General features: G+C 49.5%; 5 protein-coding genes across 6 annotated transcripts in view; all 5 read left to right on the top strand.

The window, feature by feature from the left end:
• LOC128726559 (origin recognition complex subunit 4) overlaps positions 1–1,139 on the top strand; it is a 1,448-nt gene extending 309 nt beyond the window's left edge. Inside the window, exon 2 of the mRNA XM_053820373.1 lies at positions 1–1,139. This exon is cut by the window's left edge and continues 49 nt beyond it. Coding sequence (XP_053676348.1) covers positions 1–1,139 — 1,139 coding nt within the window.
• Positions 1,140–1,563: 424 nt separating this feature from the next.
• LOC128726247 (uncharacterized) lies at positions 1,564–2,255 on the top strand. The gene is made up of 2 exons (XM_053820044.1): positions 1,564–1,743; positions 1,815–2,255. The coding sequence occupies exons 1-2, from the start codon at positions 1,564–1,566 to the stop codon at positions 2,253–2,255; spliced, it is 621 nt and encodes a 206-aa protein (XP_053676019.1).
• Positions 2,256–34,036: 31,781 nt separating this feature from the next.
• On the top strand, positions 34,037–41,789 carry LOC128725013 (uncharacterized). The gene is made up of 2 exons (XM_053818731.1): positions 34,037–37,551; positions 38,192–41,789. Exons 1-2 carry the CDS (start codon positions 34,037–34,039, stop codon positions 41,787–41,789), a joined length of 7,113 nt encoding a protein of 2,370 aa, XP_053674706.1.
• Positions 41,790–42,663: 874 nt separating this feature from the next.
• Positions 42,664–49,143, top strand: LOC128727329 (toll-like receptor 6). Of its 2 annotated transcripts, XM_053821229.1 has the most exons (3): positions 42,664–42,714; positions 42,885–44,058; positions 46,696–49,143. In XM_053821229.1, the coding sequence occupies exons 1-3, from the start codon at positions 42,689–42,691 to the stop codon at positions 49,102–49,104; spliced, it is 3,609 nt and encodes a 1,202-aa protein (XP_053677204.1). In that variant the 5' UTR covers positions 42,664–42,688; the 3' UTR covers positions 49,105–49,143. The 2 variants fall into 2 exon arrangements, with proteins under 2 accessions (XP_053677204.1, XP_053677202.1); XM_053821227.1 differs by having other exon boundaries at positions 42,885–49,143.
• A 5,759-nt stretch (positions 49,144–54,902) lies between these two features.
• On the top strand, positions 54,903–95,415 carry LOC128725804 (homeotic protein distal-less). Its single transcript, XM_053819573.1, has 8 exons — positions 54,903–55,003; positions 56,089–56,097; positions 58,234–58,415; positions 63,482–63,711; positions 94,152–94,296; positions 94,588–94,686; positions 94,788–94,971; positions 95,107–95,415. The coding sequence occupies exons 1-8, from the start codon at positions 54,903–54,905 to the stop codon at positions 95,123–95,125; spliced, it is 969 nt and encodes a 322-aa protein (XP_053675548.1). The 3' UTR covers positions 95,126–95,415.
• Positions 95,416–143,528: the final 48,113 nt, after the last annotated feature.

Below are 143,528 nucleotides of genomic sequence, written 5' to 3'. Positions count from 1 at the left end.
GAAATAGTTTGATCGTGTACCTGAACGGTTTGATCCACATCGACGATCGGCAGGCACTGAAATCGGCCACCGCTCAAATGAATCTTGAAAACGCCGTCGATGGGAAGGTGTTCGGGTCATTTGCAGAGAACTTAGCCTTCCTGCTCGAATGCCTCAAAGCCGGAGATCGGAAGAAATCGAAAAGTGTCATATTCCTGCTGGAAGAGTTTGATCTCTTCTGCTCGCACCACAACCAAACACTTCTGTACAATCTGTTTGACGTCGCACAGTCAGCCCAAGCTCCGATCTGCGTGCTCGGCATCACCGCACGCCTGGATGTGGTCGAATTGCTGGAGAAACGTGTCAAGTCTCGGTTCTCCCATCGACAAATATTTCTACTACCACAGGAGGATGATTTCGACGGGCGTTTGGAGTTGTTTGCGGATTTGCTGAAGCTGCCCACCGAAAAGGATATGCACCAATTCCAAAAGACTCACCCTGCCATTCCCAGTGAGGCACTTAGCAACGATGAACTTAGTATGTTAAGAAATCTCTTCGATCCGCAACGGTTTACATTCACGGCGAAGTGGGTCACCCACTGGAACCGCCATATCGATGCACTGGTAAAGAACGCCGCCGTTCAAACGGCGCTTCGCAACATCTACGATTATGACGTGCAAGAGGGTCCCTTTCGACTGCTGCTGCTCGAGCTGGTGAGCAATCTGGATAAGAGCCAACCCGTCATAACGGTCGAATGGGTGCAGCAGCTCGGAAAGAGCTATGAATCGGACGACAAGGTGAAGCTCATCGTTGGGTTAACGGTGCTCGAGATCTGCCTGCTGATTGCCATCAAACACCACTCCGAGATCTACGATCGCGATCCGTTCAACTTCCAGATGATCCTTACGCGCTACAGCAAGTTCGCTAATGGCAGCTCAAGCATGCAGGGTATCGAGCGATCGGTCGTGTTGAAGGCATTTGAGCACCTGAAGCACCTGGAGTTCATCACACCTATCACCGGAGACGATTTGTCGAAGGTACAGAAGGAGTACCAGTTGCACCGGTTGCTGCTTACGTACGGTCAAATTGCCCAAGCCGTGCAGCGCATGCAGTTTCTACCGACTGAGATCAGCCAGTGGGCGCAAAGTTCGCTCGTGTGATCACCCGGGAGTACAATTTCCAATAAATTATGCATACTATTTATCACACATTGTTTGCGATTGCCTTTTTTACTGATGGAGAGAGCGTTGGGATGGATATTTCTACTGTTTCATGTGCCAAAGGGTCAATGGATCGAGTGGAAAATCAATAAAATGCAAACTAACTGCGACTCTTGCGGCTGCCAATGGCGGTCCGTAAAGTAGACCGTGTCGCACGCAGCGCAGACAAACATAGGAAGCTAGTCCCATCCTCCACCGAGAAAGGGCTCATTTGCATTGCATAATCCGATACGGGCTTGAATGGGACTTTGCTGGATCCGTTGAACCGAGGCGCGCGATAGGGCCGCGATGACGGATAAATTCGACGATATAAATGTCCCACCATGCGTAGTTTTATTATCACAGTCTGTCCCGATAACCAACGATGAAGCTGCTAGTGCTACTCGGTCTCGTTTGCTACGCGTTTGGCAGTGAATCACCCGGATTCTTCATAAAACTCTCCAAAAGCGTGCCGCGCATCGGGCGCCGAGGGGATTTGGAAAACTTTTTCCTGAAGCAGTCGAAAAGCGTGCCGAGAATCGGGCGCCGTGCCGGCGGGTATCATGTACGGTTCCGGCGAACGCACAGGTATACGGGATCCGGTGTTCGGAGATGTTTGATTTACTTTCCTTCCAGATGGAAACTTCACCGTCGGAGGAGAACTCTGGCGCGAGCTGGTTCGAGCGGTACATGAAAACGTCTAAGCGCCCTTCGGCGGGTTCGATAGGACCTGATGATATGGGGAAGTCGTACAAGAAGATTCGCCCACTTGATCTAAACCACATCATTGATATCCTGTCGGATGACCTGTTCTTCGGGTCGGACCTGAAGTTTATCTCGTGGGAGGTGCTGGACGAGGCGCTCGAAGAGGATCCAGAACTGTTGCAGAAGCTGGGCTCGCTTGCCCGTGACAAGGAGGTGCAGCAATTAAAGAAGATGCTTGGCGAGCACGGTGACGAGCTGGTGAAGTACGTTCCGATCGATCGGAACGAGATCAACGCGGCCAGCAGCCGGGCTTATATGTACCGGATGGATCGTGCTGATCCGAACAAGGAGCGCATCGAGTACCAGCAGTAGAATGGGCAACACCTGGTACCAGAGAGCTTCGATGGGGATCAGTAACGAATGGACGGATTGGGACCACTTGGGTAGACATACGGAACATTATACTACTGTACTTGTGTCTTTAATGGATTAAACTAGCATCATGTTTCTCAGTGCATCAAATCAGTACTGTTGACGTGACTTTCTACTCGTGAGATTTATGAGAGACTGTAGAGTGCTTAAATGCTGCTTACGCATCATAAGATCCTTACGATCTGCACTTTAAATCGTCTATAGTACTTGTCCTCATTTAAATTTCAAACATAACTAAGCCTAGAATGCGTGGTATGATCGAGAAGTCCTGTAAACTGCTGATCTTCAAGTGTCGTCTTGGTTTAAAAGGACTCTGTATAATTCAACCTGCTTGGGACCCCGGATCAGCAGGTAACGACTAGAAGCTGATAGCAAATCATCTTCAGAAAGCTCTTAAAACAAGTGCTCCAAATCGGATCATAAACAAAGCCGATTTCTATTTGGAAAAGCAGTTGATAAAAAAACATGTGCAATGCAAAACGATAATGGTTTACCATTCATACTTGTCCTACAACTCCGCGCGGTTGCTATCAATTATTTATTCCTACAATAATGGTGACGGCTGGAATACTCGGAAATCTATTATTCAACGCAATTCGATGATGTTGCCGTCAGTGTAGAATAATAGATACGGTGGGGATTCTCCTATCGCCGCACAAAGTCTCGCGCATTTATCTAATCGATACCCATTTGTGACCTGGCTGTGGTTCCGAGATGGAAGAACCACAAAATCCATCCCTTCGGGGCAGAACGGCGCAGTTTTGCATAACTGTCGAACGCATCGAGGTCGGCCATGACGGACCCGTGAGGATCGGAACCGCGGGAACTAGCGCACCGAAGAGGGCAGCAGGACGACAGAAACGAGGGAAAAAAATGTCAGCTCAGTGCAGCAAAATTGGCTCGTTTGTTCCTCATTCCTTCGTGTCGCTCGAGACCGCCCGCGGGTGCAGGAGAATTGTACGCAACCGTCAGAAGGTGCACGATCTCGTCGGAGTGTCACTGTCATCGGTGGGTGCCATGTCGCTATCGTTGCCCCCGAATACAAACTCCCTTGAGGGCTGTAGCTCCACGGTGGCGGTGACCACAAGCTTCATTTTCTTATTCACCCCCTTTTTTTCCCACTCGATCGGCCGTTGGCAATGGAGTTTTGTTGACTGCCATTCCGGTTTCGGTGGGGCTTCATGCTGTCCAGAAATCGAGCCGCAGGCAAATGGCTGGCTACTGCTACGGCGGTCACCAGACCCGGCCGGGGTCTGTAATTGGTCGGATCTCTGTCCGGGTCGAGAGAACGACACGGAACGGAAGGTTCTCGGCGATAGCCACAGGGCACTGATTTCGCAATTAGCCCTTACTCATGGTGTACGAGGACGGGCTGAGTGGAGACGCAGAAGGTTGCGTAGAGATCCTTTGGTAGTTCCGCAACCGTGAAATGTGACAGCTGCCATGAGGCGAGCAGGGCTCAACCGACCAATTGCCTTGAAGTCGGCCGTGTGCCATGGACAACACCCTTTGGGTATCGAATGGTATCGTCTACCTTGTGGTATCGTCTTATCGAGATTGTACTTGTCATGAATTGTACATTCTCGATTGCATCGTTCTGTTGTCCGACATACCGGAAAGCAGCTTAAAAGTGGCATGAAAAAGGATTCACGTCCACGAGAAAACCCAAAGAAACTTTCGCATTGAAACTACACGTTGATTGCATAGCCTTTCTCGAGAGCAAATATGGACACATTTAAAAGGCATCATTGCTATCGCAGTAATTGGTGAAATAGAGATTGATTAAATGGATTAACATTTCGCAATTGATTTAAGTGCTTAATGAAAAATGCGTCTCTAAAGATCGTATGCTAAGGGGCGGTTTTTTGTAGCCGTAGCGTGCTGAGAACAAAAAGGGGGCGTGCTTGTACAGGTGTTCATTTCAGCCATGTTCATTCATTCGCAAACTGGAAATGAACGTCCAGTACAGTTGAAGGCAATATTTTGTAAATACTTTTAAACATTTGAAGAAGTTTGCCATTAAAACAATTCGTTCTTTTGTAACTATGAAATATACTTTCATTTAATACAAGACATGCTTAAAGATTGTGTTAAAATAGAAAACATTTAACTTGTTTCAATCGTGAATTAGAATGTTCATTCCAAAAACGATGTGTTGAAGTAAATTGCAAGTTTTTTAAGTTTACGTATTAAAGGAATTGTTATCTACTAAACTGAGTCATATTTGAACAAGAACATATTAAGAATGGTTTAATGTACAACACAATAATTATTCATTCATCATTCATCATTGATTATAGCCAAAACTAATGACGAAATTGAGTTTGTGAATTTGACAAAAATCTTCAAATATTTATTTTAATTTCATGTTTTCATGCTATGCATTACTTCACAGATATGCTCACATGGTGCGTTTCAGCAAACATCATGTATGAAGAGAAAAAAACCCAGCGGCCCGTCGGCATGAAGGTGCATGAAGTTCAATTGCAATCCTCGCAGTGTTGTTCTATTATAACTCAAGGCTAATTTTTATTAGATTTTGATGTTCGATCCATTAAGCACCCGAATAAAAACGGAAATATCAGAAAATATGACATGTGTTTATAGTTAAATTTATCTTGATAAGCATTATTAAAGCGTGATGACACTACTATATTTCGTATAAAGCATGTTATTCAAACAGAACATCCACAGATCATTGTAAGCATAGGTAAGAGTAAAATGAAATGTATTGAATAATGTTAGGTATAAGAAATTAAAGTAAATTACATCCAACAGTATCTTGGGAAACGCAATGTAATATTTCGGGAATCACAAATTATTCTTCTGAATTTATTATTTTTTATTTATAAATACCATAACTTCCAAGAAATGAGTTCAAAACATGCTTTTCAAATGAACATTTCATTATATAATACAAATAATGGAGGCGCCTGGTTTTCTGTCCTGTTAGCATTTATTAGTAACTAATTAACTGTTTAGTAGACGTGATTAATGATGTTTTATTATACTAATAATTTATTGTTGAGCAAAAATACAAGTTTTGGTATGATACTTTCATCTTGTTTGAATTTTAAATTCATTCAACAAGTGTTTTGTTCTTTTTGTGTGACTATAAAAAGCATAAAAGAAGCACATAGAGTAGTTTGAAATTCAATTAAGTGTTAACGAGTTAGTTTAATCAACGCTTAAACCTCGTGGCAAACACCTTTACAAATTGCTTGGAGTTTAAATCGCTGTTCAAGCACTTGCACCTGTTCGTTTTGCGATCTTCACGTCAAATGGCGTGCTAAACGGGACGCTATTGCCATTTAAATCCATCAGCCAAAGACGGTGTACGAATCTTCATAAAAAAATCCTGCCACCCTTTCTTAGCCACAGGACATGATTTGATTGATCGAGCAACTGCTTTGTGGTTTGCACTCTTTAATTTTCCCGTCGTTACGCCACTGAAACACGGCTTCTCGGCGGCATGTGATGAGTTCATTACGACACCACCGCACAAAAAAGTCCCGCATCGATGACAGAAACTCCGGAAATAGTCATAAAGCAGATGCCAACGAAGAGGGCAACCACGAATCTCCCTCGAAAAAGAAGGTGAAAAAAAGACGAGAAAAGTACAAGTGTATTTAACACCTGACCGCTTGTGGTGCCGTTTAAGACGGTACTTTACATAGTGATATTACACATCGGGCCCGTTTTAATACGCGGTTTTTAGGCAGTACGTTTTAACGATCCCCCACCAACCATGCCTTCGTTGGGTGCATTCCTTGCGGTGCATGCGATATGCGCCGGGCACCGTTTAAGGCAAACGATCGACATTTATTAGTACGAAATTGAATGTGATTACGCGCGGGAATTGGCGGGCTGGGATGAGATGGTCGCTTACGGTTAAACGACCGCTAGTTTATACTCCATCATGGGCCCCAATGATAGCTGTTCGATCATCGATCATTACCGATCGTGCAGCGGATCGGGAACAGTTGCTGGTGCATTCTTCTGCGTATCGGTGGCGCACGTGAGCAGGTTTTCGGTAAGGAAGTGGAGGATGCAAATCGGCATAGGACTTCAAAAGGGAAGGTGAAAAAAAAAGACTTCTGCCGAATGTCAATAAATGCGATGGAATTGATGTACGGGCGGTGTAATGCTTCAATTAAAAGCCGACCCGAAGTGAGTTGCAAATGTGCATCTGTTCTTGAAAAAGGGAAATAATGCAAAGTTCGGTGGTAAAAGGCAAAGTGAGATGCTTAGGATATCTTTTTCGATAAAGTAAAAAAAAATGAACGTTAAGTTACGCAGAGGTTTTTGAATTTGTGCAAGCAACAGCTTAAATATGAAGCTTTGCAGTGGCGTTAAAGTACTGGTGTAAATTATTTAGATCACAATAAAATACGATAGCTTCATGTAGCCAATATAAAAAAGAAAACATTGTCTCAGAGCCTTCGCAGAAAATCAAACAGAACATTTATTTGCATCAAAAAAAAAAGAAGGACCCCACGTTCGACGTTCAAAACAAACATGCAAATGAAATTCAAGCAGGCATATTCCTGCCGGTCTAGACGTGGCCATCGCGCCGGATGGTGTGTTGGCGCATCGTTTCGGTAGAATTATGCTGCTTTAGGATCCCCCAATTTACGTTTTGGACTCCAGCACGGATCCGTTTGGCGAACACGATCCCCCGCCGAACGAGAAAAAAAGGAGTAGCTCCGGCATTCCCGGTGCAGCATATCATTATCGTTTCGTTTCGATTCCGGGAAACCGCCACCAAATTGGCGTGTTCCGTGTTGGGATCTTCGGTAGAAATGGGACTGGAAGCCGGTTGCTTTCTTTCTCCCGGATCCCACCTTCTCAAGGTGAGGTCTCGTTCGTCCGACCGGGCAGGACGGTGTTTGGTGTTGAAAGCGTTTTTATTGCCAAATATTTGCATCCATCCGGCGATCGTCCGGTCGGGAGCTGAAAGGAGCCCAATGCATATTGATGTGTCGTTTCGGTGAGATGGAAACATGGCCGAGATAAGTCGGGGTCGGATTCTTCAGTTCGCTCAGTTGAGATCGATTTCGGTGGAAGGTTTTACTGTGTTATTAATGAAGAGTGTGGTTGAATGAGGGCTGTTTGGTGAAAATATACAAGCCGCATAAATTTGCTCCGGTGAGCAACGGGAATTCGCTAAGCATAACGCATGTGTTCAGTCTTAGTTTATCTCAAGGACGTGCAACGGCTTGGATGGGGATTTAGATACTGAAATATGCGTAATAATACGTTGAGTAGTGCTCAAAACAGAACCAGGATAATTTCGTTAATGTAGTATAAATTCATTTGAACGAAAACATGGATAACGATAAGTAAATCATCAATTTAGTTAGTTTAAAAACCGATTTCTTTTTGCGACGTTGCTTTGTAGAGAAGTGACCTGAATACTTTGCTTGATTTTTCGTTTGTTTATTGATATGCAGTGAATGCATGGAATGATATTGAGACCCAATTTTACTTGTTTAGGCCATTATTCAGGTATATTTGTGTGACTTTTTCATTGCATTCGTTCGTTTTAATTTAAAGTCCCACATTACGGTGTTTAATTTTGCGTCGCTTGCACCATTTGATGGTTCCCATTTTCCCCCGACTGCATGATTCAGCGTCCACGTACAAATCAAAACAGAAAAAAAACATATACTAAACCCGACTCACGTAAACGGATGTAAAAAGGCGCACCTGAAAGCACTCGCGCAAACCGCAACCGTATGATTGGGCCGGCGGGCGATTAAAATGGCATTTTCCGCGTGTCGTGCCCTGACCGTGTCCAGTCGGAGGGCATTCGCAGCGCAACGAATCTAATCAGCACCATCTTATCTTTCGGGAAAGCGCACAAGAAGGAAAGCGCACACAAAAAGAAACCGCCCTCGAGCGAGCAGCAAGAATGCGTTCCGAGGGCACCCTTTGGCAGGAAGGGCTCGCTGGTGCTCGATACCAAATGGCGGACCGAACTCGAACACCTCCCTCCACCACGCTGATTTCCTCTCCTACCTCTCTCTCTCTCTCTCGCTCGCTCTATCCTCCCACTGGTGGCCCACCGGTGCACTTCTCGACTCGTGTGCACGAGTGCAACTGCAGCACGCAGCAAAGGTCTTATCAAATATGTAAATGATACGGTATCTACGTGTAGCGAGGGCTCGGACCGGGTCCGAAGGTGCTGAAGCGGGAAAACTGGACCCACCAGCTCGAGGACGGGGCGGTCCGCCCAACCGAAGGGCGGCTGCGCCCCATCGTTCGGAGGGCGTACGTATGGAAGGGTACGCAAGGGACAAATTAGCATATCACCCCCTTATGCGCGAAAGGTTGCGCTCTTTTGTGGTGAGGTTGAGGGGTGGAGAGTATGGTAGGGTGGGAAGCAAAGGGCTGGCACGCATGGAGTCGAGGCCTCCCTTTTCGCTTTTAGCTTCATTTTTTCTCTCCTTTTTTTCTTCGCTACACCGTCCACCGTCCAAAGGCAGTTTTGCGGCCATTTTCGTCTTACTCGCAGGGTTGCGCAGCGAAATGAGAACAGCAAAAAGCTCGAGAAGAAAACCACCCCTCGGTAAGCTGGCCGAGGAACGAACGAAAAGTGCGCACGAAAACGAAACGGCAAACGTCACGCCTAATCATGGAAGGCGTCGTCGTCGTCGTGGTCGTCCTGAAACCGCGGGACTCAAAGGGATGATCGAAGGGAGCCACTGAGTGCCTGGTTTTATTTTTCATCGTCCGAGCCATCGTGGCGTAAGCCAGGGGGTGGTGGCACCATTTGCACGGCGTCCTCGCAACCATGCCCAGCGGAATATGGCCGACTAGCGGTTGGCAATTTGGATCCAGCCCAGCAGCAAGGATACCGTCCGAGCGTATGGATGTGGTATCGATCGAGGAAAAAGCTGCGTTGGAACAGGCGCGTATGAGCGCGATCGAGGCACCGATAAGGGCAGCTCGTGCGCGTTGCAGTGACGACCCTTTTGGTGCAGGACTGCGACTCGTCCGGGTGGTGGTGCGAAAATAATAATTATGTTCGAGCTCGTCCCTGCGGCTTCACAAGGATGTGAACGCGGACCGTGGACGAACGAACCGTTCGGGAGTTGTTTTCTTTATTTCATTCCTCGTGCCACAAATGCGATGGTTTCGAATTGAGTAATGGTTGCTCTGGGGAAGGCTGGCAGCGAAGTGCTGGGGCGCAATTGATCGATCATATCGATCGTTTCGCGGTGAGACCAAACCGGTTTCCCTCCGGGCAGGGGGTTAGCCGGAAAACCTCTGGTTGGGGATCGGAGCTTCGAGGAGAGCACCTTTTGGATCGGATAACAACGTGCGTGGAGGGTTGGTATTTTTTTATCTGCTTTTTAATTTGATTGAAATTGAACACCACTAGCTGGACGGTTTTGTGGCATCTGCACAGGGAAAGGATGCGTGGTTCCGTCTTTCTTCTGCGTACTTTTTCACCACAGCGTGTGTTAGCGTGAATCGAAGTGGGGACTGGAACGCTTTTTGCCCTTTATCGAGATATTATGGACGCATATCACGCGAAGCGAACGGTATTTTGCCGCTGATTTTTTGCTCTCCTTCGTCGAAGGAGCTGTTGGGGTTGGTTTTGCTAAAAATAAACTTCCCAAGTGTAACCGCACACGAGTTGGTGTGATTTGTGCAATTCAAAATGGATTGCAAATGTGATTTTTAGAAATATCCTTCAAATGTAAGCTTTGGCTAACCGCCGTCAGAGGGCCATAGTGGTTGCTCTATTAAGCACTAGATGGCAGCACTCACGGGCAACCGTCGCACGAGATTGCAAATCGTGAGTGGTACAACACTTTGCTTGCTTTTAAACGATTATATTATTAAATTTTACAATTTCTAATTTAATAGAGTTCAAAACAACTTTGGCTTCTACTTTGTAAAACTATTTCCATAATTTAGGAGATTTTATCACCCAAGAAAACTTGTTGTATCAGAAGGATTGCATATGCTTTGAAACCTAGTTTCATTTGCTTCATGCTGTAATTGCTAAAAGCTTCATTTAGTTCTGCAGACTGTTGTCAAAATGGCGTTCAATCCTATGTTTCGTATAGTACACTAGTTTTGTACAATTATGACAAGTAAAGAGCATGTGTATTCAGTCAATCTCTGATGAACAAAAATCTGTTTCTTGAGATATCAGTATTAGTAATATAGATATTAATTTCCCCTAGTAACATTACATCATCCGTAGGTAAACACAGGTTTTATGATTTGCAATGGATTTTGCTTTGTAATGCTATGTAGTACAAGCTCATTATAGCTAAAATCATGAAACGCGCTTAGCAAACATCATAGTTTAGCATGATAGATTAGTACCTAAAATCCTTCCACTTCACATGATTGAATAAACCTTTATTGAAACATGTTAGGGTTTGTTGTGGAGCAGTCACCAGGCCCGACATCGACATCACCATCGTCATCATCATCATCATCAGCATCATTCTGCCGTGCAGATTAAATTTTCCCTCCTATGCTCCGAGTGGAAGCACTGCTTCACTGCAGGACACGTACGGAACAGCGTGCAGCGTGGCGGAACCCACCGGATCCGTCAAACCTGAAACGAAAAGTGATACTCCAGGTCACACACGGCGGAGGTTAGGAGTTTTCGCACCGCCTCACCACCCAACCGTAGCTGTCTCGATTATCCACCCATGGCCGGTAGCGGGGAGGCGTGCGGAGATCGTTGTAAAATTTAAATAAGATCGTTTATATGCACAAAACGGTTCGCTCATTATTTTCCGTAACATGTACATTTTAATTGAAAAAGCTTAAGCGCAGGCCTAGAAAAGCAAGCGCCCGGCAACCGCTAGACCCAGGTCCTGGAGTCTTCAGGAAGGGCGAGGATCACGGTGGGACGATCGTAAACGATCGGGTGTTCGAGGCTCGATTCGACCCGCAGAACGCTCCTTCTTGGACGTGTGAGCATGCGATTGATAGAATAACATTAAATAATAATAGCACCGCAACACGTGTTATTTCTCTTCACATTTTTTTTTCGGGCCGTAACGATCAAGGGCAGATTCTGCGAAATTCGGCCGGACGGTTTTACGGTTATGTGGCCCGGCATGATTGCGGCCATAATCGTGCGGATGCTCGTTCCGGTGATAATGATGATGGCAGCGCGATTGTTAATTTAGCATATTTATTTGATTATTGCACCATCCTGCGCTCGCTGTTGGATGCGCTCTAACGTTAGCTTGGCGTGTTTGTGCGATAGTGTGTGTGTGTGTGTGTTGTTCCACGGTCCAAAAGCACGCTTTATTGTGGCCGGATGCAGCCACGAGATGCACCAGCCGATCCTAGAGCCGCCCGTTGATGAGGTTTTGCTTTTTTATTCGACGCCCGGAGCCCCGAATTGTGCCCATCATCGCCTCGCTGAAGTACTGTAGGCACTTGAGGCTGACGCCACTCTTCGGGTGTAGGGAGAACTCGGTCGTTCAGGCTGCTTGAGTGCGGATTAACGCCCCGTGAGCCACATGGGGCTCGCACGTCGAATTTGGCCCTCGGATTCGATGCGGATGTCCTGCAAAGAAGGCTCGGGCGCCTTGTCCGGGTTTCAAGTGGCCGATTCTCCAGAGGATGTTTTTGTTTTGCGTGCTCTAATACAAAGGGTCGAGTGGGCGCCGCAGGTACATTACAGCACGTCCATTGCAGCAGGATGCGAGGGAAAAAACCGAGAGCGACAAGCAATCAGGTCAACGCATGCAGGTTGATGCAAAAGTCGAACCTGATTTGATTGACAGGACTAATTTGCAGCGAGTTGGATGCGGCTGCTTTACGTCTCTTGTTTGATTTTTCTTCGGACGAGTGTGTGACGAGCTGGTGCCAGGTTTTCACCGACGGATCACTTGCTGAATGGCGCCACCGTCGGTACCGGTCTGTTCCGAAAGGAGACATTTGACAGTTTATTTGTTAGAATTGGTGTAACATTTTTCAAAGGAGCGGAATCCTTACGATCGGAGTTATTCACCCCCTGGGGCGATGTATTTAATTGTGTCTTTTTAGGTTGTTCCGTTGCGACTGGGATGTTTTTTTTTGCTTCCTCTTCCACCGAGCGGAGGAAAACACGGTCTTTGACGATCGAATGATTGATGTCGGTTCAGTTCAAACGATCAGGTGGGCATATGTGGCATGTCAGGAGAGTCTTCCAGGCCAACGCGGGTGGCACGTTTGTCGGCAGTCACATCGGGGTGATGCAAGAGAAGGTCGCTCATTTTGTGGATTAATAGGCGGAATTAGCGGGTGAAGAAAATAGATCGTCCGAAAGGATCTAGGATAAGCTGAGCCTATAGGAGAACCGCTGGCCCATGGCGCCATTCGAAGGAAATGAGACGGAGGTTGACTTTGATGTAGGAATGGGTACGCACCCAGGGTGCAAAAAGGCGCGAGGGATTGTAAAGTTCTTTCAACAATAGATTACAATCACAACTGCATCATTATCGAGCTACGGAAAGAGTTCATTTCTATAGCTATATGAATTGGCATGAGCCAACTTTACCGTTTTGTTGAAGCAAAAGGGTTTGTTCGGAAAATGAAGATGCATATTGCTTTTGATATTTTTTTTGTTTATTTCTTTTAATTGAATTTTCGCTGGTTTAGATATGGATAAGTAGTGGAAGCGTAATAGAGTAAGTGTAATGTAAACTCAATCAACTTCAAAAAGCACAATTTTTGAAATTTTCCGACCAAAAGTCATAACGCAAATCAAAAGACTTGATCTTTGCTTGTCTTTTCGATAAGCGACGAACCCTCTCATCACTTGTCACTCATATGTGAGCCTTTAATCGTGTGTCAAGTTTCATCAAAAAACGGCATTAAATTGAATTAAATGTAACAAAAATTAACTTGCAGCTAATCGCAACTTTGCAACCGAGTAACCAAGGATAATCCCACCGACCCCATTAGACAAGCGTCCTGTGTGAGGTCCTGCGCGAGGGAGTGACATTTGCCAAACCGAACTCAACAGAGTCTTCTCTTCTTCTTTCACATTTTCTCTCATCCTTTCTTCGTGCGCTCCGTACTCGAATGCAATCAAAACCTCCGCAACAACAGGAAAACAACACTAATCCGATTAAAGTGTTGTTGGAACCAGCGGGATTGTACGGCACGTTGTCCTGCCAACTTCGGTGCGTCCCGCTGAGGTTTGGCTTTAATCTACCAATCTACTTTTCGGTCATCACCGGCCGCCTGACCTGGAAGGTGCAGCGTGACGTGGAGCGAATCGCCTATCGCAAAACCGAGATGTCTCAAGTACATACAGCGCCGTCTTCGGTGGGTTAGTGTTGTTTTTTTTTCTATCCCAGCCACGCCATCGAACCTCTGCGGCCTGGTGGATATTTTTTTTCTCGTCTATCGAGGATGCGTGTGCTTTCACCCGCCGTGGTGGCTAATCTTCATCAACCCCTGGGGTGGTTTTGGCGTGTCCTCACGGGTTGCTCCGACCGGTGCCAAGAAAAACAGGTAGAACAAAAGGGCAAAAAAAAACCAAAAAAACAGAAACCTCTACGGACCCAGAAAGTGCAGTCTCTGCTCTCTTGGTGTGTTCCTCTTTTGCTTCCCGGGCTGATCTAACTCCGATGCATCCAGCAAGGACGCGGTAGGCGCATGGAACGCACAGAGAATGAGTTTCCTAATTTCCGTAAAATATTGTATTATATTCCACCGCCCGAGAGAAAGGATGCCTCGCTGCTACAGACAAAAAAGAGGCGATACATTTATGATGGATCGCTGACACTTTCCTGTTTCCTTCCCAGGGCCCTTTCGGACCAGGCGTGGAACACCGGGATGAACAAAAAAAAAAAACACCACGATAAGTCCCCGTGAGGTCCTTTCCACGGCTGGTCGACCAGCCGACCGGGCGAGATGAAGAGAAAAAGTCCACCCATTCTTGGGTCGAGTAAAATATTACATCCTCACGCCACGTTTACGATCGTCCCTGGGTGGCTACGGTCGATAATTTGTAATCGATGAGCACATTCGGCGTTCTGACCTATAGGGCCGTAGGGTGTGACGATTGTCCGCCTTTACACAGGCCGATCGAAACTCAATCTTGGGCTCAATCGTGCACGGGCGATAGAATTTGTCACGGATGCTGTGTAGATCACGATGACACGCACCGGTTTGTGTGCATGTGTGAGGTTAGGGTTTATAGCCCCTTAGCCACGAGATCGAGAAAAGAAGGGACTCGAAAGCCGAAATCGTCATTAATGTGCTATTTACGATCGTAAATAGGGTGTTCTTCATTTGATTGTTCTCCCTCGGTTCTCTCGCTTTCGCACTTTCGTTCTCCACCGGTCAGCTCGGTGAATGGTAGCCAGGGATGGCGCAATAAATGCACCGGTAATGGGCTATTTTACGATTTGTTTTTCTTCTCAAATAGACATAGCAAGTGCACATGGAAGACGTAAGCCGTGAGACGACAGGCCAGATCAATTCCAAATGAAAGAGTGAGATAGTGAGAGAAACATAGGCAGAGATTTGCAATGAAAAGGGAAAGGAACCCTGCGAAGGCTTAATGTGTCATTAACCGTTCGTAAAGATTCTCCGAGATAAATGAGCGTTAGATCGCGAGCCGACTGATGAGTCCCCGTCACGGACAAACGTCCGTTCGCGCGCAAAAGTACGCCAAAAGAATTGGCGGCGTTTCTAAAAGGACCGGGAAGAAACAAATAAATAAACCGCGGTTCTTCGGTTGGGTCCGTTACGCTGTTGGCGGTGTGGCGGCGAATTCGTTTTCGTTGGGGGTTTGTTAAATAATTTTGATTTATCCTTCCCGCGGCTATCGACGCGGTGCCCTTGTTTTTTGTTTTGGGTGGGCTTCGGAGCTTCGGCGCCGTTTGCCGCCAACACCGGACTATAATTTTTTAATTAGGATCCTCGTCCAACGATGTTTGCGGAAGCGGTGGATCCGTGGCGTGTTTCTCCGCTTCGTCGGGCTATTCCGCGGTCCTAATTTATGCTTGATGAGGGACCCACGCTCAATAAATCCCGCGACACGTCTGACGGTCACTGATCTGCATAAAATCCAAACCAACCCAGCCCGGGGTTTGAGGGAAAGGCATCATGAATTGGCACGAGCGAATTTCATTGATAAGTTGCGGGAAACGTGCTGCCGGAAATGGTAACCCGCCAGAGGGATTGCTGGAGCTGGAGTTAACGGTAACCTGGAAAGGACCTGCTGATTATACATGCGCCAGAGGGCGTGCTCTTGTGCGGATCCTCGCGGAAGTTCAAAGGGTTCGATCGACGACCATTAAAAGCGTGCCCTCGAAAAGGGGATCCGATCTAGCCGCGATTTGGTCCGTCGATGGAGGGCGTTTTCTTCTAGGGACGCGTCGGCTCAGAACAGCAGCCAAAAGGCGCCCACGAAACGGCCCTTAGGCGGGGGATGCCGAAAAGGAAAGATACGGACAGCCCGCGCGAACCCTTCGCTGGCGCCACTGGGCGTGACGGTTCGGTTTGAGCTTTTATACATATTTATAATGGACACAGCGCACCCAGCGTCCAGCTCGTGCTGAGTTCGAAAATGTTCTCGTTTTTTTTTGTTTCATTCATTCGTTCGCCGTAAGACAGGAAAAAGAGGGCAGACCCTGGCCGGGAAAGGGTCCGGCCCTGGCGTTGGGCGGTGGATCCTCCCGGGGCGGCTTTCGGGCGGTTTTGACTGCGATAAAAATACGGAGAATGCCCTCGGGACACGTGCATTCGGGGAGTAGCCGATCCCAAGCGTTCGCCGCCTAATATGTTGCTTCCCGGAACGGTGGAAAATGTGGAACGCTCTAGAAGCGTCTAGAACCGGAGGGTGAAATAAAATATGGTACCAACGCGCACCCGTCCTAACCCACATCGATGGCAAACTCTGTCGAATCAAATAACCAAGCACCCCAGGTTCATGTTTTTCCTCTTAACGAAAGCCGACTTTAATGACTCGTCCTCGCGACGCCTACGAGGCACCGGGGAGGGATTTGGGTTTTTTACGATCCTTCCGCAGCACCAGCTTGCGGGAATCCAACTTGGGTAAGGCAATATTTGGCGGTTTTTCGCGCGACCACCAACACTGCGCGTCGGACTGGCGAGGTGATAAAATGTAATCGAACGAGCATTCCTTTCATTCGGCAAAAAACAAAGCGAAATACCAGAGTGAAAGAGAGTGTGAGAAAGAGAGAGAGAGAGAGACATATAGGCCGGCACCCGCGGGGACAATTGTCAATTGGTTGGCGGTCAATTTTGGAGGCCACTGAGAAAATTCGCGTACCATTTGGGAAGCGGATTCGGTGCATTCTCGCCGCGGGCTAAAGAAAGCCACCGACGGGTGGGACGATGTAAAAATGCACTAATGAGCCCCCGAAGGCGTTCCGAGACTCGGGATTTCAGCATCTTTTTTGCGCAACCGCAGATTGATAGGCGATGGCGAGTTTTGGTGGCCCTTCCTTTGGTCCTTTGGGCGCGTGCACCCTCATAACCATCTGCCCTTCTTTTGGCTTACACTTTCTAGCGGCTTTATTGCATTCGAATGGGCTTTAGTTCGGGTCGGTTGGCTACAATTTATGCGCTGCAGTTTTTTCTTCATTTCATTTTATTTCATTTTTGCTCAACGCGCACCAAACGTATGAATGAATTAGTTTCCACCTGATTGTATTATTCATCGCCACACGCACGAGCCCGTTTCTGAGTGGGTGTGTGGGACTGAAACAGAAAGAGAGAGAGAGAGAGAGAGAGAGAGAGAGAGAGCGAGAGAGCGAAGATGAGAGTATGCAACGAATGTACCGAGGCTCGAGTTGAGCCATTTTAATTGTCCATAAATATTCATAAAAATATAAATTACCCCAACAGGTTGTCGTGACAGTGGCGTCGGTGGGTTGCTCGGTGGGCGCCCAAAGGCTAACGACGTCGACGACGGTGGTTGCTTCTACTTCTTCTGCTCCATCTGCACCGAAGGTCTAGCGGCTACCGTGTTTGGCTACCGTTTCTTCACTGGCACTGACGGGTGGCCAGGTTTCTAGCCTAGGTTCAGCGTCCCCGTCGGGTTCGTCGCTTGCTGGAGGCGCCCCGAGTTGAAGTCTTTCGTTCGATCTGTGCGGCCGCCCGCCTTCGGTTCGTGATCGCGCGCCAGTAATGAGAACGGGTGCTCCTCACGGGCAGGAAGCTCGCGATCGAGCACGATCGAAACTCCCGCCCTGAGTAATGGAAAAAAAAACGGTAGCGAGCCAACCCCAAACGTGGGGTCTTCGACGATCGCTTCATCGATTCCGTCGCGATATCTTCGAGCGGGCGCGAGTGGGCGGTCAGGTTGAGCCAGCATCCATCCCGTGGCGTGAGAGGAAACCTCCCCTCGCTTAGGGGTGAGGAGAGAACACTCGGTGAACGGGGACTAGGCTTTTACATGCATGCATGACGATGCGGTATTTGAAGGTTTCGAGCTTGGTGCCGTTTTTTTTCTCGTTCCCTGCTTCACTTCGGGGTATTTTTTTTTTCTATCGATCGCCCACTCCCCAACGGGTATGGGAAACAGCATCGGGTGCAGCCGTTTGGGGCACACCACCCATCGGACCCATCGGGGCGGTCGGCCAGAAAAGCAGAACCAGTAGCACTCTACGGATACAATTAAATCTAGCAAATTACTGTGATTAGTAAGTATCATATAAATTACAACATATGGAAATTTATGCTGATGAGACGCCCGCGTGCGCTTTCTGTGGGGCCGCATCCTCGCCGGCATGGCGCGCTTATCGGTTGATAGATCGAGGCACGGGCCGGCTGGACCCACGGATGGTGAGATTTTCGGATCCAACGACGCCACCGGTGACGACCGGAGCGTGTGCGAAAGCGAGAGAGAGAGAGAGAGAGACGCGCGTTTGTGTAGCCGATTTCATGATCTCTTAATCAGATTAGCATCATTAGCTGCCTAATAGTGGAAACGGCTGCATAAACGTCTGCCAAAAGCGCAGTCGGCGTGAGCCAATGTATATGTGTGTGTGTGAGTGTACGTGTGTGCAAAATGTGGAATTGGACATGATCCGGCTCCAGGTGAAGTCAGGCTTTTGGCAAGGTCATCGCATCCACCCGACCGATGGAAGCCGGGAAAATTGAGAGAGAAAAATATTAATTCATTTATTCATTTACCTCATAATGAGCTGAAATGGAACTTGGTGCTCATTTTGTGAGGCCGTTTGGAACGAGAGTTCGTTTCCAGGCGAATGTGCGCGAGTGAATTATTACAACCAGTTTACACACCACGGCCGTGTACGGGCTTGCCGTCAATTAGGTCGATTCGATACGCACATTTGACGCGTTTTTTTCTTTCTCACCACCAAAAGAAATGTTACACAAAATGCTCGTCCGCACACTCGGGCATGCAGCGATCGGGTTCGTCACTTTTATTGAGCTCAAGTTTTTCCCGCCCGGGGTGCGATGTTCCCAGGTGCTTGCACGGGTGGGTTTATCTTCACCGTCTTGTACAATTTCCGAACCTCCGTGGCCGTGGCGAAGAGATGGCGGAAGATTTCGAGAGATTTATCAAAGGCACAAAGCCGGCGCCTGGCGCCACGGGTTTTCGGGACACCCCTAGTCGGTCGGAAAGTAGAGTGAAAGAAGGAGGCGCACCAGCTCCGGTGTGTGTGTGTGTGTCTGTGCGAGCAAGAGAGGCATTAGCTTAGAAAAGCCGCCCGATCTCGAAGGCTCCGGACGTGCGGATCGCTCTTAGAATCCGCGTTTCTTCCGCCCGTCTTAAAAGCTCGATCGTTTCCACCTACACCGGGATAGGGGGTGCTTCAGAATGAGAGGCCAGGGGTTGATTTGGGTGCGTCTATGCTTTATGTTCTTTTTTATTTCTTTTATGATTTGTGTACCCGTGTAGCCTTGTTCCTTGGCGGTGAAACCGCGACCGCGAGTTCGTGATCGCATCGGAGCCAAGGCGGTGTAAATCACTGTCCCTTGGGACGGGTCGAGTCAGCTCCCTCGTGCTTTGCCTCCCTAGCTCCCCACCCCAGCCTGTTACTATTGTTCGTGGTCCTGGTGGGCTTCTTCCGTGGGCATAAACAAGCAAAATGATGTTCCCGTTGGACGTCGACCGCGTGTGAGATGGTTCGCTTCGTTCATTCACATTTTTACGAGCGTAATTATGATGATCGCGGTCGGATGATTGAGTAATTTCTTAGTTAGTCCGGCAGGAGACGGAGGGTAAACAGGACTACTGACAGCGGATTGGTGGTATTGAAAATTGGCATTAAGCGATCGTTGTGCCAGCGAGGTAGATTAATTTTGCGAGAGCCCACTTAACAGAGGTCGTGGTGACATAATTTAAAGACGTTTAAACTTAATTCAGACCATGATTTATCGTGTAAGGAAGGGTACATTGATCGTTCTCAAATTATGTTTTTTATGTAAATATGGACGTATGGCTTCGTTTAGTTTGTTGTTTAAAATGGATTTTTTCGAATCTTCTACCCAATAACCTCAAAAGCGGTGTGATCTAGGTAATGTGTATGGTCGCATAAATTTCTTCCTGTTTCTAAACCCAATAAGCGTTTAAACGATTGATTTGATCGACACAAATTGTGAATATCGCCCAGAAAGCGTTCTTGGGTCAGATTGTGATGTTTCTGCTCATAAAATGATCACTCAATCAAGGCCGCTGGGCTGAGCCCAAAATCGGTGCAATGACCGCCGGTTCACGAGGAAACGGACGCTATTAGTATTACCAGGCAGCTCGACTCGCCGGCAGAAACAACTTCAACAGCAACAGAGAAAAAAAAATCTACCAACCCATGTACCACCTCGGTCCAAGGAGCAAATACTTGCTCATTAATCTTTTCATAGTTTGTTAAAAGCTAATTTATCATCGAACATCGCTCGAACCGAAGCCGAGGTTGGGCTTAGGGCCCTTAAATGACCTATCGGTTACGATGAAAGGGATAGCCGGGTCTTTCTGAGCTCTAGCGATGGGCTTCGCAGATGCCGCAGATCGATCTACATTTGCGCATTGGCTCGGTAGAACTAGAGGCTTCGCCGTGAATGAGCGCCCGTTTGATCTTCCGAATCCTGCCACGAATAGGGTAGAAAGAGCAAACGGAAACAGAACGGGTGAGGTGTAACGAAAAGCCATCCGCTAGCCTCTCGAATGCGTAAACCGTGGCGAGATCGGTTAGATATGGATCCTTGCGATGTTTCGTCAGTCGCAAACACGAACGGATGAGTCGTTGGGGTTTCGTTTCTTACTTTTTATTTTGGCACCGCATCTGATCTCAAATTTTTACCGATGCAGAACCAAACATTCCGTCCGGTTAGGGACATCAACGCATCCTTTCGGGGCCGATGATCGCCGTCAAAACTCCCATATCCGTACAACGACAACCAAACGGTGGCGAATCACTTCTCGAGCGGAGAAATCCTTTCAAATTGGATGAAGAGTTTAGTGGGACAGAACAGCAGAACGTCTTTCTCAACCTGCCTCCGGTTCGAGCATGGCCACTTGCAAACCGTCAAGTGACAAGGGACATACAATGAACCGATCAAACCAACCCCAGAAGCACTCTCGAGCGCATTGTGTACCGCTGTCTAAGAGTACTAGATGTCGACGGAGCGCCAGAGTGCCACTACAGCGTGTTGCCCGGGCTTGATCGACCTTTCGACGACCTGTCGAGTAGTTCACACGTGCGTCAGCCGTACCGTGGTCAAGCACCGTTGCGGTCGTTGACGAGATAGAGACATCAGCCCCTTAAACCTCGCTGGAGGATGTTTGACGCTTCGCTAAGAGTTTGTCTTTCTTCGGGGGAAAATCGTAATCGCGTACCAGGGAATTGGGTGAAGTACATTTGCCTGGATGCGCTCGACTACTTCGGCGACGGCAAGTCGCTTGGTTGATCAAGTGTCGAATGCGAATCGATGAAAGGAGCTAGAGGGCTGCATTTATGAAGATGTTTCTCCAAATGGACGGATTGAAGGCTTCCGAAGAATGAAAACATGATCACAAGCATTCGCATTAGTGAAGGATCTACCGACTATATCCTGCGCCTAAGAACATTCTGCCGTTGTACTCCATTTTTTCACGAAGTTGTGGAATCACATTGACCTCCTTAGCGTGTGTGTGATCGCACTAATCAATCCACCCCCAGAGGCAGCGCAAAAGGACCGCTCCTGCAGCGTCATGATCGGTTTGATTGAGCTGGTGAGAAGTTCCACCAACTCGAAGGTTTCCTAAGCGGACCCACACCGTGGAAGAGCTTTGATTGATTTATAACTCGAGCGTGATCGATCGGGACCGATATGTGTGTGTGTGTGTGCACGCGCGTGTGAGAAATCCGATCGTTTGGGAGGAATTTTTCACACTGTCATCCGATCGTCATTTGTCTTCAGCGTGCTTACCGGTCGGTAGCAGGTTAAAAGGCGCCTTGAACTGACCTTGCATTCGAATCTGAACCCCTTTTTGCAGCCCCCGGTAGCCATTAGGGGCAGTGGTGAAAAATGATGCTTTAATAGACACCTCACACTGGTTTTATGGCACCGTGAGCTCGGAGGTGTTCATCTTTAGGGGTGGGCGCCACTAGGGATGGCCATAAAAGTAGACGAACAGGCAGCAGACGGGCGTGTGGCAGTTTACGATATTTGTTTACGAGCTAATTGCAAGCCGTAACGTTTACGAGCGAGGGTGTGCGCTCTGTAGGACGTTTGCTTCATGCTTATCGCGTGACAAATTCGTGGGAAAATGCGCCTAGTGGAATGTGCTCGTGGTTGAGCATGAGTTTGCAGAAACGGATTCGCATGCGAATGTGTGCCGCACCACGTGACAGGTAGGTGAGGATCGGATCAAGCACCCAATAAAAACGCGTCCACTTGACGTTGACGGACGGACGGTGGTCTGCAAAAAGCCCTTCCGAATTTCGACTGGAAAGGGTGATTTCGTTTTCTCGGAAGGCCATCGGACAAACGAGTGTGTTGAAAAGAAAACGAAACGCAAACGTACAAGTGAGTTTTCTCGGGGCGTACCCAAGGCTACCATTGAGCGGAGACATCATCTGTCAGATCGAACGAATGTTGAATGCAAACTCCGCACGAGCCTTGAAGATCTGCTCGATAACGCTTCGTTCGTTCATCGCTTTTTTGTGTCATCACTCAACCCAACCGTGATCTGAGTTACGAAATGTCTCCGGGATGGTTCAATTCGTCCGCAGGATGTCAGGGCCACCGAGAACGGAACGGAACGTGAAGTCACAAAGAGTCAAATGTCATTTTGACCATCTTTCGGATCGTGATCGAGCGCCTACGCCGATGGAAAATGGCGGGCATGTTGTCATTCGGTTGATTTGCCTTAGGTTTCCGTTTCAATTGCTCTGTCGGCGATCGTGGTGGTGAAACATTGTGGCGATCACGACTTTTCTCGACGATCGCGCTGAAGGAAGAGATCACTCGTCGTCTTAAGGTTGTTGGAGGCAGCGAATGTCGCTTTGTTGAGATGTCACTGGTGATCTGGGATGTCGGTTTCTACGCATGATGTAGGTTGCTGAGTGGCGCTGAATTCGAGGGATCGAAATATGACTGGTCTTTTGCAGGTGTCGGTGGTATTGTGGGTGTTTTATGTAGGTTTCTCTCCATTCATGGTGGTGTAGAGGAATCAGAGATGCTCTCGAAATCGTTTTAGTTAACCAGACACGGGAGAAAGTAAAGATTCGAACAAAATAATTGACAGATGTATACTCCGAGTCGACAGTTGGTCCAACATTCGAGTGTCAAATAGTGATATTCAACATAATCAGACTGTTCTTACTTCTCCACTTCTCTAAATGAAAAATATACCTCCAACATCACAAACCACACAGCTTTGCTGCCACGGGATCAAACATTCGTATGATTAACGGCGAGCTTGAACACTTCATCTCGCGGAGTGAAATTATTCTCGAGATCGTTTCGGATCGTATCATTAGCGTTCGCTCCTCGAGTTCCGTCCGAGTTTCATCTAATGAAGCTCATTCGAACGGATCGAGCAACACCCTTACCCAAACCACGGCAGCACTGCGTCTCAGCTAGAACAAATTTTTCCTTTTTCTTTCAGCCCCCCACACGAGGGCGCGCTTATGAATGAACCAAATGAATGAACGATCCTGGTCCACGATCGCTTACGCCATCGAAGGGGGGAAAATCGACGCGTCGCGGTTTCTGGTTGCGAGCCGTTTTCTTGAATGGAACGAATAATTACCTTTTAATATCCATGTTTGATTATGACAAAAAAGGGCTCATCTTCCTCGGCGTTTGTTTGGGGTTACTCTTTTTTTTGTAGTTTCCCCCATCTCGGCTTCTGTCGATGAACTGCATGGGTTAGTGCGATGCTTGAGCCCAAAAATCCCCACATGGCTCACGTTGTTAGGGTGTTTCATTGATGAAGATTATGAGCCCGAGCTTATGAAAGCAGGTGGAACAACGCGTTTCGGGAGCTGCGGTGATCGTCGCCTCGATGAATAATGATCGCCACCGTTGAACTCCGAAGAGCCTAAATTCCTTGGATTTGTTGCACCTTCTTGAGCGAGTTGTGATGAGGGATGTGATTTAATTTGTGGTGAAAGCCCTTGACAATGGCAGGTATGGTAGAAATGGTTTATCTTTCACGCGGGCCGGTCGTGAGAAAATTATGACGCCACTTAGGTCACGTTATTGGGTGTGAGTCGTGACCGATATGCTTCTATTCACGAGCCGCATTCGTAACTATTATGCTGCTCCTTTGTTGGGGTTAATGATAAAGGGGCCTTTTGGTGGAGTTCGTGGTTAAGACACTTGTACGCAAATAAACGAAGCTAAATGAGATGAGCGATTAGCAGAAGACACATTGGAAGAGCAAATCGATGTTAAAGAACCCCAGCTCAAGAGGCCGAACCCCAAAGGCTTTGATTCTCGGGGGGAACAAAAATTGACAAAAAAGAACGGTTTGGCGCAAACGCGTCCCAAAAAGACCGTACCCATGCTCGTTGAGAATATAATAAAAACGGATTTACTCTGCTTCATTATTTCAAACATTGTTGCGTTCTCACCGGAAGCTGTAATTTACGTTTCTTTTCACTCGTTACGTCTCATTCCAAGCCCCTCGGGGGGCTTCGAGGGTGAAATTTGGGCCTTTTCGCGGCTGTGAGCCGCGCACGACGAGAACATTTCCGCGTGCGTTCGTGCAGAGGAGCGAATGAAACGGTGTGGCCCCCAGAGCGAAAAGTGATGTGGGTTTTTCAAAAATAGGCCCCTGGATGCGGGACCCAGCTCGGGTTCTTGATCGAGAGTGGTCAGAAGCACCTCGAGCACCGATAGCCCGTTTGCAGCAGCCACACATTTAATTGAGCTGGAGCTGCGAGGAAACGCGAGGCCAGATCGATGCTGGGAGTTGGGCCACGGGGCGTTAAAGATAATTTGATTTCCCCGGGAGCACTTGGGGCGATAAGTAAAAACAAAACCTCGGTCCGGATGCTGCTGCCGGGTTTGGCCAGTCCGTGGGCCTGGGACTGGAAAAACTGGACACTCGATCGTCTTGTTATGTGTGGCCAGTGTGGCCTTTCGAACGGGAGCGATCGACGCGATCGATAGATGAAACTGACCGGGAAATGGAAACCCCCTACCAATCGATCGAAGAATTCACGGAGCCTCGAACGAACCGCGTGATCATTAATAATGGTTGGAAACTTTTGTGCTCGAAATTTCACGCTTTTCAGCGCAGTGTGTAGCCCAACCGGCTGCCGGGTTTCCCCGTGGCGTACTCACCGGCTGGCTAGGTGTCCCGTTGTGTTGGCCGGTCCGGGTCTTCCGGGAGAGGAAATACAGATTTCCAGAAGTCAAATCAATCAACACACGCGATTCGTCGCGGACCGGCGCACTCGAATGAGGCCGCGAGAATCGCGCGGCACCGAGATTTCGGCGGTTTCCCAACAGACCGATCTGTTGCTAATCCTTTCAGCGAAGCCACCCGGGTGAAGCCACCGAAGTCTGGCGCGTTTTGTTTGGACAAAGCGAATCTTCATTAATCTTTTGTTCCGTGGAAAAGCCATTCGGATTGGGTGCGGGAGTGGCGTAGGGATTTCTAGAGCGATCCGCGTGGGCTCGGTTGGAGGATTCATTAGCGATTGGTTTGGATATTTGGTGCGAGAGAAGGTTGTGCGACCCGGGATTTGAACCATTCGGCGTTCGGGGTGGAGATAGCGATCAATCACCACGGGAAGACTGGTTTGGAGTATCGTTTATTGACACCAACACCGTGGACAAATAGGCTTCGTTGAGGTTGCTTTTGGAAGATAAATGGATCGGTCGGTGTATTGTGTTGAAGGCTTCGGCAGCCTGTTGGATATGACGGGGATATGAATGAAAATGTGCTCCTGATGGTTTTCTTTTCTTCTCCTGAGTGGCTTTTTATGAGCTCATAGATGAGAAGATTTCTGCGTACAAACATCGGGGAACAAATTGAACCTCTTTCACAGAACAACTCCTAATGAAAATGAGCATCTTTTAAGCCATTGAAATGAATTTAATTCCATGTGCTACCAATTTTATTCCATCATGAAAAGCAATGCATGAACGGGGAGTAACACAAACGAATTGAAACTTTGCTTGATGTTACAGCTTTTTGTCTATTTTCACGGATAAAATGTACACTCAAAATTCTTACAAATTGTACAGAAAGCTGTGCTAAAAAAAACGTCACTATCCACACCACAGTCAGTGAAAAAATCACACCTAACAGCACAAAAAAGGTCACATCGCGGGAAACGGGCCCCATCCGCTTGCGAGCGAAAAAGCATAAAAAAGCGGGAAAAACTACACACTCACACTCAATAACAATGTTGCAGTCAATGGCACAGACGGGAGGCAAATCACGAGCAGTAAAAAAAAAGGGAAACGGCAGCATTATTGAAAACACTTTTCCGTGGCGCCAGAGTGGCACAATTGCCCAGCGTCCCATTCGAAATTGCTCGCAACAACGTCCGGATCGTCGTCGCCGTCATCGTCGTCGCCACAATCGTCTTCATCGGGCGCTCGTTTGGGTTAACGTGTGAAAATCCAAATCAGTACGGAACTGAAAAGGCCCCGTACTGGCATGACTGTTGCTTTTTCGGGCTCCGGCTGCTAGCCAAAGGGCGCCCATTCTGAGACCCACGCCGTGCCGCAGCATCATCTTCACCATCCAGAGCCATCCGGGACCGTCTGGCTTGGTTCGGACCAGACCTCGTCCGTTCTTCATGCACACCTCGGTTCCTGCAGGCTCTTACAAGCTGGCTTGGCTGTCGTGGCCGCCATTATCGTCGTTGGGCGATCCTCGCACCGAGGGCCACGCCATTTCCCATCTCTAAGAGGCTCGTTCGTGTTTGGTTGATTTGACTTTTCAATCACTATCGGTTCTCTTGACCTTCTTTGCTCTCTGGGTGTCTTTCTATCTCTCTTCCCCACGCAGGTTCCTCTGAGGGCCAATTCCAGCAGCAGCAGCGTCACAATAATGGAAAGCAACCATCGGCCCCAGCAGTTCCAGCACCACCGCCACCGTTCGTTGGGGGATTTCTTTTCCTTCCTCGGTCACAGACACTAAGGAATCGCTCAAAAGACCCAGCTCACAAGGTCTGGTGGCGCGCACAAACGCAACGGGACGCATTGGACGGCGTAATTTCCGAACGGCAGCCCTGGAAACCTGCGTGAGAAAATGTTTCCCACGTCGTCGTTCGAAAATTGATTTAATTAGCGATTTTTATTCTTGCTGCTCCCTCCCAAAAAAAAAAACCATCCCTTCAAGCCTCATAGCGCCTAGGGGCCGAACCTGGGGGGTTGCTCCCAATTTCTTCATACACCAAAGGGGTGGTTCGGGCTCCGGATGAGCTTCGGAATCGTGCAGCGTCAGCTCGAACATGTCTCTGCTTAACCAGCCTTACTGCCCAGGGCTCCTCTTTCAACCCTTTCAGGCTAGCTTCATTCAGGCCTGCGTTACTCCAAAAGCAGAGCAGACGGAAGGTAACGAGCTGTGGTGCTTGCGAAATGGTGCGTAGGGACGCCCACCAGACCCACCAGGACCGTTCGATTGTCATGAATTATTTATTAGCGATTTTTCCGCGCCAATTCGATCAATTGGGGGAGGCGAAATCGGGCGCTTCCGGGCGTAAGCGGGCGCCTTCGAGAAAGGGGTGGTTTCTTCGCACGCGCGCCACCCGAGCGCCATCTGTGGGACTGGTGCAACACTAATCAGTACATCCGTGCCGGCCATCGAATCGGGCGCAATTCAACCCTCCCCAAAAAGGCCGGATTTTCACCACCGACGGACGTTTCCTGCGTAACGGAAAAACAGTTCACTCGAACAGTTGGTCCGCAGCTCAATTAGTGCCGTACTGGTGCCGAGCCTCGGAACCACCTCCGAATGGGGCTTCGATACGTGTGTGTGTATTTCTTTTTTTGCGTGGCTTTCTCGAGTTTCCATGGCGAGCCTCAAATTTTCCTACGACTGCGCCCCCTTTCTTCGGGGTACCGCATCCGATAATTTCTGACCACCGCACGCGGGTTGGCTCACCGCATGGGGTAGTTTTTGGCAGTTTTCAGCCCCAAAATCCGCCCGGTGCCCGGTTTCCCACGCTTTGCACCCGTTTAGTTGCGCCAATCGATCGGCCATAGAGATGGGGCGCTCGCTTGTGTGGATTTCGATGGCTGATTGCAGCCGGTGGACCGTTGTTCTTCAACGGTACTTCTTCCGAAAAAAAAAATCAACACCACAAGGAAAAAGAGCTTACACACAAAACAACCCTCTCGGGAAAGCTACCGGACTCCCCTACCGGTGGATCAACTTCCGGAGGCCATGGTTTAGAGGGAGTTCAACGATCCTCAGCACTGGTCGCGCCCCCGAGGATCCGAAGAGAGCATAATTTGTCTGATAAACGGTCCGAGCCCAGCATGAGTCCAGCAGCGTTGCAGACGAAATGGCGGCCGTTTCTTTTTCGCGAATAGGTTGATCTTAATCGAGTCGAGTGTGCTTTCGAAGAATAGAGATTTGAAGGGCCAAGTGCTTGATGCGTAGTGGAAACGACAACTTTTCGAAAGGTCATAAATCAATTTGATGCGTGCATAAAGAGACTTAAATGTTTATGCTTTCATTTTATGTATTGAATTTGTAGAACAAATTATCGTTTATAATATAGCTGTAGAGTTAACTGTTAATAGCATTGTAAGATCAAAGTAAAGCTTTATTATTGATACCAAAAAGCTGTGCAATTATGTCTGAATCGTATTCCAGAGTGACTTATTCTGTTAATGTTTCATAGCACTCCAATCCGTGCTAGTATCGTAAGTTTCTAGCAGTTAGCTGAACTGTAAATCGGCTGTAAATGTAAATGTAGCGTAATCAAATTCACTCAGCTACGGTTGTAGCACCATTTTACGGTGTTTTGCAAATCTCATCGAACCTACAGCGGAGCCCACGCTCCGTGGATTGATATAAACAAATCGAGCGTACTGCACGTTCTCTTAATTGACACTTTAAAGCAATTTGGGTACAGACAGAGGGCTAACGAAAAAAAAGAAGGCTCGACGCAAACCGGCACGATTTCGTGGGCCAAACCTCCTCGTCTTTTGGAGGCGTTCGAACAGAGGATCTCTGAAGCAGTCTCGATCGAATTCAAGACAGGGAGCCATCGGCTGTGTTTCTAGAGCAGCAGGGCAGGCCCAGACAGGCGGGCACAGACGGTCCGCAACAAAATTAAGCCCTGGTGGTGGGGCTCGAGAAAAACGCAACCTAGGCTCGGGATCGATCCGGAGGACGGGCGAAGTTTTCTTTTAATCAATTAAATATGATGATGAGCCAAAGTCGATATATTTTGATTCAAAGTTTAAAGTTAATGATAATGCATAAAAGAAGCGTTCCAGTGCGGGGATCCCCTCCGTTCGGGGAGCTTGGTGTTGGGCTTTCCTTCTTCTTCTTCTTCTTCTTCTTCTTCTTCTTCTGATTTTTCGCTCCCTTTCTTGGTCTTCCCCTCCACCGCACGGTTGTCCTTTCCAAGATCACGCCCCCCCCATTGCTTGATGTTACTATTTGCTTTGCTCTCTCGATCTTTCTCGCGCTATTACCGATCGCAGGAGTTCTTATTTCGGTGTGCCATTTCCGGAACTCGGCCAGACCGGAGCACGATAAAGCCGGATCATCCGATCGCACCCGCTTTTTGGTGGGGCTAGCGTTTCGCTCACGGTTTTCGCTTCCGCCGTACGGATCCGCCTTCAAGGATCTTTAGACCTCCATCTGCCGGTTGGCCGGGGGGAGGCGCAGGTTTGAAGGCTGAAGTATGCAAGAACGAGCAACTCGTGGGAGCGCATCGGCGGAATGGGAAAGTGCGATCAGTTGCTGGCGAGAAGAACGCAACGAAAGGAAAAATAATGAACTTGAGATTCAGTAAAATTACACTTAATTGATTTCAGCTGTGCGGCACGCCGGAAGTGAATCCGCTCTCGTTTTGTCTGTGCTATACTTTTGCTTTTTCTTGCCCTCGATGTGGTGGTTTTTTGAAGCGCCTCGGTGCAGGCGGACAGTCACGAGCCTCGTGTTGCGTGAAAACAAACCACTCTAAGGATAAGCGACTCTTTCGGGTCGAGGTGATTCGCGCAGTTCCACACAGTTGATTTAATGATCGTCTGTCATCTATCAAAGCTGCTCGCTGTGCACTGACGGTGCCTGACGATGGCAAGAGCGAAAATGTAACTTACATGCGCTCAACCCTCGCGACCATTTCGTCCGCCGGAAGCGAAAGGACTCAAAGCGCCACCCGCTGTTAGTCGCAAAGAAAGAGAAGAAGCTGAACGAGCCCACAGATTGCTCAATTATCCGGGCGCAACTTGAACGGAGATGTGTAGAGTTTTTTGTTCGTTTCTGTTGCTGCTCGACTATCCTGAGACGCCTCCTGAGAAAGCGCCAACTCACGCCTTCATCCCTGGCCGGACTGCCAATGCAGCGAACAGCGAGCTCCTGGCAAGGGCTGCTGCAACACCAGACCCCGAAACGTCGACGGCGGTGACCATTTCCGGTCACTTAATGACCTCGCCCAGTCGACCGGAATGGCATTCCGCACTCGGACAATGCGCGGGATCCATTAACAAAACCAAACGGCAGGCCAGGGCCTGAGCGCAGGAAGACCAACACAAAAAAACGATCCCCCGATGGAGAGGAGAAAAAAAAAACCAAACACAAAGGTAAATAAAGCGGGAGCGAGAAAATACAACAAAACTAAACAACAACGGCAAGAGCAAAACAAAAGCAAAAAAAAAAGCGCACACGTAACTCCCAAAGCTCGCAGAGCCAATCGAGGGCGAGGCGTAGGTCCTTCATTCACCGGAGCCCTCGCTTGTTACGGCCATGCTATCAGGAGTTCGCATCTCTCGAAGAAGCGTACGCGCGCAGACAACCACGTGAGCGAGCGAGAACGCGATACATTCATTCATGTCTTGGAGGGTGAGAAGAGGGGTTGGGAGCCCTTGAAGGTGGTGGGGGAGGCAGCAAAAAGAAAGGTTCGAATGGTGATGGAGACGCGGTGGCGATGGTGGCGATGATAAATCATCGTGCGAGTCGAGAAAGTATTGAAAATCAGTCCAATGGCGTCGTCGTCGAAAGGGTGTCGTGTCGGTGGGTGGAAATCTGAAGGGATGCAAGGCTGCAAGGACAGCAAGGCCCGTAACATGACGGTTGGTGGCAGTTTCCTCGCGCTCGTGGTAATTGATGGAACGGATGAAGCAACGAAGGAGTTCCTGGGACAACGCTAATCCAGGATCGGGAGCTTTGCGTTCTTCTGATGCGAGCCATCGGTGGGATGAGTCAACAGAAAATGGTCGCTTTACGCCAGTCGTCGTTGTCGTTGTTGATTTTGTTGGTGGGCATCATCTTGCTCGAGAGAGGACAGTTCAGATGACGACGACCCAACTGGCTACTGTTAAAGGTCAACTCACGGATCTTATCTCCCTAGGGCGAAGCGTCAATTTGGATTCAAATGGTATTTCTTAGTTGAATCTGGATTAGGATGATTTCTTTCGAAGGAATCTACTAAACCTATAGCAATCTTACCGGTAATTTAAAACATGAGTAAAGTTATCCATTCAAATAGGTGTATGACGATTTCTAACTAGTTGACGGATTTTAGAACAAATTTGCTGGTCTATAAAAGGTATTCAACGAATCGAATTGATAAGACAATGAAGCAGACAAACATAAAGTCCCTAGCAATTGTGGACTACTTTCAGATACTTTTTATAAGCACTTCTTCTGCTTCTCGTCCTTAGCCACGCTGCGGACAGGGAAATAAGAACGATAATCCACTCTAAACTCGAACGCTTCGCCTAGCTTTGCTGGCTCCTAATGGAGTCTCTTTGATTTGATGATGGATTTCGATTACTGTACGATAAAACATTAGACCCCGCAACGAAAACGGTAGCTACCGGGAAAATTACAGCCTCCCATTGTGGCCCGATGCCTTCGGTAGCCTCGTCTGCGCTACGCTGGCGTGTAAGAATGTCCGATCGCGGGACCATTTAATAGTAGCCTCGCCACGACTGACCATTCTGCGCATCCCAGCGGCTCCGGATGAATACCCCCGAGGCGGGTGTGTGTGTGTGTGTTTTTGGGTGATGTCGAACGGAAAGGTGGCCAGGCCGTGGGGTGATGATTGAACTTCGAGCGTCTTCGCCCGTGGTTTCGATCTCGCTAGGATGGTGCCTAGGAAAAGCGCTATAATCGCCGCACCAACCGACCGGTGACGGTGCTGCCGAGGATCGCTAGAGCATTTATCAGATCGCGCTTTGGGCATAGTTTTTCGACGTTTCGACGCGCACCCATTATGGTGTGTCCATGCGGGAGCCTGGCCAGAAACAGTGGGGTTGGATGATTGAAGTTTTGTAACAGCAACCGTTGCCGGCTTCTGTGCGCCACGCCGCAGAGCAGTTTTCTATTTTATTTTTCATTTCCAACTCATGCGAATGGAAGCAGAGCAGTGCCCTTTTTTCTTCATTCAGATCTTTTGTGTGTGGGTTTTTTTTTTGTATCGTTGCTTGGCCCAGTGGAGCAGATTGCCCGTCGTTCGCTGTTACGAATATCTTCATCACGGCAGGAAAGCGGGCGACTGTTTCGTTGTTTGGCATGAATTATGAAGATAAAATGCGCGTCTCGAAAAGGCAAAGATGCTCTCGAATGAAGCGTAATTTTAAGGGCCTCTCATACACTTCGCTTCACCTGCCCATCGTCACTCGGACGCGGAAGAGAGAAATAATTAGTGGCGTGTGCTGTACGCCACATATTTTGGCAACGAAGCAAGTGTCACCACGCGTACCGTACGGCATTATTTGATACAAAACAAAAGGAGCGAACAAAAAAAAACACACACACAAAAACGCAAACCTATCTCAACTGGCTATGCAAATAAATCCACTTTGATCGCGGTCCGGCCCGAAATAGAATAACGGCGCTAGTGTATAAATATCAAGACACCTTCGCTCGTGGTTTTCCCGCGCGGCTCCATTTATTTACGCACCTCACCACAGACGGGCAGGCGCGAGGATAGCCGGACGCGTTGTTTAGAAGCGCGTTCCTTCCGCGACAGGGCCTACCAGACTAAACTGGCAATTGAAGCCGACGCTTGGCTCGGTTGATTGATCAACGGAAATGTATCGCTGTCGGCGCACATCGCTCAAATCGCGCCAAGCAAAGGTCAACGATTCCGGCGCAGCTGATCGCCTATCGGGCCTTGTTTGCAGGGTTTGCTAAGAGATACCCGGACTGTACCGGGAAAGCGGATTGTCACAAACAGTTGGCCAATTTTCGTGACGCGTCGCGGAAACTTTCACTGCAATGCACGGGACTGTTATTTTTCTTTTTGTTGCAACCAGACGGAATTATGTAGAATCGTTTTGCGCGTACGCGAAGTGGTGCGGGATTTAAAATAAAACGTGCCGATAGCCGGTCCGGCAAAGGTGGTACGGGTGACAAAATTTTGCTACAAGCTAGCTACCGAACCGGTGCCAGGGGCGCTCAGTTCCGTTCTGATGCTCGGCAAATGAGCATCGTAAAGCAGGGATAAATTAGCCGTACGGTGGTTTTAGAAGCGTGCCGCTGAAGGTGTTGTTCCTGGTGGCAGTAATTGTGGTGCTATTATGAGCGGATAAAAATGGAACGCAAACAGAAGTACGTTGCAGGTTGCACCAGGCATGGGTGGTTGGAATTGGTTGGGTGTTGATTTGTGGTGTTTGTTAATTGAGTTACGGTTGATTGATATATTGTAACGGCGCTTGTTTTAGAATTTGAAATCTCCAAAGTCTAGCATAACTGTTCTAATTGATGTGCATTGCAAAATTGCATGTATTAACATTAAAGGCTCATTGATCGAAGCAAGCTGTGGATGGAGTTTTCTTCTCCAACACTTAAGCCAACCCAACGATCGTTGCTGGCGATGAAAAGTTCATGTGTCAAGTACGGTAGCTGGGGAAAGACAACCCGGCCCAGTGATGCGAAAATTTTCATTTTCTTCAGCTTGTGCAACGGGGATAGGAAATTCAAATGGCGAAACAGCTTTCTATTTTTACCTCACTTTTCTCGTTGCAGCATCATGGTGCGGTGGCTAATGCCACTGATGCTGGTGCTGGCGCTGGCGGGCACGACAACAGCTGCCCTCCCAGGACAATCGACGTTCAGCTGCCATCTGCACGGGCGTGAGTGCAAGCTGTGGAACCTCTACATGGACACGCCGGACGAGGTGTCGGAAGCGATCATCAGCACGGGTGGCGATGGTAGCGGATCGTTCGTGGAGGTGGAAATCGCCTACTCGTCTTTGCCCATCATTCCGCCCTCCCTGTTCGCCGACAATGAGAACGTGGTTTCGCTCAAGATGGAGGACTGCGATGTAGAACTGCTCGAGGCGCATACTTTCGATGATGCGCACGAGCTGAAGTACTTACAGCTGCAGAAGAACCATCTCACGGTGCTGCACGATGATGCGTTTGTGCGTGCGACGAAGCTGTTGCGGCTTAACCTTGGCGGGAACCGTATCGTCACTGTGAATGAGTTCGCATTCCGCGGACTAGACGACTTGGAGACGCTGCGTTTGTCACGCAATAAAATCGCCCAGTTTGCGGCTAAAACGTTTGCTGGCATGAGCCAGCTGACGGAGTTGAATCTTGATCATAACCACGCCGAAGAGCTTCCGGATCGCCTGTTCGAGGAACTGGGACAACTTCGGGAGCTGCATCTGGACCATAACTACCTCTCTGGATTGTCGCGGAACACCTTCGTCGGGCTGACGGCTCTGCGGAAGTTGATTCTGAAGGAGAACGAGCTGTCATCTATCGATCCGCAGGCGTTCGGGCCATTATCCTCGCTGACGGAGCTGGATCTGGAGGGCAACAATCTGAAACTGCTGTCTCCGAGCACGTTCGTTCCATTGGGGCACTTGCGGGAGCTCGTCCTGGCCGACAACTATATCGAGCGGCTGGATGATGCGATCTTCGCAGGTAACACCAACCTGGAGATACTGAAGCTGAACAACAACTCCATTGAAGAACTGCAGCCAGCCGTGTTGGCGGGCTTGAAGAACCTGGAAGACCTGGCGCTGCAGCACAACGAAATCCGAGTGCTCGATAAGCACCTGCTCAAGAACGCGAACAGTCTGAAGGTGCTCCAGCTCGAGGGAAATGTCATTCACAAGATCGTTCCAGGGACGTTCGATGGGCTGAAGCGACTGGAAACGCTGGACTTGGAAGACAACAGCCTATCATCGATCGATGGTGGCTTGTTCGTGGGGCTATCTTCGTTGGAAAAGCTGTACATAAACGAAAACCAGCTAGAAGAGCTTAAAGCTGGCGCTCTCAAAGGGCTAGACCGATTGCGTAAGCTGGAACTGGAGCAGAATGTCATCCGGCGCGTGGACGAGCGCTTCCTGGACGATTCGATGCAACTACGCGTGCTCTCGCTCGAGGAAAACCTTATCGACGAGATCCCGGCAAAGCTGTTCGCCAACCAAAAGAGCCTGAAGGAAGTCTCGCTGGAAAACAACAACATCAAGCAGCTTCCGGATGGGTTGTTTGCAGCCGTATCCACCTGTCTCGAGGAACTCTATTTGGCCGATAATGACCTTGACTCGCTTTCACCGGCTCTCCTGGATCTACCCCGTCTGGAGCTGCTGGACATTTCTGACAATAAGTTCCGCGAGCTTCCAGATGATATGTTCAGCAAGGCGAAGCAATTGCACGAGCTGTATGCTGATGGTAACATGATAGACGATGTACCGGATGCTCTGCGAGCTCTGTTACGCTTGTCAACGCTTTCACTTACACGCAACCGTCTGCGTGACATCGATCCGCAAAGCTGGAGCATGATGCAGCGTCTCAAGGAGCTGTACCTGTCAGAAAACTTCATCGAAACCATCACACCACAGAGCTTTGAGCGGCTAGAGTCACTGAAGGAGTTACATCTCGATCGGAACCACATCCGCAGCATTCCTCCAAGCACGTTCGCGAAGAACACCAACCTCGAGAAGTTGAACCTTTCCAGTAATCATCTAGAAGGACCGCTAGCAAATAGCTTTGCGAGTCTGTGGAAGCTAAAGCAACTGCACCTGGCCGACAATCCGCTTGTGACGATGGAAGCGAATAGCTTCCGGGATTTGCGCAAAGTTGAGAAGCTTTCCCTTGAGAATGTTAGCTTGTCGGACATCAGTGGCAGTCCGTTCTACGGTATGTCATCGCTGGAGCTGCTCGACCTCGACGAGAATCGAGTGCAGCGACTGGAGGGTGCGTCCTTGCGCGGGCTGGAAATGCTCGAAAAGCTGCTCATCAATAACAACCCCGTGTCACGCATTGATACTAACACGTTCAAACACTTGGGCAACCTGAAAACGATCTCGTTCGGACCCGGAGCAATCGACTTCCCCGAGGATCTGCTCCAGAACAATCAGCGGCTGAGAGAGCTGTACTTGTTCGATTGCGTTGCTAGTCCCCTTCCGGGAAGGTTTTTCCATTTCAACAAAAAGTTGAAAACGTTAGCGATCGCTAACAATGGCAAGTTGGGCGGATTGAACAAGCAGTGGTTTAAGGATCTGTCTAACTTGCAGACGCTGGTGCTCACTCGGAACGGTTTGTCGCAGTTCGAAAAGGGGATATTTGATACATTGGATGGGTTGGATGAGCTGTATCTTTCGGGCAATCCGGTCGGAGAGCTGGATCGCGATGTGTTTGCGAAAGTAGTTAGTCTAGAGGTGCTCGATTTGTCTGACATGAAGCTACGGACGCTCCCGATGGGCTTATTTGACAATCTGTTCGATCTCGAAAACCTTGATTTGGGAGAAAACCAACTGGCGAACGGATTGGCGATTGGTGTGTTCAGAAACTTGTACTCCCTGAGAACACTTTCGTTGGACAACAACCATCTGAAAACGTTAGAATCTGCATTGTTTGATGACTTGAAAAACCTTCGTGTGATCGATCTGAGCGGTAACGAGCTGAGCAGTCTTGATCCGCAACTGTTCCACGATTCGCTCGATCTGGAGCTACTCGATCTGTCGTCGAACAAGTTCACCTCGTTTGATCTCCAGCAAACCACGTTTGCCAAAACGTTGATCGAGCTGGATCTCGATGACAACCAGCTCGTGTCGATTCGTGTGACGGAGGATCTCGAAGAACTGTACGTGGAAAACAATCAGCTGACGGAGATCACGGTGGACAACTCGCCGTCGTACAACTTGCGTAGCCTCTCGATAGCGAACAACAAATTCACTGAGCTGGATTCGCTGTACCGATTCAACAATCTGGAGGATTTGGACGCATCATACAACGGCGAGCTGCGGGTGCTGGAACTGGGAAGAATTTCAAAAACCATGTCTGTCCTGGAAGTGCTGAACGTGTCCCATTGCAGCGTTGAGGAGCTCGATCTTGCGGAGATAGAAGTGCACGCTTTTCTCGAGGTGTTGGACGTGTCGGGCAACAAGTTAGCAAACCTGGAGATGGATGCTTATGGCTACTTCCCGGCAATAGAGAGCTTCATATTCGGTGGTAATGCGTTCCAGCGGTTCTCTGTCGAGGAGTTGTTAGCCAGCTTTAAGGATCTCGAAATGCTCGGTCTGGAGGGTACCGCCTGGGAGCCCAGCTTCCTCGACGAGCTAGAAAACTACATCGAGGACAAGGATGTTAGTTTTTGGAAGCATGGTGTAGAAGAGGCCCCCACATGCACCATTGGACGTGTCAGCAATCTTTTCTGCAAGTAAACACGGTTAGCATGAACGAGCAGGATGGTGGAGTAATGGGATCAACGTATGATCAAAGAGTTGGTAAGAATTCTGTTATTCAACGTTGAACGAGAATAAAGAGTGCGATATGTTGGTATCCTGTCTTTACGAAAATTGAAGATATTGCGAAAATCAAGTAGAAGCAAGCGCAAAACCGAAATTGCCGTCAAATCATAGAACCTCTTTTGCTTGGTGAAGCAAATTTCAAAGATTAAGTGTTACTGGTTTATCGCCTCACAAGTCATGGGTTGTGGTAGATTGAAACTTGATAGAGATGAACGATCTGACCGAAAAAAAACATCAACATAAACAGCTAACCAATCAACCGATCCTTCATAACGCGTGACTTGCCACAGTGAGAACAAAAAAAACGAACCTGTTGCTGGCCAAGATGACATACAGTCAAAAAGAAGCTGATACGCTTCAAGGTCATGCGTAATCTTTCATATTTACTTTGCACACAGCATCGCGAGCCACTCAGTTCCGTTTCGGATGCGCGCTGATTCTGTGCGCAGAACGGCACGACTGTTGCGATGGGTCGCTGGATCATGAGGTAGTGTAGTACAATCCTTCACGATTCGTGCTGTTTAGAATAATGTCGTGTCTCGCTTTCAGTATTTTGCAAGTGTTCACACTGTGCTGCCTTATCGCTGGGGCGCTAGGTGTAGTAGAGTTCGAATGCGACGACAATGAGTGTGAATTTCTGCTGGACGAGCTGAGTTTGGCGGAAGATATCAGCGCTTACAAATTCCGGCTCACGGTAGAAAGTGGCATGGTCGAGACGTGCTTCGAGGGATCGCGTTTGTCGATTGTCCCACCGGCCTTGTTTGCTGATTACGGTGACAAATTGGACATCCTTGACATGCAAAAATCGGACGTGCAGAGGGTAGATCCGGACACGTTTAGCGGTGCATTTGGGCTACAAAGATTGAGAATGCAATTGAATCGCATACCGACGCTTTACAGTTTCATGTTCAGCAATGCTACCGAACTGGTGCTCATCAATTTTGGCAGTAACCGCATCGATGAGGTGGGAGAGTTTACGTTTCAAGGATTGAAGAAGTTAAAAGCGCTTCGTCTGTCCCGGAACAAGATAAGAGTTCTACCCCGGAAGCTTTTCGCCGGTTTGACCGAGCTCACTGATTTAAACGTGGATCATAACCGTATCGTGGAGCTGTCGGACGGATTATTTGAAGACTTAGAGCTTTTGGGAGAGCTGTATCTGAGCTTCAATTTCATCGAGCGCATCAGCAACGGCTGCTTTGTCGGTATGCCAACATTACGTAAGTTGGTGTTGAAGAATAACCGAATCAGTTTCATCGAAGCAGATGCGTTTAAACCAATGCCGAACCTACATTACATCTATCTGGAAGGAAACCGTTTAACAGCTCTCGCACCAGAGACATTTAGCTCGCAGACTATCCTTTTCGAGCTGAACCTGTCCATCAATAAACTAGTGGAGCTACCGAAGGATCTGTTTCGCAATACCGTTGCTCTACAAGTACTGAAGCTAACAAATAACTCGCTAGAGCAGCTACATCCAGATTTGTTCGATAATGTTCCCATCTTAGACGAACTGGCGCTTGAGCATAACAGACTAAAATCGGTTGAAGCGGCCCTTTTCAAAAATCTTCAGAACCTAACCACATTGCTGCTAGAGAATAACCAACTTGGAAACATTCCTATTGGAACGTTCGATTCGTTGCGTTCCATCCAGATACTGGATTTGGAAAATAATGGAATTACGATGTTCGAGGGAAGTTTGTTTCGAAATCATCAATTCTTGAAAAAGTTGTTCCTTAAAAATAATTTGATAGGGTTCATCCGTGGTGATTTTCTAGTGGGCACCAGGTTGCTGAAGGAACTGTATCTGGACAATAACCCATTGGAGGATAGGATTGACGATCAGTTTTTGAGACCAATTATGCTTTCGACGCTGTCAATGGATCACTGTGGGCTTAAGGATATTCCAGACCGCATATTTGAGAATCAACATTTTCTGGGCTATTTATCGCTACGCGAGAACAAAATAACTGAGCTAAATCCGGCGTTGTTAGCACCTCTCGAGCGGCTAGATGAATTAGATCTAGCTAAAAACCAGCTGCGTAATGTATCAAACTCACTAGCAAACTTAACTGTCCTGGATGAATTAGACTTATCGGGTAATCACATTAGCTACCTACCAGACGATGCCTTTGCTGGAATGAAGCACGTGAAAAAGATTATTCTCAATAATAATGAGCTGGAAGAGATTCCGAAAGCTGTGACTGTGTTGCCGACTTTGAAAACACTTTCCCTGACGAATAACAGGATCAAATCAACTGCTACGAGCGGCAATATGTCGATCAAGGAGCTGTTGTTGAGCGGAAACGAAATAAGCACGCTCCGCCTGGAACAATTGCGCAATCTGGAGGGGTTGGATTTAAGTAATAACCAGCTTCGTAGCATTTCGAATGATGCATTCCAGTTTAGCATGCATCTTAAAGAGTTAGATTTATCGGGAAATTTGCTCACTGGTCCACTAGAGGATGTTTTTCCATGGAAGCTAGAGAACCTAGATCTCAGCAGGAATCCGCTAGGAGAGGTCACTAATGCCACATTTAAAGACCTGAACAAACTGGAACAGCTATTTTTGCAGAATACGAGCCTCACAGAGCTTAAGAACAGTCCGTTCGCTTCCCTTGTGAAGCTGGAGAAATTGGACATATCGGAGAACCGATTGGTTAGGGTTGACGAAGCATCTATGCGAGGCATAGAAAAGGTGGAAGAAGTAATCCTGAATGACAATGAAGCTACCGTCACCGATTTGAGTGGACTGATCGAGCTTAGCCGAATGCGAGTTCTGTCGCTATCGTTTGCAAATATGCAACTGCCGCATGAGCTGCTCAAAAACAAGTCTAAATTGGCCGAGTTCTACGCACAAATGCCTACGTTCGCCAACTTACCAGCTTCATTTTTCCGTTACACTCTCTCGCTGAAGAAACTTTCCATTTCTGATAATAAACGGTTCACCACGCTGCCTAAGGATTTCTTTAGCTACGTGCCATATCTGAAGGAGCTTACACTGCTGAACAACAGCTTGTCATCGCTGGAGGCAGGTGTGTTCGATCCACTAGGCCTGCTCGAGTCATTGGATGTATCAGAAAATCCCCTCAAATCGCTTCCTGCCGGTTTGTTTTCCAAAACATACAGTCTCACAAACCTGCGTATTGCCGACGCCAATCTAAGTAGCCTGCCCATGGCAATCTTCGCTAATCTGGACATGTTGGCTGAGCTTGACCTGAGCAACAACCAGCTGTCGGAACTACCGGAAGATGTGTTTAGCCAACTGTACTCACTGAGAATTGTGTCTCTCGAAAATAACCGCATCGAAAGGTTAACGCCAGCGGTGTTCGATGGCTTGGAGAAACTGGAAACGGTGCATCTTGCACACAACAAGCTGAAGACGCTGGATTCACGAATATTTGCTGGGGTACCGTTACAGGCGCTCGACCTGTCGTACAACAAATTCTCAGCGTTTGATCAGAGCACGATGGCATTTGCGGAGAACTTGCTCATTTTGTTTATGCATGGTAACGAGCTTACGTTCCTCAAAGTATCGCCCACTCTTGAGAAGCTTTCCATCGACGATAACAAACTAACGTCGATCGAGGTGAACCTCACGGGGACGGATGGGTACGGCATGTTGACCTCCCTGTCGGCCGTACGCAATCGCTTCCTTAGTCTCGATAGCTTGTACAAGTTCAAGATTATGACCGCACTAGACGTGTCGTTTAACGAGCTAGAAGAACTGGACTTGGGAAAACTTTGCACCGAGATGCTGTCCCTTGACATGCTGAACGTATCGAACAGCCACGTGCGAAGCATCAAGACCGATGGTCTCAGTTCGGCGAACTACATGACTCACCTGGATGTATCGAATAACAATCTCACGAGTTTGGACTTGAGAACGTTCGGGTACTACAGAAAAATGCAGAACTTCATCTTTGGAGGCAACAAGTTCGATACTTTCCCCGTGACTGACCTGTTCGAGGTGTATAGCGAGCTGAAAACGATCGGAGTGGAAGGAACAGAATGGAAGTGTGACTTTCTGCGCAATCTGAAAGTATCGATGGATGAGGCACTCGTTAAATTCTGGTACAAACCGCAGGAAACCGACGACGGTGTTGTTCGCATATGTAACAAGACGGTCGACGGTATATGCTGCGTTTAAATGAAGCGAACTTCAGGATTCTATATAATAAAGCTGTCTGAACCTAGCTACATGTTTTTTTTTTATTTAGAATACTCGTAACTCTCCGAAACTCTCTATATACAGGTTTAAAAGGTTATCAGGTTTGGTTCTAAATGAACTGTTTTGCAGAATTCATTTTTGCAAACTCAGCGATAAGACAGCGAGTGCTTTATACTGCATAGATCAAGTATCTTTTTGATGTAGTCAAATGTGCAAATCTTCCTCGCCCTCTCGTAATTCGTGCATCGTTACTCTTACTGGCGCTTGATGACCTCTAAGTAGGACCATTTGAGGTTTGCATCATATGAATTCAAAAAAAAAAAAACAACTGGCAACGGTAATGATTGTTTGTGTTGGGTTCCATGCAGCGATCCTGCGATGTTCCCACCATTCACGCGAAACGGTTGATAGATTAGAAGAGGACCCAAAAAAAACCATAGGTCCACAGTCAAAGATTAATTTGATTATAAGTGACTTTTGACACGAAACGCCCATCTCTAACGAACGATTAGCCGCTGGCTTCGCAGAGTTAGAATAAGCTGGTTCTTGTTTTGCTCACAGGCTTATCAGTGAAAAGCGGAGTTTGCAAAAGAGGCAAAAAAATAATAATATTCGTGCATCAAAATTGTGTAATCTCTTATGGCCCAAAAGGTTGCTGTATTGTTGAAGATAAGCCAGGCTCACTCTTACCAGGTTTTTCTCTGAAAGCATTAGCCTTCTAGGAATGCACGAGCGCAACGTGTGATGTAATATTCGGACACTGATAGCCCATTGACCCATTGCGCTGCGCGGAAACGTTGCAATATAATCGGCGGCAGCCGATCTGCACTCTTCAGTAGAGCGGAAGCTGCTCTTGCAGGTGGTTCAGGAAAGCTCAGATGTCAAAAATGGGGATTGGATTTGGGTAAGTCGTTGAGAATTAGGTTTATAGCTGGATTAGTGTAAAGTGATTGACAAAAAATGATGTGCGTACGAGTTCAGTGGCCACGATGGCTTCCAGTGTTCTTTTCGAGCAAATTTTATGAACAAGCCTGGACAAGGACTAACCATTTTTGTCGTATTGTGCTCCTGTAGGTTACGGATCCTGTTGTGGCTTTGCGTGGCAGCAAGCCATGTGTACGGAATAGAGCCCATTGTAAAGACTTGTGAACCATCAGAATGTAGGCTCAGCGATTTGCATTTTAGTACCCCGAACGAAACTGCTGCGCTTACGATAAACTTCGATACGGATTATAACTACTATTTTTACTTCGAACGGTCTACCATTCCCGCAATTCCTAGCACAGTGTTTGCAAAGGATAACACGATTGAACTGCTCAACATCACAAGCTGCGATCTGTTTGAAATCCTGCCAAATACGTTCCAGTATGCGACTGTGCTCGAAGAACTGTACCTGGATGATAACCGACTAGATCGTCTATATCCCGGTATTTTCACTGGTGTAGTCAGGTTGAAAAAAATGCAATTGACGAAAAATCGCATGCGAGTGATTGAGCCGCATTCGTTTTCGGGAGCAGTCGCTCTGAAACGTCTAGATTTGTCCGAGAATCATATAGAAACCTGGCCGACCGATGCATTCGCTGAACTGAGCAACTTGACCCATTTGAGTCTTGCAAATAATTTGATCTCTGGCCTAGCGAAACATCCGTTCCGTCCTTTGAATATACTCCGGAAGCTGGATCTGAAAAACAACTTCCTTCACACATTAATGGCCGACAGTTTTGAAGGTTTGGGCGCATTGGAAAATTTGATTCTACAAAACAACCGATTGGAAGTTATCGACCCTCAAGCTTTTCTTCCACTGCGTGAACTGAAGGAAATAGATTTGGGTAAAAACAATTTGAAATTGCTGCCGTCAGGCGTTTTCAAGCCTCTAGCGAATCTGAAATCTGTTGAGCTTCAAGAAAACTACATCTCGCATCTGGACGATGATCTATTCGAAAGTAACCCATCGCTGGATACACTGCAACTTAACAACAACACTATATCGGTGCTAAATCCAGCCCTATTTGCAAACCTGACCAGTTTACAAAGATTTTCGATCGAGTTCAACCGATTACGGGAAGTTGACCCTCAAATTTTTGAAAACAAGCCAGCAATGGAGGGACTATGGCTATCAGGTAACTTCCTGCGGAGCATTCAGCCTGGCACATTCGATAACATGAAAAAGTTGGATGAATTACACCTCAATGACAACCTGCTCACATCCATCGAAGGAAATTTGTTCAGGAATTTGAGTAACTTGAGTGTGCTTAGCTTAACGGGTAATCGCATCCAAAAGCTGACGGCTGGTTCTCTTAAAGGAGCGTCATCCCTTATGAGATTGTATATTAAAAATAACGATGTAAGAGAGATCGAAGAGGATTTCCTGGCCGACAATCGGTGGTTAATGACTTTCTCGATCAAAGACAACTTCGTGCAACACATCCCGGTGGGTCTATTTAAGAGACAAAAGAGACTAGAAGAGCTTACGTTGAGCAACAACGAGATTGAACGTCTGGAGCCGAGAACATTTGAAGGTACTAAAAAATTAACTGAGCTATATCTCGCTGGCAACAAACTTGAGGATATTGATCCATCCGTTTTCAATTTGAGCAAGCTAAAGCATCTCGATTTGTCAGACAATATCATCCAAGAGCTAGAACAGGATGCCTTGGAAGGTCTTCCGAAGCTTGAGGTACTGATATTAGAATCTAACGACCTTACCGAAATTCCGGAGGCAATCAACAAAACTCCTCTGTTGAAAACTCTCGAGCTTCAGCAGAATCGCATAGAGAAAGTCAAAGCAGGCCAATTCAGTGAGTTGAAGAACCTACAACAGTTAAATCTTGACGACAATAGAATACACACGATGGAGCCGGGTTGTTTCCGTGGATTGGAATCGATTTTCTCGCTTAGTTTCGAAAACAACTCACCTGAATACGATGGCGATGATTTGTTCTCCGACATTACAAATCTTAAAGAGTTGAATATGGACGATACAGATTATTCAGGCTCTAATCGTGTCTCGTTTAGTCCGATAGAGGATTTGAGGAAGCTTTCACTCGAAGATAACTCCTTGGCTGGCTTGGAACCAGGATTTTTAAGTGATTTGAAGTACTTGAGGTCGCTTTCCGTGAAAAACTGTGAACTGACCTTCAACGGCAGTTATTTGAAGAAACATTTGTACTTAGAAACCATCAGCTTTGACAGTTGCCCCAGTTTTGCCATCGACGAATCCTTCTTTGCTGGAGCACCGCATCTACAATCCATTAACGTGCAAAACATCGAACTGCAAGCGATTAGTGTCAATGCATTCCGCAAGATGGAAGAACTACGAGAGTTGTTCATATCTCCCTACAATGGTGAAATGAAGGACATCCTCACGGGACTGAAAGAGCTGACGCGTTTGAATTTTAGCAAAATGAATTTCACTACGCTTTCGGATCACTTCTTCCGGACGAACCGAAAGTTGGCTTTCCTCACGATCATGGAAAATCCTAACCTATCAGAGTTGAAACCAGTATGGTTCAAGTATCTATCGAAGCTGGAATACTTGGAGATTAGTTTAAACAATATCTCACATATCCAACCGGATTTGTTCCTAAATACTCCAATCCTCAAGGAGCTCTACCTCGAAGGAAACCCATTGCATACGATCGAAAAAGATCTTTTCACCAGCTTGAAATCATTAACGGCACTTGATCTCGACAACACGTTGCTCACCGATCTTCCGTTGGGAGTGTTTGATGGATTGTATCGTTTGGAGGAGTTGTTTTTAAACAATAATAAGCTGTCAAATCTTCAAAACGGAACCTTCCGCCAATTGCATTCCCTGAAGCTTCTGCAACTGAGTAATAATTCAATTGAACAACTCGATCCCTTCTTGTTTGCCGACATTCCCCGCTTGAGGGACATCGATTTGTCGAGAAATCAACTGAGCATGCTTGACGAGCGTTTGTTTGCCTCACAGCTAGCACTTCAGGAGCTGGACGTTACGCATAATCAACTTCTTACTCTCAACTTGCATCAATTACTTATCGCCAATACTCTGAATGTGCTGGGAGCAGAAGATAATGAATTGGTGTCAGTGAAGTTCACACCTTGCTTGCTGGAAATAGAGTTATCAAACAACCACATCCAATCCATCGACCGACAAATGTTTGCTGGTGCTTCAAACGTGATTCAGTTACATTTGTCACAAAACCACATAACGAGCCTGCCCAAAGAAATTTTTGATGAAATGACCAAATTAACACATCTTTCACTAGCAGAAAATTTGATCCATGAATTAAATGGCGAACTATTCCATGGTTTGAGCCGACTAGAAGAGTTGAATTTGAACAGCAATTTCTTGCACACAATAGCGGCTGATGCATTCAAGGGATTGATCGGATTAGATAAGCTGTTGCTGCAAAATAATCGACTCGAATCGATTGATTCTCAAGCCTTTTTGCCACTGGTCAAACTATCGGAGTTGAATTTAAGTAAAAACAATCTAAAACTGCTGCCAGAAACTATTTTCAAGCCTCTATCGATTCTCATTACCGTTGAACTGCAAGAAAACTACATCTCCCATCTACACAATGGACTCTTTGAGAGCAACTCAATGCTGGAGGAATTATACCTAGATAATAACACCATATCAACGTTGAGCCCAGCCATTTTTGTCAACCTGACAAGTTTGGAAAAATTATCGATTACAAACAATCGTCTACGAGAAATTGATGTGCATTTGTTTGAAAACACACGTGATCTGGATGCACTCTGGCTGACTGGTAACTTGCTGCACGAGATCCATTTGGGCACATTCGATAGCTTGAGTGAATTAGAAGAACTGTACCTTGGTGAAAACTTGTTCACCTCCATTGACGGAGAACTGTTTAGGAATTTGAGCAGCTTGAAGGAGCTCAACCTGTCAGGAAACCGCATCCAAAAGCTCAGTGCTGGATCCCTGAACGGAGCGTCGGAACTGCAGAGGCTATACATCGAAAGTAATGATGTAAAGGAGATCGAAGACGGTTTCTTGGACGATACTCCTTTACTGGAGACTTTCTCGATCGATGATAATTACGTCCAACACATTCCAGCAGGACTTTTCAAGATGCAAACTAAGCTCGATTACGTTTCGTTGTCGAACAATGATATTAACTATTTGCAAAATGGAATATTCGATGCTTTGGCTAGCAGTGTGTCTGAATTTTATATTGCGAGCAATAGAATAACTCGTGTTGAGCCATCCGTTTTCAATATGAGCAAGCTAGTGTATCTTGATGTGTCGCACAACTACATCCAAGAGCTAGCCCAGGATGCCTTCGAAGGCCTTCCGATACTTGAGACCGTGTTGTTGGAATCTAACTACCTTACTGAAATCCCGGAGACAATCAACAAAACTCCCCAGCTGAAATTCCTCGGGCTTCAGCGGAATCGTATAGAGAAACTCAAGGCAGGTCAATTCAGCGAAATGAATCAGTTAGAAACGCTAAATCTTGACGGTAATAGAATACACTCGATGGAGCCCGGTTGTTTCCGTGGATTGGATTCACTTACAATGCTCGCATACGTAGATAGCGCACCTGTGTATGGTGGCGATGACTTATTCCTAGATCTTCCAAATCTTGAAGAGCTGTATATGGACAGAACCAACTATTCGGCCTCGAATCGTATCTCGTTCAATTCATTGAAAAACCTTACACTTCTTTCATTCAATGAAAATTCTTTGTCTGGTGTGGAAACAGACCTTTTGCGTGGATTGAACAATTTAGAATCGTTCTATGTTGAAAACTGTAATGTGAGCTTCAGCGGCAAGTATTTCGAGTCTCTTGAGAATCTGAAATTCCTCGGTATTGAGGGTTGCTCGAATTTCTCCATCGACGAGTCCTTCTTTGCTGGAACACCTAAATTGGAATCTGTAAATCTGCAAAACAAGCCGTTTAACTCGATCAGTGTTAATGCATTCCGAGGACTGAAAAACCTACAAGAGCTGTACATAACCTCCTACCATGGTGAAATGAAGGACATCATCACGGGACTGAAAGAGCTGACGCGTTTGAATTTTAGCAAAATGAATTTCACTACGCTTTCGGATCACTTCTTCCGGACGAACCGAAAGTTGGCTTTGCTCACGATCATGGAAAATCCTAACCTATCAGAGTTGAAACCAGTATGGTTCAAGTATCTATCGAAGCTGGAATACTTGGAGATTACTTCAAACAATATCTCACACATCCAAAAGGATTTGTTCCTAAATACTCCAAGCCTGACTGAGCTCTACCTTGAAGGAAACCCATTGAATACGATCGAAAAAGATCTATTTACCAGCTTGAAATCATTAACGATACTTGATCTCGACAACACGTTGCTCACCGATCTTCCGTTGGGAGTGTTTGATGGAATGTATCGATTGGAGGAGTTGTACCTAAATGATAATAAGCTGTCAAATCTTCGAAATGGAACCTTCCGACAGTTATACTCATTGCGGCTTCTTCAACTGGGTAACAATTCGATCGAACAGATCGATCCCTTCTTGTTTGCCGACATTCCCCAATTGAAGGACATCAACTTGTCTGAAAACAAGTTAAGCATTCTTGACGAGCGTTTGTTTGCCTCACAGTTAGCCCTTGAAGAATTGGACCTTCACGGAAATCAGTTTGTTACCTTCGACCTACAGCAAATGAGTATCGGCAGCACATTGACCTACCTAAGTCTGGACTACAACCGGCTGACATCAGTGAAGATCACCCCTATTCTGGAGACGCTGAGCGTGGATGGTAATCAGTTGTCGACTGTGATGGTAGACAACTCCGAATATTACCAACTAACGACATTGTCGGTGCAGAATAATAGTTTCACGACGCTGGAGTCGGCGTATCCTTTCTACGACCTGGATGTACTCAATGTGACGTTGAATAAGATTAGTGAAATAGATCTAGGCACGATCGTGAAGAAGCTGCCGCGGTTGACCGTCTTCAACGCATCGGACTGTACTGTGAACTCGTTTGGCGATTCAGCAGAATCAGGCGAACTTGTGCGGCTGGTGGATTTGGATCTGTCGAACAACACGTTGATCGTAGATGAGCTGGACAAATTACCGATTTTCTACCGATTGCAAAGCTTTACCTTCGGTGGAAATCGTTTCCAGCGATTTGAACCCGATCTTGTCACAAACAGACTGCCAAAACTCGAGACAGTCAACATCGATGGTACGGCGTGGAGTTGCGATTTCCTCCAGAATATCCGCGAAGCATTTTTCAAGGAATTCATATCGCTACAATCCGCATTCGGAACCGTTGGGGAATGCAAACCATCTGAGTGAATACTTTCTACTGGCTACTATATGAACAATAAATGAAACTCTTGCAATAATGATTCGGTTTGTGTTCATTTTTCTTATATTAACCACATTTTCATTTATGCTTACCTGTTCTTAGGGCGTTCAAGTAAATTTACTGGTTTCATTGGAAAGCCTTGCGATTGTGTGCTCCAGTTGGCTTCCCATCGGTTCCACGCACCGGAGTCCATGGTCAGCATCTCAGAAGTCTTGGGTGTGAGAAGTTTTCATCGTCCTATTCAAGCCTCTTCGTTAGTGATTCGGAAAAAAGCTCGCCCTACCCAGTCACTGCCCAGCCGGTGTCTAATTATCGGCAGGTCATTATTATTGGTTGATGCTGGTAGCGTTGCTGATGCGTTGGTTCTGCCGCCGGAACGGGTATGCACTGGCAGTCCCTAAACTACCAACCGCGAGGTTAAACACAAAAAACAACATTAAATAAAAATAACACCCCTAGGGAACAGCTTTTCCCTAGTCGTACTCTTTTCGAGCTCCCCATCAGCATCTCAGGAGCTCTATGCGTTAGTCCAGATCACGAACGTGGCTTAAATTTTTATGAATGGAGAACGAGAGATTTCACTTCCAGTAGCCAAAATCTCAAACTCCCATCTTCTCTCCACTGCCTCCCCTTGGAACTCGACAGGGCTGGTAAAATCGAATCAAACATGAAACAATTGATTTTGGTACGGTGCTGGGTGTGCTTTTTTTTGCCCACCGCGTGCTCAAGCTGGCGGGCTCCCGGCAGGTGTCCAGGATCCATCGGGCGGAAACGAAAGCTGCCCCCGGACACCTGGCAGAGAGTAAGGGAGTGGTGAAAGAAGACGAGAGAGGAGAGAAAAGAAATCGGTTCGAGAAATTCGATAATAATTCATCTATTTATTATACGATTATAGACGGATAATTACGCGCAGCGCTTGTGTGGAGTTGTTTTTTTTTGTGTTCATTTTCTCCCATTCCTCCCGTTCAGCTTCTGGTTCTGGATCCGCTGGGGCATCTTCATTTTTTATCTTATTTCGGTAGCGTGAAAGATTTGCTTCCCGTTCGGTGTGGCTAGCTTTGCCTAAAATGCTTCACTACCCTGTAGACTACGCGGGCTACGAAAACCATGGCGAAAGGGTCACATCCTGTTGTTTGTGGGTAGAATTTCGCACCCGCTGGCGTAGCTAACGATGCAATCCGATCGGTCCTGTGCATGTGGAGCGACCCCTTCAGTGGTGGCCTTCATCAGAAATATTCATCATTATTCAACGTCTGCGTTCGGCTGAATGTACACAATCCAGTTAGTAAGATAGAAATTGAGCTGCGCAAAAAAAGAAACGGATCCAGCATGTCGGAAAGAAGCATTTTCGAATGGAGAAGCGCTTCATATACTGGCAAGGTTACAATAAAATAGATGTGTCATTACTGTTTAAGAAAGACCAGCCGTCTTGACTAATAATGAGTAGAGAAGACGTTGCATTGATATGACACTTTGAATAAATCTAAATTTTTTATAGGATTCTCATCTAAGCTGTTATTTGCAGGCTTTATTCAATTGCACTATTGATGCCTATCCATTGCCAATCCAATCCATGCCTATCCAATAAAAAGAAGTATGCTCATAGTTGAAAAATAGAACATTACAAAATAGTTGAGAAACGTGTTTTTTTTTCTCAAATGGTTTAGTCTCTCATATTATGATATTTAGAAAACTAGCACACGTGATAAATCAACAAACAGTATTGATAACATACGAGGCGATTTGAGAAAATCCGTAAGATCATTTTCCCTCTCACAAAATAACCCTCTCCGTTTGTAGAGTAGCAGCAGTAAAATCAAAGTAAGTAGTAAAACTGAGAAAGAATATCAAGACCCGAAGAAAACAGCAGCATTTGTGCGTTAGAAGCACCAGGCCAGCTAGACGAATGAGCCCACTATTGGGCCACCGCAACAGATGCAGCCCCAGATTGCTGGGAGGTTCGTCTAGCATTTGGCTCCAGCTGCGTCGCTTCCACAACCAAGCCCTAAATCTATTGCCTGTGGATAGATCGAGCCGAAAGAGGCCAGTGGAAGATCGTTCGATCGTTCGTAGGAAGAGAAAAAATAAGCGCGAACCGACCGATCGCGAGCTCGTTTTTACCACACCGATTGGGGAAACGTCTGCTGGCTGACCGTGTTCGAGACTCCAACCCCTGGTGAGTGAGGGGTTCAGGACGCCATCCTACGCAGGGTGTGCAGAGTAAGCGGCCCGTTGCCCGTGACGTGGCTCAGGGAAGGAGACGGTTACGTAGTCATTATACCTTCCGGGTTCATTCATGTTTTCGTTTCGCACTCGCTGCTGGAGATGATGGTTGCGCCTTCGGTAGCCTCGGTGCCGGTTGCGTATTCCGTGCGTGCGTGACGGGCGGACCCGTGGGGGATGATCGAGCTGATGCCGCGAACTGATTTCGTGAGTAAATGTAGCATCAAGGTTACCGCTCGGTCGGACTCGAATGAAAAAGCAACAAGCTGGAAGTGGGATGGGAATCGTTCCTTAGCTAGCCTCAGGTGGAAGAGGAATGATGATGCCTCTGCACGATAGCTTCAAACTGACGAAATGCGTCATTGGACTCGAGGGATTGGAGCTACTCGTCATTCGAGCGAACGCACAAGACCTCTATTGTGCACGGCATCACTCAGGAAGAAACTAAAGGAACCGTCCAGGACGAACCCACTGAAAACTACGATACCAAGGTCTCCACCGGCGAAGGTGCGTGTTTGAACGTGGATTAGGGATTTTGCGAGAGCGCTAAGGGTAAACCCGACACCGATTGAACGACCAAAAAATCGTCTGCGTTTCCATGCGACCCTGAGCAAGTCTACCCAATTCGGGAGCCAATTAGGAAGGCTCTAACTGACGATTTTGTTAAACCCTTTGGTAGGTAGATCACGCGATCGAAAGGACACACACAGAATGGGAGATGGCTCTTTGTGTTTTGCTCCAAATCAATCAAATGAGCACGAGAAGGTAAGTGAAGAATGCTTCCTGTGCGCTTAAGGTAGTTCTTTAATCCGTCCGCTGAAGGAATCCACGGATGAAGCGTTTTAAAACAGTTGTAAAATATTCATTTAACATATCTTTCTTTCGCCTTATACGCAGAAATGGCGGACAACATTCCGTTCAGCGTTTAATCGGTTCGATGGCACAGGCTTTGGTGGCAGCGCTCAATTAAAGCATTCCATCGAGAGGTCTTAAATCATTTTCCCGCCTTACGACGAATCCCACACTAAATTGCTCCCTTGCCGCGCGACCTTCAGCTAATCGTCCCGCTATCTCACCCTCGACCGGTAGTGCTCTGTCGTTGGCGATGTAAAATGCGACACATACACACACACACACACGCGCACGTATGGTTGCCGTAATGAGTAGTCCCTGGAAGGAGGTATCTTTTTGCAGACGTCCCAAAAGGATTTTAAAACATAAATAAATAACATTGATAAGAAGCATTTGGAGAATGTTGAGGTTACGCAGGCTATAAACAAGTGCCGAAGGAGTGTTTCGTTCAATTCAATTCAATTCCCTGTGATGTATTCCGACAGTCAAGATTTGTTTGTGGAATTTTAAACAGACTTTAATGAGTGCAATCAGCCCTTCAGTGTCAATGGTTTGGTCAATTTTTTTTGCTAAAAAATAGTACACATTTGTGGTATATTTCTTGCAAAACGTTGGAACGTTTACGATTTTCTCTCAAAGTGTGGTTACTCTGATTTTTTATCATCGGTTTCCTCTGGAGCAACAACGCTGCACCTGAAGAAAGGGACACGCAAAGGCACGCGTGTTTCCGGCAGGGCTAAGGGCCCAAATTCATCGCACACGCGACGTTTCTCGGTGTTTTGTTGTCGTGCACCCTGACAGAACGGGTCGAGACAACTCTTCACCCCTAGATAGAAGCGGAAACAGAACAGCGAGACCGCGTTTCTATGGTTTCGTTCGAGCTCCTCTCGTTTGCTCTCGTTCGCTCTTTTCTGCATAGTCTCTCTCTCTCTCTCTCTCTCTCTTGCTCTAGGCTCCTTCAACTCAGCCAGCGTAGAAACACGAGTTCTACGAAGCTCTGTAGAACAGGTTTTATTCGCACCCCTTGGCCGGAGTTTCCGTTCCTTCTCAAACGAAAGCGAGCAAAGAAAAATTCAATGGCAGTCTGCTGCATACGGTGATCTCGCTCTCGCGCATGATCACCCGCCATCGTTCAGCCCTTATCGACAGGGTTGCTTTGAGGGGCGGAGCCAATGGGGTGAACCGCAGCCAATCGGCAGTCGCAGACGTCGTAAGGGTTGCAAAATGGTGCACCGCGAGCAGCGCCCTCTGTGGTGGCATCGTGCGGCCGCGTTTGCGCTGGAAGTGCGAGAGGCGAGCGCGTTAGTCTTTATCTCCCTTTGCTCGCGGTTGGTCGCGCACGTCGTCGTCGTCGTCGTCGTTGTCCGTTTGTCCGCTCGTCGTCGTTCGTCGCTTGTGATCCTGCGGGATTCCGTGTGAGTCTGGTGTTCCGGCGTGCTTTTCGTGCCACGTTAGGGCGATTGCCCAATTTCTCGGTGACCTCGTGCATTCATGTGTACCTGTGAGAGTGTGTGCTTTGTCTATTTTAATTGAAAAGCCATCGAGAAATCCACCTGTGTGGGCTCGAAGTGTCCGATCCGGCGGAACCGCAACGGAGTTGACGGTGCAAAAAAAAAGAGAAAAAAATAAGCACAGCAGAAAAGGGCCTCGAGAGCGCTTTCCGAGAACAGAATTGGGTGGTTTTGAAAGAAATTAACAGGAGTTCATCTTCCGCTGAATAACACCGTTGTCGTGTGGGAAAAGTGGCGACAAAAAATGATCGTGAAAAGTGCTCTGGTGTGATTCGGGAGGTGCAACATCAGCCATCTGCTAGAAAGGAAGTGCAGATCGACGGAAAACTTGCGCACGTTTTCAAGTGGTTCGTTCGCTTCATCGACTGATTAACACCCAGCGGTGTGAGTTGGATCCAACACGGAAAGTGACCCATCCCCTAGAACCCTTTTCCGCACAAGAAAGCAGAATAGGCGGAGGTAGAACGAAGCGTGAAAATCAAATAGATTGATCAAGTGAAAGTGCGCCATCTCTGATAGAGCTTTCGGCGCCTCCGCAGGGAACAAGTGTGAAAGGGCACGGTAGGATCGACTCGCAACCCCGACACCGGGTTTGAACTGTTCCATCGAAGGCTCCGAGCGAAGAAGCACACCGTGAAGAAGGAAGCTCAAAAAGGGCCCGAGGGCTCCCGCAGCGAATAAGGAACCAACGATTGACGCGTTTCCATGCTTCAGCCACGAGTGACCCGCAGCTAGTGCAGCAGCAGGCACAGTTTTAAGGAACCGCGTGAAGAAGGGCGAGTGGCCCTTACGAGCCGGGAAAAAGAAAGTGTGTTTCCGGGCGCGAATTCGAGTGACGTGTGTTTTTTGCCGGGAAATTGTCGGCGACAGTTGTGATCGCGATCGCGGAAATTACGTGACAACCTTTCGCGTGGTTCGTGGGCAAAAGCGCGAGTTTGGAAAGAAATTCGCTCCACCAGCCGCGCGCAGGTGAACTAGCGGCCCCAGTGTTTTCACGGGCAACCCAAGTGTGGCCCTTTTGTGTGAACGGTGAACCCACCGGTGAACCGGCCAAGATAGAGAGTGCGATAGGTGACTACGCTTACAACAACGGCCTTACAATTCATTTCGATAAAGTGGCCTCGATCGGCGCCAACACGCTCAACTTCACGGACCTGGGGAGCCCTTACGAGGGCCCCCCAAGCACACCCCAGTCCGGGATGGACGCACCGGATGCGCCACACACACCGAAGTACATCGACGGTGGTGCGACGGCCGCTGCGCCCGGCAAATCCGCCTTCGTCGAGCTTCAGCAGCATGGGTTAGTGTCGAGTGTCCTGGGGCTTTTTGGGGGTTGGTTGTATGTGTCCGTTACCAGTTCTGATCCAAAGCGTGACTCTCAAATCGTATTCCAATATTTTCTGCCCACCTGCGTGTCGTGTCAAAGGAGGTCGAAAATCCAACCGAATAAAGCTCCACTCATGCGCCTCGAGTCCGGTGGGAAAATGTGTCGCAGGAGAGCCAACAAAATCAATACCGAAACGGTCCATTACGCCGTTTAATTGCACCGGTTTCCGTGAAAGCAATTAGCACCCAATCGATTGGTGCCTTATCATCATCATCATCATCATCGCGCGGTAATGCAACAGAATGAAAAAACTTCGTTCGAACAGTTGTGAAGCGAGTTTGGCTTTGCTGGCTGACACAAACGTCATTTCCAATTGGAATCACTGGTGACGAGAGCGATGCAAAACCGAAAATGACAGTGATAAATGCACTTCTGCGCGTCCGGAGAGGTCACAAAAAAGGACGATCTGACTTCCGAGCCGTCGGATAAATGCCGCAAAAATATGTGTAACGCTCATTACGGTGCACGGGCGGCAATTAACGCGGCTAATGGTAATGGCTAACCGACGCATGGCACGGTTGGCACGCGCACCCGTCAACAGTGAAGCGCTATCGGTACCCCAAGGTGGCTCCACGCGGCCATTTTTGGCGAGTTTCCACTTAGTGGGCGCGAGAGCACTTGTGTGTCGAGGTGGAGGAGAACAAAAATAAAAAAAGAGGAAGCCCACGATCATCTATCGATCGCGCATTCTCGCGATCAAGATCCCGGTTTCATGGCAGCGGCCCGATTTGGGTGTATCGTTTTTCACTGGGGTGGGTTTTTGCCTGGGCACCCTCCATTGCCTTTGCCATTTCCGCTAGCTCCAGTGCTCTTTTTTTTACGACCTCCAATTTGGAGCAAGTCCGGCCCCGATCAACATCGGCAAGGGCTACGGTAGCAAGCAGAAGCGAGTGGCAAGCCATACCCATACCCATAACTCGATGGATCGACGCATCGCTGGGATCGTAAAGAAAAACCCACCCCGAGCCTGGGTGGTGTTTACTTTTGGACTCAACGAGCCAGGCGGGGTACTTGGAATCGATGTTTTCTTTTTTATTACGACCAACCAGAACGCTCCGGTGCGTTCTGTCAAGTTTTATGACACAGCCACGCGTGCCCAGTGCTAGGAGGACTGCTTTCGAGCCTCATAGGCACACACCGGAGGCAACGTTTTATGGTTCAATGCTGCTAATTTATCTTCCGGACCTACGGGAAATGCTTGGGGCTCGCGTCGATATGCCGCAACCCCCGCAAGCAGCATTGATTTATGCTGCTTCAATCAAGATTTTTGCGTTTGTAGCGTAGAACTACACACGGACCCGTTCGGGGTTTATGAGCTTTAAGCCGTTTAGTTTTACGGGCCCTTTTTACGGCGCACCCATTTGGCCGCTAATTGGCCCCACGAAGTCTCCCCGAGGGTTGGGATGTGATTTATTTATTTACAGTGTACTTACATGGTGACGGATCCGTGCGCGAACGAGCTTCTTGACGGGGTCGATAGTTTATTTTACTTTCTTGTATGGTGTGGGGCATTTTCCGATCGGAGCAGGTGTCTGCTTGGAGTTGCAAATCTCAGTTGTGGTTGTTGGTTTTTTGTGATCGAGATCACTGTGTGTAATAGAATCGAAGATTGATGTTGGTAGAAGGAGTCGCAAGAAGAAATGATAGAGCACAACGGATAACAAAACAAATATAGTATTTTCTCTTGCAATGTGCTTTTTCAATTCTTAACTTTGCATGGTTTTGTTTGCTTCTTTATTTAGTAAATTTGCGATGGTTTGTTTCAAATTTCATTATTTAATTTTAATCTTGCCAAAGACTCATAAGAGCATTCCTTCAAATGGAGTTTAAATGAAGTAACATCTTCATTGTTGTGTGGATCTTACCACCGATTTCGAATGGAAATCGACCGCAATGAATATAACTTTAAGCTTTGAATTAATCTGACAACCTCAACGCCCGAAGTGCATACATTTTGTACCATTGAACACCATCTTCTCGGCTGTGGTTTCGATCGATTTGATCGAAGAAACAACTATCTTGAGCCAGACGGAGGAAAAGCTGCTTCTTGTTGGTTTAAATTTTACGTGGTGCGTTTTCTTCGCCCGGTTCCAGACCGTGCCTCTAATGGCCGTTCGAAATTGAAGGTTCGCTACCGAAATTGAATTATACGTAAATTGTTTAATTCATTCACCGTACGGAAGAACCCAGCCGGACCTAGATATTGCCTTGCGGTGGCCGCTGGCGTATGGAGATTCACTCGATTCATTTTTCTTTCGCACCGTTTTCCCTCACATTTCCCTCGATATTTATATTTTCGCCCCTCTCTGCTTCGTGTACGCTTTTGCGTTGTTCGAGTTTTTCTCCACGAGCTCCATCATCATCGCACCGGTGTGCGCGTGTGTACGTGAAAGAAGAGGGCATTTGCGTTGATGGACGCCATGCTGGAAAAACTGGCCCACCTGGCCGCTAGCTCTCCGCCGTCCCTTCCGGAGGCCGAATTTTCCATCCAATCCAAATGATTCTCCCGCGGCCGAATAAACCACGCGCTGCCGTGAGTCGATCGAGCGTTGGGTTTCGGTTTTTCCTTTTCCGTCTCTACCGTCATCATTCCACGCTCGTTTCTGTGTGGCGCCATCCGTTCCGAATATACTCTTGTTTTTTTTTTTCTCTCGCGCAGTTGGGGGGTTTCCTCTTCGTTCGACCGTTTTCCATCGACTGCGGCGTGCATAAAAATTACATACCCTACCGTTCGCGGGGGCGAACGCTAAAAAAGCGAAAGAAAAAAAAGTCTAATTGCTTTTTTATTTTTTCGGAGGGTGCACTTTGGGCCAGACGTCGCTTTTCGGTGTCGCTTCCGCTCCCGGAGAGGCCACGGGTTTGTTTTAGCGGCTATTATGTTGCTAATTTTGCACCACCGAAAGTATATATGAAAAATACGGGCAGACCATGCCACCGCAAGCCAAAAAGTTCGTGCAATCAAAGCAAGCTGCGCGGTTTCGAAAGGGTACTTTTGAGGTCGAATTTCGGTGGAGGGTCGATGGCTGCACGTGCGAAACAGAACTGAGTAGTTTTAATCCATCTGTAAATGAGCCTAATATCACTAAGCTATTACCAAACGAGTTTATGCGTCATCTCTTTCTCTTTCTCTCGATTCCTCACAGGTATGGTGGCATTCGAAGCGGTTATCAGCATTTCGGTGCCCAGGGCGGCCAGGACTCGGGTTTTCCGAGTCCGCGTGGTGCCCTCGGCTATCCGTTTCCACCGATGCACCAGAACTCCTACTCGGGGTACCATTTAGGCAGTTACGCACCACCCTGCGCTAGTCCACCAAAAGATGGTAAGTTTTCCGCTCAAAATGACGTGTCAAGCAGCAGAGAAATCACCCTAACAAAGGTCCGGCGACAGTGTGAAAATGCAAGCGTATCTTTTGCGAGACTGAAACTTAATAAAGTGTTCATTTTGGAGTTCTTTTCCTTTCGTCGACATGCTTCGATGAAACTCACCGTCGCATCCGTTGGGAAACGTTGTCCGACGTTTCTTTCGTTAATTTTCTTATGCCAAAAATGCACACGGCATGTTGACCTCAGGAAAAGATTCTTCTTTGTGTCTTTTCCGTTCGCCAACGCCAATAAGCGACCAGAAAAGCCTTTTAGGGGCCTTTCTTTATTGCCAGCAACAAACGGTGACTAGAACAACGTTTCGTTTTTGTGTCGTCTAATGGAACCGTAATCATTTCCATGGATCCTGCATTAAAATGGCAGATTACGCGTATCGTCTGGTTGTTTTTTTGTGTGTGTTGCAGCTTTTTCCAAAGAAATCCCGCCGTAAGGTTTACCAGCAGTTCTTTCGTATTCCATGCATCGGAATAGCACAACGACAGGTGCGTCGCCCGGAGATGTTTGATGTTATTTATCAAGCCACTAATTAATAAGTCATCGCAGAACGTGAATGGGGAGGTGCATGAAAAAAAAGGCCTCCACCAGATGCCGTAATGGCGCCGTGGAACAAAAACCGAGCGGAGATGTGGAGCTGCAAATCGGCAGTTCACAAAAAAACACGGGATGGCACTACGTTGGCTTTGTTGCGCTGCAAAATGCACCAGAAAATGACCACGGGGCGAATGAACGGTTGAAAAAAGATAAAAATAAAACTTGAGGAGAAGAACACTCCACCGATTGCAATAAATATTCGACGGTTGGGAATTATTCATCAGCTAGCAGAACTCGATGAAAAAAAGCCCCAAGTCAAACACATCCCACAAGAACGGTAGTGTCTTAAGTAGCTCTTCGATGGCGGCCGTAGCGAATGGGGTTGGAAAATTGATTTTAAGGACATTTATCACCGTATTTTGTTCACCGAGTGAGTGAGCTGGCACTTTTTTTTGGTCGATTGCATTGCAACCGTACACAAATGTTGGCCCATTTTTCTCCACTCAATCCACGGATTTCTAACGGCATGTTACAAACCACCGCATGTTGTATTTTCCTTCCGTTCGTTCCGTTTCGTGCAAAATATGCTTATCGGTTTGGCAGCTTGTGTTGAACGCACGACATCAATCGGCTCGTGCCAAATGGCGCCACGCTTTTTTTTTCGTGTCGGTTTCATGCTGTTGCTATTATTTGCCGACCTAAAGGTGCAAATTAGATTAAACCCAGAGAACGTGCTGCCTATGGGTCTTTTCACCTTCACCCGGGTTTGCCCGGGGGAAAATATCCTGGATTGGTGAAAATAACAGTCCCTTTGGTCGGCGCGGCCGAGAGAACGAAATATATTTCCAATAAAAGGTGACGATCAACGCCGAACGCTCGACGCGGCTTTAAAAAATGAAACAAAAAGCTCTAAAAAATGGTCCCGTCGCGAATGGGGGAAAAAGTATGAAAATAAAACGCTATAAATCGGAAACCGCGTCACTCCCGAAAACCTCCGACGGCATTTGGCACCCCCGGGAAGGTATCGTACCGGGTTTGGTGGGTTCGCTTCCGTCCCGTCGGTTGGAACCATTTCGAAAAACGGTCGAACGGATACGGTTTCCGGTGACGGTTTCCGAGGGTTTTCTCGTTGGGCAGCCGGTTCCCTCGGTAGGCGGTGCCCGACAAGCAAACCCCCTTCGGGAGAGAACCGTACATCAAAAACAGACCTCGATCCCTCGGAGAAATCCCTACCATTGCTTTTTTTTTTTAGAATCGCGCGCGTGCGGCCACGCAACACCCAAGGCCTCAGTGGAATGTGAACGCTTTCAGCTGTGTTCCTTTTGGGTCTGGCTGGGTTTTTTTTCATCCCCCGACTCACCCCTTGCGTGTGTGTGTGTGGCTTCTTTTTGTCACTCCACATTCGGCCCGGTTCCATGTGCGCTTCCGGTGCGTGGTTCAACCTTTCCGGCCGATCCCAAACGTCTGTCTCTCGGCGACAGCACGCACCTGAAGAACATTGCGCCCTGGTGCGCGAAGAAAGGCACTGGATCCATTTGAATAATAATAGCGCAACGGCGACCGTCGGCTACACAAAGGATGGCGCCGTAGAGGTCCTTTTTCTCGATGGCGACGTAGCCCTCCGAGTGAGATCCTGCGCCGGAAGTCAGTGAGCACGGGCGCGAATGCATCGATCCTGGCCAGAGGCTCAATTATTTTCCACGATCTTGCACCTCAACGCCTGGATGTCTGGTCTGATACGGCAATTTGCACGCCGCTAAACGATCAATCGAAACGCGCTCGATTAGAAGCATTTTCAAAGCACTGTTTTTTGTTTTGGCTGCGATTTGCTGCGCTTGCTGGGATTGATTTTTGGTGTGGTTTTCTCTCTCACGTGTCGCTTTTTCGACGCGATTTTCTGTCACCTTTCGAACCTGCGCCTTTTTTATGCGTCGTATTTTAAAAACGAACCCCGTGCACATGCTCGAGCATCCCGCTGGGATGCGTGTGCCTTCCAAAAATGCCGAAGCCGGTTGTTTCCTTCGGAGCGACGCGTGATGGCCATGTACGTATATGTAGGGCACGAGGAGCACGTCAGGCTGTTCAAGGATTTCTGCGAATCCGACGACATTTCAGCGTCGCGTTTGCCAAAACCGGGATTTGGCTTGGTCGCGGTGTGCTTGCGTGGTTTTCGCTGTTTTTTGTCCCTCGAACACTGCCATCCGTAGATGGGTTTCGATGCGGGATGCTCGTGAGCATATCTCACCCGCGATTCCCGATTATGGTCCCGATTGGAAAGCTTGGAGCGCATTTTTGGAGCCTAAACATTTATCAACTCCCAGGTGTTGCTAGAGCGAACCTGCGATGCCTAGAGAGCTCGATGTAAACCTATCGACGCTGTATCAAAACTGTCCTTCTCGTGCGGAATTGGCACCTGAAAGTGTGTCCCCGCGACCCAACCACACGTTTTCCCGCACGGTGGAATAAAATTCCTCACAAAACCAGCCGTTGCCGCGAACGCAAAAGAAGGCCAAAAAAAAAAAGGGTGAAGCGAGAATCCGAGCACCCAAGCGTCGTCGAACGTGGATGCTGCCGTGTTGGGCCAGAGAAGCCTTGAGCCCGCGAAATCGCGCAATCCGCCGCGTACGCGCGCCATCGTAAAAGGACGTGCACGGGGAATAATTTATTCCCAGCTCGCTGGTTCAATCCCCCCTACCCCAGATGCCTTCTTCCTGAGCGGGGTCGCACGCCGAGGACTTCCCTTTGGTGGTTGGGGCCCTTTTTGCGCGTGTGTCATGCGCGTCATGCTTTTGGCAGCAGTCATTCACGCCACGGCCAGTGCAGGTGAAGGACCCGGACGCCCGGCCGCCCGGTGAAAGGGCATGCGATCTGTCGTCCCACCGGATGGATGGATGGATGGATGTTAATTTTTGTTTGGCTTTTTTGCTTGCTGCACCGTTCATCCTTCTTCTGCGCTGCGGTGGATGCGCTCGAGCAGACTTTGTTGTAGCGAGCGTTGTTTTTCGAGCTGTAACTTTATTTTATTTTAATCACCGTACCGCCGGTGCTGGAATCTGTGCGCTCAATCGGTGGTTCCTGTGGGGGCGCTGGGGGACAGGAAGTGGGAACGAAAGAGGCGCGTAAATTTAAATTCGATCCGTACGCGATGCGTGTGTGCGTGTGTTTTTCGTGTGGAATTTTCATGCGCCAACCGATCGTCACGTGGAAATCTGCAACCCCGGGATTCGCAACTCCTTCGCTTTGAACGAGAAGGTGTAAACGGACGTCCGAGTGCGTGTGCACTTGAAGTAGTCGCTTTTTTTTGCTGTTGTTGTTCCATCTAGTCCCTTCGAAGCAGTGCGGTTGGCATGGTGACGCCGGAGGAAAGCGTTAAAGCAATATGCTCCATTTATGTGTGCATGATGCGAGCATATCAAGCGACGGCGACGACGGTGACGACGACAACGGTAGCGCACTCTGAAGGCGCTGAGCGAGGCGAGCGATGCAACTCACACGCAATGTGCATCTCGATGCACCCGCGGTTCCATTCGCTTCCTCCCGTCGAGCGGTGCAGCGAGTGCAGAAAGTATGTTGGCACACATAAATTAACATTTTTGATTAAATACGGCAACGCACTTAATGCACCCAGCGTTTGCAGCGGCTGGTTTTTCCGTGGGCTTTATTCTGGCCTTACGCGCACAACTTCGCTTGGAGCAGGGCGGCCGTTCGCTTTTTCGCGAGTGAACGATTTTTTCGGAGGATGGATCACGGATAGGGGCGAGGTGGGCGAGATTTAGATTTACATCGCTTTCTCGGACGTGTAGAAGTCGATGGATGAGCGAAACGAAGGCTTTTAGAGGTGTTTGGTTGTGCAGAAGATAAAAGTGAATCAAAACTAACCATCTAAAGGCTTGAACAACACATCGAAACTGCACGATATGGTGATCAGTTAGTATCAAAGCAACATTGTTGCTCTTTTAGAAGTATTTCGTTGCGTTCTTTCGTCTGCACCGGACATGAAGTGGGCAGAATTTCGTTCAAGCAACAGCAAACTTTTCATCCAACGCTTTTCCGTCATTTCCCTCCCGGAATCACCCGGAACGCAAGGCAAAAAGCGGACTTCAAATGCAAACTTTTGCACCCTCTTTCAACACGCATAATCCGCAAATCGGGTCAGCTCGTCCGCGCAGGACGCCTCTCGTTTGATCGATAGTTTTTCGATGCATGTTTCACGACATTGTTGCCGCGGTATTGCACCACCTTGCTATTGGGTGCAAGTGCACTAGCGCATCCTCCCGCGATGCAACAACGTCGGTGTTAATGAAATCATTATCTCGCTTCGCTCTGGCGCCATCGTACCGTAAACGTTATCCTTGCACCGCGACGTCGAGTATGTTTCAATTTTCATCATCTGCAATCGATCTTCTCTTTTCTCTTCTCTCTCCAACTACCGGTTTTTCCCCGTATCCGCCACCACCACCCTCACCGACGACCGCGCTGCACTTGAACGCGTCCGCGCCGACCGCCGACGGTGACGCGCATTTCCTGCTAGATAAATTAGAAGACACCGGCCTGCGAGTCAACGGCAAGGGCAAAAAGATGCGAAAACCGCGCACCATCTACAGCTCCCTGCAGCTCCAGCAGCTCAACCGAAGATTTCAGCGAACGCAGTACCTAGCTCTCCCGGAGCGGGCCGAACTGGCCGCCAGCCTAGGGCTCACGCAAACGCAGGTAAGTGTCACGCCAGCTGACGTGAGGCGTCTTCGCGTATACGCATCTTCCGAAATACCAATTGGTGGCATTCTCCAGGGCAGACAATGCGCCATCGACTCAATATGTGAACTCATCGATCCGTCGAGTGGAACCGGTCGAGAAGTTCGATTTAGTCCTGTTAGGACCCCTTAGATCGCTTAGTTCGCTCCATCAAACAACCCTTTCGGTCGATTTCCGACGCACGCCTCGGTGGCCAAATTTCTTTATTAGATTTATTAGGCGAATTACGAAACCGGAAACCCGTCACACGGGTCGCCGACGCCCGCACTCCATCTCTGGGGGGGAACATCGATATCGACATAATAATGGGCTAATTTGCGACAGCGTGGTGTTGCTGTGGGGGGTAATATTTGGCAACCCCTTCGGTGGTTCACGCCATCGACCGACGCCGGGTTTTGATTGACGAAAACACACCCCATAGGGCCCGGGGCGTAGGGACAGAAAACAATCAACCCGGCATTAGACAAAAGTGAAATGTTTTTCCACGCGTTAGAGAAAAAAAACCCACCAGAAAATGGTGGAAAAAAATTGCTCATATCGTGACACCCGGCGTGAGGTTTTCTCTTCCATATTTTGGGCATGCAAAACTTGGGCAGCCTTCCCACTGTGTGCCACCGCAGAGAGCGATTTGATTTGAAGGTGAAACAAAAAAGAACCAAAAACACCGTAGTCGGAGTGAAACACGACCCGTAGTTGAAGTCCACACCGTTGCTTCCGAGGCCAAGTCGAGAGGGTAGTTCCATCGCAGGCCATCGCCTCGATTAGCACCGATTCACACATACGCCTCGTGACCCCGACTAGAGGCTCGATTGGCCAAACGCCCTCCCAAATACCCTCGGCGTTTGATTGACAACGGAGCGGGACGTCCGGAACGACGTCGGAATGGTCGCCGCTTCAACTATTGCCAGAGCCGAGACGCGCTGGTTAAAGCACACGGGGTCGCTCCGATCCGTTTCCGGGGTGAAAACATTTGCACTAACCCCACCGGCGAGCGGTTTCTCCACAGCGAGTAAACAAAGAAAAGTCCACGTCTCCTCGGCCCTTTGATTGCCTTTTGGATTTCCACCCTACCTTCGGGGCACGGGACTGGGAATCGATTCTGAAAAACCAATCGACCCAATCGTGGGTCGTTTCACTTCGAATGACAGACGGAACCTCGCGAGGACCCTCGGACGGGGGTGGCACTTTGACGTGGTTGGGGCTTCGTTTTGTGGCCTGGAGTTCCTGCCACTCTCCCGACCGGATGGTTGACTTTCGTGCATGAATATAACATGATGTTGGGCTGGGTGCCGGGTTTTGTGCTTTTCCATTTTCCACCGCAATCCGGCTAACCGGAAAACTTTGTTATCAAGGTACTTTGCCTGCTCGAGGACCTCCCGGCCTTCGAAATGGAACCAAATCACTGTCAGGTGTTTGAGTTTCCCTGGGTTTGGGGTTGAAATTTGGTTTGCCCAAAAAGCAAATCCTCTAACCCTAAAAAATCCCCTGAGCCCCTAACCACACTCTGATGCAACAGCTTGTAAGGTGGGTCTCTGCCGCATTCAAATCGTCCAATGCCGGTGGTGTTTGTGCCTTGTTTTCCTTCGATTTTGACGCTCGACGGGCAGGTTCGTAAAGCTTGTGAAGCTCACGAGAAGACGGAGGGAAAAAATGTAACAATCCCCCAAGCCCGTAGTGGTGGTGGTACGAGCAAATTGAATTAACGCAACCTGCCCGCCCACTATCAATAAATTCGAATTGAAAACAAAAGAAGACATGTCCGCCCGCTGACGCTAACTGGCCCGCGCAACCGGTCCCGTGGCCCTTCCATCGTGCGCCCACGGAACGGACGGGTTACGTGTAGTGAGTGGGCTTTTTTTCTGCTTTATTTTCTTTTCAACAAAAAAAAACGAGGGAAAAAATGATCTCCCGCCGGCGTCCTGAGGCGAGTGATCCACCTTGGGAATGACTGAGAACGCGAGAGAGAGAGAGAGTGATGTACAAACAAAAATGGGCACATCATCAACCGCAAGCGACAGCAGCAGCAACAGCAGCATCAGCAGCAGCAGAAACAAAACATGCGCCCCGAGAGCAAGCGCGTTGTTTCGAAAATTTGAATAATCATCATCGCATTGGAGGCTGGTTTTCGTGCCCTCGCGGGTACAGCATGGCGGTTTAGGGTTTTTTTCGGTACTCCGGCATTGGTGATGAAACACACACACACGGGCGTATCGAAGAAGAGCATGAAGCCGCCCAAGCATGGCTTGCTACGAGCTCAAACTCCCAGCCAGAGTGATGACACGCACCTCGAACCAGCTTGAACTGTGTCTACTTTGACGCGGAAGCAAGTAGTTGCTATGGTGAAGCAACGTGAACGCACGGAATGGCTCCATACTGCTCCCAAGCTCTGCGTTAGCCTATGGTTCATCCTTTTTTGGAGCGACCTCTCCTTTGTTATACTTCTGCAAGACAGCAAAACACGCCGCTGTTGGGGAGGCTTGCGACTCTTTCGGGTTTCGGGAGCAACTTCTCTATGACGAACGAAAGCAACTCAAAGCAGACGCATGATAAATGGGCCCCCGGGATGGTGCGTTTGTGGATAATTTATGATGTGGCTTCACCGGCTACTACCTCCAGCATGTCAACCATACACGCAGCTCTAGTTTACGTTCTTTCCCTCTAGACCGGGGCTTCATCCGTGGGGGCTTTCCCAGACGTCGGCACATACACGCACGCAGCGAGCGCATGCTTTTCCGCCCACGCACCATCGAGCGGGAGGTTAAATTAATTTAAATTAATGCTCGATACCATCCCGCCGCTGGAGACGCTTCCTTTCGGACCGATCCGGATCCGGGGCCGGCCCACTCAGTGACGGCTCGATGACAATTTTATTTATCGCCCCATTGTGTGGCCGCCATTTTGTGTGCCCTAATGGTGCCAGGGAGGAAGCCTATCGAAACGTTGACATATTAGAAGGCTCGTTTGGGTGACGTAGAGCAAGGTCCTGTGTGAGCTACAATTTACGTACCACCGTGCACTTTCACCTGTGAAGGAAGGTTGATTTGTTGGCGATTTTCTGAGAGAGTTGCGTAGTGCAATTGCTGCTTGTTAGGTGCGGAATCGATTGCTTAAAATAGGAGTGGCCCAGCGGAACACAGAAGCGCGATAATTGCAGGTCATTGCAGCTCTGTTAGGGGTAAGGAAACTTCATCGTCGTTGAAGAACTGCGAAACAGGAAAACGCCAGCTCTGAGGTGTTGAAATAAGGCTCACCAGCGAGGTGGAATGGGAACAAACAAAAAGTTGCTACAATTACGATCATTACAACCAACAGTTTCAGGGGCCTGTCGTCGCCTGAATTCGGCCCTCGTATCGAAAAAGGCGGATCGATCGCGAGCAGACAATTGTTTGCGATCTCAAAAGGTCCTTACCGGAGCAGCGATGGTGAATACCGTCACGCTTTGTGGGGGAGCTTTAAAGGCTATAGATTAGGTGTCGACCGCAATTTGCCCCCCCCCCCCCCCCGTGTGTGTGTATGTGTGTGAGTTTGTGTGTTGGTCGTGCACACCTCAGAAGTTATCATTTGTCCTACCCATTGGCTTTATGCATCGGGACGTCGATCGACGGCTCGTTTGGGTCATTCAATTTTCCCTCATGCTATAGGCCTGGACCTGCCCAGGGCGGGTGTTCGGGTGACAAATTAGCACTCATGTCTGACTCCAGCTCCTGGAGGCCTAGCCCCTCTCCAAATGAAACACCTCCTAACTGCTGGTGGGTAAATTATTCATGCACCCAAGCTGTTCGAAAGCAAATTATAATTCAATTTGCAACCGGAAAAACCGTCCGAACTCATGCTCTGTTGGTCGCTTCGTTGCCTTTCCACTTCGAAGGACGAGTACACGTCCTGTTCGATTCCCGATTCGGGAAGGGATGCAACTGCCGGGGGGCATGGAATGCCATAAAAAAGGAGCAAACCGAAAGGACCCGAAATTGACCAATTCAACCGCGGAACGGTATCGGTACGCCGGAACACTTGTTACGGCTGTTCATCGTAAAAAAGTTGGCCCTCACCTGGTCTCAGGACGGCGTGTTTCAGTTCAGTGTTCCGTGCGTCAGGCTGGTTGCTTTATTGCTTGTAATTGCTAGCTGCCGATTATCGTTTCAATTAGCGCCGGCCGTAGAGGCACACCAGTTCGATTCCAGGTGTGGTACTGACAACCATTCGAAACTGGACCTTTTAACTACTACGCACTTTCTGGTGACACTTTACATCGGAGCGAGTGCTCGAGCGCGTGCGGAATGCATGATTGATTGTGCGAACGAGTGTGCCTATGTATGAATGTGTTGGTGTGAATGTGTGTGTTGGTCCTAAAGCGGACGATCATGATGGAGCTGTCAGTTTATTAGCTCCACTGATAGGGGCTTACGATCGTACAGTTTTTGCGCTCTACGGCTCTCGAGTTAAGGTGCTGCTGGAAATCGCTCACAAGTGAATCATTTCCCTGATAGAAGAGGCTAGATCATCGCATTGATACGATCTCCACTGCAATCGGATTGCAAATGGCACATTTTTCAGCCATTCCATCATCCCTTGATCCTGGAAGCAACGACAACGCCACCTTTCGATAAAATTCCCTCATTGTAGAGGTTTTGTGAAATGTCATTGTCGTCCAAGTGGCATTCGCGTTGTCACCATTTGGTCATGTGCTTTTCGCTCTTTTCCTGGAAGCAAGAGTGTGTGGATTTCCCAATGCACGACACCGCGACAAACAACCTAAGCCAGACGTCGCTTAGTCATCTATTGCGCCCGGACATTGTCGACAGGCCGGTCTGGCAATCTGTCAAGCTTGGGAGATGTGGTCTTTCTACTGCTACTTCCCGTGCACTCGTGAGGAAGGAACTCTACAAAACTCACCCTGGTCTGATACCCTAAGCTTAGCCGCAGGGAAGTCACGGACACATGAAATGAGTCAGTGCCACTATTGAGCACTGACGTGCTGAGGGACGCCATCTGTTGGATCCGGCATAAACCCCACCGGGCTTCAGACTGGACCAGCCTCCTTAAGAACCACGGGCACTGACAGCTTGTACCGACGGTGCACACACAATGGGACCTGCGAGGTCTATTGCCGGACCAAACAGAGACCCAGCAGCTCGAGTAGCAAGTTGGCGTGGCGTCCGTTCGAAAACTGTTGAAAAATCAATTTATCATCGAATATAATTGCTTCAATTATTGTGCGATGTTGCCGGGCTTCTTTCCTTCTCGCTTCAGCTTCAGCTTCAGGGAAGGGTTCCCTTTTCTCACTCGTATGCCCTCGGAAGACATCCATGCGTGCGTTTCCGATAGTTTCCAATAGACGTGGCGAGCCCCTTCTGCGTCGAGCGCGCTTCTCCAGTCATGTCATGTCTTGGCGCAGATCCGATCCGATCGACAACAACCGCGTGCGCGTCTGTAACCTGCCATGGTTTATGGTCATTTCTTGACATTGAACATCGAAGGCTTGTGCTGCTGCTGCTGGCGGTAGTCAATCAATTCAGTTTGTCTGATGGCTTATCGATTGTAATTTATCCTGTCTCGGTTCGACGTTCGACTCGCCGTTTTTTTGCTTCTGCCTGAACGAGAGATCTGCGCGAGAGTTAGCTCTAAATAAACATTCGTACAACGAGACGGTCACTCCTCCTCGGTTGCTACGAGTTGCGGAAACTGGCCCTCGAAAATAGCACAACCAAGGGGTGCCAGAAAGACGCCCTTCATGCTGGTAACTTAATCGGGAACATATGTCCTCCCTAATTCGACCCTCTTTGCACCCTAACCTGTTGCGTAGGGTGGTCCTGCCACGGGATATTAGCTGTTCGATTCGGGGCTTTAAATCCCGCAACCCCTTCGCTGCGTAACGGGTGAGGGTTGAAATTGGAACAATTTTTCATCTAATTAGGATGGCGTGGATTTTCGCGCACCGATCGGATTCGAACGCCGGTGTCATCTTCACATGAACCCGACGCGTAACGCAAGCCAACGGTGGTCGGAAAATCAGGACTAATTGGCTTTGGGGAGGTAAAATCGTGTAATTAGACGCAACGCTTGGGACGAGCCAGGACATTCGACCGAGGTGGCCGTGAGGGGTTCAACGTTAATCACGGAAACGCCAACCATGACCAAGAGCCCTCGGAAAAGGGCTTCCGGGACACGTTCGTTCACTAGTTCCAATGACACAGCGAGTTTGCGTTTTCGTGCGGCGCCGTTTGCTGCCACTCCGTGCGGCTCATTCATTCTTTACGATGCAATTCTGAGGGCCAGTTGGAGGCGGGCATTCGTCCGAACGGAGGCAAAGTTCTCATGAACGGCTGTGGCTGCCTGCTGAATCATCGCAAAAGTTCACACGGCCGCGTGGCTGAACCGCGAACTTTGTACGTGTGAGTCCATGTTTTCTTTTTTTTTCTCTCGCTTTTAGCCGAGCTGCACATTTTCTTCTCACAAGCCACACAAGCGGCTTGGGGAATTTTCTCGCGCACGATGCGTTTCATTACGCAAACCACGGCACGATTGTATCGAACGCGCTGCTGAACTGACGCACGAATCCGCCAAAACCGCGAGCCGCAGCACATCAAAAGCATATCCTCGTTATTGGTGTGACTTCCGTTTAATGATCGGAACGCAAAAGGCGGCTATGGATGGTTTGAAATCGGCCCTTGCCCACTCCAAAAAGGCGATCTCTCCTGCTGCGTTAATAACTCGCAAAACTCAAAACCCACCAAACGAAAGGGTGCCGAAGCCGGGCGTCGAGTCCCGTCTGCGGCAATGTGTTAGCTAATGGATCAACATTGCCCGGCAGGAGGTCCGAAGGTCCGGCATGGACACACAACGGAAACCCTGCCTTTGTGCGGTTCGATCCTCGAAAAGGAACCGGCGCGGACAGAAAGATAATCGAAACAAATTAGCTGATTTTATGAGGTGGCCACCTGCCGCCTGAAGACCCTTTCCCTCTTTTTTTTTCTCTGTTTGGGTCGCTGGTGAAGCACCGGAACGGACGAACGTATCCAAATGTGACCGTGGCGCCAATCGCGAGCTCTGTGTGGCACACGTCTACCATACGTTGCGAAAAGGCAAGCGAAAAGCGACACTAAAAGGGGTCTTTGGTTCCGCAGTGAAGCAGTTGCATGTAGGATTTGATTCCGCCGAGGATCTTTCGCTATTCTGCGTTGGTTTTGCTATTTTCACTCACTTTTCATTCATGCGTTCTTTTCCGTTCGAGCGCGAAACCGTGAGCCAGTCAATAAATTATTCCACTCTAGACTCGAAACGCGAGCCCAAAATCGATAAAAGTCAATTGTGCCCAATTACGACGCGCAGTCCTTCCGCTGGCCCGAGGTCGAAAAGGGGGCGAATTCCCCTAAAAGTAAATTAAAACAAGAAAGGGTTACGATGCGTTGATCGATCCTGCCAGCGTCTGGCTCGGTCGGGATCAAATAAAAGTGCGATCGACAGAATGTAACCCCGGAGGGCTCGATCTCTCGGTCGCGCGGGTCGGCAATTGAGTTGTAATAAATTTAATAAACCCACAGCCCTCCGGGTATGATTTACGGCTGCAGACCTCGTGCCGGAAGTTCCGTTTTAGGGACAGAGAAGCTACGGCTGTATGGCAGCTAGAATGCGAGCCATACTGACATATGTGGCTATTGTGGCTTGACGAAACTCGGGCGTTTTCCTCGAGCGCACTCGATCTGGATCCCCGTCAATCCGGATTCGACCGCCCGTTCAACCGGCATTGTCTAATTAACTCGTTTATATACACGCTGCGCATTAGCATATTAATCGTTCCGCACCGTTTCGATTGGCCTGATAGGGTCTTCGGACCAGGAAGGCACGTTCGCTTCTGCCACGCATTCCGGTGGTACACGTGTAACGTGGCGTTTTGCTAGGATGAAATCAATTTTCGCTCAAATTACACATCCCAACGGTCAAGTGCAACTCGCGACGAAGGGTGAGTGTTTTACGTAAGAGCAAAGGCAGGATCCCTCGAGGGGTCCTTGCAAACGTGTTTTGCTCTCGATCAATTCGCGAATCCAACCGCGAAACAGAAGCTCTCGAACGCTCAACGCTTACATCATCGATATGAAAAATGATCTTCAGCGCAAAACGCCAAGGGTACCGCAACCGATCGAAGCTGTCAATCGGGTCGGAGAGTCGTTTTTCAAGCTGCCATGGATTGCCAACCCTAGACGCGGGTCTAGAAGCGCGACCGACGCTCCCTGGCCGGTTGTTGTTTAATATACGTTAATTAAATTTCCTATTTTCGTTCACTCTCTCGCTCCCTGGCCTTTCGGTCGGCTTCTTCGTTTGGCCTTTTTTGTTGTTTTCTAACCCCGAGAGTTAGCGACCCCGCGCGGGTCCATTCATCTATTGAGAGCCAAAAAGTAGCTGTGCCCAAAAAATATACGCCGGATGGCGGGAAGATTCTCGCGTCCCTGTTGACCGATCTTTCGCCTCTTTCCCAACACGATCCGGGTCCGTGCTTGAGACCTCGCGGAGGTTTTGATTTGGATGTCAATCATAATCATGGCGGTGGGCTTAATTTCATTATCCACTGGGCGCGCTGGGCACACGGGAAATCCTGCCATCCTGAGAGGATCCTGGTTTTCTGTCCGAGGGTGCTCAAAGCCGCGATCTTCGGGTCTGGCTTCCATCGGGTACTCTGTGTCCGTAAACCGTGAGTCGGCACAATCGACCCATCCCAGCGACAAGTGGGCGAACGTCCGCGTTTATTGTGCCCGGGCAGGAGCAACGGATCGACTCCCGTGACGGTAGAGCGGACAGGTTCCCGGTTGAAGGTTACTTTTTTTTGTATGGTGCGTTTTTGTTTGGAACAGACACCGCACAATATGCGGACGTGATGAAACAATGGCTCGGGACAGCTTCTTCATGGGGAGCTTTTTGACATACTCGAGGGTTCGTGTGATAGAGCGCGTTGTGGACCTCATCCAACAAGGTCCTCCTGCAACACGAACTTCGACACACACAAGCACACAGATTTGTTGGAAGAAAAAGGCTTCTCCAGTGAAAAAAAAAAACAAAAAACAAACGGTAATAAGTCGACCTCCATCTGCGCTCAATCAGCAACGCAAAGGCAAGCGAAAAGGTAAACAAATAATGCACATGAAATATCTGCTCATTTTTCGGACTCCGCACGCGTTCGCGTCCTCGCGGGTCGTGGGGCCGGTGCGTTTCGTTTCGCCCTCTGTCCGCACCATTCGCCAGCTGTCGGCTGCGAGATGGATGGATGGTTACGTGCGGGGATGGTTAGAGACAAATGAAGGCCACTAAAGGCGCTGGGCGAAGGCGAAGAAATCCAGCGAAAAAAGGGTCAGCCTTCACGGAGGCGCGGCTGGCCAAGAAGCAGAAGAAGATTCGCCTCGTGGTGGCGCCCCACGTGGGGAGAAGGCAAAAAGGCGCATCTTTCGAAATTCATCTGTCAATGATTTATGGCACTGCGTGTGTTTCTGTGTGTGTGCAGAATGAGCCGCGTGGCGCATGAGATCGCAGCGAGGTGTTGCAGCAAGTCAGACAGATTGTGCTTTTGGCGTTGCTTTTATGAAAGCCATTGCTTCCGATTTCTGTGAATATTGGCGAATTTGCACAAAAAAAGGTTCAGTGTTAAACGCACTAATGTTATCAGTCACATGTGATCTTGTGTAGGTCGTGGTCCAGAGCGATCGTGAGCTTTCGCAATGGCTGTTGAAATCCCCCTAGAGTGTATAGCTTTAGAGCTAATCAGTGTTCGATCAGAGAAAAAATGTACATCCATTTAATATCTCGTTTTTAATTAATGCGATAAAATTCCTATTCAAACGAGATCGACTCGAAAGGTTTCATAGCGCACCTATCAGCAATGTTGCCCTCTCGCGATCATTATCCTGGCGCTGCCGGGTAACCACCCACTCAAATAGTTGCCCCGTTGAGCGGCATTTGAAAGTATAACAATGCGGCATTTAGGAACGCACCGTTTGCGTGAGACTCGTTGGCGATCTAATACGCAGCAAAACCCAGCAGGCAACCCGTGAGAAGGACATCCATAATGTATGAAATTCCGATAGTGTCAGGAGATGACATTTCTATCACCAGCGCTGCCGATGCGTGCGTGCTCGCGCACACCAGGACAGGCGTTCTCAAACTCCGATCCATTACTCGCCTTTTGCCATCGGCGAATGCACTGAAAATTCTATCGAAATTCTCATGAAAAAGGCGCGTGTTCGTGTTCCGTTCGGCAAAGCGATCCTACCCGCCCAAAACAATCTCCAAGGCCGATCGCGGGCCGGCAGATCCGATCCGCCAGGCGATGATGTGTTTCGGGGAATTTTTCAAACGGCAAAGCTTCGCCGCCATCCTGTCCTTCTGCTGGCTGCTGCGTGTGTGTGTGTGTGTGTATGGCGGCACTGGTGTCGTTAAAGTGAAACTCAAAAGCAAAAGAGTCCGGTTAAGCATCCACACGGTGGTGCCGCTAGGAAAGCCACAGCCGCAGCCGCAGTTCTTCGACGGGCGGGTTTTTCTCCTCGAGGCGGTACACGGGATCCTGGCGCACGAAACGCGAAGCAAACGTCGGACGTACGATCAGCGAAAAAAAAACGCAAGGGGGCGGTTTTATGCTTACATGGCTCCGGACCCCTTTTTTCGGGGTGTTCGGCGTGTTTTAATATTTTTAATGAAACAGCCACAAACTCACACGAAGGCACACACAAGGGACTCGCTGAGTTGGAGTTAAAGACTGGGATTTTTGGGGGTCTTGTCTTGGGGTTCGTCTTGGGTCTTCTAGCATGATGAAAGCGGATGATCGCTGGCGTGACGGAGTGTCCTCGTGGGTTAATTGGCCGCACCGACCAAAGGGACCCCAAAAACGGACACAAATGTGGTTCGATTCGCATTCGTAATAGCCGATCATGACCGGACTGTGATTTTACTGCTTCCTGTCGTACTTTTTTACGACTTTTTAGTAACCACTTATCGTCTAATGAAGCTCGCTTGAAGTGGGTTTTTGTTATTCTCCTACTTCTGATGATTTCATTTAAGCTTCTCGAAACTCTCCCAAAGGCTCAAGCGGACCTTTTCTCGAGAGGAGAAGTTTGGCCCCCGAAAAAAGGGCTTCAACAAAACACGATCGTAAAACAATAAAGGACTCCATCCAGGCAAAACAGAGAGAGAGAGAGAGCGAGACTGCATTTATGACATGCACTGGGTCCAACCTTCCGTCGGAAGCCTCCGGCTGTAAGGCTTGTCCAGCCAAGCTGCAGCTTTACTGCAACTGTTCTCGTGGGCACTATTATGACGCCCTTGGGTACCTCGAGGTCCTGCCTAAGAAGGAGGGACTCACCGATCGCGCCTCCACCGCACCAGCTTACGGAACCGAGGTTTATTACCTTCACCATCGATCCGTACCAGCTCGAAACCCAGGGAGGCCTTACGTCTGCGTACAGATCTCCCAGACGGCGTCCGCCCTATGCCAGAACCGTCCACCCTTCGGGGAATACACCCGTCTGTGTGTGTGTGTGTGTGTGTGTGAGAGCTGGTGGAAACGGTTTGATTATACTCTTTAAAAATTATTAATAATAATCATTTTCACTTCTGCGCCCGGTTCGCGGGGGCATCTTGCGATAATCATAGTAATAAGTGTATTGATTTTGCTTTAATAATATTATCACCTCCTTGGCGCAATGATGTATTGCGAATTAATACAAACAGCCATGCGCCAACAAGTGCACGTGCAGCTGGTAGTGATGTTGATGGTGTGATGGTTTTGGTTAATCCGAGCGCGCAAGAACCACGAACCGGTACAACCGTAGGGCTTGGTGGGTGCGATTGCATCACGTTGCATTCCCACCCGTACTCGTTCCCAGGGATGCGCGGTTTTTTTTTGTTGGTCTTACGAAAGGATGTGGCAGTGCGTTTTTGTTGTTGTTGCGTGTGCATTTTTTTTTTTCACTCGCAGAAAAACGCAAAGAGAATCATTTATCCCAACGGGCACGGGAGATGCATCGGTCGATCGGTCGGTGCGATGGAAGCATTTCTTTTCCCGGACCGCAAATGAACCCGAAGACGGCCCGTTACCACCCTTTGATGAAAAACAATTAAAACCGTATCTGCTCATTTTGGCGAGTTGCGGCCCCGGTACGGCCCCGGGAATCGGTGCATTCCGTGGCGCGCCCTGTTCGCGAAGGAAGATCTTATTCTCGCTTGCGACGATTCGACGTGGCAAGGGCGTGCGAAGGTTCGGTGTGCGTGTGTGTGGGGGCACTCGCACACACACACACCCGAGGACGGAAGATGCCATCGGGGTTGTGCCTCCGTGTCCGATGGTCCTTCGCTGGCTAATGAGAGTCGTGGAAAGGGTTCACTAAAGAAACCCGAAAACACGCTGGGGCGAAATTTACCAGAAATCGATCACAACGAATCCCCCCACCAAATGAAAGGGACGGTTTATGGGCGCGTAAATCGATTTGGCAGGCTGAGAGAGCAAGGCTTGGGAGAGGCAACAAAAAAAAAGGGCTGTAAATCATCTGGCGAGTGATCGCGGCTGGTTCGTATGGCTGTTTGCAGAGCGTCGTCAGAAGAGTGGCGCTGTATTTATTTAAGCCGAATGGGTTTTTGACATTGAGCGCAAATTTTCCTTTTCCGCACCTTCAGAGGGTGGGTGGTTTGGGAGAGCGAGAAAATTAAGAGGGAAAAAAAAGGAAATGAGAAGAAGAACACGGGAACCCCACGCCCAGCATTCGGTTCGCGGAATCAATTCCCGGGTCTCGTCGTCGGCTCGTTGGGGTCGTTGATAGATTTCGTGAGTTTCATTTCCAGCTTTCCTTCCTACTTGTTTCGCACTCTCTTTCTCTCCTTCGTCTTTGGAAGTTTTCCTCCATCGCGTCGTCATGCGAACGGTTTCAGTGATCGACGCCGATCGCTCGATGGAAAGTGTCCGTTTATGTCAGACCGATCGCGCCTTTTTTCCTTTTCCGATCGCATCACGGTCGCGGTCCCTTCTTTGTGATGTCTCTATCGCTGGCCAGTTGCAGTTCGGCATAATCCGGTGACAATCCAGTGTCTCCCGGACGCGGCGAACCTGACCTCGGGAATGCGCTAATTAGATCGATCACACTAACGAGTTGGCGGCGTTTTGTCGGCCTTCAGTTGGACCCCAGGACCCCAGGGAAGGGCTGGCAATTTGCAGGGTTGCACGTCGGCGGGAAAACGTGCCGCAATCCGGCACTTTCCACTTCAAGGGCCACTGGGTACCGACCGATAAAGAGGGATTTTTACATGATCTCCTGACGCCTAATTGTCGCTTTGACATACCGGCGGACCTGGCGTACAGAGATGGCAAAGTGCCCGAATTGGTGTTGATGGCGCTGGAGATGAGAAGCTTTCCTTTCGAAGTGCCTGAATTGCGCAACCAATCGACCAACGACGAGTGGACATTTTCGCTTATAATCAAATTTAATTAATTCACTTTTTTCCCGCCCCGGGTGAGACAAAGGGCTGGTCTGGCAGAGAGGGGGCGGACGAAAAGTCTGGCGTCTGGCGCCGGCCCTCTAGGAAAGGGCTCCAGCCAGCTCGCAAGCCTCATCGTCGACGTCGTCGCCGTCGTCGCCGTCGGGATTTGATGGATCCGCTCGATGCGTGTGGGGGTTTATATTCCGTTTATGAAATTCTAATTTATGCATACACATTGTGGGTGCGCTCGTGTATGTGTGTATGTGTGTCTCAGATCGGGCATTGGGTTTGGCACGATCCAAGCACACACACACACACCGCGACACACTCACACGCAAACCGGTGGCGCAATGAAGAGAAAAACCCGCTCGAGCGCAAAAGAAGGCCGCGGGCCATTCATGGCTGGGCTGGCGCGCCGAAAACGCACCGGCGCACATAAAAACTGCCACAATCTGCCCATTCCCGGGCGTTCCTGTGGGCCACCACGGGTTGACGGGGTGTGGAAAGCGTGGCAAAGCAAGAAGGAGAAAACCTGAAACAAGCCCCCGAAAAGGGGGCCGGTTCCCGAATTTGTTTGGGCTCCGGAACCGCGGCTCCAAAACCCGGGTTGACGCCCATCGACTTGCGGCTTTTTCTCCTCCGGATGGGAAAGGAACCCATCCGCCGGTTCGCGTGATCGGTTATCTAAGGCTTATGAATGTGCGTGTGTGTGTGTGTGTGGTTTTTTCTCAATTTTTATTTTCGCCAAAACCAGCTCGTTTGCCGGTATGGTTTTATTGCTGCATTTTATCTCTCCGTGCGGGGTTTTGCTTTAATTGGCTTGAAGGTGTACACGCCGGTGTGGCATTGGGAAGCCCGATTAGGACGGAAAGCGCATTAAATGCGCGGGATGAAGATACGGTCGGTAACACATTTTCAGCTAAAGCACATTAGACACCCACCGGACGGATGCATATTTGGTCGTTCGAAAAGTCTCGCGTCCGGCGCGCGGGAAAACATCTTCTATCGGAACGTAACAATGGCTTAGGTTCAGGTTCCTTCCCGAGGCGTTTCCGTTCGTCAGTGGTTTTACGCATCGGGGTTTTGGAGCGCATCTAGAAGAAACCCTCCACGATAGGGCGCGAATTACAATAGCGCACCACGCCACGGTCGCCTTCGGAACTGACCCAGAACGACCGATTGTCATATTTTTAGACCTCGGCACCGGACCTGACGAGGAGGACAATTGGGCGTTAGTTTGGTGCCTATATTTTTGTTTCTTCTTTTGCCTTCCTGTTTCGATTTGGGCTGTCTCCTTGGCTGGCGAACAACAATGTTCGTTTGGATGAACAAAAAAAAACCTAATAATTTCGACCTGTTTTTTATCATTCTTTCCTCCCGGCCGGCGGTTGATAGTAATAAACGCGACAAAAGAAGCGAAGAAGAGATGAAAAAAAAACGAACTTCGAAACGCGCCCACCGAAACACCTGAATCCTATCCAAATGTCATTTTAATGTGCGCTCTTCGAATGTCACATTCATCAAGGTAGGCCGTGGGGGTAGTAACCTCACTTGACAACAGGAAACGCCGGGTCGGAGGCGCTCGGAAAAGCGTGCAAGTGTGAAAAATGTCCCCCTGCTGGCAGACAGGCGCAGAGAAAAGTGGTTAATAATTATCGTGCGACGTAGCGAAACCGGGACCGGGCCGTGATTCGGTCGTGAAGGGAGAGAATGGGAGGGTTCGAACGGAAAAACCCTCGCGAAGGCCGGGGCTGGAAAAACAAAAATTTTCTGTCAAACATAAACAGCGATCATATTTATTCGCTCGCTAGTTTTGAATAATGGTGCCACAAATTGTCGTACCATTTTTTAAGCCCTTCGCTCCATCACCAGCCCTCCGTTGCTCTTCCGGGACCTGTCACACCATCCCGCTAGCACACACACACACATACACACCCAAGAACAGCTTGCGATGATTTCGATTTCGGTGGCTGTGGTGGATTTTGGAAAAACCTCGCCGTACAACTCACGTCACTATTGTGGTTGTTTGCTTTGTGACTGCTTTCTGCTGCTCCGGGCATTGTGTGCACCGACCGATTGTTTCGTTATCATCTTCGACGAGGTGAGCTTTTATGTTTTTGTTACGTGGTTTTTATGTTTTGCCTCCGCCAGTGTCGACGATGATGTAGCGAGTTTTTCACCGCCAGCGAGAACCACCGAATTGTGTTTTCCCTTCGTCGGCGCAAGAACACATTCTCATTGTTGTCACCCGAGGGGTGCACTGTATGGAGGCGTTTTTCCAAGCTCCCTGACTCTTATTTTCTCTCCCCCCCCCTCCATGCTCGACCCTCCACCCCATCGATGACCACGGCTCAGGCAGGGGGTGCTTGTGAATCTAAGCGACACTTTTCGCCGGCCTACGGAACAATGCTCGTTTGTTAGTGCGGATGTGTGTTCGCTTTTCCCGCCGCATGTTTCAGACCTCTCTCGCAGCGTACCCACCCACCCACCCAGCCATTGACCATTGTTCCGTGTTGTTTTGTGCCGTTTGACTCCGAGGGAAAGGTTTTTTTTGGTGGCTGTTCTACCCTTTCCGACCCTTGGACTACGCGTTTAGTGGGAAAATTGGTCCCCCAAGGGTCCAGAGTCCCCCATACCATCGATTCTATTGGCTTTACTTCGGAACTACCTCGGCAGGACGACGTGTCCTGTCACGGTGCGCGAGGGATGATCAATAATTTATCACCCACCAAAGTACGTTTGTTCCTGGTGTGAGGAAAATGACACTCACGTGCCGTTCGAGAAGCAAGCGGATACCATTTTTTCGGCCATCAATTAAGAATTGACAGGATATGAAAGAGGGCGTCTAAGTAGCCTAGACCTGATAGGTCACTCGGTAGTCTTACCGGTGTCGGTTGGCAGCACCTATTTTTCCCCGTTTCGAGCCATGTTTAATGTTGCATTAGTCGTTTTATTCCAATTGAATGGAAATCGAGCCTTGGGGAAAGCAGTAGGTCGCACCTCGCGGACCTCACAGACGTGTTGTAACGCACCCCGGACAGGATGCCGGCAGGATCTGAGGTCCATTAGGGCCACTCGGGCGCCCGGGTGTAATGAGCTTGTAAACATCTTATCGATACACGGCCGAAGCGGTGCAGCGTGGTGATAATTGTGGCCGAAGCGCATGTGCACCGACGATACAATTGTCATTACATTGTTCCTCGTGGTCGGGGTGGGTCACATTTTGCGAAACCAGGCGGTCGCGAATGGGACAGGAAAACGAACTTACCAGCTCAAAGACATTCGCGAGAGCCTTCACGACGGGAGCCCGTTCATTCCATTCTTTCCGGTAGCAGTAAAATTCCATTCACAAACGCAACAATTCGCGCGCGAGTCGAAGGGTCGAGGTCCATTCCTGCGCGATCGCCCGCCGATCGGCCGGGCGCTTTGACGGAAGCCTCCCGGGAGCAGGCCGCCCTTTTGGCTCCACCGGATGATTGGGAAATGAAATTGTTCTACACGCGAGGGCAACAAAAGCGAACAGCGGAGGGGTAGAAATAAAACACAAACAAAAAACAGAGTGGCGAAGGGAAAGGACAAAAATAGGCCCCGAAGTGCTTGGAACCAAACCAGAGAAGAGGATCGAACGAAATGCCTCACCCGTGGTCCTTTACGAGCGCGCCTGGGAAACGGATCGCGCAGCTCGAGGCTTTGCGGCTTGGCTTTTTTATATGGCATCGGTGAAATTCCGCCAGGACATACTTCGGCAAACGGGCAAAGGCCGATCGGTGTCCACCTTGGGGCCGTGGGGATGGAAAAATTGCACACAACTCCACGTCAACGGCCGGTGGACGACAATAAAACTCGTCCCCAAAACTATGCGCCGGTGTGCGGGTTTTTTTTTCGTGTTCTTTCGACCGCTTTTCGAACCCGCGAAAGTGATAGCCACGTTCGCGGATTGGGACAGAATGGGAGGACAAGGAAAAAAAAAGAAATGAGTGCACGCTGCGATCGAAAGGATCCCAGCGCATCCTCAGGGTTTTCGAACGGCAGCTTTGACGGACGGAGTGGCATCCCGGGAGGATGATCGAGCACACGGGTGTGCTGGATTTGTGGCCGGACGTGGAGAGCTTTTCGGGTGAAGATCAAAGCCTGGTTGGGCGGACGTGCCGAAGGATCGATGGAGTTGTGTGTGGCGGGTTGGGATTTCATTGCAATTTTCACACCGGCACCGGCACTGTTCGCTTGTGACCGTACCGAATTGGACGATCGAACGCGCGATCATCACCCGGGAGTTCCGCAGAGGTGTTGCAGAGGTTTACGTTTGCAGATGTAACTCTTATTGCACAAAAGTGAAGTTATTACAGCATTTCAATCTGCATTTATGATGCACATTGGCCACGTTAAATAATCATTGCGCCATTTCATCCCATCGTCACTCTCAATGTATTTTAATAAACGAAAGTATTTTCATTGGCTGCACGATAACTAGGTCAATTCGTCTCAAGATATTTGGCTAGTTCTACTGGCAAAGAGGCCGCTTAATATCGTAAGCAACCGTTGGCAACAATAGCTCATGCGTTGCAAACTCCGTACGCCGGCTGTTTGAGAGATTTATCAATCTCCGACAGTCGACGCATACACACTTTGCCCTTTTGCTCTGGTTCCCCATTGTTGGTATGCGACTGCTCGAGTCGTAGATCGCTCACACAAAGACCAGCTCGACGATCGACGGCAACTGCATGCACTGCAGCGCTGGTTGTAATGCGCCGTGCATTAGATGCATCAGGTGCCGTCCGGTTCGCATCCGGGTGTTCGAGCAAGCGACCCGACAGCAGCAGCAGCAGCAACACAAGCGCCAATTGTTGTGTACTTCCTCAATCTAGACGGTGTCGGATAGTACACGGGCCTTTCGTGTGTACACGCGCCGACTCGCGCCGATTTTCGCGCAGATGGTCGCGCCGTTGTAAGGTGCACACGCGGATTGACCTTCACCTTCGGCATCTTTGTTCGACTCCTCTACGTCACGGCATCGACAGGTCTGTGAGTCGGTGAGACCTACCCTGACAGAGACCGATCGAGTGATCTGCAGCGCACGAAACGAGCCTCTTCCTAAGCGCGTAAAACTTAATTGCTATAAATTATCTCGATTCCCCGGCGTTAGGGTCAGCCCGGACGGACCCACGTGAAGGAAAGTCTGTGCGCAATGTTTGTCGCCATGGTGCGCTTCTTTCTCTTTCGCGTGGTCCTCGGAACGGCATGGTCGTTAACGTTTCGCAACGCACACACACACGCTGGCTCGAGCCGGTTGGAGAGGATTCATTCATTAATTTCCGGCGTTAAGATGCTTATCAGCGGCAATCACCATTCTAATGAGCCCTGTTGAGTGGACCTCTTGTGGAGTGGAGAGAAAAAACCGACACGCACACACACAGAGACGATCGCCCGACGGGCGCGGGAAAGTGAAAAGGCTCCCCTAGCTTTTCCAGGTGTGGAAAACGGCTCTTGAACGCTCGTAAACGTTTGAGCCGTACATCTGCTCCCGAGATTCCCAGATTCGGTGTGCTGGTGCGTCGGTGTCGAGCCGTCAACGCTGGCCGTGCTAAGTGAAAGCAATTACCACTGTCAGCCGAGGCATTATTGGCCTTAATCGGGTTAGGGTTTCGCTCATAAATGTGAGAAAACCCGCAGCGTTTGCGCCATAATGAACACCCGGCTCCGGAGGAGGTGGCTCGTTGGAAGCGATCATTTGCGTAATTGACTGCTTAATGTGGGGTTCGGTGCGTCAAAAAGAAGTTTTCCGTTCCCGCAACGAGAGCGATCTGTCGGTCTGCCGTCAACGGGAAGCATTATCGGGAGCGATCGCTATTTAGACGGGCGCTAAATCGGGCACGCGGCGCCGTTTGTTGAAAACGAGATGAACCTCCTATCGGGATCGAGTCCTTCCGCGGGACGAGCGATATCGATTCACTCGTTCACCGCCAGCTCCGAGCGGTAATTAAAATGCAAAACAAGCGATCGAGAGGGGGGTTTTAAAAAAAAATCGATCCCCCACGGTGGTCTTGGTGTGGCGGCGAAAACAACTTTCCAAAAACATTAGACCAACATGTCAGGTCGCGAGTGGCATGCCTCGATCGATCGCTTGAAGCGTCACGGTATCTCACCTTGCTGGCTGGCTTTTTTACCCTACAAGGCCACACATACACACACACACAGACGATCGCCGGACCAGACCAAAGGCGCATGGAAAACTCCCATGGAAACCGGCGCTCGCGCTCAAAGTCAAGTGAACGTGTGGCCAGTCCGGGCAGGAAAGCATGCCTATGGAAATGGTGAGTCGCGGGATGGGAGGAGAGCGAGCAAAAAAAAAAAATCTACAATTATCATTCAATCACTCATCAATATTAATCGGATGCAGGAAATTTGCAGCCGGGGCTCGAACTGGTTTCGAGCGCTCGCGCACCTTCTTGCGATGTCAACTAAGACGCATTCCGTTCGTCGGTCGGCTTCCGTTCCGATGGCTAACCTTTGGTGGGAAAGGGCAGGGAGTTGATCATTGGCTCGGGCGGCAGTGACGTCATCGGAGGCAATGCACACACAAAAAAAAAACAATAATGTTCGTTCACGCGCGATCCGACACAAACGCGGTCCGTTTATCCCGCTGGTGCGCGATGTGGGAAACGAGATTGTTTCATTTCCCGGTATGCAACAATGATGCCTATCGGGTAGCGCGCGATCGACCGAGTGGGTGGTTGAGTGGTGGAAAAACATCCCCCTCGTGCAGGGGGTTGCTATTTACCTTTTTTTTTGTGTGTGCAATTCCGAGAAACCCATCGGCAAAGCGGGTGGTTTTCAGTGCGGCTTAATGACGGCATCCAACATCGCGCGGCTTCGGATCGTGATCTTTACGACCCTTCTCTCTCTCTCCCACCCCCATTGATCGATACCACCCCCTCTCCTCCCCTCCTCCCATCGAGCAGGAGACATACGCTGACAAGAACGCGTTCCGTTACGCACCGGGCGAATAATTAATGCTCATGTCCCGCGTGAAAATGAAGTGATCGGTCGCAGGCCGGAAGTCACCATGTCCAGTGGACTGGATGCAGTTGCAGGTGCAGGCTTCCATTGGCAGGTTGCTCGCTTGCTCGAAAATCGAACGCCACCCGCAAGGTGCGCTTTTTCTCCTTTTTTTGCTATTTTTCCATCCCTCTCCGTTGCCCTTATCGCTGCCGTTCGCGATCGTGCCCGGGTTGATCTTGAAACGGGCCGACCGGTCGTTTGAACCGACCGGTGATTGAAGCCCTCGGCGAACGCACGCGCGCGCGCGTGAATGATTGATTCCTTTCATAACTCTAGCGCGACGAACGCGCGTCACCCTGTGGGGGGTTGCGCAAAAAATCGCCACCACCGCCGTTGTTTCTAATATATGGCTACGGCAACACGATTCGATAGTTGCACGAGTCAAGGTTTTTGATGTGCTTTTTTTTTTCTTCGCCTAGGAAAACCCAACACACAGCTTCTAATCGCAATCGCAAACCCCACTCGCACACGTGTGTGTGTGTGTGTGTGTGTGTGTGTTTGGTGTGGCGCACATGGGCCGCGAGCAAGAGAAGGAAAAAATCGCGTTTCTTCTGCCAACGTGTCCTACCCATGGTATTTGCATTCCCCATCAATGGTTGGTGCAATAAACCACCCCTTTGAGCTTGCTTTTTTATGTAACTTTTGTCAATTTTATTACCAACGCTGTCAATAGGGCTTGCGCTTTGTTTTCGGGCTTTCAGAGCTCGAGCGGTGGTTTCTCGAATTCAATTTTCGAACCACGGTTATGGTGAGGGAAATAAAATTCCCCCATTATTGTTCACCCCAAATGGCCCCGAGATGGGCCTAGGGTGGTACGCGCACGTTCCGGTTGTGTCATCAGATGCCTCTCGAATGTGGTGAAGATGGGCGGAAAAAAATACGAAACCAACAAATAATGTTACATCGATCATAAAACATGATCGTTTCCTGAGCGTAAGAGCTTTGAAGAAATGCATTTACATCACACATTGCAGCGGAGAATGTGCAAATTTAAGCCAACGGACGATCTCAAGGGCCTAAGATTATTTTTTAACACCTATGAATGGCTGCAATGAAGATGGTGGATTGGTTTTTTATGAGCTGTTCATTTTTGTTCGTACATTTTTTCGAGCGTCCACCTGCGCCTTAATAATGTTGTAATCGTCCCATCGATAAAGTTGTTCCGCATACTGATAACGAGCGTTGACCACCCTCCCGGACGTGTTCGTGATCGCTGTGCTAAATGAGACGCCGGAGCTAATGAGGCGAAATGTTGCTGAAGTTACTTTAAAAAAAAACCCACATCCAACCATAAGGAAAAACCCTTCCACTAGGGACGCATTCCTGCAGCAGCTGTGAGTGGCATTCTCGAGGTGGGTTGACAAAGGACACCCGAATTGGGGCCAATTAAACGTCGGTCAATAAAACGCGACTCACCAGAAGCTCGCCCTTTTTCGAACCCACCGTTGATTCCGGGTTTTCCGCCGCACCATTGCAGTTGTACCCATCATTCCCACGTCGTTTCAATTTATTAAAATAATTAAATAATTGAAATCGGTATCGGTTTTTGTGCGCTCGTGTTACTGCAAATAAAATGGGGTAAAACAACGCACAAAAACCACATCTCTCGATCGACGTCAACGTGCAAGCTCACCGACGGTAGAAGCACATTCGCTTCTTCGAAAAGAAAAGCGATCTCGATTCGCGTTCCCTTTATTCCACCGGTGCACACGATCGGTGCATATAATGAATGCATATTTTCCGCTTGACAGTCCTAGCGTGACGCGGCTTCTTCACCGTTCCATATCGCCTGTCACCGGCCCGATGACACTCGATCGAGCCATTTGCATGAATTGCGCTCAGGTCGATCGCGCAGGAAGCCTTCAAGAAGGGCCGTTTTGGCTCTTCTTTGAATAAATTCCCAGCTCTTTGCAGCCGATGAGACGATGCGCTTCGTTGGGTGGATCGGTTGATGGTTTTTCGAAGCTCAACCGCGCCAAGGGCCGTAAAGGAGACTCACAAGTGTATTCGGTTGGACAGTTTTCCCGCATCGGTACGAGTACGGGTTTTTTTTCCTACCCAACCAACGACCCAAGAGACACCGTGTTAAAGGTTAGCTGTGGCCACGAGACACCTAATCGAGTGGGACACCTTGGCGTCATGTCGCCCAGCGTGCCGCGAGCCGTACCGGATTGCTGTTGCGTTTTTCCACCCAAGCTCGCCGTGAATCGTATCGAAAAAAAAAGAACGAAACATGAAGGGTTGGATGAAAAAAATCCGCACAATCGCGCGCGCGACTCGAGATGAAAAGCTCGTTTCCATCGTCAGATTGGAACCTAGCCCCAACCGAGGGCCGGTACTCGTGGCTTGCATGATGCAAACAGGAAGAAGAGAGCGAAGAGACATGGAAGAAAAAGAAGAGAGAAGAAGCAACGAGAGAAAAAAAAAAACACCGCCCCTCATTTGTATTCCGCGTCAGCATCAGTCAATTTTTATATGCGCCCATGGAACCAGTGCCATGTGTGAGTGTGTGTGTGTGTGTTTGGATTTTTTTCTCCCCTTGCTTCGCACCCCATCACCCTCCCCCTGCCCTCCCTCCTCCGGACCAACTGTTCTCACCGGTGGTTCCACAGCTTCCCCTTCCGAGAACGGCGAAGATCCCGACCTGAGTCCTAGGGACAGGCAAGACAAGGGTCTGGCGGGGACTGTTGCACCGTGTCGGTGCATTTGATGCACCAGAGCCGTCCGATGGCGACGAGTGACGAATGCGCCCGGGGAACCTGCACGTATGTCATTCGGTCGACGGTTCCGCAGATCACACGAACTGCATAACTCGTCGCTCGGACGACAGATGGTCGAAACTCGATCGCCGGCGACGACCGGTTAGAGGGCTACGATCGCGAAAAGTGCCGGCCCTTCCGGTACAGATCGATCCACCAAAAACCCGCTCTCGCAAGGGCTTGGTGGTGCTGCTACTATAAAAAGGGGAGAAAACAGAGTGATCGCAAAATCCGCCTCACTATCCGACGATCGAGTGATCGTGATCGCGATTAAATCGTTCCCCGGGCGGTCCCAAATCCAGCGCAACTCATGACAGGCAACCGTCACAAACCACGGGTTCAGATCCACCGATCGATCATTCGATCGTTCGCCACCGGTGTATGATTGAGCAACTGTTTTGACAGCCGCTCAAATCGATCGCAGACGATCGCAAAGCGGCAAGAACAAACAGCGACCCCTATCGGATGGTGTGATATTTTTATTAGACTGTCACACGACCGGTGTAAAGTTCTGTCACCCGTCGTCGTAGGGGTTCTGCTCCTTTCTTTCTCTCTCTCCGTCTCGCTCTTTTTCCCTCGTCCGGTGTCTTCTTTTCCACGTCCTTGTTGGGGTGATTCGCTTGAAACTCGAGCTTCGGGCTCGACGTTGCGCGGCGAGAGAAAGCCCACGGGAAGCACAATCAATAGCGAAAAATTTATCATGCGAATTGATACATTTTATTTATCCCCAGCCGCGGGTTTCGGTGTGTTTGCTTCGGTCCCTTTTCGAAGGGCTTCGGAAGCGAAGCGGCATGGAATGGAAGACGAAATGTGTCGCATCGGCTCGGTGAGCTGAAGCATCGGTCCATGTCCATGTCGGTTTTTCGCTGTCCATGATCAGGCCGCGGGGAAAACAATCGAGACATAAATCTAACCTTGTTTTTTTTTTTCTTTCATTCCTTTACTCCACCCAACCTCCCGCCCCATTTCCGAACCAAACGGTGGCAACTTCCCGCTCAGAGCCACCGTTTGCACCGTCAGCGTCGTTGGCGTGCGCGCGCGTACGCCTGTGGGATTCGATCGGGAAGACGACAACGACGGGGAGCTCTTTGCCAATTATGGTTGGCGGGTTATCTCGCTCGCTTTTATCGAAACCGACGAGCGATCGATCCTGGCGCGACGCATCGCGCTTTCCCTCGAGGGCTGACGAAGGGACGCGACGCGTTGGTTCACATTCCGGGCCCTGCTCTGGCCATTTGATTGTATAGCCCTTTTGGATGGGCAGATGCCCCGGTGGGGGAAGGGGAGGGGTGTGCAGTTTCTTAGGAAAACCGGTCTCTTCGGCGAGCCACCGAAACCGCCCTTCGAGAACCCCTCGCGAGTCTGTCACCCGGGCGGGATCGTTTGATTTATGGTTATGTCAGTTTTATTGATTTTAAATTGGTTAATGTTTTCATTCGATAACTGGCAAGAAAGCGTGTGTGTGTGTGTGTGGTGCCTGTTGAGTGACTTATCCGGATTTGGACGTCAGCGATGGATGACGACTTCGCGGTTGACCTTGCGTGAGGACGAATTTTTCAACAGAAAGGCTCACGGCCAAGCGAACACAAAGTCTACACGCGTCGGGGTTTGACTCACCAACCCAACCTAGAACTGGTGGCACTCCTCACCACCACCAGAAGGGCCATTAGCCATCCAACCCCTACGAGGGGGTGTGCGTTTGTCAGCGTTCCATCTTCCGTCATCACCTTTGCGATCCTCATCCCCTCGGAGCGTTCCTTCTACTCTTCTCCGTTAGTGGGACGATCGGCACAGACCCAAATCGGCAAAAAAAAACTGAAAAGAAAAGAAATAATGCATGTTTATATATGAAATAGGAAGGAAACCAACGCACACCGCGCACACTCGAGACGATATTCAGGCCGGGGCAAGCCTTCGCGCCCGGTCACGGTCCGGAGGGCAGCTAACGCGTAACCCTGAGGCCCCGGGAAGAAGAGAGGTGTGTGTGTGTGGGGTGGGGGGGGAGGGGTTTGAGGGAAAAAGGGTGAAGGGGACAGAGGGACAGGGCCGGTGTGTTTCGCCTTCGACACGCTACACCGCACACCGATATGTAAACTTCAATTTATAATTTATATTTTCCATCCTATCTTGCCGCCGTGGGAAGCCCTCGGTGTCTTCTCGAAGAGTGGAGGACGAAGGGTGTGCCCGAACGCCCATGAGGGGAGGGGATTGCTGCGTCAGATTTGTCCCGTGAAAGAAGCGAACAAGCGGAGGGTGGAAAATAAAAGAAGAAACAACCCCACATCAGATCCGATCGAGCGATCGAGGAGTTGAAGCCGTCGTTGAGTTGGGAAGAAGAGTTTCGCACCAACCGACACTCTTTCCGGATGAGTGCACACACACACACACACAGTGGTCCCGTTAGGCCATGGTGGAAAATCTTTATCCACCCCGATCGTTTGATGACCCGGTTTTTCCTCGAGGGCACACATCCTTACGACATGATTAGCGTCCGATCGTCTCAGGCATCTCGCAATATGGCTTTCAATTAAAGTGCCCTCCCTAACACTCGCATCTAATAAATCTCGGATCCGGCTGATCGTTAAAGACCACCCCGAACGGGCTTTAGCCTTGAGAAGCACCCCCACCGAGACCGTGTCCTGCGAGAGTGCGAGAAAATCACCACCCTGCATGGTGGGCAATAAAATCGTGTCCAACTGCTCCTTGAATTAATTACTCCGAGAGGCGAGAAACCGCTTCGCGTACTGCACCTTGCTGCATCACAACGTAAACGCTTTATTTACTCAGCCCGCAAATAGAGATAGGCTCGGGTGAGCGTTCCCGAAGGCTCCCGAAGCTAGTGCATACACACCGCTCATTAACGATCAGCCGTGAGCCATGAGCTCTTAATCGATCGATCCCTGCAGATTAAGGGGGCGCCCCATTCGCTTCGACGGGTAGCGAGCGATGGGAAAAAAAGGGGTGGCTTTTGGTGATCCGTTCCCGCACCGAGCGGACTACTGCATGTCGGGAGGGCGCAATTCGCATTATATGCGCATGACTCGGGCGTTTTTTGTTTTGTGGTTTGCATGCTCTCCATTTAAGGCGGTCCGTTTTCCGGCCCGATGGCGTAGGGCGGCGAGTAATAAAAATAAAATAAGGTGGTAATGGCACCCCATCAATTATTCAAAATTTTCTTTCGCGCTTCACTCCACTTGCGAAATGGTGAGGTGTTCGTGGAGGGGTCTGTCCCCAAGGGAAGTTGCGCATTTGCTTCTTCTCTTTCATTGCTCTTTTGGGACGTTTGTTGTGCCCTGCCTTGCTGTTGTCTCATCCTTTCGTTCCTTGTGCTGGAAGCTCGCTAGGCTCCTTCATGATCGTGTCGACTCCATCCGGCATCGGGATTCAACACACAACATGGCGCATGTCCTGGGGGCGAACACTTTGGTCAAGCCAAGCGGTCGGAATCCTCGGCATCGTCGAAATCGTCCCGAGAGCTCAGAAATGGAGGCTGGTCCGTGCCGTGGTTCCGAGAAGATGGCCCGCGGCTTGCACAGAAGCCAAACCGGAGGTATACTCACGCACACGAACACACGCGAACACACTATTCGACTACGAGTTTTCTTTCACCCTTACTGCTTCTTCGACTTTTTGATGCTTTCGAGCGGTTCGCCATCGAGCGGTGGGGCTGATTCGGGTGACTCGCATGTTCAGACTTCTGGTGGAGCTGTGGAGCCCTCGGGGTTGAGTTTCACCATCGGTGGGATTTCTCTGGGAGGAAGGGGAGCTGTTGTCTTCCCGGTGGGGGTGGGAGAAGACAAAGGGCCACCCTTTCATGGAACAAAACGGGCATCAGCATCAAAACCGTCGGTAAAACATTGATCAACATGTTGTTTCCCTTTGCACGATACCAGCGCCTCCGGTCGATCCCCTCGTTTTAGGGGTGTTCTACTACGGCCTGGAGCTGCATATTTTATGCACGCCGTTTCCCAGGAAAGAGAGAGAGAGAGAGCGAGAGAGCATGAGAGTGAAAGAGAGCGAAAAAGGTAGGGAAAACCCCTCACACAACTATGTAACACGATAAAAGCGGCCCCTTGCGCTTATCACACCAGCTTGGTGTAATTCTCCGCCTCCACCATGTCTATGTGTGTGCGTGTGTGTGTGTGTGTGTTTTTGTGCCGGAAAACCAACCCCTATTCCCGGGTGGGTCCCGATGCGCATGCTCACAACCCCCTTGCTGGCAGCAGCATAAAAAAGCCGCTCCAATTCAGGTGACATTTTCTTCTAGGCATGCTAGAACGCCCTTTCAAAACCTCCAAAAAGCATGATTGACATTGGGTGGGGTGGAAGGAGGATAAGGCTCACTCGTCTTGCTTCTCCTGTCCATCACCCCCCCCCCCCCCATCCCCTTTACCACCGGGGTGGGGTTACATTATCGGACGTCCTCGGCGCCAGCACACGGACAGTTTCGCGGTTCGTTTCGAGCAGACGCCACGTTTGCGTGTCCAACGCCCTCCAACGTCACTGTCGATTGTAATCTCTCTTCCCACTCCCCTCTCTCTCCCTCCCCCCCCCAGTCACCCTCGTATACCCCCCCCCCCCCACCAGTAAAGTCAAGTACAGGTCGGGTGAAACTTCTGAAACCGCTCCTCGGGTCTCAGTGAGGTTGGGGCTGCTTTCGAAATGATAAATTAGTGTGCCGTAGGACCGATGGAGGTGGCGTTTGCCCTCAAGGACGGATGAGACAGGGGGGAGAGAGAGAGGGTGAGGTAGGAGACCTGACTTGATGGACAGCCCCACGCTTTGCCCCGCAGCTGTGGGTTGAGCAAGCAACGTCTCGGACATTTTTGCACGGAAACGGTCCGAATGACACCACGAGCGAGTGCGTCCGTTTGGATTTTTCATACGACGCCGGCTAGTTTTCATTTTTAAGTCAACCAGTCTTCATTGTTTTGCTGGAAAAATCAGCTCCACTAGGTTCTTGGTGGAATTAGGCGTGCAGGCGTGCAAGCACCCACTCTCGGTCAGCGAATCACCGAGATTTTCGCTTTTCTCTCGCACCTAGCCGTGACGGTTTAATTGAATCGTCACATTGCATGCGTTTGTTGGGTTTGTTTTTCCGGCCGCCTTTTTTCTTCTTCTTTTCACCGCTCCATAATTTAATCCGTACCGGGCAAGGCGATACACACGCACTCACAAATGCGCCATCCCTACGCCCCTACAGAGGCATCTCGCGCGAACGCCAGCTCTCAAACCCACTTCCGAGACGAACGCTCGCGCAGGGCGGAAACATTTCATTAATCGCTGTTTATCAGTTTTAATTTTTATTTATGATTCCACCACACGCGGGCCCAGCGCAGGCCCGCATCTGTCCGCACCGGAATCCGTCCACTTGGCGGTGGAAAACTGTGTCAGCTGTCGTCGTCGTCGTCGTCGTCGTCGTCATCGTCGTCATTGCCGGCATCGTGGTCGTGGCATCGCTTCCACCGACGGTGACGCAGCACGCCTCACTAATAAGGGCCGGTTGCTGCGCTCAATTCCGAAATCTGAAGATCGTCTTTGATTTAGCGCCGAGCGTTTCAAGCACCCGAGCCGTTCGAACGAGCATCCTCCCTTGCGGCACGGGATGATCCGGTCAATTGATTTAAATAACTCCCATGGGAGATTCCGCCCTTTTCCTGGTCGCGCAAACCCGTGGGCCATATCATGTTGGCTAGCCGTCGGTACATCGGCCGGTTTGTGGCGTGCTCTAATCAGCTTTAATCAGCCCTGATTTACGGCACTGGGACTCGCGCGGGTGCGTCGACTTGGCCGGCGGCCCAATTCGGGAGCTCCCGTTCGAGCGCGATTGGCAGCTTGGGGCGTCATTTTTGCACCACCACCATGGACGATGGTGAACCTAACTGATCAATTGCTTCGTCTGCTCCAGTTTCCATGTGGGGGCTCGGAAGCTCGTCGAGGACCTGAGCGTGTGAGTGTCCTTGCGGGGTTGACATATTTTCGCCCGAAACTCGCCCGACGACGCCGTTCGCCACGGTAGCTCATTTAAATAATATTTCAATTAAAATGGAAAATTTATTCACCCATCGGGACCCCCGGGAACTCGAGCTGATAAGCTTTTGGTGTGCTCTTTCGATCTCTCGCTCTTTCATTTGCTGTCTCTTTTGCCGCTTCCGACGGAGCGATTTTATCGCACTGCACCCGGCGCTGCAGCTCGTTAAATGGGGCTTGGAGTAAAGCGAGCCGGGAAATGCTGCAAAAATGGAGATGAAAAATAGTTCCACCAGCACGAGGGTCCACGATCCATTTCAACACGCCCGGTGGGGCTCATTTTGATGGAAGAGATTCTAATGAGCCAGACACCATGACATGATATTGCGCCATCGCACAGTTGAGGTGTTCTTTTCTACGCGCGTGGCACCAAGTGACATGCAAATCGTTCTAAGCGGTGTATCGATGGATGAAATCTGCATTTGCCGATCTGGCTCATAATAATCAGCTGCATAATCGAGAGAAAGTGCAGCTTGCAGTCTGGTGGAATCTGGTTTTTGTTTTCTCACTGTGCTCTGTGTGCCGATGATGCGCGTAATATAATTCGAAAGTAATTTAAATTCAAATGAACGAATAATCGACATAACATCGCATCAATCATGTCCTCGCCATGGCGGGAGGAAGTGAGTCATAAATAACTCGCCTCGCCATCGCCTCATGCCGCGAACCCACCACGCCAATGGGGCGACCTTGTAACAATTAAAACAACATAATAATGATGGAAAACACGACCAAACTGTGGTGGTGGTGGAAATAAAATAAAACTAAGCAAACCAACGGCAGCCTCTCGAAACAATAAAGGTGGCTCGGGCTTGGCCGCTGCCATCGTAAATTTAATGAACGGGTTAGGGCCGCAAAAGGGCTTTAGAGTTGGTTTTCCGCGTGGTGCAGTTTTGCCGTCGTGCTACATGAGCCACGCGACATGATTCATGGGCTTCGGCGCAACATTGCTCTGCGACACGTGCGCATACAGCCGTGGTAACAATTTTAGCCGCACGGGTGTTAAGAAAAGGGTTCAATTTCTGTTTACTACACTTTGCTAACAGCGGCTTTGAAGCTCGATTTGTGGCACTCATCACTTTCCTTGTTCTTCACTTACAGGTTAAGATTTGGTTTCAAAATCGGCGATCCAAGTACAAGAAGATGATGAAGGCAGCCCAGGCGCCAGGCGTTGGAGGAGGACTTCCGCTGGGTGGACCCAACCAGGGTGGCCACAGTCCATCGCAGCATCAGAACATGCATCAAGGTAAGACCCTTCGGCCACTCGGTGTCTGCGAAGTAAAGTAGCAAATAATGATAGCCTTTTCCCGATGGGTCGATGAAACAATAATTGCCACTGGGCTCCCGCCATTCGACCAGATGCCGTCGTGGTCAGTTTGTAGCCTGTTTAAAATACGGATCTTTGACTTCGTGTCATGAGTCTCATTTTGTGGTTCGCGTCATCGAGCGCGCTTTCCAGCTGTACCACGCTGGAAAAAGGAAAAAGGCCCCCTCAAAGACCTCGTTTTAATCGTTACGCGCTTCTTTCTCATTCCAGGGCCCGGTGGAGGCTCAAGCAGTGGTTCGCCTTCGCATTTCCTACCTCCCGGCCACAGCCCGACACCCTCGAGTACGCCCGTCTCTGAGCTTTCACCTGGTAAGTAGCAGCATCTTCGCATCCTGCCGAGTGTCCCGCATCGACCCAAGGACACACCGAAGACTAATAGCGCTATTCGCTCTCTACCGGCCGCATTCCAGGTTTGAGCCCGCCCTCGCAAGCACCCTGGGAGCAGAAGCCACCACCACACTGGGCCGACCACAAGCCACCGCAGATGGCACCGCAAACCAATCACGCACCTCCGCAACCGACCCACGCACCGCAGATGGGTGGCTACGTACCTCAGTACTGGTATCAGCCGGAAACGAACCCGTCGCTGTTAACGTAAGTAGCGGCGAATTCGCCCTTTTTTTGCCTTCTTTTGTGGACCCCAGACGGGCTCCTTTCAACCAACAAATGTTCAATATTCACTACATATCGCTCTCTCTCTTTCTTTCCGGTGTTCTTTTTCTCCCACAGGGTGTGGCCAGCGGTTTAACAAAGCGAGAATGTAAATTATAATTTTAACCATCCCTAGTGCTTAAGACGGTAAGAAATAACTCTCGTAGATAAGCGCGTCAGCGTGGGTCGATCCCACGTCGTCGCACAAGCCCCCTTAGAAGAAATGCGAGCGAACGAGGACGAGTTGGAGGCGGTGAAAAATGGGAAACAGAAAACAAAAAATGAAAAAATTGCGCGCGCGACAGAGAGGGAGGCAATGAAAATACAAAGATGGCGCCGTACTCGGCACCTGCGGGCGCCTCCAGGGGAACCATCCTATTTTAATCTGGCACCACGTGATCTGTTCGTTTTATGACGTTAGAGAGTTAGAGAACTAGAGCGCCACGGTGCGTGTTGATAAGCGGTGAAGCAGAAGCGAAGGGTTTGTTCGCAGCTTTGCCCTTTGTTTGAGGTATGTTTTTTTTTAAACTGTTTTGTTTTCGTGTAGTAATATTTGTTTCTGGATGGGGTGCGGTTCCGCGAATGTGGTGACCAACCTCCCCGGCGAAGGGCAGCTGTGTGTTCCGAGGGCAGTTTGGTTTTAGTATTTTCCGTGAGCGGGTTATCAACCCACCAACTGGCTGGTGCGACAACTGCTCTGATCCCAGTGTGTAGTGAGAGGCGCGAGTCCTGCCTTCACGATAGTGAACCCCGGGGTCACGGGTTTTGTCTATCTTATATTTTCGGTACAACGGAATAGGCTCTGTGCAATATTTCTAAGCGTAAACGAAGCGTCGTGTAAATAGCTAGCACACGCGCGAGGAGTTCCGCCCCCGGAGTTACTTAAGCGCCCAATTCCTTCCCAATCCTAGTTGTCCCGCCGACGGGTCGAATTGCCGGAAAATGCAATGGGCGTTTCAATCGATCTGTTGCATCTAGACACTAACCGAGACCGGCTCGATCTGACAAACTAGAACCATACCAAAACAAGTACGACTGGGGCTCGGGTTGCCCGGATTACCTAGTGCGAACATAATCCTAAACCTAGCCCCACAGCACTCGGAGGGCGGCTGAGAAAATGAACGACAACAAAAGAAGCGAAAATGAAGCGGAAAACACACACACACACACAGGGTCACCAACAGACACAATCGCTCGCTGTAAGTATTTAAAAGTAGAGAAGAAGCTTTGCCAACCATGAATTTGCCCCAGAGCGAAATCGGAGTAGGCAGCGAACTCACGCACAACACAGACACTGACACACATACACACCCATACACAAACAGTGGTCGGAAAATGGCGAAACGTCAGCAGGCTCCCCGGGCTTCGTGGCAGTTGGCGTTTGGTGGAAGTTATTCGCCCTCATGGCATGGGGGTCAACCCTTATTCACGTTCTGCTGATACCGCCAGTGGGGGTGAGATGGCTCTGCTTCGCCGTCTGTCACGGCCTGGGGCGCTTTTGATGATTTTTTTGGTCACAAATTGACGTAAAACAAAGCGAAAAACAAATCCCCTCAACGGCACACAACACAATCACACGTACCCAGACACACATACACACACACACACACTAGCCGAAGCCGAGCTGCGCTACTCTGTTTATCCTTTTTTGTTGTTGGTTTGTTTGTGTAGTAAGCAAATTGTGTACATAGCAGAATTAACACCGCATGTCTCTAAGGTAAGGGCCGCTATACATACATACAACATATGCTATAAATAAAAGTAAAAGCAACAAAAACAATATTAATTAAACACATGAGCGGATAGGCGATAAGGGTGAGAAAAGAAGAAGAAAAATGAGCAGCAAAAAAAAGCAGCAGCGAATCGGCACCGGCGAAAGCGCGGCGTGGAACATGAAAGTATTTAATTGAAAATGGAACATTTTAAAACAGGCGAAAACAAATAAGCGCGAAACGTAAACGTAAAAAATCGATGGCGTACATTGTAAGGTAGTGATAGTAGCGCGTCGGGAGGGCGGTCATAGAGGAAGTAGAAGAGCAGGAGGAAAAAAAACACCGAAAGTTTAATTCGGTCAATTTAACAAAATCGCATCTCAACGCTGACAATTCAACGAGGAAGAGCAAAGGTTTAGTAAAACATTTAACAAAAAAAAACGTTAAAAGAAAGAGAACGAAACAAGAGTAGCACATTGGCACCAGTGGGGTTCGAAAAAGGAGACGCTAAACACACGCGGCGAGGAGTTCGGAAAAGCCCGGAAAACTCTAGAAAAACAGCTGAAAATTTGGCCCTAAAATTGCACGAGAAGTGCAAGATGAAGCGAACAACACAAAAACCACCCAAATTTTGTGAATGGATTGAAGAGAAAAAATTAGCAACGGAGCAAAAACCCAGCAGAGAGATGTAGCGCACAAACAAACACAGAAACATAAGGGGGAAAACAAACGTTTTAAATGCTGTGACCCCGTGAGCTAGAGCAGTCTAGTATCAACGGAAAAAATGAAACTAATACTAAAAGAAGATGAAAAAAAACACTGAAACACGAAATACATAAAATGAAACAAAAAAGTATTCGAGTTTGTTTTCCCGCCCGATCACGGCTGGATCCTTTTCTTGTCCTCCCCCACAGCCCTTTGGCCCCCTCGCAGCCAGCCACCCCCGCACCGTAGTGTTTAAGGTCGTAATTGTTTACTACTTGCCGCAGCTGAACGCGTAATGTAATTATAGAAACGGAGGGAAACAGATTTGCTGGCAGCCGGAAAGGGCCGCAGCAGCGTGCGCCCTTTTCGCTAGCGATCAGAACGCATTCGACTTATTCGCGGATATCGTGTATGTATATTTGCAAAATTAAAAAAACGAAAAAGACGGTATTAAAGATTATTATGAAAATCGAAAGCCTTGGATTGTGTGTTTGATCGAAGAACGATGACGCAGGCAGGATTTTTGAGAGAGAAATCGGTGTTGGAGCTCGGGTGAGTATGTTGTGGCACCGACATTTGCAGGAAATGAGTTCTGCAAACAAGTTTAGACGGTAAGCCGACTCATTTTTTTGTCGTAACGTTTCGCTAAGACATCTAGGCACACATCGAAGTAGACGCAGACGTTTGCGTGTGGCGTTTCACGATCGAAACAGACGATCACTTCAAGATGATCAGCGTGGATGAGGACAAAAGGAAAACGACAACGAAGAGCCACCTTCCAGCTTCGTCCGTCCTTCGACTAGATCGTTCCTGGTGCGTGCGTGTCCAGTGAGCGAGACCGTCTTTCCTTGCACCCCCCCTCCCCCTCCCCCCCCTCCCCCTTCACACCCCCTTCAACCCCCACGACGATTCAATGTCACCCGCAATGTCTTCGTCCGCCAAACCGATGTCACTGCCCTGCGGAGCCGCCCTTTATGCCGAGCCTCAATCTTACCGCGACGAACGTACGATCCCTTCCGATCCCTCTGTTTCCCCAACCCTCCCTGCCTCCCACTCATGCCATCTCGTGCGCTCGTTCGCTCAACCGACCGACCATTTCCAACCGTTCCATTCCGTCAGCAAATACAAACACGCGACAGGCTGTAATTATGACAGTTTTGCTTCATGTTTTGATGGTTTCGACAGAGCTCTGGGTGAGGAGGGGTTATATCACCCCAGGGGGTAGGGAGGGGGGGGGGAGAAGAGACAGGGAGTTGGTGCGTTTGCTTTTATTTTCAGTTTCATTTTCCACCCCATTCCCGTGGGTTCCGCGGTTCAGGGGCGGATAATTTTTGTCATTGTGGCATCGGTTGGTTCGCTCCCTTCCGGAGCCCTCGAAAGGGCCTTCGTTGGTCGGTGGACTGATCGACATGACTCCCTTTTTTCGCTCCACAAAACGCATCCGGGCGCGCGCTCGTCCCGGCTCGCTCCGTAGGGGAAACTGTCGATTCGTACAGATGTCTTTCGGGTTAACGGGAATTCAATGTTAATAAATGTCATGTACTCTGTAATTATCCCTTTTCCCTGTGTGTTTCCTCCACGCGGGGTCGGTCCCTTTTTGCCGGGTCGATCTCCCTTGAGATTTCTCCCGGCTCCCAGAACACTCCCAGGGCAGCGCACTCTCTCGCTCTCTTTTCCACACGCACACATACACGTCGTCAGGCGGCCATGTCTTTTGGGCGGCGTATCCTTGTGTTCTTTCTGTTCTCGTGTGCCCTTCGCCCTTCGTTTTCCCCGTCGGTTCCCCGTGGTCGAGGGACAACCCAGGACGCCAACATGCAGCTTACTGCAACTGTGGTCTTATCGCTCGGTTGCATGCTACCGAACCGGCAGCCGCACTCTATCGCTACCGAGGCGGGCACATAAATTGCAGCAGCATACATGCATACCGCATGTCGCCAACCGCACGGGAACGGCTCCGCCCAAGCCCTTCGTGGTGAGGGAGCCACGGAACATCGAGTTGAGACCTCATTTTCATGTAACAAAATGGGGGAAACCAAAAGGCGGCCTTCCAACAGCGACCGATGCAGCGAAGGAAATGGAAACGAACAAGAAGCTGATACGGGGATTTGTGTGGAAAAGTGTGGATAAGGAACTGGGTAATCAAAAAAAAGCAAGGAAAAGAGTAAGCAAACCCGATGGCACCCCGCTGGGCGATGGAAAAGATAAATGCGATCAAGGAATCGAGGCACCGGCGCGATGGAAATTCATGACCACCTGCAAGGAAAATTGTCACCCATCATTTCGGCCATTTTTTATGCTCTCTCTCTCTCAGGGCTAGAATTTTCCCACCATCGGAAGCTCCCTGAGAGAGAGCTATGTTTGCAAATCCGAGCACTTTTTTTGTCATTCTTTCATCTCATCAACCCGTGCGCGCTGCGGGTTGCTTGGATTCGAATGAAAACAGCGTCCCGGTCGACTGATTTCCGAACCGCAAAAGAACAACGCAAGCGTTTCGGATGTGTTATTAAAAGATTTCGATGCCGGCCGAATGTGTGCACACGATACAGTGGTTGAAGAGAGGGCCTGTTTTTCCAGTGGCTAAAGTGTGCGTTCTTCCCTGCTGCGACGAGCAAGATGTCACCAGCGGGATTAGGCTCGAGCGTGGCTTTTATAGGCCCGGGATTAGACCACAGCCGTTGGGCGTTTTGGGTTTTTTCAATGTTTGTTCTTTTCACGGGCAACACATGACGGGTGGTCACCAACTGTTGCTACTGGGCTTGGGATGCAGCAAAATATTTTCCGTGGGAAATGATATCAACGGCGTTAGAGGTGGTCGAACTATTATCATGTTCATGGTTGGCATGCTGTTAGTGTTTGAGTTGACCTTGTTATGTTTTCCAGTTCAATTTGAAGGGAGTAGAGATATGCTGCGGAAGATCGACTGGCATGAAATGCGTGTTTTCCATTCTCTTTTTTCGTCTCTTCTCTTGATCTTGTGGCAAGCAAAAGTGTCTCAAAACTATCTTTCTCCGACAGTTCGCTTCCACTTTAGTCGCGTTTGTCGGCATCTGAAATAGGAAAGCCGCTGTGAAACGACCGATTCCGAGGGCAGTTTAATAACTACACACGCAAAAACTATCCTCGATTGCCACGGTGCTTTGCAAATTAGATCAGTTGCGTGAAAACGATCTCACAAACCCCGCGAGTGGCCGGAAAATTTTAATCTACTTTTTATTGACCCACCGACACCACCAACCGAACGCTTCCACCAAACATGAGCACGCAAAGGGCCACGCCGACAACGGTCGAAAGGTGTAGGGAAATGATGTTGCAGCCCAACCAAGCGGCGGTTCCTTTCAAACCCTTTTAAGGCGCCGCTCGCGAACGCGCGCCCTACGTGCCAACTGCGACCGCCGCATCGGCGACATCGGGGCGGTCGCGGAAATGGAAACACAAAGGAAGGAAAAATCGCGATCACTCGGGGTGGGGCGTTTCCGCCTTGACCAGCCGGCACAGGAGGGCGCAAGCGAACCCAAAAGGGTCGAAGCGAATCCTTTTTGTCGCAGCACACCCAACCATCCGTTCCTTTTAGGATTTTCGCGCATTTTTTACCGTTGTTGCTGTTGGCATCGCTGTTCAGTGAGTGGTTTTATTTCGCTCCTATTTGCAGCTTGCGTTTGATTCCGTTCTGCTCCTCCCTTTCGCGGAAGCTTAATGAGCCGGTGGGCCACGCTTGAAGTCTGGTGGCCGGGTTTGTGGGGTATTTAGTTTCAAAATCATCCCATAACTTCAACGACCCTTGATTACGATCACCCTCGCTTCGAGTTGTTGAGATGTAGGGTTTGGTCGGGGTGTGGTGAGTGTTTTTTGTTAGCTTCACTTTCCTTTTAGGGGGAGTTTTTTTCATCGCTCGAGTTTAACATCCGTTTTGGCGCTATTTTTGTTCTATTTTTAAGAGAACAATTTGCCTTTCTGGTGGGCCGAGACTCACAAGGGCAGGATCAAAGGACACCTTCAAATGCAACTGTGTAGATTTGCGTAACAGAAATCGAACATGTACCGGCCGTTTGGATTAAACGATTTATCATTGTTGTGTTTTTCCCCCTCGATTGCTAATATCCTTATAATTTTAAGCCAATTCTCAGATTAAATGAAGCTATCTCATATTCAACAACCAAAACTGATAAAAAACTCATTCTTCAAATTGAAGCAATAAACTCCATCCACCGTTCGAGTCTCGAAATGGGTCGGACTCACGTCCTTAGGTCCTTTCATCCTTACGTTCTCCTCCGATTCCGTATCGCCTTTCCTACGATTGTCTACTCCCAGTTCTCGCAACCTGACCGTTGATCGTCCGGAAGTTTCCCACCCGTCCCATCCTTTCGTCCTTCATCCCGAACTCGGGGTGACGTTTTTGCGCAATTTCGCCTCATTACGTCTCCTGTCTCGCCGCAATCCGAAACCACCTGAGAGGCAGCTTGGCGCGTCGAGTAACGTTTCGAGAGGTTCGTATCCTTGTGTCTTGGGTGTTTTTTTTGTCAGTATCTCCCCTCTTTTTCACTCTCTCAAGCACGCCTCTCAATGTCGATCGAATAATGCGCTCCTCGTATTCCGTTACATGCCAGTGGAACAATGGGCAGGATGGGAGTGAGTAAAAAATATCAGCTCACGGGTGCCGTGGAGATGCTGCACGCGAAACAGGAAACACATGGCGCATTGTGAGCGATGCAATGCGCTAACGAACAAGGGTTCGCCCGTCGGAAGAGAGCCTTCTTCTGCAATTGAATCATTGCAATGAAGCGAGGCATGAAAGGAAAAAATATAGCGACAAACACGGGTCCCTCAACCAGAGCGCATCGAAAGAGCTCCTTTCACGCGCGATGCCTCAAGGACCTTCTCTGGCAAGGATTCGTTTCGAGTTTCGAGCTGTTTGGAGGCGCGCGCGCGTGTGTGTAATAGAGAGCGATTCTCTAGCAGCGTTTAAGCGGCGTAACAGAGTAATTGTCTGCGTGAAGTGCCGGGCGGTAAAAGCCAAAAATTAATTCGTAACGTGTAATCAACTTATTTGCAATCAAAAACCTGGAACGAACCAAAAGCGAGGATGCATTGCCAGGTCCCGTCTGCCGTTTAGCAACAAATGCCGAGTAACAAATAACGCTTTTAACGGACGAGACTGGAAAGCTTTAATAAAACGCCCATCGAGCGCATTTGCGGGATCCATTTCACTTCATGAAGATAAATGAAGTGTTCTTTTCGATTGTGACAAACGATCGAGTTCGCGTCAACTGCTCGAATCGAGCAGCTTCGCGTTCTATTTCGAGCTGAGTCGTTGTCTCCTTCCCCATGGCGAGTCATGGCGCGAGGAGGGTTTCTTTTTCTCGATCCGAAGTTTAGTCACATTAATTGAGGCCACAACTGAGACGCGCGCTTTTCGCACCATCATCGAGGCAGAGTGATCTTCAGTGTCCTTTCGGGTGTCATCGGACAGGCACACACAATCTCTCCCACGGCCACACAAAACAAAGCCAAGATGGAGAAGCCGAACCAAATCCCAGCCTTTGCTCGGTTGCGTGCCCAGGCGCAAAGGATGGCGCAATAAACATCTATTAAGTTTTATTATTTGCGATCGCATTATATCGTTTAAGAGATTGCTGCGCTTTGTCTTGCCTCGCGTTTCGAGGGACGATCTTCCCGACGACACCCTTCGTGCCAATGGACGTGTCCTCCGACGCGCACTCTGTAGCTAAGTGGCGCGGGAATGTTCCTGATACCGTGGACGCCCTTTCCAGGGCTAGGATCGGTGGCGTTTTCCACGGAACTCGGACTGGCGTCAGCGTGCTAATTGAATTAATTATCCGCGTCCGCGAGCGCCCGTTTCACTCGCATTCCGATTGTAGCCCGACGTGGTTGTGGGAATTATGGCATTCGTTTTCTCGAAGGAGAAGTCCTCCCTTCGTGACCATCCGTTATTCTTTCGTCCTGCGTCTTCCGTGGGCTTAGAAATTGGTCGCTTTTTATGGCTCAACCCGGCATGCCGTAAGAACTAGAAACCAATTCGATCAGTCACCCGCTTCGAAGCATATGCCGTTCGGAATCAAAACCCACAGGCGCACGCGCTAACAATGAAGCTATTAATAGACAAATCACTATAATCATGAGCGGATCCTGCACTGGCGGTGTTTTGAGTCCGGGCGCACAAAAGCGGCACAATAGCGCGCCCAAATTACAATTATGCTTCGCTTCATTCAGAAAACTCTCCCCGTCACCAGCACCAGCACGTGCCAAACCGTGGTTGGTCTGAGCTGTTCCTTATACAGCGCCTTCCTGCAGCCTCCAGCCAGAACTACCTCCATTTAAGCGCGTGTCCTCGCATTGTAACTTCCCCACGGTACTTAAACGCACGGGTCCGATTATGTAATTGTCCTGCCGAGCCGGCCGAGGGTTGTGTGTGAAGCGGGAAAATCTGGGCGCGAAATGTGACGCGGGCTCGATTCCCTGGTGACACATTTTCACGGTGAGCGTGAGGGTGAACGACTTCTTAATGCGGGGTTTCGGTGTTTGATGTCCGGAGGGTGGTTATTTCTTACGATCGGTTACAAATTACACCGCTAATGGGTGCTGGAGAGAGTAGGTGAGAGTGAGATAGAGAGAGATTAAACGGCACAGCGAGCAGTGGATTTTTTTTCCTATTTCTTCGTAGACCCTTTTCCCGAAGGGTGTTTTTGGGAATTTATAACCAAATCAGTCAACAGATTGCGCCCAATGGGGCTATTAATTGAGTGTTCACCGCTCGGTGCAAAGTGACGAATCTAATTGATTAAGTTGTATTGCAAATTATGTGTACGTTTTATTGTCGCCCTAGAGAGAGAGAGAGAAAAAAACGCAAAGGACCCTATTAGAGGTGGCACTAGTACGTGGTCGTGTAGTACATGCCCCGTTAATGCCAAATTAAGCCACTCTGATGACTCGATCGTTAAACGAGTTAAGCACACATACACACACACACACACGCACACATCGCAGCTCATTACAACAATGTTACAATGGCGCTGCACAGTGACAGTGTTTTTTTTTTCGTTCTCGCGTCTGCGCCACAGGCGGGACTTGCGTGGTCGAATCAATTACGGCACAATGTATGTTGGGATTCGGTTGCAGCCTGCCACCGATAAGCCGGCCCTGCGCAGGGCTGCGATCTTCGAAGGGCCAAGCCAGACGCAATAAAAAGCTTGCTCTAGCCCGCCTGCAACCCGTTCGCAAAGTCGCCCCGTGGCGGGACTCGTTCCGGTCGTTTGGGCTCGTTAGGCTGGACGCTGGGCCACGAGTGCTCAGTTTTCACCGGTGCACGATCACTCGATCGGAAACGTACGCATTACTTATGCAGATGAGCCTGGCCGGCGCGGTTCTGGTCGGTATTAATTTTTATACGCCCTTCGCGGGGCCGATTTGTGTCTTTGTAGCACAATGCGTCTCCCGTCGCGGAAAGTGTATCCTTTCCTTCGATTAGTTTCTCATTAAACGCCGCGTGAGCCGGGAATGAATTCGTTCACTCGTTCGATCAAACGCGTGCAGGTGCATTTCGAATGCTTCGAGGGGATAGTAGGGCCCCTTTTTTTTATAGCGTTTTGATTTCACCGTCGTCTTCCTCATTCATATCGGGGCACCGCTGCGAGACGGACACAGCTATTACGGTTGCCGGCTGGCCGATAATTATGCTAAGCAGTATTATGTGATGCGAATGTGCGCGGCAACAATGTGCAAAAACAAGTAGGGCAATACAAAAAACCGACGATCGCTTGATCGTAATGGAAGTGAGCAAAACGGCGCGTAAGGAACGTTTTCCGATCCATCATTTTTTTGTTTTTTGACGGAGAGCTTCCTTGGATTGCATCATGATGATGATCATCAGAGTTGTTCTTTTGTTCGAAAGGCAAATGTCACCGCGGAAGATGGTACCGAATACCAACATCGAAAGCGGGTGTGTTCAAAAATGCTGCTCAATGCGAAACACATGGCACGAAGGACATGCGAAAGGTACTTATTTCCATCATCAGCTCGCATGATTGACCCTTCGTTTGGGCTCCACAATTTCTCCCCAATCTTTTTCCCCAAGCTCGCTGCATTTCCCGATCATTATATGGTAATGCGAGCCCAACGGCCCAGTAAAAGTAAGTCATAACGTGATCGTGTATGCGCGGATGCGTAATGAAAGAGGACACATCGCAGGTACACCAGGCAAGGGATGTCTTTTTAAATGCACACATTAAAAGGTATCTGCCGTAGTTTCGATGAAGTCCACTTACACGACAGGACTTCTTCGAGAGCCAGCTCACGATTGGTTCCCGTTGCAGTGAAGCATAAATTCATTGCTTTAAATCTCCGGGCTCAACATGGCACTTAGAACACTTGCACTTGAAACTAATCTATCCCATGACCCGAAAGAGCCATTCGGTCGCAAAATAAAATAAAACCACCCCAACAAACACACACACACGTATGCCCGTAGAGGGCAAGAAACCGAGAGTACTAAAGCGGGGCTCGCTGACGAAACGCGCGCGCAAAGAGGAAGAATGAATTAAGCTCAATTGGATTCAATCACGCATCGGAATCACTTTATGCTCTTAATCACGGCACGAGACTTGCTGCTGGTCGAGCCCTGCGCTAGCGATGTTTTCGAGCGTCCAGAAGGTCTGTCCGTCAGAAGGTCGACCTGGTGATGTTTGTGCGAATGTTGTGGCTCCCGAAATGAAAAAAAAAACACACACATTCGAAAGGTAAACACAACTGCACCCCTCCAGGCGGTCGGTCATCCCTTATTATGCGCCACCATCACGCCATTATGCACCACGGAGCACACAGCATGGAGGCGCATTGTCACGAGCCGCGTCGCGTATTTTGACAACTCTCAGATCAACCGCATCAGCAACCATGGCAACGGCATTCTAGTCCAGCTAGCCGGCTGGGATTGAGATGGAAAATAGGCGAACGATATGCCCGAGGCGTCCTCCGAGGGCTCAGAGCTGCTCGAGGGCTGCTTTGTTGCAAACGGCTACTGCTGGAGCGTGACCCGCGGCCCTTCGATGGACCTTCTGCAGGGTTGCACTCGGGATGCAGCGCCTCATAATGGGCCACATTCAAATTCGAGGGCAAATTGCGGGTGTGTGAGTCCGAGCCACGTTTGTATGTTCACCGCCGGATGAGCCTTTTCTATTTGTATTTTTGTGTGTTATTTCTCTCGATTGCCACCCCCTGTGAAGGGCGCTTTTTGTCCATTTCGCGGCATTGTGCGAATGCGTACGGGTCCTCCGTCTCACTTTTCCCCCGCCCCAGCCCATCACCACACTTCCGGCAAGACCTTTCCACCGGTGGAATCCGGTGCCAATTGGTGCGTGAAATGTGCTTCCTTTTTTCATCCGCGCGCCCGATGGCACTCGCTGAAAGGGCGGATTAGAAATGTTTTTCGAGCCTCGCTGGCGCAGATGAAAAGATTATGATGCCCAACCGGGCGTGTGTGAGTGGTTTTTTTTCTCCTTTCTCCTATCATACACCCTTCGAGATGCGACGATGTTTGCCACCGTTTCCTGTTTTCGCCCTCGGGACCATCAATCGAAAAGGCGTAGGTCACTCTTTCTCTCTCTCTCTCTCTCTCTCTTTCGCTCCGACCACAATGTTGTTTGTTTGACTGTGAAAACCAGCTGGACAATGGGATGCGAAGGGATCGGAGCCGTTTAAGCCCATTGTGAGATTAGCTGTTTAGGCTGGTCGGTTTCGAAGGCATCACTACTTGACGCGATCGGGCGATAGGAGCGAATTAGGCGGACGATTTGTTGGCGAGGGCAATCACATTTGAAGCGTCAATGCGGTGGAAGAATTTGTTCATGTTTTGAACGATGCAATATGTTTATCGGGTATCAATGCTGTGGGTGAGCAAAGGGCTTGATGTCAATGTAAGCTACATGGGATTGAGTTGAATGATAATGAATCTGAGTCACTTCGACTTCAAACGACTTCAAAGATTTTGAGCCCATCTTATTCCTGAAATAAACCAGAAAACAGTCTTATTTTGCAAGTGTTTCGGATACTGTTTCAAATCGTTATTATCAATGAGAAATCAAACAGAGCATTTTAATAAACATTTTTGATCCTGCAAAATTGTTCAATTGACATTCAAACCCCCATACAAACTCCTCCGTGAGCTTAAATTCAAGCTGATTAAGCGTGCTTTAATATTTTATTCTTCCTCCGTGTCCTTGCTGATTGCTAGCGCCACCTAGCGGATGATAGCGAGCAACCCTTTGGAAGGATTTTTGTGATGCATTTCGTATCCGATGCAAACGGAAGGGTGGAAAAACTTCTTCAATTATGACGAAACTTAAACGCGGGATCGATTCCTGCATTCTTTATGATTTTAATATCAGTCCGCTGGTTTGCTGTTGATTCTCGCTCAATCGCTATAATTATCCGACTGTTGAGGAAACACACCAAACAAAAAACATCCAAATTGCAGGCCTCCCATGTCAATGCCACCGTTTGGTACGATTATCTAGGGGCAACAGTTGCTCGCCACTCGACAAAGAAAGGCATTTGCTAGTTTAAAATATCGAAAGCCAAAGAAAGACTCCGCTGGCCCGGTGGAAGTGTCAATCGCACTGAACGATTCTGAAGGGCAATTAAAGCATCCGAACCTCTTCGATGTTGGCATCGACGTTGGCCCTTTCGTGCCGTTATCCCAATCACGGACCCGCTGCGGAATAAACCTCGAACACACCCAAAGTGCGGGGCAAAAGGTTCTCGCTTCAAGGACGGCCTGTGACTTTGGCACGGTGATCCTGCCCGCTAGACACCGATCGCCAAATTCGGTCGCCGTACCGTGTGATTAGGCATCATTAAACGTATTATCTGCTTCATTTCGCCAGTGTTCGGGGTGATTGCTTCGGTGCGCTTCACCAGGCCCGCTTTATCGTTATTATTTTTCGGCGCTTCGAATGCGCCGACCCTCGATCGTCCTTTGATCCCTTCGGCCCGTTGACTGCACTCGTTGCGCCACGGTCACTCTGGCATGTCCTCCCGACGTGTCCTAATGGGCCGCGGGACCGGAAAAAGGTTTGGCAACTCCCCCCTCGGGGCTAGTCTGGAAGGACGCGACGGCAGCTTCCTGCCATTGACGGGACGACCGTCCGATCGAGCGCTCTCGTTTCTAACAAATTACTCACTCATTACGGTCGTGCCGCGGTCTCGAGAAGGTCCAAGCGTTTGTGGCGAGAGTGTGTTTTTTTCTCGGTGTTTTGTTTTTTTTTGTTTCCATCCCCTCATGCTCTCTCTGTCTCCCTTTCGGGGGTGTGTTCCAGGTAGGCCTGTGATGGATTCCTTGCTAGCGTTGGTGTGTTTGGGCGCTCCTGCCCTTGTTTTCCGTTCCTTTTACGATTCCAGTTTTGATCGGTGCCGCATTTCCGATTTTATTTCCCCTGGCCTTCGTCCGCACCATCGTCACTGGAAGCAGTCACCTAATGATGATGGACGGTGGACCACCGTCTCGCGTTGACCCCGGCACCGTCCAAACCCGGTCGGTCAGTCGGTTGGGCTTCATTAATGGGCTGGGCACGAGGCGCCGGGAAAAAGGCCCCGATCCAAGGGTGGAAGACCGGGCGGTTGCGGAATCATTCTAATTTTTATGAATGACCCATTCGATCGGTGGGGACTACACGCAAGGCGGCACGCGGACGTTGAGGAGGCTTTCCTGCTGCGAACAGGGCAAGGAACCGGGACCGTGGACTGTAATTTGGATGTCATGTTTTGAGATGACGCGTTTGGCATTCCGGGGTTCCTTTCGGGCGTGTGCGTCCTGAACCCGCACTCACCTGCCGGTCGCGATCCCGAATGGTGAGAGTGTTTTACGTTTCATTTCGCCCTCGAAGCAAGCCCTCGCCGGGTGAGGGACATTCTTCATTTTGCCTGTCCGAGGCAGTAGAAAGTGCCCGAGACGCCTGGTTCTGAGTGGCCAGCCATAGTCGAGCCATTTTGCCACTCGGACGCGCGCGTCATCACGATGATTGATGAACGCTCGGGATGCATTGGCGTCCGGGAAAACGACCCGCTCGGATCTGTTATCATTAGCCTCGCTGCTGGAGCGAAAGGTGAACCCCGGTACAGGGTGATTATTCATATTTCGACCGCGGAAACGCGCGTAATTGCGATCGCGGACGCGGCCGGTTCCGGAAAACCGAGCAAACCGAGCCGTAGTCCTGTGCACCGATCGGTCACTGTGGTGCTGGTGTTGGTCCGATAGTTAATTGGCCGGTAATTAGCATCGAGTGGTCGGTGCGGTCAAAACAAATACGTCACCCGACCTGTCGGTGGTGGGCAGGGATTGGCCAGAGGACCACATTCCGGTGGAGGTCCTGCGTCACGGCGAGGGTTTAATTGATTCGCGCCGGTCATGGTGGAGCGTTCCAATTGAATATTTGGATTAAAGATGTACCAATTACTGCGAGCACTCTCGGAACCGTGGTTGTCGTATGTTGCAGTTGTTCAACAAGTTCATTTACATATTCCGAATAATCGCAGATAAAACTGTCATTTGAACTGCAGCCAAGTGTTGGGTTGCATATACGTGCGTTGGTGCGCTTTTAGCTTTTAAGATCTGTTTACGTCCTTCTGCAAGTTGCAAGCTTCATTCTCTACGAACTATTCGAAACGGCATGAAGTCGTGGAGTAATTCAACTTACTTCGAAAGCAAAAACATACGACTATGCGAATGATTTACTCAGCAGGACAATGCACCAAAATGAACTTGTTTTCTATTTGAAAATATATTCACCGCCTACTAGGCGACAGAAATTTAACGCTCCCTATTCCGTTACCAATTTCGTCCTTCGTGTGAAATTCGCTCAAACAAACAGTCCCAGCGATTGGCACGGAATGAAACTTTACCTTTCAGCGGCTTTAACGCTCACTCGCAACGCGATGGATGAAATTGTACCGTTTTTTTATCGCCTCATCCTGCCGCCTGGCACGGACGGAATCGGTGGGTCCTGGACTGCCACGCCCCTGTGCGCACGTATGTGTATTTGTTCCATGACGGTTGGCGCTTATCAGCCCGGCCCATCCCCGAAGACTCGGTCTCGATTGTATCACCATTTTCATCGCGCACAAAACGCACTCCCAAGCGTCGACTATGACTCAGCGAGATCGTTGAAGGCGTCTGCAGGAAGCCCCAACCCGGTTGCAATCGTCGGGTTTGACGCCAACAGGACGCTGGATGAGTGTGTGTAAGCGATGGTTTCTTCCATTTTCTACCGCCATCGCGACGTGAGTCAGAAATCCCTCTCATGTTTATTCATGTTCACTACACGGACTCAGCCCCACGGTTCTTCCGGTGGGCGAGTTTGCAAAAAGCGTCACGAATGGAGCGACTTTTTGCTTTCTTTTCGGCTTTTGTGTGCTATGCTCCTTCTTCTGTCTCAGTCCCAAACAAGGACGAGACCAACCCGTGCAAAATCTGTGGCGCAACGAGCACCAAGAGACCGATCCAAAAGGCCGCCTTTTGCAGCTTGGCCCTCGGAAAAATCGCTTTCAGTCGGCTTCCATCCCATTTCCGTTGTTTCCATTTTCTTCCGAGGGCAATGGCTCCGTGGCAGGTCCTTGGTGGCTACCATTAAGCGACGGACGTTAGACGTGTGCCTGCGCTGTGGGGCGACGGAACCATTTCATATTCCTCTCATCCTTCTCGGGTGCGCCATGGCCGCCATTTTGAAAGCCAGAAAGTGGACCGGAGCGGTAGAAAAAAACCCACAGTAGTCTCGAAAGCCTTTGGTTCCTTTGGTAGCAGGACTCGCGCCTCACGTCAAATGGCGAACGAATTTAAATTAATTGGTCTCGGGTCGGCTAATCGAAACCGAAGCAACTGGACACCCATTTTCCCGCAGGTTAGGGGAGGTTTTCATTGAGCGGTGTTCTTCGATTAATTTCCAAACGGTGGTCCGACGGTCCGGAGAAACGATTTTTACTACCGACGACCAGTTCATTCATCGTTTCGGTCGCGGAACCGAGGCCGGCTAATTATATCTCGCTCGCTCGATTAATGTCGATCATGCGAAGCGGATCTCTCGACACACACACCGACACGGATGACGGACCGGAGGCGACCTTCGTCAATCGCGGGCAGAAGACTTTGATTACCAAGGGCTTCATCGGCCGCATGTTGTCCGTAAATTGGATTTGAAATTCCTCCCAAATGGGGTCGCTGGTGTTCTCTTTTTTTCCTCGTCGTTTTCATTCAAACACTCAGCCTAAGAACGGCTGGTTGTTCTGAGGTTTTAATCACTTCATCGTGCTCCGAGTTGTGCCAGCTCGGGTGCCTGAGTAGAAGCTCGAGCTTGATAGAAGCTTGTTTTTAAATGCTCCGTTAAGGCGTGCTGCAGCGAACGAATAGCGAACGCAGACAACAGTTGTAGTTTGAATTGCGCAACAACATACGCTTGAATTTAAACTCAAACTTTATTTCCTGCCCACCGACGAGCGACATGTTTTGCGGTTTTATTATGGCGTAAGTATCCACGGACATCCCCAACCAGCACCCGTCACGACCTCGACGCAAAGCTAATGAACGAACGAGGAATCTTTTCGCGACCACAACCGCGAACGGTTGTATGTTTTAGCGGTTCGCTGTGCCCTTTCTTGTGGAGGGAAAAATATTTCAATTAAATCGAGAATTTTGATTGGCTGTCGTTGGGTAGGCTGGGTACCGCAGGTCCGGCTGATTGTGAGGCTTACAGCAAGACTTCAAAAAGAAAAAATACATTTTGAATAAGAAGAAAACGAAAAAAAACCCATGCTCCGCACTAGAAAAGAACGGAAGGAAGCGGCTCGTTTCTTTCGCAAACGAGCTGAATTATTTATCGTCGATCGGGTCTCGATTTTGACTTTTATTGCAGCTCATACAACGGCAGAGCTGGGAATGAAAAGCTCAATTATTCATTTGCTGCTAGAGGTGCAAATAATAGTCCTGTAGCGAGCAACATAATACACACGGCACCGTGGGGCTGCCCGGTAACGGCGTCATTGTTGAGGGAAATGTAAATATGTTATCAGTGGATTGCTTCAAGAGTGAATTGCCCACCGTAACGAGCTCGCTCTCCCCTTCCTTTAGAAGGCTGCGGATCCATTACACCGCAAATAAATGGAGCTTATCCACCGAATCTAATCACTTACAGCGCCAAGAAAAAGGAGGCAATAATTTGACGCAGCTTAATCCAACCGCACCGCGACGATAAGCAAATTTAATTCAATTCCCCAGCGCACGCACCGAACCGGGCCTTAATAATCTTTTAAGCTCACGCGTAAGTATAATAATTAATACGCTATTACGCCGAGGAACACGGCGGCGGCCCGCTCGGGGCGTTTTCGTGCCCCAGGAAGGGAACATTTGCGGTGTAAAGTGTTTTCCACACTCGACGGTCCTCCCTGCTGGTGGTGCGTTCTGCGTTTCTGCGTAAATATAGTGTTTTTCCTTGTTTCCTTTTTGTGTGCCTACCAATCCTTCTCTCCCCATGCCATTAAGAACGCCCCGTTGTCCCGGCGGGCATTGATGGGGCCGGTCGAGGCGTAAAACACCATGCGCCTCCATCGGGACGCACCGCTGGTGCGATAGTGCGGTCCGGTGTACCAAGTCCGCTTATCCGGGCGCGCCATCAAGCGGTCAAGCGGGTCATAAAATGTAATGCATTACCGTAGCCACCGAAGTTGTCATAAAATTTGCACCACTCGCCAGCAAACGGTATGCCAGTCGAGGGAGGCGCTTTTCAGGTGAAACATGAAAAATCGATCTGGCCTCGCGCGAGAACCCAGCGCTGGATGCATCGAGTGGCCCTGCGGTGCGGTATGGGTTACAATGAGGATGAAGCAAAACCCGGCGTAACAACAACAACGACGGCGGGTTGAAAAGTAAAAAAGAAAAACGCACCAAGAATGATGAAAGGAGCTTTCGGGCTGTCGGGACGAGCTGGAAACTGGATTTCCAACTTTGTAACGCGCGATGGAAATAAAATTTCCATATAAATGGGCTTAAATTATAGATCAGCGTGAGCGTGAGCCCGCACACATACACTTGCGGGGCTGGTTTGGGGTCGTCGGTTGTATTTTTCGCGACTTGCATGCGGCTTTCCCCCACGAAAGGGTGGACGATTCTGTACGGTTGCTTAGCGACCGCCGGCATGACGTGGGAGGCTGTGACGGGAACGGGGATCGCGAGTGGATTAAATCGCTGCGGGATCTGTGTCCATTAGCACGGATAGGCGTGCACTCGGCACGTACCGGGGTTGCTGCAAGAGCACTGCATCGAATTGCATCGCGGTGCATTCGTGACGCCAGCTGCAAGCACCAAATGCACGAGAGCCGCATCGGCACGTCTGTATCCGGCTATCATTACCGAGTTGGAGAAGTGTTATTTAGCCTTACTTTAGTAGTAAACAACGCGAGTTCTCGCGAAAGCTTTTAATAAAAGAAACTGTCTGAAACTGTTGCACGAATTTGCGAGATGATTTGCAAAGGCAAAAAAGAACGCCTCACGAACGTCGCCAAACTAGCCTAGAATATGGGGCCAGAAGAAATAAAACACACCATTATTCAGCCGGTTCAACATTGAGATACAGTTTACATCACCGTTGGATCGGCATATTCTTTCTTCCCAGTTTGCATCCCTCGTCATGGCAATAATATTCGCTCATGCGGTTCGCTCGACCGCACGCGTGCACACGATTATGATGACGAATTAATTGAATCATATTCGAATCACGAAAGCCACTAACTGTAACGGTTGGCGTCGGGCGTTCTCGATCACTTAGCGCGTCCGTGAGCTGGCCGGAAAAACCAGCCCACCGAGGTCTTCTCACGGGGTGGATTGTGCGTTAATTTGTGGACAACGTCATGGTGTGCTCCTCTACAGGTGCCGTCTGCCGCACGAAGCGGTAATGATAATTTAATAAATCTGGCTCAGTGTTTCGTGTCGTGCGGTGTTCTGCGAAGTTCAAGCTTTTGTCGGGGTTATCAAGCATCGCTAACATCGCTAGCAAAATAGTAAGGAATTTTACGCATGAAAGTGAACAATAAACACTAAATTTCGCATAATACTTTTCTATAAATACTAGCACAATATTGAAACACAACGAACGTTCAAATGACAACTACGGTACATATATCTCAAAGATGGCCAAGCTTATCTTCAACATATGGACAAGAAATCCATTCCAAAAGGCAATGAAAGCTATTGTGACTCGTATTTTGTTTCTCCTCCAACATGTGAACCGGCTCAGCCCAATTTACATGGCACTCCTGCCCGAATCTTATTTCTTAGACGCCAGAAACATGCAGAAACTTCCCAAACGAGGCACTGCAGCACAGCGCACAATGGTGACCTTCTGCACCTTTTCGGCTTCATATTTCCCAGCCGCTCCATTCCCGAGGGCGCCATATTTAATGATACATCTCAGCCCAGTCGTCTAGCGACGCTCCCATGGGAGGGCCTTTCCGTCGGTACGGTTTTGGCAAGCATTCGCCTTTCCGTGTGTCTGCACCGCACACATTGACCTTTCGCCGGTTTCGGTTGCAGCAAAACTACACCACCATCGTAGCCATTTCTTGGGCTCCGTTTCATTCGCTTCGTCGCTCTCATAACGAATCACACAAGCATTGGTCGGTTCGAAATGCATCGTTTCGTTTTGGTGCATCTTTTTTGCGGGTTCAAGCCTCACGATCGAGCCACAAGATGAGCTCGAACCAGCTCTCAGCTGCGCGTGGCCCACGTTCAACTAGGGTAAAACAGCGATCATGGCAACGGAAACAAAGAACATCTTCATTGGCCGCGAGGTTCCCGTGCCGATCGGCAGAAATCGTGAGAGCACCCCAACGAGAGCCCCCAAAAGAAATCGAAAAAACATGAAATTGAAGCAACGATACAAAGATATGAATATCCGCATTGTCGAAACGCAAGCGTGCCTCATAAAACCATCCTCCAAAATGGGTTGGTTTCATTTATTTCTTTTGGTCTTTTTCGCGCGCACCGATCCACTCGTGGGGTGCGTACTCCCGATGCACGGATGCGGCTGCAAGATAAACGCATTCGATAGCCCTTCCAGCCTTTGCTCGCGAATCCCGCACGCGGATAAGCGAGCTTCGTTCACCGATCGGTTGCATTCGAAGGCACGTTTCACTCGGCAGGAAATGGCCCCCGAAAGGAGCGAGAATGCGAGACGAGCCGAAATATGACGGAAACGGACTTTTTTTTTTGAAATATGGCCCATAAAACGTGGCGAAAAGAAGCCCACGGCGGTGAGTGAAGCAGCAAAAAAAACACACCCAAAAGCCCCACCGAACGAACCATCGCACGATCCAAGTGACCCCTTGAGGTTTGGTTTCGCGGTTTTCCATGGTTGCTATGGAGGATTCCTTCTCGGCTGTGCCTCATGGGTGTGTGTGTGTGCGTGTGTGTGCTCTTTTTATTCACCGACGCTTGCGTTTTTTTCCCTTCTGTCGCCATTCTGTTGCGGTTCTGCACGTTCTGCCCCGAACGCTACCATGCACCGTTGGCTTTGTTGCTGCAAGGCAAAACCCGGCAATGGGGTTTGGGGTTTCACTGCAAAGCCCCCGCTCTGTGTGTGTGTGTGTGTGTGTGTGTGCGATTCTTTTTTTTTATGTTCGTTATGAAACTTCCTCCATCATACATCCCGTCATGTATTCGACGTCCCTCATGTGGTGCGTTTTTTATGCCCTTTGTTTCTGCTGCAGCCCGTAAAAATGGCTGCTCGGAGCGTGCAAAATGGTAAAAATCATATTTTTCGTACCTGGCATCGATCGATTTGGCTGCGGGCGATTGTGGGACCGGATTTGGTCGGCTTTGGTTGCGAGACGGGTGTCCAGGCGTGCCGACATGTTCTAGCTAGCAGCAAAGGTACGTTTAATGGCGTGGCAAAAAAGGAGACTTTATCGAAACAATTTCAATGCAAGATGGAAGCGGGTCTTCAAACATTCATCGGATTGGATTTAATTCAAATAACAAAAGCACAAAACTTGAAACAGGCTCACAGTTGAATAAGTATATACTGCAATTGAGAAACTCTATAAACCTAAACCTTTACCACTTCCGTATGAATAGAATCTTATCCTTATATGGTATCCTTATAAAATGCGCTCGTTTTCCCCAGCTCATACAACTAAGGGGAAACATTTTTCCGAAGCGCATAAAACAAGCATCAAACCTTGTCCGTTGTTCCAGGCACAGCCTCACACCGGTCGCTTTGATAATCGCGTCCAGCCCGCCAACCGGATCGAAAGATTGCTCCGCCAGAGCGAACGCCAAATCAAACGCCCCAGCACGATGCCGTCCTTGCGTTTGTCACGCAGCCCGAGTCGCAGCCGTCCTGCCCGGCAGGTGTCGTGGTGCGTGTTTGATTAATGCTATTGTACTAAATCAACAGATTACGCCAACCGGCGCGGAATCCCCAGCCTCGGCAGGAATTCGGCGGCACACAGAATAGGGCCTGTGATTGGGCTGCGTGCTGCGTACGGTTGGCATGGGAAATGGCATTCAGGAGGCGTTTCTGAGATTGTCCCCTGTGTGTGTGGTGGTGGTTCGGTGGCGGAAAAACGTGCCGCCAGCACTGCGCAGCATTCTGTCTTGTGTCGTGGCTCATCCGTGTGTCCTTGCTGCGGATGTACGAGATTCCACCGGCACCCTCGGGTGGCTCGTTAGCCGCACAGCCCGGCCCGGCCCAGGCGGTCCCAGGCTCTTTTGCATTCATTTCCCGACCCGCATAGCCACGTGGCTGGGGATGAAAAGTCACCCCACACGCAGAGCAGGGAAAGGACGAGCTAATAATGATTGCCGCCGGAGATATTGGCCCGCCGAGGTCGACGAGTGCCGTGTCGGCTATTTCCGTCCACACACACCGAATGGCCTTCGCAGGATATGGTGTTTGATTTTGAATCGGCCGCAAATTGAAGGAATTTTTTGTCGCTCGAATCCCTTTCTTCTCCACACTGCCCATGGGTGGGGGTTGGAAAATTCGCCACCCCTCTCGGGACGATAGCAACGAGTCCCGGCAGGATCCCGGCCAAATGGTTAGAACGAACGATTTGCAAATCTCGTGCCGACGTTCGTGATTCTTGCCGACGTTCGTGCCAGTTTCGTTGTAGTCAAAGCAACCGCCAACACCGACGCCATAATCTGGCACAATTTGTAATGCATACATATTCATTTCGTGCGGAGCTCCATGCGGAGCCATTCTGCTGTTGGGAAACGGGCCAAGCGACCCTGGGTGGCTTCCTTGCCATGTGCCGGTGCGCTTCCTTGCAGCCTTGAAGGGAGAGAAATCGTTCTTTTCTGTATCGGTTGGCTGGGATGCGGCCGTTATGTAATTTGATTTCGAATTAGGCTAATCGGACCGGAGCTTGTGCGTTGATAAAGCTCAAACCATTCACGGAGATGGGCGCTCAATTTGGGCAATGATCGTAGGTGGTGCTGGTGGGTTAGTTTCCCTGCCTTCTGTGATGCTGCAGCCTGATCCACCATATAGGACAGCTAGCTTTCTCTGAGATTTAAACGTTAGCTCCATGGGAGTGTTTTTGTTGTACTAAATTATTTCAATCCGGTCGGCTGTTAATTTCCACGACATAACCGAAAGAGGTTCAATAGTTTGGTTCAAAAACAAAACTTTCTATGCATAGTCTTTACTCAGTGCTACGAGGCATTTGCACTTCAATTCGTCTCCATTGTAAAGGGGAGAGCTTTCAATTTAGCTGCTTTTAATTGGGCGTTTGAAAGCCCTCGAAATATATCAATTAAATATATGAAACCTCTCTAGGCGATTCTTGAGAAAAGTTCCAGCTTCAAAAACTATTCGTCAATTTGTGGAAAACTCCACGCCTCGACGACATTATGAAATTCCGGAACACGATTTTCCTTCTCGCCCGCTCGTTCAACCCACGCAGCTAGAAATGCACCAGACGAACCCCGAGACCACCCGCCATTGCGGCGAACCGCACGGAATTGGCCCGGCACCGACGAAGAACTCATCCCGCAATTCCGGGTGGCCCGTTCCCAACCGAGGCAGCATCTTCTCTTCCAGCAATTACCACCGAAAAGAAGTTCCTGTGCCGCTCAGTTCCCGCCCGGTTGCCCGTTTGCCACCACCCTGTCGGTTTCCGGAAGCGCACTTAAAACCCATTAGCCCGTAATCAAATGTGTAAATTACTTCTTTTCCAGTACTTCTTTTTTTTTCGCTCGCTCGCTTGCTCGCTCGGGCCGATTTTCCGCCGTGCGTTTCCGTTCGATTTGGCGACTGGCCGGGTGGTATGAGATGGACGGGGCAGCGTCCCTCGAACCCTCACCGTTCCGAGAGGTGGTCCGAAATTTAGCTCACTTTTATCCTGCTATCCCGCTGCCTACACTCGATAGCCTGAGCCGGTTGAGCCAGTGCTTCTTCGGTCTGAAGAAGATTTCCATTTCCGGCAGCACCGGCACCGGGGCGAGCGAAGACGCCGCGATTGTGGTGGGTCTTTTCAAGGGTGGAAAGCTGGCATCGATGCAGGGAAAGTGGGGAGCTCATCCCCACCGATGAGTCCTTGTCGGTGGTGGCTTTGTTCTTCTTGGTCGCACCGGGAATCCGGAGGAAAATCGTCGTGGAAAACAGACTCCCGGTTCGAGCGTACGAAACGCATTTTCCATTCTCGCTATGGGGAAAACTCTCGCGGAGGAGAAGAGGGAACAGGGGAGCATCTATCCCAGAGACACCGTGGATTGATGCCAATCTTGCAGGCGCAAAGGAGAGAGAAAACTCGTCCGGTCCCGACAGTGGGAGTGTTAATGCAACTCGAAACGGCGAAACGCCACGAAGAACAGGGGTGTTTCCTGGGCGAGAAGTTTTCCGATATCTGATTAAAGATTTTCCACCTCGCTGGGCGGTAAAAGGTGCCGAAAAGGTGACAACGTCTTGTGGCACTGTGGAAGTCATTGCTGGTTGATAGTGGTGTGGTGTTGGTGAAGGTTTTAAAGACTGTTTAAAGAAGAGCAATTTGATTCCTGGAGGAATTAAAAAGAAAATATCCGAACCCTTCTCGGTTTCAAAATGAATCAAATTTGAACAATGATATTCCAGCAAAATTTCAAAGCTAGCACAAACAAGATTTGCAACACTTCGTCAAGTCATAAACCCTAGTAAAGCATTATCAATAACTTCAGAAGGTTTCAAGGGGGGTTTCAAGCGTGCTCCATAAACTAGCTCTCACTGGGTGTGGATTCTTGCTTGCTCAGACTGGCTCATTCCGGTGAATGCTTCAGTAAGCGTCAGTTTATATCTACATCCCTGAGCATTCCTGTGAATCCGCTCACAAACGGGAGCATCGTTTTAGAAAACAAACCAACGTAAGTAGCAATAAAAAACACCCATCCCCCATCGCCATACAATGTACGGTGGTTTCCCAGTGTACGTTCTCGAAATAAAGTTGCTCCGCGCGAAAGGTGCCCCGGGAAAATGCACCCACCTCGGGCATGCCCGTTTGGGAACTGCAATTGCACACGTAACGCCCCTGGCCGGCCTGTAGCTCAAGAATGCACGGAGCGCGATGCGAGAACGATCGCGAGTTCCCATCCATCGCGGGTGCTTGGTTGCCTCTTGCGAGTCGGCATCGTGGCAAATGAATGGTTCAACTACCGCTGGCCAATTCGTATGACAATGCCGCGGTCCTCTGGCAAGGGTGGCGAATGTGCGAAGGGGTAGCAACAGAATGAAATGACAAAAAAGCGGCCACCGTACGCCTTATAATCCTCGTCCGAACGCGATGCGGCATCGCCGGTGAAGTGACGGTCTCGGCCTCGGACAAAGCTGCCAACGTGCGCACGTATGCAGGGAGGATGCGAACTATTTTCGCGGACGCGACATTCGTTAAATGAAAACGCGCACCCTTAGGGAGAGCGAAGGGATGGTGCAGCTATGTGCGTTTGCTTCGAAGCAGGACCGAGCCCCGAACGTCATGGGCATGTCGAGATTGCAAGGATGCATCATTCACGGTCGCCTGAGGTTGAAAAGTAATATCATTTAATTCAAGGGTAGCTTTTCGAACACAATAAATAAATAGTCAATATTAAGCCAACACTACAGCTCTAAAACAACCCTTTTTTAAAGGTCACAATTCAACAAAGCACCCAAAGAAGCGTTCATTTAAATTGCGTCTATTCACACCCTTCGAAGGCTCTGAGCTTTCACGTCCAACGCCTACTCTGCCCGCTCGACCGCTCAAACAAGTGCACAAGAAATCTCCATGACAACGCCCGGAACGCGCGTTACGCGCTGCTGTCAACGCGAACTCGTCAATCTCACGCCCGTTCGTCCAATGGGCCGGGTTTGTCCCAATCAACGGTCGGGTGGAATTCGATCCCGGTTCACGCGACTCAAGCCCATTGTCACCCGCATGTTGGATGATCAAACGGAAGCTGGATTTACCGCCTGTGACCGTGCCGATTGATTGCTGCAGCTTGGCCATCGGATAGAGCGGCTAGGGACTAGACTAGGGCGTAATTCGCTCTCGCGCGGCATTCCTTTTGCGACCGACGGACCTCGAGCGGCTTTGATGCGCTGTCCCGTACGCGGGTGGACACTGCAGGAACCGGTCGGTGCAGTTGATTTGCAGTTTCACTTGCAAAATATCTTCGCGGAGTGCCATTTTGTGCTGGTGCACCTTGCACTTCGGGTGATCTAGTCGTTGATGGGTTGCCGCGATGGGTTTGGGAATTCACTGAAGAGCAGCAGTTGTAGGATGCAGACAAAAAAACACAGCAAACGAAACGCATCACGAATGGGTGGAATAAAAAATAAAGAATTCGCCGGATCGACGACTGGTGCGCTCGCGAGTACCGTGGGGAAACCAATTCTTTGGATGCATACAAAACCCGGCCCAAGCTACCGATACGGCTACTTAACGACTCGCGGACGAACAGACCGTGCATTGGAATATGCATCACCCGGGATAAGCCCTTTTTAGGCCAACTCACCCGGTCGTTCGCGAGTGCGTGCCTTTCGCCTGCATGTGGACATCGCGACATCGCGGGATCCTTTCGGAAGGATTTTTGCCTTTTTTCGCCGACACTCGTCTGCGTCGGCATTACCATGTCAAATTGTCAGTTTGCGTTTCCCAACGGTTGACAGAGCGATCGCGGCAAAAGCTGGCACGCCGACGCTGGCTGACAAAGTGTTGACGTGGTCGTACTCGCCGACCGGACGTGGACGCTGAAAAATGCCTCCAATCACGGTGTTCCAGCCGGATTACCATGCACACACGTCAGCACGGTATCGTTCGCTGTGGGCCAAGAAGAAAAAGCTGCAGAATGAAGTGATTTTTTGTGGGGTGAAATAAAATCCCAAAATTTGTTGACCCACCCCATCGAGATCATCGCTTCCGAATCGGCACCATTCCCGATCGGACGTTATTAAAAAGCAATTAGCATCCGGTAATGGTTTTTTGGCATCGCCAACACGAACGAACACGTGCCCCGATACGGTCTACAGAGCCGCTTAACTGCTAAGCTGCGGTTAAGGGAGACACTCGAAAAAGAAGCTAGCGAAAAGAATCACTCTAAAAAACCACCCCCTGTGCGCTCATTATTGATTAATCAAAACCCGCGTTCTCGGAGGTGACGTTTGAAACGTGCACCCAAGTGAAAATCGATCGCTCCACGCGTGCAGGAAGCTGTTTTTCAGGTGACAATAGCCTCGGGGAAGCTTTGCGTGGGCTTTCGAACAACTATCAGACCCGCTCGATCGCACCATCTGACGTTAATCCATTAAGGTGTGCGGTAATTTGAAGCCGATTCGATCGAGAACACGCGGCATTGCAGAATCTAGGGCGCTTATCGTGGAGACCGGCCGGTCGATCCCATTAATGCGTAATGTGTAGGAAATTCAGCCTGACAGCCGGTGTCCTGGGCACCGGGCACTGGGTCATCGTCGCTGCACCGACAATTATTGGCCAGACTTTATTTCGTAATATTGTTGCCGGCCGGCATCCCGAGTCCCTCCGTCGTGCTGTCAAACGCCCCGTTCTGTTGCTCTTCTCTCGCGCGGAGTTCTCTCTCATGTGGTCCACCGATCGGACCTGGTTCCGGGGCAACCGAAATCAGATGATAATCGTGGTTATATAATTATTATAATGATGCGTCTACAAATTCGACCCGAAACCCCTCCCGAAGTCGGAAGTAATTTGGGAAGGCAACCGATCATTATCCGGGCTTTTGTTTTGTAGACTCTCCGGGGATGCGTATGCGTGCGTGCGTGCGTGCGTGTTTGTATGGCGGGACGATTTGTTGCCGGTGTCTTGCCGCTCATCCTGTGGCGTGCCCATACACGGGGGAGGTTGGATTGATATTTCCCGGACGCTTTCCCGGCCCCGGGGTGTCGCTTCGGTCCATAACACATTGACAGTCGTTTCGTCTTCAATTTGTGTCTCGTTTTTAATCTCATGCTTTCCCTTTCGAATGCTCGAAATGCTCTCAAAAGGATCTCCTCGTCCCTCTGATGTCCTTGCCGATTCCAAGGGCACAATGGCACAATGGCACACATGAATGTCGATGAATTCGAACATCTTCCGCTAGAGGGAGCCACACAAAAAGAGGCTCTCACAGGGCATGGCGCCCCACTTCCGGGGTCCACATCCGGGGTGTCCGTTCCGGAGCGCATCAATCAGCGAGGTGAATAATTTACGGACCCATAAATCTTGACCCCGACTTGACCGCGGGAATGCAACCGCCGAATGGATGCAATCCGGAACGGATCGTTTGTTCCTTGGGAATTGGAAGGGAATGTCTTCTCAGTCCCTGAGCCGCCATTGTTTCGAGGGCGTGGGCGGAAAAAAACAAACTGTCGTCGTTAGCGAGAGCACTGATTTATCCCACCAGCTCCCAGGGAACAGTGCCAGTTTTGGGGTCCTTTGCTTTGTGCTCCGTTCGAATAGAATTAATTTATCTGAACCCGTAAAGAGCTGACCGAGCGGCGTTTGGTTGTCCCACTCTGGTTGTTAATTTGTAGCGGGAGTTTCAAAAAAACGGCTCATTAAAGGCGCACCGGTGTGGTAAATTACGAGCCCGTGCTGAAAGCTGCAGCTTTAAGGGAACGGAAATGGAACGCACCTTAAAAGGGACGCTCTTGGGAGCAATTATTGATCCAGCACTTCTCGATCGGTCAAAAGCTTGTGCGACACTTGTGCACCTCCTCTTGTGTCCTAATTGAAACAAATCGCTACCAAACCAAGTGTGTGCGTGTGTGAGCGAGAAAATAATCGTAAAATGTGTCCCCGAAACGATCTCCGGGAGCCGCGTAACAAAGTTATTAATGCAAAATAGCCGAAATGCCGCGCATAGCTCGCGATTTCCGCGGCCATCGATCCGAGTGTGTGCTCGGATGGACCACAAGGCGGACTGGGCGGAAAATTGTCAACCAATTCCATCGCGCGGAACAGTTCAAAAGGGTCCTCACGCGGCCAACGAGCTCTCGCGTAGGGCTCGCGGTCACATTCACGAACCGGTTCCGAAGCGATGTGACATTTGTTGGTGATTTTTTTTTTCTTTCGGGAAGCCCTTTTGGTACCTTCGACTCGTCAACCTGCCGCCAGGAACACACGCGAAATATGCTCTACCGATCACCGATCACCGATCGCGCGTACGGGTTTTTTTTTTCTCGAGCCTTGTGCTTTTTGCTGCGTTATGCTCGGATCCGTTTGTGTCGCATTGCGAGTGGATTTTTGGTTCCCGCGTTTTCGGATGCGCGGGAATGTGCGCTGCGGGAACAATCGCCACCGCACATTGCGCAACCGAATTTTGGCGTATGAAAATTCCACCAGCCGCGTTTCTTTCCGTTCCTTTCGGTCGTCGTGGAAATGCAACCCCGGGGCCATTGACCCGCCTGTCAACGCCACGATCTGGCGGTTCTAGCGATCTTGGTTCGTGAAACGCCACTTCGCAGCCACTAATAGCTGTGCCGCTTTGAGACACCGAGAGTGGCTCGTTTTCGGTTCTCAACGTCTTTTGAAAAAAGTTTTGAGCTGCAATTTGGGTGTCTCGTTTACAAGATTTGACGTCATGCACGGGCGGTTTCTGTTCGATGCACTTTCGGTGGCGTTCAGCCATTTTGGCAACTCTATCCTCTTCTCGTGTGGCGAGCTAATCCATTTCCTGGGCGCTTCCTTTCCCGTCCGAGCAGACAAACGAACAGGACGGCGTCCGAAAGCAGCTTTGTTCGCTCAGATGGACACGTACACAAAAAACGCCAACGAGACAGAAACGGATTTGAAATTCATAATCCGATGAAGCCAAACCTGGGACCGTCGCTTCTCAGACGCATTTTGGGCGCAGCCGTGCGCCCCGAGGAGCGTCAGGACGAACGAGCGATTAGCTGCACGAAATCCCTTCCGGAGGCAAATGGCGGAATCATGCGGAGATGTATAATTTGAAGTTTGATGTTGGCTTATTTTACTCTGCTTTTTTTTTGCCTCACTTCCACGGCTCATTCGAGTGGGACTCAAAAGTTCTGACGGAATAGTTTGACGTGACTGGGACCGCTCAGTGAAATTAGGAAAGAACGACAGAAGAAAAATAAAAAGCTACAACAACACAACTTCGACATCAACACGTAACAAAGGAAAGAATCCATCACACACCCCATAATCCCGACTGAATTCTCCGTTCAACTGTTGCGTGATTTTAAAACGCCTGTGCGCTTTTTCTTTTGCCCGATTGCCAGGGCGCATCGGGAAAGGAAAATGGACGCGTATTTCAGTGAGCGGTAGCCGTTGGCAGGATTCCCTTAGACAAATGGATGGGAACGGTTAAAATCGCAGTCCACTTGAAGTCGTCGGTGGTATTCTGGATAACAGCAGAATTCGACCCATTCAGCAGTCAAGTATAACTCTTATGCGAAAGAAAATCAATAAAATAGCGATGCATTTCAGTTATTGCTTCAGCTTGGGAGGCTTAATTGGGACCACAAAGTACATGATTCTACTCTAAGAAACAATAATTTTTTCTCAACAAAATTAGAACCATTAAAAATGGACGATTCATGCCATTTTCCAAGTGCCAATTGGCAATGGAAATGGAGCAATCATGGTTTACCTTTAGCCATTTATTCATCGCTAGACTAAGGCTTATTCACACTTTTTAAACCAACCCTTATCGGGTTTTGTATTTCAATTACCAAAATCCCTATTTTTTCAAGAAAATTTACTGCCATATGCCATATGACATATTTGAGAGCAAATCCGCACAATTGAATAGTACAAACTACGCCACTAGCAGAAGCGGAAGCTCGAAAGTCACTGCTCGTTGCCGTGGAAACGGGCTCCGAAGCTGCTCGATTTGGAGCTCGCAGACGGCCACGATGGTGATTGCGGAAGCGAGAACGTACGCGAGAACGCGTCTCCGGGTCCGTGGGAGCCTTTGCGGGCGGAAAACTCTTGCGTCTGGTGGAAACAATGCCAGCCCTTTTTTTTCACCCCTCACCATTGCCGTAGCAGCATCATCGACCGCAGCATTCCTACCGCGACCGCGCTTGCCCCACCAAGCCGGGTGGCTTTTGAATTTCCAATCCCGCCGAGCATTTATGGTGGCGTTTTTCATTACCCCTTTTTTATGCTGCCCTTCCACCTCCGAGACTGCAGACTGCGGTAAGCGGCGGGGCATACAATTCGAATAGGAAGTAAACGGTGAATAGAATGAATCGGATGAAATGTTGAACAGCGCACCAGCAGCAAGAAATGAACGAACAGACACACACAAAAAAAAATAATACAACGTCAGAGAGCGAAAAGTAACAGCAACCAAACAAAAACCAACATCGTGGCAACAACGGCGAGGCAAAGAAAATAAAAGGAAGGGAAAAAAAGAGTGCTACCAGAGGAAGGTGCATGAATCAAAACCCCGCGTGCACCGGAAACGTCTTCCACGGAGCAGGCCCTCTCGACCAACTGCTCTCCAAAAAATATTAAGTGGTTTATTGTTCTATTACGTCTTCAGAACGCACAATCGGTGTGTTCGGATGGTGTGCGCCGGCAAGTGTTGATGGGGCTTTTTTTCCACCGTGTTGCTGGTGCTGCCGGAAACGGAGGGCCACTTTTGAGCGCAATCACTTTTAGCCGGCCGATTGCGTGGCGCACTTCACTCGGGAGGAAATCTATTGTGGGCCGCTGTAGGATGAGGGCAACAGGAGACTGTACACGCGCCACCCTTAGCCTACAAGGGGTTGGGGTGTTTTTCACCCCACTCGCAATGTAGCTACGTAGCGTTGACAGCAAGTGCCACAGTCCAGCCTCTTCTCAGGGCGCTGCATGTTCGAAGTCCCTTCGGGGTCGGCTTTTTGACGCTCGCTAAACTAGCCTCCGGTTGGTTACAGCGCTTAGGGTCCGTATCGGCAATCACTTATCGATTTAATGCTTCAGAATCAAGTGCTTTTAATGATGTCGTTTCGTTTATTAATAATTCATGAGTGGCTTCACAAAACAAACACACGTCAAACGCCGGGTATAGGGCGTCACGTGCATCGAGCTGTTGTGTCATTTTCCGACATTATGTTATTTTTTTGACACAAAAAAAAGCTGCTTTGTTTAAGTGTAAATTCCATCTCACTGTCCCTCGTGGGCGTGAAAATCTACGATAAAAAACACGGGTAGTCCGGTCCGATTGCAAATCCGGTTCGAGTTCCCGGTATTCGTGTCCGTTTCTCAGTTTCTGCAAGGTGTTGCCATATCGCCTATCGATAGCTAGACCCCTCCACTGGAATGCACCTATCAGAAGGGAAGCAACCAGCCCGCTTCTCCATTCAACCCCATCACAGGTTGAAAGGGCAGCCACACAAGATGGAGTCGTCCGGATCTGTCGATCGGCCTTTTTTTTGCCGCTCCTCAATCACAACCATGTTGAGCATGTACGGCAGCACCGACCCTTCAACGCTGCCCCAACACTGGCATCGAGCCAGCGAACACCAGCGCACGCTAGCCGTCAATAGCAATTACATGACCGTTCAATTAATAAATGGATAAAGGCGGTGAAACCCCCTCGGAAGGCGGGCTCGGAGGCAGCAAACAACAATGAGCAGGCATCTGATAAGCGATCGAAGCGATCGATCGGGTGGCGATAAGAGCACCTGACGCTTTATGGGCGCGCTTTGCCGCAGGGAGCCAATGTAAATGCGCCCCTTACAAGCGCGTTCAGGAAGACAATGGGACGAGGCAAGCGTCCCGGCTCAGGAAGATTCCCCAGTCGGACACTTCCCGGTCGTCGGGCGATGACGATGACTGAGGGTTGTGTTGAGAGCTTGACGCTTTTCCACGGGGTAATTTGTTGCAGAAGAGCTTGATTTTCGGATCGACAAGGATGCGAACAGGACCTTCGAGTGGCTGAAAGATAAAGGGGAAATAATCATTCTCCAGTCAATTGGCATTAATGATGCCTTCCAGGCCAAATTCAAATCACCTTGTTTTATATGTTTATGTAGTTGTTTTATATGAAGCTTTATTCATAAATTTGAATAACCTATTTACACGGTTTGTTGCCAAATCATACAACATGGGAGTAGTATAGCAAAATACATAGCTTTAGATTCTCGAATAATATGAAAAGTTTATAGAAACAAGGCAACATCAGTGAATACACCCAATGCCCTTTTGCACTTTCTCGTTGAATATTCGTTCAACCACCAATTTCATTTCATTTTCCATGTTTAAGTCAATAAAATTGGCGGAAAATTCAGCTCCGTTTTCCTGTCTCACAGAACACCGACACAAAAATGTAACCGCCGACACAAACGACACATTGTGCAGCGGGGTCGAATAGAAAGTAGATGATGAACGACCCAGCTCCCATGATAAGCAAACAAGAAAAAGCGTCTTCTTCCTTCTAAATGGCCTGGGAAACCCGCGCAAGATGGGGTTCGGAAAATTCGAACTACAACGTGGGTTCCCTTAAACATTTTCATTCACCGCTCGCGTTTCGGCAGGTGCCATCAAACCATCAAACAATCAAACACAAATAAACAAACAAACGGAAAACGGGCTCACCCACCTCGGTAATCATCTCCTTCGACGCGCGGCCCCATAACGGGAAGTCATTTCATTGTACGGAATTTTGATTTCGGTCAGTCATTTCTCTCCATCTGGGCTAAGAATTCCCTCGACTACTCGCGCACACACACACACACACACGCACATAATCGCCCTCCCTCCGTGCGGTTGAGAAGTCACAACAATAACAATAATCACATTTATTTTCGCTTCTCTAATTAATATATTTTAAACTGTCTGAGCGAGCTGGGACCCCGAGTGTATCATTAACATTAAATTAAAGTTTCGATTTCATTTGCCCTCGTGAGTTTTATGCTTCCCGGCCACCACCACCGCCGGTATCCTCGTTTTCCCTTCCGTCTGGGTGGGAGGCATGGCTGGGTGGCCAGTGGCGGTTCCGGTATAGTAGCGCGAATCGGCCTATTTGACGCCCTGGAGGACGCTTTACCCACCGAGAGTAGCGGGCCCTAGACCGCGGTGTGCAATGGCAATAAAATTCGCCCATCGAGCCGCTACCCCCAAACAAAGGCAGTCATCGCGCCCAGTCGCGGCCATCTTTTCATTGTTTGCGTACCGCCGGGGAAGCGCAGAAGGCAACGGACACCCCTGTCTGCTAGGGGTGGAAAGCAAAGGGTGCGGCCAAGGAACGTCCCAAGAACGCAACGCCGTCAGGGTGAGAGCTCACCCCCTGGAATCGGTCGGTCGGTCGGGGAGAGAAGTCATCGAAAGCCACAATTTGTGGAATAAAGATGAAAATTTTTTTATTATTTTTCCACGAAAGGGAGCGGCTCTCTGGCGTTAAGGCGCGTGTGCGAGAGCAGCACGAACGCAGTTGCGCTCTCTGCAGTGGGAAAACCAACGAAGAAGGCGTTTCCATGCCGTGTGGGTATGTGTTGGTTTCGGCCGGGGTGATGCGTTCGAAAAGCCACCCCAATGTGCTCGTGTACGTAAGATGTACATTTGGGGATGAAAAAGGACGATTTTTTCGATTGAAATCATGCTTTGCCCGAATTCTCGGCGTTTCTCGTCTATTAAAGCTGAAAGTGCAAGCTGATTTACCCTTACTCGCGGTGTTTGTCGATGTTTCCAACGAGGTTTTCATCGTGCAATGAACGAACGCATGGAGTACGAGTGTCATCCAGTGCTGCTTCCGCTATCATCCGCTAGGTGGCGTGTTGGTTGCATCTGCCGAAGTGCATTCTCGCTTTTCCCCAAAATATAAGCATGTTGGCTAATATTCACATAGAAAACTTGCATCAACATTTTGTAGAATAAATGTTCCATAATAAATTCTTAATTCATGTAGTATTTGTTATCGTACTAAATAAGCATTTTTGTTACAGGATAACTGAAAATCAACCACTCAATAGATGGAAAAATTTAGTAAGAAATCTATAACAGATTACAGTGTCATCACATTTTACTGAAAGCTACCTTTTTACGTTCAGATTTATTGAGTTTTCAGCTGTTTCCATCTGTGTGAGCATCTGCCGCAGCTGATCACATACTTTTACTTTCTCGTTTAATTATATCGGCGTGAACCCGTGTCGACATGGGAGGGTGTTATTTTCAAAGAAGCCACCCGAACCGCGTCACCACCACCACCACCATCATCATCGCCACTACCATGGCTGCCGCGGGGCAATAAATTGGACAATTAAATTAGCGGGTGATTAAAGCGAAATTAAGGCACTTAAGCGATGATAATGTATCTTTCGGCTGGGGTGATAAATCGATGTAAACAAACATGCTGTGATTAAGCCGCGTACCCACGCCCGTTACCGGCACGCTTACCGCGAGGGCGCTTTTCCTGGGAGCCAGGGTGGAACGGAAAAACTCGGCCAACCCGGAATTAGCACAAACGCTTTGCCTCCGGGGTGAGAGGGCCGTCCGGGTGGACGGCGCACACCGGGGATTTATAGCTCATCAATGATGGATAATCATTTCTGTGTCATACTCGGACAGCGATGTCGCAATTGCGCCGGTAGTTGTTTGTCAAGGCGTTCATTATACCCCCGATGAGGGCTTTCCGTCGGTAGGGGTGAATTCTATGTTGTTTACCCGCCAATCGACACGTTTGTGGTTTGCAAGAACCTAAAGGGGATGATTTCTTCGCAGTAATAACTCCGTAATTTAAAGCGTTGAATGTTCGAGGATGTCAACCACTCCCATTGCTGTGTTTTAAGGAAGAAGGACTTTCTACTCACAGTACTATTTTCGAAGGAGCGTTCAAAAACGGTGGCTTCATTCTTCTCATTTACCTTTTGCTCAGGAAAGCGAGCAGTCGAAATGAATCCTCTGGTTTCAGCAAACAGCCCCAAGGGCGAATCTGTCTTGACCTTCAGCTCCAGGAGAGGGTACCGTAGATCGGATCGGAAGTTCGCTTGGCAGACACTTAAGTTGTCTGGCGAAGGTGCGCACAACCCGAGGGTGCCATCGATACCGAGTTTTTCTCTACACCCCGTTTTTCTCGGTGTTCATCCATCACACCGTCGGAGACAGGGAGACCGTCCAGATTGATCGGTCGAAGGTCTCTCTCTCTCTGTCTCTCACTCACGATCTGCACCCTCACTTGGTTTCGTAGGCCTGCGTCCATCACTCTGCCAGCCACATTGACAACTGGAGGAACCGGAAAACGACGTGATCTTCGCGCGATCCTCCACCCCCGAGACAGTGCTCCTTGCACCGGGAAAACCGACGTTTCTGAGGGAAGAATGCAAAAAACGAAGTACAAAAAGAAGATGCAAAAATTCCCGGACGTGGTATGGCATGGGTGAAACTGAAACTCACCGCTTCCAAGTGACGGAGCGTTTCGTTTCTTTTCCAGACACATCCTCATGTCCTGCACACATACACTCGTGGGTGGGGTTGAACCGGAAAAGCGAGGCAGCAGGTAAGAACGTCCGGGTGGAACGTCACGGAATTGGCGTGAGAATATATATATCGGTTTGCAGTCGAAAATGCAACGCCCCAATGGACACGACATCCAGCGTCCGGCATGATGCCGTGATCTGAGCAACCTCACAAGTTTTCCCAACGAGAAGTCAGAGCACGAAAAATGCGCAGAAAAAATCTATAAATATTGAACCGATGGAAAGAACGCGACGAGTTGCTGTCGCTCGTTTTGCTTTTACTCCGAAGAACCAAGGAGAAAGACCGAAAGGACGTCGTAATTATGGAGCTGAAAAAATAAATGGCAAACCAACGGCAGGGAATGGCATTCTCGGGCGCGATTTCCATAGTGTGCCTTCCTGCGGGCGAGTAGACGACGGCCCGCGGCAGGAAAACGAAGCTAACCGATTATTAATTGCAATTAAATTATAGCCTGTTTTCTCCCGCCGTCAAGGTCAGTGGAGAGTGTGTCGTTCCGTTCTGGATGGCACCGTGGGCTCGTGGGCTAACGCAACACTGTTTCCTGGCTCTGGACTCCGGCCGATCTGCATCTCGAGCTGGTCTGTGCGTGTTCCCAGAACGCATCTCAGAACGGCAGCGAGCAGCAGCCCGGACTGATCGCGTCCCAGGTCCTGGAAAGCGATCTGTCCCGAAAAAGAAGCAAAAGGAATCACATGCACCCAGCCAACGGGCTCGTTTTCCCAGCGCTGCCAAAAGTGATCGGTGCTCTCCGCTTGCTCGACGCACACCATCGTCTGGCCGCACAGGATAATGATACGCTTTCAAGGCAAAAACGCGAAACAAAAATCGCATAAAAACACGAATCGCGCAAAGCAAAACAAAACGCACTCGCACGAGCAGGTTGTTGCGAGTGTTTCGGGATTGCGTTTCTTCCTCTTTGGCAGAAATGGCAGCAAATGCACCGGCCCAGCGGGTTCAAAAGCGCGCCAGCTCGAGATTAATTCGCACCCAAACCGAGCACACATTTTCCCGGGAACGCCTGGGAAGTGGCGTCCTTTGCGAAATGCCCGAAATGATTGAGTGCGATTTTTACGAGCATCGGCCAACGAAAGTGCACCAAATCTCGGACCGTACGTCCTGCCAGGCTCTGCCTGGATTCTCGGAAAGTGGTGCCGAATTTCCACGCCGACAAGGATCAGCCCTTAACGTCAGCGAACGCGCGCGCCATCGAAGCAATCGCCAGGCGCAGGCTGAGCGATCTGTCAAACGATGACAAATGGCAGCAGCCCGTGTGGTGTTTGTGCGTGTGCGAGAATGTTGTAAGATTATTATAAGCTTTGTTGAAAGCTTCGTGGAAACCAAAAAAATACATCTACCAGCCAACAATGATGAACAACTGATGGGGCTTTTGCTTCGGCGTGTGGCGTTCGGCGAGTTGAATATGCGCGTTGCGTTGGATTTTTATTCGTCCTCTTACCGATGAGTCACGCCAATTTAAAACGCTCTCAAACACGCCATTCTTCTTAGCAGCTCGTGCATCAGGTCGTCCCGGTTTTCCCTATCCTTCTCGCCACCAATCGCACACGTCCATTAATGATCGATTCAAACGTATAAATTCCTCCATCACGGTGTATTTCGCAACCGATCGCAGCCCGGCACGTCAACAATTGGCAGAATCCCCATGACACGATCGGCGCCGTGCAGAAGGATCGTCTCGTCGCGTGGTTTTCTTTTTCGTTGGCTCCACTTTTCACCAGGAAATAATCCTCGTCGCCCCACGCCATCCGAGTGTCGCCGGAGCGTGGCTCAAACGACCTTGCTCAATTATAGGTTTATTTTAAATTATTTATCCGTCTCCGTCGTGGACGGGGTGGCCCTCGAGGGCGATCAGCTCTGCCGTTCCCGGTTGCCCCAGTACTCGGCCTGTTGCATTTTAATTTTTATTATTCTTAATGACGCTCACGCTCGCACGAGGATCGCGCTGGGTCGTACGAAGATGGATTGCATCGTGAAAAGTCGTGAGCCCTCCAACGAGCCCGTCATTATTTAGGCCTCCCTCTTGGTCTGGGGTCCAAAATGGCGTACGGCACTCGTCGATGAGTCGGCTCAATTATTCATAGAGATGCACTAATGAGGGTCACATCACGGTGGCGGTGGCGTTTGTTTGAAGGTGAATTGAATTTTGCCTGAAATATTAACTGCTCCCATCGGTGGGGAGGAATTGCACGAAATCGAAGGGTAATTGGGATGGTTTGCTCCACATAAAAAGCACGACAAACCCGTCGTTGTTTTGCATAAAATCAGTGCATGTAAAAGTAGAAAAACATGAGCCTCGATGTGTAGGTGAGAATCGAAATAAACTTCGATCAAGTGTCCTCCGAAAATGAAGCAAATTTTCAACACTTTTAGGTGATCCGTGCTGCTCGTAATTCTACGCCATTTTTAAGCTTCGCTCAAGGCGTCTGTCGAGAAGAAAAAAAAGCCCTTTCGCCTTCTCGATGCCGCCCGCGATCGACTGGCCTGGCGAAGGTGGCAGTGGTGGAGTTCACGCAGCCTCCAACCAATCACGAGTGGCACGGAAAAAAGGGGAGCCTTTCCCGTACGAATGCACCCCCCGAAAAGGGGCGCAAGATGAGAAGAGCGAGAGAACGATGTGCTGCCCAAGCGAACCGAGCGAAAAGCAACAAAAAAACAAGAGCCGCACAAAATGCGCCTCGAGCCACGATTCCATATTCCACACGCACGCGCGGTTGTAGAAGCGAGGAAAACGGCTGGGGTTAGGAGGACCGAAACAAAGCGAGAAAGAACGAAATCGTGAGGGGGAGAAGAAAAAAAAAACCACACAAAAAGAAGCAAAACCGCAACACGAAAAAGCCCCAACCAAGAGCAAACGCGATACGGAGCCAGCATTCGAAGCCAGCAGCCGCCATTTGCGAGGGGTTATGCGGCCTCGGCTGCACGACACTGCACGGTTGGGGGAGGATGGATGGTGCATACACCCCGCTACACCCACTTCTACCCATCTCCTTCCCACCGATCGTCTGTTGTCCTCGGACACAGATATTGCATCGCTGCAGGGTCTCGTTCGCGATCAGTTCGAGACTCGCGGCGTGGCGTGGGAGCGTTCGCGCGCGCCTTTGGGGTGGCTTTTGGTGCAGCCATTTTGAAATCGGTTCCACCAAAGGACAACCTTCCCTTTCTCTCCCCGTCTCCGTCCCCGACAAAAAACAACACACATCGACTCCAGAAGAGAGAAGCTCACAAACGGCACGGCATGAATAACTTATTTCTGTCAGCGTCCGTGCTGGGCTTCGGAAGGGCTTTTTGAGAAGGGCCTGAGGTGGGTGAGAAATGAGGACACCCCCTGTACATGCGAGTGGGGCTTTGTTTGACTGGGTTTGGCCTCCATGACGTGTGCCCGCGTGCCATGTTCGACTCCGCGTGTTGGCCTGCTTTTTTTTTCGCTAAGGCTTTGGGGTTCGATCCTCAACGCGCCCTTAGTTCAATCCTCGTGAGTCCTGGTCCCTGGCATGCACCGAACTGCCGACCGGTTGGACGGATCGGATCGATGTGTTTTTGAATTTTTCACCAGCCTTTCCATGGGCGAGTCGGTTCGGCCGGTCGAGAGGGTGATTTATACTGCACAAGCCGCACACGTTTCCATTCGTGGTGGTTGCTGTGGGGAAGGGTGTTTGGATGGAAGAGGGTGGCCTTTGGTTGAGGGTTGAATTTGCCTCGCCAGCAGAGAACGTCGTGGTTAAACTGCGGGCAGCTTGGGATGGATGGTGCATAGCGCTTGTGAACTGAGGGTGAATGAAAAAGTCACCGGAGCTGTGGAATGCATGTTGTTGTCATGGCGTTCGAAGTTGAAGATGACGATGGAGACTAAAGCTGTACGAAAATTTGAAATGAAATGAGAAATCCGGCTTGGGAAAACATTCCATCATACTACTTCTACTTCGCATCACCGGTAACTTGTAGAGCAGCCACTAACGTTAACGAAGGACCTCCAGATAAGCCCATCAACTGCTCCGGAAAACCGGAATACGCCTCACGACCGTCTCTGTTCGAGCCTCGGCCAGACAAACGACAGAATGGTCTCGGCTCAAGAACCTTCGACCAACATTCTGCCCTCTTCACAAATCAAACCGGATCATCTCGACCTCAACCTCCTGCGGGTCTGCCACAGCTCAAGATCACGTGGAAAAAAAAGGCTCCCCTAGCGGACAGCCAACAGGGGGTAGAAATTTATGTATTTTTAATGCCCCAGCTCCTTATGCATCTTTCAGCGCAGCAACGAACGACCGATGCCACGTCGCAAATCCTGCCAGGACACGCTGTGGTCGGCCTGGCACCCCGGGCGGCAAGAAAATCGAAACGCGCCATGCTCGGACGAATTTATGCATTCTGCAAACGCAACCGACCCGACTGGCGAGCGAACGTAGGCAAAAGCGAGTGCTGGATTCGTTTCTTTTTGCTTTTCTATTCCTTCTTTTTGTGTGTGCCATATTCCGCTCGAGTCCTGCGAGTGGATTTGCCCATAGCCCGGAAAGGCACCTTCAGCTGGTAAGATGTATGCACATGCACGATTGGCCTTTTCTTGGATAGCGACGGTGATTCTTTGCCGATGCTACGACGCAGTTCGCGGAACGTGTGCATACATTTCCCTTCGTTCTACGCCACACCAGACCAACCCTTTTCCACGTAAGGAAAATGGGGCCGTCCGCAGTGGCTTATGGCCGCCGTTATGGCATGCCGTGTCCGAGCGCGCCTGATGGATGAGTTTCCGAACGCCCTTTTTTGCATGCGCCCATCGCTATCAACCCGTTCGCAACCCTCCCGTGAGGGTGGCTGAGGGTTCTTACGAGGGGCGTTAAAGCAAGAAACACTCGGAATCGGAAAGATAGTTGACGCCTGCAACACGAGCGCATCGAATGCGGCTATTTCGACCGATGCAGCTGCACCCGCTGCAACGTATGCGTTTTATGGTGCGAAATTATATGCAGCGAGACGCATTTTCTACTCGGAATCCCGGTCGCGAATCGAAGGCAAAAAAACGAAAGAAAACATACCAACGAGACCGATACCGATTGGGGATGGAAATGCGTGTGAAAGGGAAATATTTTCGTGATGAAATATTTCCTCAAATTGAGCTAAATTGTGCGGAAGCAAATAAATAAAACCCGTAACGAGTGGGAAAAAAATGATACGATCGGAACATTGGAATGCGTCGCATGCTGATTTCATGCTCGAACTCAGGAAGAGAAAGAAAGGAACCCTTTACACAATCCCTCAACACCATAGCAAGGATCAAAAGCCACGTCCGATGCATCCCGTGGAAAGTGAAAAACGAACCCCAGCCCAAAGACCAAATGGTGTAAATTAATTGAATTCAAACCAGCCGTTAAATTGGCCGTTTGATTCGTCAGTGGCGCGGGAAGGCGAGAAGCTAACAACCGCTAAACGTGTCGGAACAAATCAATTCCGATGCCGTACTCGGCGCCCACTCACCCAAGACGACCGAACGCACCACGGTCCTGAAAGGCGTGTAATAATTACACGAAACATTACAGCGGGCCCCATTGCGAGAAGACGAACCCAGGCCGTTACTTATTCATGGCCACAATCCCAGGTCCGGAATTGAAACGTTTCCTCCCTTGGGGTGTTCTGACGCATCACGTGTAACGCATCCGTTTCGTCCACCCGATGGGCTCCCGGGAAAATGATAACCATTTCGCCAGGCACACGGTGGCACGCAAATGTACGAGCCCTACCGACAGGGAGGCTAATTGCACAATCACAGTAAATGCGCCTCTTATTGCGGTTGATGCAGTTTGATTAAATTAAATTATCGAAGGAAAAACACGCACCGGCACGCGAATGCACGCCAATGGGCCGATTTGGGGCGAACGCTTGTGCATCTTTGTCAATGGCACTGCCGACCTGGGTCGTTTCGTGTGGATAAAAAGCGATGGCCGCGGAAAACGTTCGCTCCCGTCATCGTTGCATCGTTCACAACGGAACGCGCAGATGTAATTTGCAAAAGAGGAAGCGAAGAAAATGCATCGACAGCTGCAGGAATAAAAAGTCACCTACTCGACCAAGCGCAAGCGGTGCATTCCGGCTTTCGTAATTGCATTTCATACCCAATTGACTCGATTGACAAGCCCGCAAATCGGGGGGTTTGTTTCGTTTTTCTTTGTCATGTAAATGGAGGCGCGGGAAAATCCGGCCCGAAGCGCGTGGGGACACATAATCGCATCACCTCCCTGGTGAAAAAGCCATGACACAGAGACACATTTTGGAGCGATTTTCATGCCGGGTCGGAATCAAAGTAGGCGTACGCATGACAAAGACGAAAGCCAGGGCTAGTTGATCGAAGATCACGCGTTTTTTTCTTGCCCATTCATACTAACCCATTATCAAGCGAAAGAAAGAAGGATTCGCCTCAAACGGGGCTCGCTAAAATTCAATCACGGTTTGAGAAATCAATCACCGAACATGACAAATGTTATTTGCCAATATTGGCTTGTATCGAAACCGGTCTCTCTTTCCAGTTCAGCTCCACCATCAACCCAGCGACGCCGCTGAGCTGGCAATTAGAAATTCTGACAGCTTTCCTTGATTTACGGGCGCCCATCAGTGAAATATATCGCGGTTTTATACGAAAAACACTATATTAGTCGCGCCGGGCTCGCTGGAGCAGGAATTTTTCATTAAAATCCTCCGGCTCAATATCAATCAATCAATCTACCGAAGGGCCCTTGGCCGGTATCCTGGAAGGGCTCTGTTTCTTTCTTTTTTTGGGAAGAAGTTCCGTCCGCTCAGTGATCGTGCGCTCAGGCTGTTAGGCTGGCCTCAGCGCTGGGGGTTGGACCGCGATCGGTCTGATTTATGGCGACCTTATCGAAGGGCTCCGATCGAAGGGCTAACCGCACGCGGACGGATCGGTTTCGGAGCCGTTTTGGAGCGATGTGAGGATCGATCCAGAGACCAGAGACGTTGATTGACCGAGGTGGTGGGTTCCATCGATCGATCTCCCCTGGAGTGAGGAGTGAGAGAACGACATTGAGCGGGGATCACAAATCGAACCTCTCCCAGGACGCCCTCCACACAGGATCCCTCCCTCATCTTAGTCCTTTGCCGCCTAGAGAGGCTTTGCCGTGACGCTGCGTAGCTTTGTGTTTAAATATGTGCTAAGTACATAATGACGCTTTACGATATTGATGATCATAATGATTATTGTTATTATAAAATAATAAAAATAATGACGTTGACGATCGTGCTGTTGGTATTGCGGTGCCGAGTGGTGCCTTTGGTGCTAGTGTTGGTGCTTATATTTGTGTGCAAACGCGCGGACACGCGGGCGCTGGCTAGCTCACGACAAAATTCGAGGCCCTCGAGGCACGCGAAAGGAACAGGTTGCTGAGAAGGGCCACCCTTTTCCTTTCGGAAGAAGCCACTATGCGCTCCCGGTGGCGTTAAATCGATTGCATTTTAGCTAGCGAAACTGAAGGCTTCTATTAGCGGGAACGCGTGAGTAACGTGGTGTAAAGGAGCCCCAGTAGCACCAGTTTCCTCCTAAGCTTCCGCGGAAAAGGCCCCCACCCCGTCCGGGATGCCCTCGTACCGGCTGGCCCCGATCCGAGGTGGCTCGAGGACGAGGGGGCTACAAATTAGGCGCGATTATTAAGTGAAAATAAGATCAAATTACCGTAGTTTTCAATAAAACACTGTAATTTGGAGGTGATTTGATAATGGGTTAATGAGTCAATAAGGACCGGCTGGTTGGCTCGTTGTTTGGGCTCGAGTTTTTTTTTTTATTTTGTTTACATACCCCGGACGAGTGAGCATATTTGCTTAATTTTTCGAGCGGTTGAGGGCGATCGAACTCCAAACTAACTGCGGAAGGAAGTTTGGCTCGTATTCAAATCAACGGGAAGCAACCGGAAAGGTTGTGTTCCGAAGCAAGACGGTCAGGTTTTTTGGGGCACATCTGTGGAGGTGCTCGATGTAATGACTTTTAAAACCCGGCTGAGCCAGATTACACGCTATTCAAATTGAAACCAGGCTCCGGAACGGATCAGTTAGACGAGTGAAATTAGAGCATTGGGGTTTGGGTGATATTTTGTTTTACTCTGGCTTCACAATATGTTTGGTTTTATTACTATTTTTATGCTCATTAAATTCCTCTGATTAAGCTGCCATTAATTGGTCACAGTGTTTTCAAAGCTTTCTTAGAAGCCGTTCCTATGAATGCGAATCTTATGGATTCTTGAAAACAAACGCTGGTCGCCTTTGGTTTGGCATTTTTTACAACAAAACGCAACCCGCTATGAAATCGACGCCATTACAGCCGATGCCGAAATAAATATCCGCACAATTTCCTATTTATTTCACGCCACATTTTCCGCCCCATTGTCGGTGAGGTTCTGGAAACTGGAACTTCCCTCTTTTCCTCACTCGCTCTCTCACTCTCTTCCTTTCTTTCCGGACCACAATCCCCTCGAATGGATTTTACCAAGACGTTGCCCTCGGGCGGTTCTCGACTGAACGAATCCCTTCTCGAGCCTCGAGGGTGCACCAATGCGCCGGAGCTCCCATCTATTTTAGCGGGTGAGCGTGCAAAATTTATGAATATGCAAATTTTACGACACGAATGAAAAATAACTCTGTTTCCCCACACTCGGACTCTCCCGAGACCGCCCTGCAGACCCTGCATCGACCCGTTGGGATTCGGACGCATCCTCCAACTGCACCGACTCGGCCACAGACTCGGTCCGATCTGATGCATAAATCAATAACACATTTTATCCAACGCCGGCACTCCTTGCCACCTAGCCTTCCAGTCTGTGGCCTTCCACAAGGTCCATCAGGGCCGGCCCTTCATGGAGCGAAACGAGCGCCATTCGAGCTGTGGTCTGAAACGGAGGAAAACCTCCAACCACGCACCCATCACCGAGACGATGGGAAATCTAAAGAATGTAAAAACGTGGACCGAAGGGACTGAGCTGGTTAGGGAAGGGAAATGGGTGGGGGGGGGGGCATTGCACCCACTTTCCCACCTCGCATATGCTTGACCAAGGCTTCCCGCCGTTGGATACACTATTCAATAAATCACGCTACGCGCGGAAAAATTACACACCGGAAAATGGCAGCGGAGCCGCCAGGTGATGGATTTATGTCCCCGCTGCTCTTCCTTTGTCCTGTACACCCAAGAACCATTGCCTCCATTTTCGGCGCTCGCATATGAGGCTCTGAAAAATGCAACCCCCCGTCGAGGGTGAGATTTCTTCATTCGTCCCCGCCAGGATCCTGGTCGGACACGAGGCACGGAAATGAAGCCATTCGGTTGGCGGGTGCTGCACCGACGGGCGAAGGTGCCGTTGCATTATGCAGCTCGGTTTGATTTGTGTAATTTCCCGCCCATGCACACCGGACTGCCGTTCATTACGATTCTCACACGGTAATTATTGCTTTCACGGACGACGGGTTGGGTGGTTGCGCGTGGGCCGATTCGGCGATCGATTTCGCGTAAAACGGACCGCGTGTGTCTCGGGAAATGGAAATTAACGCTCTGTGACACTGATGGACAGGTCAACACTTATTAGCGGTGCGTTGGAAAGTGGAAAAGTGATGTTTTCCGTGCCGGTGTCGCGGTCGATTAGCGCAATTCTTCCTCAATTGCTGCTGGTGACGAATGCACACGCGGATGGCTTTGAACGGTTCGCTTTAAGTCCATCGAGGTTATTAAATGTGTGTAGCATTGGAGAGAAAGAGTGCCCCTGTAAATGTTTAATTTAGTACAGATTGATAATTTTTCAAGATTTTTAAAGATTTTCCTGTTATCTTGTGCTATTTTGTATTATTTTTTCTGTTAGCATCTCTTAGGTTTCAATTTCCTATAGTTTTTTACTTCCAATTTCTTTAACTAACCATTCAATTGAGGTCGATTCAAATCTAATGCACTTAATCTGTATGAGGAGCAGACACACCTGTTCGATTGGTTTACGCACTTGGGATGGATGTCCTAAAAAGGGACACAGCCACAACGCATTTGAAAAGAGCTTTCACGACGATCCATCATCTCCGTCAGTCCTTGCAACATCGTCCGGTGTCATACTTATTTGCCTGGTTGTTTTTTCTCTCGCCTCACCACGCGGCAATCACCCAAACGTCAGACCAAACGGGCGTTGCGTTGACCATTGCCCAATTATTTTCCCATTTATGACGCCGGGTAAAAGAAAGCAAAGGAAAAAAAACGCACACACATTCTGTTTGACATCCACCCGTCAAAAAGCGCGGCAGGCGCACTAAATTGCGCTCCTCAACCTGCGCGACGATGGCTGCGAGAGTCCTTGTGCGAAAACGACCGAGAATGGAACAACAGCAGCAACAAAACACAGACACACAAAAGAACGGCACGTATCAATGGAACGATTTGAATGCAAAATAAGTGGAAAAACTAAGCAGCAGACTCGCGGGAACCATCCATGATGGTCGTTTGTTACTTTTCTTCGTGTTTCTTTTTGTTTGCTCCACCACGAACGCATCTAGCAGCCATCGATGCCGAGCTGGTCGAGGTGCCGGGTGCGTTCTCGTCGACGCCGTTGCCCCAGACAACGGTAGCAACAGCAGCAGCAGCAGCAGCAGGAAAAAACACCTTCGCCAATCGCACCAACTGACACCAGATGCAACTAGTAGAAAGCCGGCCACAGGCACGCAAAACCGAGAGCACCACGGCCAGAGAACAAGCAACAACAGCAACAGCAACGGCAACAAAAAACAAAAAAAAACAAACCATACACACACGGAAAATATGAGGAGCGCACTGACAGCAGCAGTGAAGTGGAAATTGCAGCCCAATTATCGATAACAATTATCATCCATAGCAACTTGCCGGGTTCGTCCGCGGGTGGCCAGTGGGTGGGACGTGAGGCAAAAAGCACACACACACACGCTGGTAGGGGGGAAAAAAGCCTGGCGGAAGGGCGAAACAAAACCGTCACACGGCGCCCTCGGAGCCGGTCCTTGGCTGGACGACACGATCATCATCTCGAGTGCAATCGATGCACCGAAGCCGGCAGCCTCGCGCCAGCTAATTACTTATAACGGAAATTGGAAGGAGGAGTAGGAGGAGAACAAGAAGAAGAAGAAGAAACACTGCACCGATAGATGGGTGACGCGCGAGGACACGGCCGCTGTCGTCGTCGTCGTCGTCGACGAAGGCGCTGGGTGTCATTTGAATATTAAGCTGCCCTTCGAAACGGTAAAACTCGTCCGACCGCACGCCATCGCGGTTCACGTTCTTGCGGTTGGACGAGCCGCGGCGAAAAGCTCCGGGAGGCGAAAAACTATTGCTCAGAAACACACACACACACACACAGATGGGGAGGTAATTGGGACTCATTCCCGGAACTACAATTAGGTGCGGTGTCGAACCGGAGGCAGCTGGATGGATGGGTCATTTTCCGGCGCGCTCGAGGACGCGCCTGTCGTCAGTGCAGGCGGCCCTTTTTGCTTGCGTTTTTGTTGTTGTTGTTGTTGTTGTTGCCTCGGCCCTTTTGCTGCCACCGGCGGCGGGGTCACTCGTCACTCCGACGTTGAAACCCTTCACCGGAAAGCCCAGGCGAAATCCTCGCCCGAGGGTTTTCACCAGCTTCCCGGAACGTACCGGTCGCGATGTTCACGACGATCGATGCTACTGGGGCGCGAATTTTCGACCGACTCAGAATTTGCACCCTCACGGGGTTGAGGTCCTTAAAGCGGGCTCTCCACTCCCTTCCACCCACCGACTCGTGCTACTATCGTTTTCCGCGAAAAAGGCCCCAGTCGCTGGGAAGGAAGTGGTCAGCTAATTGCTGGATTCATTCATCATCATAAAGAACTCGGCGGATGGGAGACTCGTTTGGTGAATGGACCGTCGAGAGAGCGATCGCCTGCGAGGAGACCCGCGGATGCCAGACGGGAGTCAACTCGCACCGACGGTGACTTGCGCGAAAAAACGAACCCCAATGCTGGCAATCCGCCGAATGGAGCCCATGGAAAGCCGCCAGTGGGACGAGGATTTATCGAACTCGGAAATATAAAACACTTCTAATTGATACCTTCGTGGCGCATTGGGCGAATGCTGACGGGAAGGTCCAGGGAAGGTGTGTT

The sequence above is a fragment of the Anopheles nili genome, chromosome 3 (assembly GCF_943737925.1).
Source record: "Anopheles nili chromosome 3, idAnoNiliSN_F5_01, whole genome shotgun sequence".
Taxonomy (NCBI): domain Eukaryota; kingdom Metazoa; phylum Arthropoda; class Insecta; order Diptera; family Culicidae; genus Anopheles; species Anopheles nili.
Note: the sequence above shows the minus strand (reverse complement) of the source record. Positions and strands in the feature narration are given on the sequence as shown.

Excerpts from the sequence above, each read along its gene's own strand:
- LOC128726247 (XM_053820044.1), top strand. The coding sequence starts at position 1,564 with ATGAAGCTGCTAGTGCTACTCGGTCTCGTTTGCTACGCGTTTGGCAGT. Across the intron at positions 1,744-1,814 it reads GCCGTGCCGGCGGGTATCAT|ATGGAAACTTCACCGTCGGA; the intron begins GTACGGTTCCGG and ends CTTTCCTTCCAG.
- LOC128727329 (XM_053821227.1), top strand. The coding sequence starts at position 42,689 with ATGTCAAAAATGGGGATTGGATTTGG. Across the intron at positions 42,715-42,884 it reads AAAATGGGGATTGGATTTGG|GTTACGGATCCTGTTGTGGC; the intron begins GTAAGTCGTTGA and ends GTGCTCCTGTAG.
- LOC128725804 (XM_053819573.1), top strand. The coding sequence starts at position 54,903 with ATGGACGCACCGGATGCGCCACACACACCGAAGTACATCGACGGTGGT. Across the intron at positions 63,712-94,151 it reads TAGGGCTCACGCAAACGCAG|GTTAAGATTTGGTTTCAAAA; the intron begins GTAAGTGTCACG and ends CTTCACTTACAG. Across the intron at positions 94,297-94,587 it reads GCATCAGAACATGCATCAAG|GGCCCGGTGGAGGCTCAAGC; the intron begins GTAAGACCCTTC and ends TTCTCATTCCAG.
- LOC128725013 (XM_053818731.1), top strand. The coding sequence starts at position 34,037 with ATGGACACGCCGGACGAGGTGTCGGAAGCGATCATCAGCACGGGTGGC. Across the intron at positions 37,552-38,191 it reads GTCAGCAATCTTTTCTGCAA|TATTTTGCAAGTGTTCACAC; the intron begins GTAAACACGGTT and ends TCTCGCTTTCAG.